Source organism: Brassica napus, chromosome C9, assembly GCF_020379485.1.
Source record: "Brassica napus cultivar Da-Ae chromosome C9, Da-Ae, whole genome shotgun sequence".
Taxonomy (NCBI): domain Eukaryota; kingdom Viridiplantae; phylum Streptophyta; class Magnoliopsida; order Brassicales; family Brassicaceae; genus Brassica; species Brassica napus.
The window spans coordinates 39,452,847-39,597,025 of NC_063452.1; the positions used below are offsets into that span (position 1 = coordinate 39,452,847).

General features: G+C 37.1%; 6 protein-coding genes, 1 long non-coding RNA gene and 2 pseudogenes across 7 annotated transcripts; 4 read left to right on the plus strand and 5 right to left on the minus strand.

The window, feature by feature from the left end:
- Positions 1-19,015: 19,015 nt before the first annotated feature.
- LOC111201728 lies at positions 19,016-19,876 on the minus strand. Its single transcript, XM_048767983.1, has one exon. It carries the CDS (start codon positions 19,874-19,876, stop codon positions 19,016-19,018), a length of 861 nt encoding a protein of 286 aa, XP_048623940.1.
- Positions 19,877-24,197: 4,321 nt separating this feature from the next.
- Positions 24,198-26,545, minus strand: LOC106423870. The gene is made up of 4 exons (XR_007329391.1): positions 26,297-26,545; positions 25,589-25,882; positions 25,343-25,490; positions 24,198-25,081 (listed from the first exon to the last, which is right to left on the minus strand). It is a non-coding gene; the product is annotated as an uncharacterized LOC106423870 (long non-coding RNA).
- Positions 26,546-28,282: 1,737 nt separating this feature from the next.
- Positions 28,283-30,245, plus strand: LOC106423918 (transcription factor bHLH36-like). The gene is made up of 3 exons (XM_013864663.3): positions 28,283-28,686; positions 28,909-29,244; positions 29,915-30,245. Exons 1-3 carry the CDS (start codon positions 28,519-28,521, stop codon positions 29,975-29,977), a joined length of 567 nt encoding a protein of 188 aa, XP_013720117.2. The 5' UTR covers positions 28,283-28,518; the 3' UTR covers positions 29,978-30,245.
- Positions 30,246-46,107: 15,862 nt separating this feature from the next.
- LOC106423675 lies at positions 46,108-48,324 on the minus strand. Its single transcript, XM_013864445.3, has 6 exons — positions 48,241-48,324; positions 47,841-48,070; positions 47,404-47,530; positions 47,023-47,316; positions 46,742-46,951; positions 46,108-46,610 (listed from the first exon to the last, which is right to left on the minus strand). Exons 2-6 carry the CDS (start codon positions 48,068-48,070, stop codon positions 46,281-46,283), a joined length of 1,191 nt encoding a protein of 396 aa, XP_013719899.1. The 5' UTR covers positions 48,241-48,324; the 3' UTR covers positions 46,108-46,280.
- Positions 48,322-52,769, minus strand: LOC106423864. The gene is made up of 4 exons (XM_013864621.3): positions 50,428-52,769; positions 49,803-50,325; positions 49,617-49,716; positions 48,322-49,535 (listed from the first exon to the last, which is right to left on the minus strand). Exons 1-4 carry the CDS (start codon positions 52,541-52,543, stop codon positions 48,852-48,854), a joined length of 3,423 nt encoding a protein of 1,140 aa, XP_013720075.3. The 5' UTR covers positions 52,544-52,769; the 3' UTR covers positions 48,322-48,851.
- A 7,597-nt stretch (positions 52,770-60,366) lies between these two features.
- On the plus strand, positions 60,367-68,509 carry LOC106423678. The gene is made up of 4 exons (XM_013864447.3): positions 60,367-65,522; positions 65,897-66,334; positions 66,702-66,761; positions 66,835-68,509. The coding sequence occupies exons 1-4, from the start codon at positions 64,568-64,570 to the stop codon at positions 68,250-68,252; spliced, it is 2,871 nt and encodes a 956-aa protein (XP_013719901.1). The 5' UTR covers positions 60,367-64,567; the 3' UTR covers positions 68,253-68,509.
- Positions 68,510-83,061: 14,552 nt separating this feature from the next.
- LOC111206812 lies at positions 83,062-83,589 on the minus strand (annotated as a pseudogene).
- A 32,721-nt stretch (positions 83,590-116,310) lies between these two features.
- Positions 116,311-127,447, plus strand: LOC106423923 (annotated as a pseudogene).
- Positions 127,448-130,537: 3,090 nt separating this feature from the next.
- On the plus strand, positions 130,538-134,060 carry LOC125592655. Its single transcript, XM_048767984.1, has 5 exons — positions 130,538-130,606; positions 130,736-131,716; positions 131,791-131,937; positions 132,511-132,937; positions 133,027-134,060. Exons 1-5 carry the CDS (start codon positions 130,538-130,540, stop codon positions 134,058-134,060), a joined length of 2,658 nt encoding a protein of 885 aa, XP_048623941.1.
- The last annotated feature ends 10,119 nt before the right edge of the window (positions 134,061-144,179 follow it).

Consider the following 144,179-nt stretch of genomic DNA (forward strand, 5'->3'; position numbering starts at 1 on the left):
TGCAGCATATCAACTATTTGGGTAGTTGATATCCTGCAATATGTAGAAAGGACAAATCAACTTTTCTCGGTGATATATAAATGTCATAATAATTATGATAAAAATGAGGTTTGGTAAAATATAAAAGAAATAAAAAAGATATTCTTGTCAGAAAGCAATCTAATGATGATGGCTATGTAGAGATAGCTGACTATTATTTATTGTGAAGATACCATATAAATTTAAGGGGGTGTATTCAATTTGGAGTTTGAGCTGATTTGTATTAAAATGACAAATCCACTGTTATTCAAACATGGATTAAAAAAAATACTTTGAAATCTAGTGTTATTGAACTTGTAATTTTATAAAACACTCTGAAATCCACTGTTATTGAACAAAATTCAAGTTAGAGATTTTAAAGTGCTTTAAGTGTTTCTAGAGTGTTTGAGAGAAGTTCTTTAGTTATAAAAATAAAAATCCAAATCCCATGGTTTTATATGGGATTCTAGAGTTATTTAACAAAAATCACACCAAATTCTCAGATTCTCCTACAATCATTTGAAAACTCATTAAAAATCAGATCACTTCAAATTTTAAGATAAAAATGAGGCTTGGTAAAATATAAAAGAAATAAAAAAGATATTCTTGTCAGAAAGCAATCTAATGATGATGGCTATGTAGAGATAGCTGACTATTATTTATTGTGAAGATACCATATAAATTTAAGGGGGTGTATTCAATTTGGAGTTTGAGCTGATTTGTATTAAAATGACAAATCCACTGTTATTCAAACATGGATTAAAAAAAATACTTTGAAATCCAGTGTTATTGAACTTGTAATTTTATAAAACACTCTGAAATCCACTGTTATTGAACAAAATTCAAAATTCAAGTTAGAGATTTTAAAGTGCTTTAAGTGTTTCTAGAGTGTTCGAGAGAAGTTCTTTAGTTATAAAAATAAAAATCCAAATCCCATGGTTTTATATGGGATTCTAGAGTTATTTAACAAAAATCACACCAAATTCTCAGATTCTCCTACAATCATTTGAAAACTCATTAAAAATCAGATCACTTCAAATTTTATATTCAATACCCCCCCCCCCCCCCCCCCCCCCCCTTAGTGTTTGGTAGATATATTTATTGTTGTGTGAATTGATAAAATTTTGAATAACAGTTAAATTCAAAAATATTCATAAATATAATCTTGGTTTGTTATGAATGGATAAGCATTAATATGAGTTTCATAACCATTTTAGCAAAGTAAAATAAACATTTTTCTAGATATATTTCTAATACTTTATTACCATATATTACATTTTAATCCAAAATATGTGTTATAACCGTCTCATTTGTTTGTTATTTTGTTTGCATATTGCAATATTTATCTTGCTAATGCTTATGTTATCCGAAAATGATGATGTTATCTTTAGGATTTACAGACCATGTTAATTTTTTTGTACTTCAATATAAACATATACATCTTAGGCTGGTTTTGTGGTATTACAAAGGTTGCCGTAATATTTATGATGGTAATAGCCAAAAAAAATGTTTTTGTTTTTGCATTTGTAATTTTAATGTGTATTATAACTGGATAAATACATTATGGGTTTGACTTGAGATAATATTAAAAAGAGCAATATGTAATAGTGAATTTTAACTGGATATTACAATGTTAGTCCAAATACAATTGGTAAGAGCCTGAAAAACATAAAATTTAAACCAGCATGTCACTCTTAATAGCTCTAGGTGCATGGACTCTCCGATCCGGATCTATGGAGATTAACATCTCTATAACCGAAAGAACATTACTCCATTACTATCAAATCAATATATTTGATGCCTTTATATCACGATGTAGAACACCCCGACTGTGACAATGATGAAGTCCACATGGAAGGTGTTTCATGTAACATTTAACCTAAAAGCAACAGAAGAAGAAGAAGAAGAGGAAGAAGGTTGCTTGGGCTGATGCGTGTTGTCCCTATTATTAAGGTGGTCTTGGCTTATGTCGGGTTCAGGGGGTGAGTAGTGTTTTTTTTTTCTGAAACTGATCTGGCGACTCTCTGCTCATCCTTCTTCGTTGTGGGGGGTCTAGGCGAAACAATAATTGTTACGAGGAGAGATTCTATGGGATGTAAAAGACATGGGTCTAGGTTCATGGGTTTGGAGAAAATTGCTGAGGTTTAGATCTTTGGCTAAGCAGTTCATCTGTATGGACATAAGAAATGCTTAGACGGTGAGGTTTTGGATGGACATGTGGTACCCTAAAGGTCGCCTGATAGAGCTTACTGGGGAGCTTGGCACTCAGAAGCTAGGCATTGCAAGAAATGCTAGGATCTATGACGTCTTGGTTGGTGGAGAATGGAGAATTCGGGTTTGTCGTGATCAACAGCTGCAGCAATTGGTGCAGGAGATTCATCGCTTCCATGTATCTGTAAATGTCATAGATGAGTTTTTGTGGAAACATGGCCAGATGAATATGGGGATAGGTTTAAATCGACAGATACATGGCAATTAATCAGGAATCATAAGGATAAGGTACAATGGAGTAAATAGTCTGGTTCCCTCATGGTATGATCGTCTCACTTTTATCCTGCTGGGACTGGTTCTACAAGTCACCATCTATTTCATATGGAGGGAGAGAAATGATAGGATTATAGGAAGCATAACAACATTGCTAAGCCTGTGCACCATTTTGGCCGATCCATTGACAAAACAGTGAGGAAACCGTATTATGTCCACAAAATATTATTTGAAGCCGAAATTGCAAGGACTGGTGTGTTGTATTTTTGGGCGCATGTAAAACCTAGAATAGTAGTCTTTTCTACATTTGAATCCGAGGAAAAATCCATAACTTTGTACATGTATTCTTTGAAGAAAAAGCATCATGTCTCTCAAACTATGACCTCGTTCTATTTATCCCCGAATGTAAAATTTCAATCTTATTTCCCCCACAATATTGAAGTTTCAGACTCATATCTCCACATATATAAATTTCAAAATCGAAAAACCCATAGAGCATGGTTTAGATTGATTTACTGTTTAAAAGCAAACAACAATTCATTTTAAACCGACAATGAACCAAATTAAAACCTGATTGAGACTAAACATGTTAAATAAAACAAAAAACCACCAAATTTAGAACTAGACCCAAATAAATCATTTAACCATTTCGACCAAGAAATTTAATTGTTCTATAACAAACAAAATCATTATACAAAATCATTAATATAACCAAATCTGTGTATAATAAAACAAATCAATTAAACGATGCTGAACAATAAATATTATTTGGTTGAAGAACCCATAAACTCAGATTACTGTTCATCTTCTCTTTCTAGTCTTGCTCATCAATTCATCATCCTTCCTACTACTGTTCATCATCACTTTCGTTTAAAAATTAACCAAATATCAATTGTTATTTCGTATTGTGTATGAACAATTTATAGCCAATTAAGCTTGAAATTTCCTTCAGAAACAGAGAACCCATTTTCACCAACCTTGCCAAAAGATCTAAAATTGCATGTCGATTGATCTGAAACATAACCACATAGATATAGATTGTTCATTCATAAGCATAAACAATCTCCAAATAATGTTCTATGGGTAGTACTGTTCATCATAACTTTTGTTTGTTTCTGTTCATCGTCACTTTGGAGTACTGTTTATCATCTTTTTTTATCACTTGGATCAAGTTGGTTATATAAATTAATTTGTTTGTTGTGGAGGAATCAAGTTGATTCTTTTAAGGTTTAAATACAGAGAAAGGCTTTTAGGGTTCTTAGTATTTCAACTATATCGATTTGGGGATTTTATATTTATGGGTTTATTAAAAAATTAATATTGGGTTGAGTTTTATGTCTGGTCTGATTTTGTTTATGGTAAGATTTTGGTTTGTTCGGTTTACTATCAAGAATTGAATGGGTTTGAAAAAACCAATATTTGTGGGAAAATAAGATTAAAATTTTATATTCGGTGATAAATAGAACGAAATCTGGGAGACATCTGATTCTATACGATAGTTTTCGTAGAAAAATAGATCGTTCACCCAGAAAAAAAAGAAAAAAAAAAGAAGAAGAAGAATAAACTTGAGGTTGATATGCATTACAGAGAAAGACCGTAATAATTTAGCTAGTACCTAAGGCTCAGATAACTTCATATCAGGTATTGAAACAATTCCAACAAGATCATGTTCCATGTACTCAAAACAAAGTTAAAAAAAGATGAAACAGAGGCATTGATCAAATCTTATAACTTAAGTACATTAGGATGATCAAGTCATGAGCACCTCATTGGAGTATCAACTCTTCGTATTATAACCATATAGTACATAGATAATTTGGATTATGACGTTAACATCCAGAAGATAGACTTTGTATATGTAATTTGAATGCGTATTATAAACGGATAATACATCACATGTTTGAGTTCAGTTAATATGAAAAAGTGTAATATGTACTCGTGAGTCTTAACTGAATATTATAAAGTTAATTCAGATACCATTTGTAATAGCTCGTAAAACATAAAAGTTAAACCAACACCTCACTCTAAAGAGCTGTAGTTGAAGAACCTCTCTGATCCGGATCTATGGAGAGTAAATCATTTATAAGCAGAAGAACATTCAAAACTCCATTACTATCAAAATCAGTAGATTTGATCCCCTTTATATCACGATGAAGAACACCCCGACTGTGACAAATGATGAAACATAGTTAAAGGTTGCTTCATGTAACATTTAACCTAAAAGCAGCTGAAGAACAAGTTGAGGTTGATATTCTACATAATCACACATTCATTGTAAAAACAATTGAAGAAATTGTTTTTAAAATATTATGATGATAAGTAAAGTATTTATATTAGTGTATAGCAGTATATATGCATTGAGAAATCTATATTATATTAAACGATAAATATTTATATTTTATAAAAAATATAAATATGTTAATAATAGAAATTTATATTTTTATAATACAATCAAATAGCTAAGAATTAGTTACCCTAAAAACCACACGGCTGTACTTCTTCCAAATAACTGTCAAAGAAACGAAGTTGATTTCTATAGAATCACTCGAAACCTAAAACGGCTGACGAAGACTAAATAAAGCAAAACGGGGAGATCGTATCCCCACCGCTAAAACGTTTTCTGAAGCCTAAGATTTCGTAAGAATTCAAGTATCACTTGCATAGTAACAAATTCCGCGAGTTGTCGATGTTTGTCACCTAAATCTTACTTCGGAAAAAACTACTTGAAACTTCCACGGATCAATCCCACAGATATGAGAAAAACTTCTGATTAAGCTTGGTTGCAATAATTAACCTCGTCACGGCTCTCGTACAGCCAAAACTTGAAAACTTCTTTACGGAACAAATCTTGTAAAAATTATGCTCGACAACATCTTGCGAAATAACCTTTGCAAAAATTAAGCTCGACAACATTTTACGAAACAACTTTCGTAAAATTAAAATCGATAACATTCTGCGGAATAACTTTCGTAAAATTAAACTCGATATTATTTTTCGGAAAAAACTTTCGTAAAACTAAAGTTGGCAACATTTGACAACCTTCGAATATCTAATAACGATCGTAGAAAAAGAATCTCGGATAAGGAAAGAGATAGAGCAAAATCCGAGAATCAAAATTCACCCATCCACCTCTCTCCACGGTCTCACCATCCTTCCTCTCACGCCTTGATTTGTCGCCAAAACCTCATCACCTGGCGAGTCTTCCTGATCATCCTTGGCATCTCTTGATCATCCCTGGCTATTCCTAAACGCTAAAAAGTTTTCGACGAGATGCTTATTCATTTTCGTAAAACCAATGATACTAAGATTGAAACATGGATCATGAAAACCACTAGATTGGCAGCAGCCTAAACGCGGCCAGGAAAGCAGAGAAGTCCAGGAAGAATCAATATTCTTGCTATTCGAAAAGGGCAGACAGACACGAAAAGAGTAAGGGCAAATGAGCAAGCAAAACAGAGAAGAGGCTAACCCGAATCTTCGAGAGAACTAAGGTATTTCCGACTTGAAATTTTTGAAATCAGACTTGGAATTTTCGTAGGAAATTACTTAGAAATTAAAACGCCTTTGGGACTGCCATAGAACTTTAGGGAACTTAAAACCTAGGGGGATAGTCTAGCGAACTAAGTCTTAGACGATTTTTCCTGTCTTGGTATATCGTTCCATAACTGTTCAGCCAGATCTTACAAACCGATCTAAACTCTCTAAAATTCGAGAAACGATCGCCACGTATATCCAGCTCGCTTCCTAAAGAGAGAGAAAACTAGAGACATGAACGTCGTCTTAAACCCGATTTGTTTCTAGCGATTTTCTCAAAACATATTCCAAGTCGTCAACCTGGAAACAACCAAATCATAGTCCCAGCGTCGTCTTTAAATCGAACCGGATTGTCGATCATTCCAAACCTCGGAAGAAGAAACGTACACAACCCTTCAAAGTTTCGGTTCAACCGTTTTCTTTCGTAAATAAAAAAGAGGGAGTAGGTACGTATACTATACTCGTATACTCCCAAACTTAAATTTTTTTTGCAAATCGTCAAGAAAACGCTTTCGTCAAAGCAAATCGTCCCAAATAGGCAAACAACAATCGAAATTTTTTCTAAACGCCAGCAACGTATCCAGACGATCAGGAACATAATCTCAAAGACTATACAGCATTTCTTGTTGCAATCATGCGTATAGAAAACCTGTACCAATATCAAAATGAAACTCGACGATTAGCCAAAGTCTTGAAACCCTCTCCGGCTTTATAAAGACAGTTTCATATAAAAAATTTTACGAGAAATCTTCAAGCATCAAAGCATTTCTTCAGTCTCCGTTGAACAAAGTGAGTCACGGTAATGCATCGAAAACATTTGCGACGAAGAAAACTTGAGAATAAAAGTAGCAGCGAGCACATTAAAGGGAATACTTTCTTCCCAATCATTGGCTAGATCTACCGCTGCTTGACCAATTCGTTCCAGAAACGAATATGTCATGAGAATCCTCTCAAAAGCCTATGAAAACGTTATGCGACTAAATCGTTGCGAAATAAACTTCGGTAACACTCCATGAGTAACTCCAAGCAACTTTCACCAAAGATCGAAATCAAAGTAGAAATGTTTCTCGTAAAACCCGCAGAAACACCACTACTTTGACATGTGTATACGTATCACCGATTTACAACCCTCGTAAAACCGGTCGCCCATTACTTACGCGAATAATCCTTCGTACAATCAGATCAACTCATACGAAGAAACTTTCAAAAGTAAACATAACAGCTTTTACGAAGAAATATTTTTCGTATAGTAAATACAAAGCTGTAAAATCTAACTTTGGATGATCAATCTAAAGAGAGATCTCTTCGCATTACGATTTAATAGATCTCATAATTGCCATGCGGATCACTGGCTTCTGCGTTTCGTTCCCCTCGGTCACATCCGAGCAGGCAATCGTCCCGCAACTGACTCCGTATTGGTTCTGTATCAAACCTCTTAGGCTACGTCTTCCTCAGACAAAAACAAATCAATTTTCATAAGACTATATGTAAAATTATACGAAACATTCATCGTATAACTGAGACCTAAAGCGGAGAATCGTTTTCTATGACTATCGGCCATCTTAACACAGATAACTCCGGCAAACTTGGCCTATCAATCTCGACAAGCCATCTTTGGCCCTCGGTCAATTACGCCTTCCAGTAAAGGTCCAAACCAGAATTTGGCATCCCCTTTAAGGACGATCGTAAACTAACATGACCTTAATGTTAACACGAAAGTACCATGGTCTAATCCTTGACCTACAATGTCCTTGGCTATCTGAGTGAACACATCCTTCACGCCATGCCAAACTATTTGAGAAACCATCGCTCCATCACTTAACGGCTAAACGACAATCTACAATTTGTCTAAAAACGTCTTGTGAGTATTAAGAGAATAATTATCGTATAGCCCACAGTCGGAAATCATATGATAAATTCTTTATAACGAAACTCAGTCCTAACAACCAAACGGTTATCGGAAAACCTAAACTTGTCGACAATCGAACAAGTTCGATACATTCCACAATTCACTTTAAACTATGTTTTACCCATAATACGCGGCATGTAAGGAAAAAATGGTAACAAAGCTCCTAGAGCTCTACGAAACATCCTAAAAAATGCACGAAATAGATCTCAGAAGGCCAAAACTTCACAAAGCACTATGAAGGAAAACGCTTCTTCCCATGGAAAAATTTACCCGACCCCTCGGTCTTAATTCCTCGATCACAAATCAAACTATTAGCATCCGAACAACAATAATAGTTTTGGCTGCGAACATCCACAGACAAACCAAAAATGTTTCTCCGACGTAGGGTTAAGACTAAACTCTTGCAACACCGCGAAACATCTTCAAGCCCGCAAACATTTCAACCACGAAAACGCGGCATGCAAAAGAAAAACCAACCTTCAGTATCGCGAGACGTCGCAGACGCTTGAAGAATAACTTTTTTCGACAAAAATACCTTCCTCGATAAAAACACCTTATTTGTAGACCAAACAGTCATACACACTAACATCTTCTCAAACACGTATCCTTCGCGAAGAGTCAAAAACGGTAATATCTACCGATAAGTTTGTTGCTGAACACAACAAACTCTCAACATCCTAAACAGACTAAGCCATCTCGTAGAGATAGCTCTCGAACACCCGACACAAGGGTAATAGCGCTATATAAAAATTCCAAAATTTTGGTCAGCACTTTCGGGAGATTTAAAAATTGTCCTCGAAGAGATGCTCAATTCCTACCATACAAGTCACGTAAGCCGAGAAAATATCGCGGACTTTAAAGTGGGACGGAATCAGGTCGAAAACAATACAGAAAACGTAAGTTGAAGTAGTCATCGCACCCCTAAAGCCGTGACTAGACCTAGGTCTTGCCCTAAACCCAGCACACTGGTCTCTAACATCTCTAGGCATAATATCAAACACCCTGATACGAGATCCCAAAATTTATCTCTTGGCTAATATTCGAGGGTCTTCAGAAATCCCGCAAGTTTACGCACTGCAGAAAACTCTAGAAACATATCACTGATATAGCAGTTCACACAGAGTTAGATTACGAGATGACAACTCGTAGTCTTCCCTCTACACCCATATAAAATGCCATCGGCAGCAACATGCCTGATAACCTCTACATATATACTAGACCGTAAAGGTCTCGCTGGAAAACAGGTCATAAGAACCTTAACTCCAAAACGAACTACGAAAGGCTTGATCCCTTCAACAAGGGTACGTAGGCAGCCGTCATAAGGCGCAGCCTCAATCTTATCGCGTTCCATTCTTAGAAGAGCGAGAAGACCACTTACGACAGACCATTTCAACCATTAATTCCGCCTAACTTACCTAACTTGCCTAACTTGCCAAGCCACTCGCTAGAACCTCAAGCTAGAAGCTCATGGTACTAACGAGCTGGGGGCTAACTGTTGGGGTCAAAATCGGCCACGACGGAATCAATGTCTGAAAGTCCCTGGAAAATATTTCTCGCAATAAAAATAACTGTCAGAGAAACGAAGTCGATTTCTATAGAATCACTCGAAACCTAAAACTGCTGACGAAGACTAAATAAAGCAAAACGGGAGATCGTATCCCCACCGCTAAAACGTTTTCTAAAGCCTAAGATTTCAGAATTCAAGTATCACTTGCATAGTGACAAATTCCGCGAGTTGTCGATGTTTGTCCCCTAAATCTTACTTCGAAAAAAACTACTCGAAACTTCCACGGATCAATCCCACGGATATGAGAAATACTTCTGATTAAGCTTGGTTGCAATAATTAACCTCGTCACGGCTCTCGTACAGCCAAAACTTGAAAACTTCTTTATGGAACAAATCTCGTAAAAAATTATGCTCGACAACATCTTGCGAAATAACCTTTGCAAAAATTAAGCTCGACAACATTTTACGAAACAACTTTCGTAAAATTAAAATCGATAACATTCTGCGGAATAACTTTCGTAAAATTAAACTCAATATTATTTTTCGGAAAAAACTTTCGTAAAACTAAAGTTGGCAACATTTGACAACCTTCGAAAATCTAATAACGATCGTAGAAAAAGAATCTCGGATAAGGAAAGAGATGGAGCAAAATCCGAGAATCAAAATTCGCCCATCCACCTCTCTCCACGGTCTCACCATCCTTCCTCTCACGCCTTGATTTGTCGCCAAAACCTCATCACCGCCAAAACCTCATCACCTGGCGAGTCTTCTTGATCATCCTTGGCATCTCTTGATCGTCCCTGGCTATTCCTAAACGCTAAAAAGTTTTCGACGAGATGCTTATTCATTTTCGTAAAAACAATGATACTAAGATTGAAACATGGATCACGGAAACCAGTAGATTGGCAGCAGCCTAAACGCGGCCAGGAAAGCATAGAAGTCCAGGAAGAATCAATATTCTTGCTATTCGAAAAGGCCAGACAGACACGAAAAGAGTAAGGCCAAATGAGCAAGCAGAACGGAGAAGAGGCTAACCCGAATCTTCGAGAGAACTAAGGTATTTCCGACTTGAAATTTTTGAAATCAGACTTGGAATTTTCGTAGAAAATTACTTAGAAATAAAAACGCCTTTGAGACTGCCATAGAACTTTAGGGAACTTAAAACCTAGGTGGATAGTCTAGCGAACTAAGTCTTAGGCGATTATTCCTGTCTCGGTATATCGTTCCATAACTGTTCAGCCAGATCTTGCAAACCAATCTAAACTCTGTAAAATTCGAGAAACGATCGCCACGCATATCCTGATCACTTCCTAAAGAGAGAAAAAACTAGAGACATGAACGTCATCTTAAAACTGATTCTTTTCTAGCGATTTTCTCAAAACCGACATATTCCAAGTCGTCAACCTGGAAACAACCAAATCACAGTCCCAGCGTCGTCTTTAAATCGACCCGGATTGTCGATCATTCCAAACCTCGGAAGAAGAAACGTACACAACCCTTCAAAGTTTCGGTTCAACCGTTTTCTTTCGTAAAGAAAAAAGAGGGAGTAGGTACGTATACTATACTCGTATACTCCCAAACTTCAAAAACTTTTGCAAATCGTCAAGAAAACGCTTTCGTCAAACCAAATCATCCCAAATAGGTAAACAACAATCGAAAATTTGTCTGAACGCCAGCAACGTATCCAGATGATCATGAACATAATCTCAAAGACTATACAGCATTTCTTGTCGCAATCATGCGTATAGAAAACCTGTACCAATATCAAAATGAAACTCGACGATTAGCCAAAGTCTTGAAACCCTCTCCGGCTTTATAAAGACAGTTTCATATAAAAAAATTTACGACAAATCTTCAGGCATCAAAGCATTTCTTCAGTCTCCGTTGAACAAAGTGAGTCACGGTAATGCATCGAAAACATTTGCGACGAAGAAAACTTGAGAATAAAAGTAGCAGCGAGCACATTAAAGGGAATAAATCCTTCCCGATCATTGGCTAGATCTACCGCTAGTTGACCAATTCGTTCCAGAAACGAATATGTCATGAGAATCCTCTCAAAATCCTGTGAAAACGTTATGCGACTAAATCGTAGTGAAATAAACTTCGGTAACACTCCATGAGTAACTCCAAGCAACTTTCACCAAAAATCGAAATCAAAGTAGAAATGTTTCTCGTAAAACCCGCAGAAACAACGCTACTTTGACATGTGTATACGTATCACCGATTTACAACCCTCGTAAAACCGGTCGCCCATTACTTTTGCGAAAAATCCTTCGTACAATCAGATCAAGTCATACGAAGAAATTTCAAAAGTAAACATAACAGTTTTTCGAAGAAATATTTTTCGTATAGCAAATACAAAGCTGTAAAATCTGACTTTGGATGATCAATCTAAAGAGAGAGATCTTTGCATTACGATTTAATAGATCTCATAATTTAGCCATGCGGATCACTGGTTTCTGCGTTTCGTTCCTCTCGGTCACATCCGAGCAGGCAATTGTCCCGCAACTGACTCCGCATTGGTTATGTATCAAACCTCTTAGGCTACGTCTTCCTCAGACAAAAACAAATCAATTTTCATAAGACTATAGGTAACATTATACGAAACATTCATCGTATAACTAAGACCTAAAGCAGAGAATCGTTTTCTATGACTATCGGCCATCTTAACACAGATAACTCCGGCAAACTTAGCCTATCAATCTCGACAAACCCTCTTTGGCCCTCGGTCAATTACGCCTTTGTGGGAACCAAAATTCACACCGTCGATTATAATCAATAATAATGGAGGAAAACCGAGTGAACCCGTTTTTCCTTGAAGGTCCGAATTCTCTGCGTAATCACTTTAGAACGATAAAAAGATAGATAATCGCTCAAAGGCGTTTTATTGAATAGTATGAATACAAGATTTCTACGAGAGGAGTAGAGATATGCTAACTATCGGAACAACAGGACAAGAGGCGGCCAAGACGTCCTAAGCCTTGCCGTTCTAGTCTAACCACCTAAGCCCTAAGTTCTCTAAGCTAGCAGGAGTTCTCTAAGTCTAAATTCTCGGCCCCTTTTTCTTCTGCTCCTGCTCTCCTTATATAGTCGCTCTAGGTCGGTGGCCCATCCTTCGCCTTCGGGCCCAAGTCTATCTCTTTCGGGCATATTCCATTTTTCATCGATCATGATAGTTATCCTCGAATCTTTACATTTATCGTTGGAAACTTAGCATTTGTCGTATTTCTGCGAGTTAGGACAAACCATCATAACTTTTATGGGCTCGAATCCCTTCTGAGAGCGTAGATGGACCTCTAGACCAGTCTGGATCCTTGCGGACCGTTCTTAGGCCTTTTGGCGTTTATACGATTTCTCGGTTTTGGTCATAAAACTTCGAGAATAACTTTAATCGAAACGAAACGAGAAGTATATGGTCCAGAAGGTCAGATATCACAGCTATACAGAAGATATGGGAGTCGAAGTAAGTCGGACAGGCCAGGATCAGGTCGAGCTCGCCGGGCGAGCCGACTCGCGTGACGGCCGAACTCGCCGGCGAACACAACCATGCGACGGTTCAGCTCGCCGGCGAGCTGACCGGCGAGCTGACCGCCGTGTGGTTGCACTCGCCCAGCGAGCTGACCGGCGTTATGGTTGAGCTCGCCGGCGAGCTGACCCGCATGACGGTTCAGCTCTCCGGCGAGTGGCTTTTGTGCGGGATTCGCTCGTTCGTTCACTTCCAATCTTTCTTTCAGTGAATGTTTTGCGAGAAATCCGTGAATAAGAAATAATCATAGCCGTTGATTTCGAAATAACCGTTTTTGACCCCAACAGTTAGCCCCTCAGCCCGTAAGACTCGGAGACGATTTTGCGGGCGAATGATATGAATTAGAAATCGAAATCTTTGGCTAAGAATATTTATTGCAGAAAGCCACGTCACCCTCAAATCCTTATAAGTAGCAACTCACCACTCCTCATTCTTCACACATCTATTTCTCTCACATTCTCTTTTTCTTCAAACTAATCTATCAAGAATGTCTTCCTCCCCAAGTGAAAAGAAAAGATCCGACGTCGAGATGGGTGAGGCCAACTCGGTACTTCCGACTCCGGCCATGCACGAAGCTACTCCAACCTTCATCGCCGGGTTTCTTTCTTTCAAAGAGAGACTGTCCAGACGCAGTGTCGAGAAGGAAGGGGGTCGGATTCAGCCTGAAGTGCCAGCTATCCTTTCTTCGCCTGCGATGTCGACCTCGGCAGGAGGAAACAAGTCCCCTGGTGATGCCACGCCTCTCGCAGAATCGGCCGTGATTCCTGTTCAAGTTCCGGAGGTCTCGGCTCAACCCTCGGGTTCTTCGACCACACCAGTCCCAGCTCCTAAGGAGGAGAAGGCGACGGAGTTGATGCCTCCACCTTTGGATAGGAAGGAGATCGTCCTAGGGCTTCCCGCGTCCAGTGCTGCTCCTTTGACCAAAAGCCACAAGAGGACTGGCGTTGCGACCGAGACTGTCAAGAAGAGGAGATGTACCGCTGGCGCGGAAGGGGAGCGCTCGGGACCTTTGTCGCAACATCGTGCCATGGTTTGTTTCGACTATTTTCAGCATGAGCCACCTTGTTCTACGATTATCCTGACTCTTATTTCCTGTATAGTTTGTATCCCTAATTGACGGGATGCTCAGCGACTGCGGATCAGAGATAGAGCGTTCGACAAGGGGCCTGGCTGAATTGCGAGAGGCGTTGAAGCAAGCCGAGGCCGCGTTGAAATCTACTGAAGCCGCTCGTGCTGCTGAGCTTTCTCAGTTGGAGGTTCGGGTCAGCGATCTCGAGCGGGACCTCGGAAAGTTGGCGAGTGCATTGTTCAACCTGAAGAAAGAGAAGAAGAGCAAGGCTTCCGAACTCCGTCGTCTCCAACGTGAAATTCAGAACCGAGAAGAGTCGAGGACTGTCGTTTCGAGGGATGATTTTCACACTCGCCTGACGAGGATGGCTGTTCTGTTCGATTCCCTCATGGCGGTCCATGTGAAGGACCTGCCTCTGGCGAGCGTCGAGGGAAGCCTGAACGAGATCCACCTGCTTAAAGGCGACATGGTTCTGACTCTGGACTCCGAAGAAACCATGCTGTTGTCTCGCAAGGAGGAATTGAATGCTTCCGACGGGGACTTCGACTCGATCCTCTCTCAGCTGCAGTTTGAGTGCACCCTCACGCCGTGTTCGGAAGAGACCGAGGGGCATGGCCCCGTGGCTGAACAAGGTGGAGATGTTGCGAGCGGGAGAGGGAGGCAATGGCGGTGAGGTTGAGGATGAAGGTAGTGCTCCGAGGAATGCTTAGGGTAATGATCCTTTCGGGGATTTTTTTTTATTTTCTGTTTCGGCCTGTTTGTGAGGCCACAGTTTGCATGTTTCGGGACTGGCCATTGGTGGCTTTGAATCCCTGGCCTTGTTTGGGCCTTTTGTATTATGCTTGGCTCAATCTATAAAATCTTTTCGGTTTATTATAAATCGAGAGAACTCCGGGTTTTTTGAAGTTAGAGGGCGAAGGAGTGAGTTGTCGTTTCGTTCCTTGCCCCCGGACGATCACCGTATCCATAGTCTGTTGAGCGTGCAGCTTTTGCTTTGTGCGAGGACTCGTGAAAACGTATAGACTTAAGTGAAGAGAAAAGTTTTGGGATCTCATATCGGGATGTCGATATTATGCCTTTGAGATGTCAGGATCCAGCAAGACTGGGTTTAGGGCAAGGCCTAGGTTTACTTTCGGACTAAGGCTATGCGATGACACGTCGGCTTTCGTTTTGCATGTTTGCGATTTCTACCTGATTCATACCGATATAAAGTCCGCGAAGTGTTATCGGCTTATATGACTTGTCTTGGCATGAATCGAGCTACTTCCAAAGGCTGTTTGGAGGTGCTGGCCAAAATTTTGGATTTTCTTGTATAGCGCGCTATGGTATCCTTGTCGGATGTAAGAGAGCCTATCCTTTCGAGGGCGGCTAGTGTCTGTTTAGGACGTTAGGGTTCGTTTGTTGTGATCAGCAACAAAGAAGCAATGCCATTTTAAAGGCATTTCACCGTTAGAGGTATGTTGATTTTTGGAAACAAGAGTGTTGTTTCCATAAGTGTTGGAAAGACCGTAACTTCAAGCGTGTTGCGACGTCTCACAGTGGCAGAAGTTAATCTTTTTTTTTTTGTTTTGAGCCGCATTTTTCTTGCGGGCTTTTTACCAAGGATGCCTTTTTTTTATGAGCATTCGTGGGTTTGTTGGTTTTAGCGTGATAGCTGATTTAGGCGTTCTGGGCGAGTTCTGGACTGCCGTTCTGGCCGTTTGTCGGGTAGTGGGCTTAGCGATTGAGCGTCGCATTTTTTTTTTTTTGTAAAAAGTTCCGAAAAGATCGACTTTTTTGAAAGTTGTGGGAGTATACGAGTATACGTACCCATTCCCCCCCCCCTTTTTTTAAGATGGGGGATAGCTGAACTCGCTGGGCGAGCTGCCTACGTACCCTTTTTTCGGGGATCAAGCCATCTCGTAGTTCTTCGGATCCACTTTACGATTAGTGGTAGTATTTCTTAAGATGCATCGCGTTCCAGGTTCTTTGGATCTTGACGTCCTGCATGTTTGCGATTTGGTATGATCCTGGTCGGAATACCTTTATGACCTTGTATGGGCCTTCCAAGTTTGCTCCCAGTTTTCCTACGTTACGTTCGGCAGTGTTTTGGAAGACGTTGCGCATGACCAGGTCGCCTTCTTTGAACCTGCGATGGCGAACGTTGAGTTGTAGTATTTTACGGTGGCGTGCTAGTAATTTTGGATCCGTATGAGAGCATGATCTCGCCGCTCGTTAATAAGATCGAGTTCGTCTAGCAGCATTGCGCTGTTAAGATCTTCTCGTTCGGGGAGGAATCTTCTCCGTACTCCGGGAAATTCTACTTCCGCAGGGATCATACATTCCGTTCCGTAAACGAGGGTGAATGGGGTTTCACCCGTAGCCCGTCTCGGGGTCGTACGATGCGACCAAAGAACTCCTTCGAGCTCTTCTGCCCATCGCCCCTTTTTGGCTTCTAAGCGCTTTTTTAACCCGTCGAGGACGGTTTTGTTGATGGTCTCTGTCTGGCCTTTGCACTGCGGATATCTGGGAGTCGACTTGGTCAGTCGTATCTTCCACTTCTCGCAGAATGCTTCGAATCGGGTAGAGATGAACTGAGATCCGTTGTCCGTCATGATTTCGTAAGGGACCCCGTGTCTGGTGATGATGTTCTTCCATACGAAGTTCTCGACTTGTACGTCTTTGATACTTGCGTAGGAATCTGCCTCTACCCACTTTGAGAAGAAATCCGTGAGGACCAGGAGGAAGCGTTTCTGCTTCGAGTTGTGTAATGGCCCGACGATATCCATGGACCATCGCATGAAGGGATACGGAGACGAGATGGACGAGAGGACTTCCGCGGGTTGATGGATTGTCGGCGCGTGCCTTTGGCATTTTTCGCACTTCCGTGCGATTTTCTCGCAGTCTTTGATCATAGTTGGCCAGTAATAACCATGGCGTTTTATTTTTACGGCAAGAGATCTTCCGCCGGAGTGGTTCCCACATGATCCGGAATGAACCTCCTCCATTACTCCTCTTGCTTTTTCGCCTTCGGCGCAGGTCATGAGTGGGCGGAGAATCTCCATTTGTAGATTTCTCCTTCTACCGTTACATATCGCGCGGCCTGGGTCTTGATTTTGCGGGCCGCCCATTTCTCAGTGGGAAGCGTTCCGTTGATTATGTATGCTCAGATTGGCTCTAGCCATGGGCTGTCGCAGCCGTATTCCTACTGATCCACATTTTCTCCTGTGGGTCTTCGACTTCGTCCGCATTTTCGATTTGTGCTCGAATCAGATTGGTGACCACTGGTCCGATGCTTGGGTGTTCGATGAACTCGACGAGGATTACTCGTCTTAGTTCATAATCCGAACTTGATGCGAGTGCGGCCAAGGCATCCGCCTGAGTGTTTTCCGAGCGAGGAATCCTAGTGAGGGCGAAGTGGTTGAAGTTTCGGGAGAGGTCTTGGATGAGTTTTAGATATGCATCCATTCTTTCGTCCCTCACTTCGTATTCTCCGCTGTACTAATTTGTGACTAACTGAGAGTCACAGTAAGCGTGTATGTTGCGGATCTTAAGCCCATGGGCTAATCGTAATCCTGCGACGAGTGCTTCATATTCGGCCTCGTTGTTCGACGGATGGAATTCCAATCGGAACGATTGTTCCAAGACTTCGCCGATCGAAGACGTGAGCCGGATTCCGATCCCGGATCCTTGTTTGGACGATGATCTGTCGACGTGAAGGATCCAGGTTGAGTCTGGTTCCGTGTTTGTCATATCCCCCGTGGGCAATTCTACCAAGAAGTCTGCTAGTATTTGAGATTTTGGGCAGGTTCTTGGGCGGTACTCCACGTCGTACTCGCTTAGTTCGATTGCCCATTTTGCGAGTCATCCTGACTGACTCGGACTGTGCAAGATCGTTCGCAGGGGGAAGGTGGTGAGGATTATTATGGTATGCGACTGAAAGTACGGCCGGAGTTTCCTTGCCGATGTCATAACTGCGAATGCTAGTTTCTCCATCAGGAGATACCGGGTCTCAGCGTCCAGTAACGTTTTGCTTATGTAGAAGATTGGTTTTTGCTCACCGCATTCCTCTCTAATCAAAACGCCGCTTACCGCTGTTGTGGAGACTGCGATGTACAGGAACAAGGGTTCTCCCCTCCACTGGTTTTGCGAGGACGGGAGGAGTGGCTAGGTAACGTTTTAGCTGTTGGAAAGCTTTCTCACATTCCTCCGACCATTCGAACTTCTTATTCCCTTTCGGCGTGTCGTAGAAAGGAAGACACTTATCCGTCGAGTGCGAGATGAAACGGGTCAAGGCCGCGACTCTTCCGGTTAGCCTTTGGACTTCCCGTTTCGTCCTTGGCGAGACCATCTCTATTAACGCGTTTATCTGCTTAGGATTGGCTTCGATCCCACGACACGTGACTAGGTACCCGGGAAATTCTCCTGATGCCACCGCGAATCTACACTTTGCAGGGTTCAGTTTCATGTTGTGGGCATTAAGTTTTGCAAAGCACTCCTCCAAATGGGAGACGTGGTTGTGCTAGTCAAGAGACTTTATGAGCATGTCATCGATATATACCTCCATAGTCTTGACGAGCTGTTCGGAGAAAATTTGATTGACAAGTCGCTGGCAAGTGGCGCCCGCATTCTTGAGACCGAAAGGCATTACTTTGTAGCAATATGTTTCCCGATTGGTGATGAACGCAGTTTTCTCACGATCGTCGGGATTCATCATGATCTGATTGTACTCGGAGAAGGCATCCATAAATGATAAGAGTTTGTTCCCTGCTGTTGCTTCGACCAGTCGGTCGATGTGCGGTAGTGGGAAGCAATCCTTTGGACAGGCCTTGTTAAGATCGGTGAAATCGACGCATACTCGCCATTTGCCGTTTTTCTTTTTGACCACGACCGGGTTAGCGAGCCAGTCTGGATACCGAACTTCTGTTATTGATCCGACCTTCAGGAGTCTTTCGACTTCCTCATTTACCGCGGTGGCATGCTCCGGTCCTAGCTTCCGCCTTTTTGTTTGACGGGTCTGTAGGTCGGATCGATGTTAAGCTCATGACACATTATGCTGATATCAATCCCTGGCATTTCTTCTGCGGCCCAAGCGAACGGATTGAGGTTCTTTTTGAGACAGGCGATGAGCTCTGTCTTTAGTGGCTCGCGGAGGTTGGCTCCAATCTCGATGCATCGTTCCGGAGAGGATTCGTCGAGGCAGATCGAAATTACCGGTTCGCAAGTTGGTTCGCGCTTCCCTTCTAGGGCTTCGGCCCTTTGAGATTGCCAAAAGACTTCCGAGTCTCGTTCTGGGGCGTTCTCATCGAGAGTCAGCTTTCTTTTCTTTTTATGGGAAGTTTCGATCGCCAAGTTCTTTCTTTTTAACTCGGCGGCGAAACATACTTGCGACATCCTGCGGTCTCCTTGTATAGTTTCGACTCCACGAGGGGTTGGAAACTTAAGGCACAGATGGAATGTCGAAGGGATCGCTCGCATGGAATTCAGTCGTGGAGTACCGACGATCGCGTTGTACGATGTTGGGCGGTCGATGACTAAGAATTCCGTGACTTTGGTGACGCTCCCGGCTTTAACAACCAGGTCGATCGAGCCAAGAGTCATAGTAGCATTTCCCGAGAGTCCGAATATCGGGCTGGGTCTTTCTGTAACGGCGCACAGATCGATCTCCATTCTTTCGAGGGTGCTTTTGTAGATAATATTGGCCGAGCATCCGGTGTCGACCAACACTCTCGCTACGTCGATGTCCTGGATCGTCAGCTCGATGACAAGGAGATCGTTGTGGGGTTTGGCCTGATCGGCCGTTGCCCGGTCCTTGAAAGAAACGACATCGTTAGCTGCTGGAGCGGACATCCTGTGTCTTTTATCGTTTAGCGATTTTTGAGTTAGAGAATTCGTCAAACCCCCCCCCCCCCTCCTTCTAGCGCCAAACTGTGGGAACCAAAATTCACACCGTCGATTATAATCAATAATAATGGAGGAAAACCGAGTGAACCCGTTTTTCCTTGAAGGTCTGAATTCTCTGCGTAATCACTTTAGAACGATAAAAAGATAGATAATCGATCAGAGGCGTTTTATTGAATAGTATGAATACAAAATTTCTCCGAGAGGAGTAGAGATATGCTAACTATCGGAACAACAAGACAAGAGGCGGCCAAGACGTCCTAAGCCTTGCCGTTCTAGTCTAACCACCTAAGCCCTAAATTCTCTAAGCTAGCAGGAGTTCTCTAAGTCTAAATTCTCTGCCCCTTTTTCTTCTGCTCCTGCTCTCCTTATATAGTTGCTCTAGGTCGGTGGCCCATCCTTCGCCTTCGGGCCCAAGTCTATCTCTTTCGGGCATATTCCATTTTTCGTCGATCTTGATAGTTATCCTCGAATCTTTACATTTATTTTTGGAAACTTAGCATTTATCGTATTTCTGCGAGTTAGGACAAGCCATCATAACTTTTATGGGCTCGAATCCCTTCTGAGAGCGTATATAGGCCTCTAGACCAGTCTGGATCCTTGCGAACCGTTCTTAGGCCTTTTGGCGTTTATACGATTTCTCAGTTTTGGTCATAAAACTTCGAGAATAACTTTAATCGAAACGAAACGAGAAGTATATGGTCCCGAAGGTCGGATATCACAGCTATACGGAAGATACAGGAGTCGAAGCAAGTCGGACAGGCCAGGATCAGGTCGAGCTTGCCAGGCGAGCCGACTCGCGTGACGGCCGAACTCGCCGGCGAACACAACCACGCGACGGTTCAGCTCGCCGGCGAGCTGACCGGCGCGGTGGCTGAGCTCGCCGGGCGAGTGCAACCACACAGCGGTTCAGCTCGCCGGCGAGCTGACCGGCGTGATGGTTGAGCTCGCCGGCGAGCTGACCCGCATGACGGTTCAGCTCTCCGGCGAGTTGCTTTTGTGCGGGATTCGCTCGTTCGTTCACTTCCGATCTTTCTTTCAGTGAATGTTTTGCGAGAAATCCGTGAATAAGAAATAATCATAGCCGTTGATTTCGAAATAACCGTTTTTGACCCCAACATCTTCCAGTAAAGGTCCAAACCAGAATTTGGCATCCCCTTTAAGGACGATCGTAAACTAACATGACCTTAATGTTAACACGAAAGTACCATGGTCTAATCCTTGACATACAACGTCCTTGGCTATCTGAGTGAACACATCCTTCACGCCAAGCCAAACTATTTGAGAAACCATCGCTCCATCACTTAACGGCTAAACGACAATCTACAATTTGTCTAAAAACATCGTGTGAGTATTAAGAGAATAATTATCGTATAGCCCACAGTTGGAAATCATATGATAAATTCTTCATAACGAAACTCAGTCCTAACAACCAAACGGTTAACGGAAAACCTAAACTTGTCGACAATCGAACAAGTTCGATACATTCCAAAATTCACTTTAAACCCGCTATGTTTTACCCATAATACGCGGCATGTAAGGAAAAAATTGTAACAAAGCTCCTAGAGCTCTACGAAACATCATAAAAAATGCACGAAATAGTTCTCAGAAGGCCAAAACTTCACAAAGCACTATGAAGGAAAACGCTTCTTCCCATGTACAAATTTACGCGACCCCTCGGTCCTAATTCCTCGATCGCAAATCAAACTATTAGCATCCGAACAGAAATAACAGTTTTGGCTGCGAACATCCGCAGACAAACCAAAAATGTTTCTCCGACGTAGGGTTAGGACTAAACTCTTGCAACACCGCGAAACATCTTCAAGCCCGCAAACATTTCAACCCCGAAAACGCGGCATGCAAAAGAAAAACCAACTTTCAGTATCGCGAGACGTCGCAGACGCTTGAAGAATAACGTTTTTCGACAAAAATACCTTCCTCGATAAAAACACCTTATTGGAAGACCAAACAGTTATACGCACTAACATCTTCTCAAACACGTATCCTTCGCGAAGAGTCAAAAACGGTAATATCTGCCGATAAGTTTGTTTCTGAACACAACAAACTCTCAACGTCCTAAACATACTAAGCCATCTCGTAGAGATAGCTCTCGAACACCCGACACAAGGGTAATAGCGCTATATAAAAATTCTGACATTTTGGTCAGCACTTTCGAGAGACTAAAAAATTATCCTCAAAGAGTTGCTCGATTCCTACCATACAAGTCACGTAAACCGAGAAAATATCGCGGACTTTAAAGCGTGACAGAATCAAGTCGAAAACGATACGGAAAACGTAAGTCGAAGTAGTCATACTTATCGTTTATATTATCATCGGATGAAAAATGTTACTTAATATAGTTTAATTTCATTTTATTCATTTTAACTTTTCTATTATCTAAGAAAATTATGTATATATATATATATATATATATAACTATCGCACGTCATTGTAAGAAATTTACGAGTACAAATCAAAGTTAAACATTATACATATAACTTAATCGTTTATATCATTAAAATAAAACATAGGTAAAATGTATGATTTAATATTTACAATAGTTTATTAATAGTTTACATGCATCAGAAATAAATATATATATATATATATATATAATGTTTTAAAATTAAAAATTATGTTTTATAAAGTATATAAATATATATTTTTAAGAATATTTATACATATATAAATATACACAAATTTATTGGTTGTTTAAGATCACTCATATTCCATGAGTGCAAAATCAGATTTCTGACTCTTTATCTAGAACTGCGAGGTCTTTGTATAGAAAGCTTTGTTTTATTGGTTGTTCTATTCCGGTCTGATTACCCAGATCACCTCAAGTTTGAGTACTAGAATAGCCTTTCGTTCTCAATATATATATATATATATATATATATATATATATGCAAATAAATTGCTAAGAAGTAATTATTTTAAAGTCTACAATTTTAACATAAATATTAAAAAATATTATAAATACTTTTATATAAGTCAACTATATTTTAGTTTAAAAAGTATAATAAAAACTAAAATAAATTATTAATACAGATTCATACCGCGTCGTACCCTAATAAACATATTTTAAATTTACTAGGTCCGTGTCCGCCCTACGGGTGGATAATGTGGTGATGTATTTTTCTTTTTAGTTTATATAGATAAGCAATATCATTTGATAAATTTGCCCTAAAGAACTTACAAAGTTTGAACTTGGGAAGTAGGTAGTGATCTTGTTATCTTTTTATTAATGTTTTTTTTTGATGATTTCCTTTGGCCATAAGCTATATTTACAACGCATCTTTCATGTAAGTTCAATATCTTGACAAAATTTTAGAGGCAAAGAATTTTGAATATATGAAAAGAGAGTGAAAAAGAAATCATACATATTGATCTGAAGGGTTTGTGGTTTTATTTAGAGAAGCAAAAAAATCATAAGAACGCATGCCGGCAATATAACTTTAAAAATAACATTGGGTATGAAACTAACATTAAGAAATCTAAAAAACCTTCAAATTAATACTAAACCTAGCGACCAAGCATTTTTCAAAAAGTTAAAAGTAATACACACGAAGGTATGTTCGCTTGTCGAGTGTAGAAGATCGTACCCATATGGAATACTTCGTAGACATAAAAGGAAAATTTATGATGGTTCGAGTTAGGCGAGTACTTGATTTCAGACCTCTGGAAACATACTTACTTTTCATATGCTTATTTGAAAAAAATACGTGTAAGCTTATTCCTTGTCTTTATTCTCTGCATCAGCAATGTAAAAAAATATACGAGGTTTGATGTTAATGAGAGGGCAAGGGAGAAATCTGAGACAAATTACTTGAGAAATGCCTACTACGTGAAGAGGTTTTAATGTTTATTCTGATATTCTTTCGTAAGGCATCATTACATGTAACTGTGTGTCTAATATATTGTAATGATATATTAAAATAAAATAAATTTGAAAATAGCAAAATGAATATATGGAAGCTACATTGTATGTGAACATAAATATTTTGAGCTACTTATGCGTTTTTCTTTCTCGTGTTGATTGATAAGCAAACGAAATTACAGTATAATCAAGGATATGTTCCACTAAATTAGTTATGATTTTACATATGTTTGAATAAACGTTTCATGTAGACTATGATGCTTAGAAGCAGTCATCGTGGTAGCCCAAATAAATAAAAACTTAACTACCTAGGCCAATCCTATAAACTATTAACGTGAGCTTTTGAAGTAGTAAACTTTTGAAGTAGTAAACTTTTGAAGTAGTAAACTGTAAACTGTAAATAAGTGATGATTAAAACTTCAGAACGAATATCATCGTTCCTAGAACAAAACACTCAACCAAACGGAAAGGTGGAAAGGTAGAGTCATCTAATACCAGTAAAAAAATACATTGGTCTGGATCTATCTTAATTTTTATAATTATTTAAAAGAAATGAAATATAAAAGAAAGAATAATGAGTACGCGAATACGACTGTAAACATTGATGTCCTGACTGTGTAAATTAAGTTGTTAGCTTGGTATTACACACTCTTGTTAATTTATTTTTTATTAGCTTCGCAGATTTTTTGACTCCCAACCAGGTGAGGTACTGAATGATCAATCAATTTTCGTAGCAGCACCAGCTTGGCTTCTGCATCATGCACGCAACAGAGAGCTAGCACCCTGTATCCAATTAGCCGGTGGAAACTCATTAGTTACATTATGCATATATATATAACCCAATGAGAGGATAACATTTAAGTGTATGTCACTCCCAAATTTCCACCTCCAGTGGCAGCCTATATCTACAACAGGGGATACTGACATATTCATGATTGCTAAGAAGTTAATGGAAGTAGGTCAAACTAACTTCTAGCGAATTAAAACTCATCGTTCACAGTGATGTTCAAAAACATGACATAAGGAATTGATCCCTGCAAATGAGAAAAACGACAACTCAAGAATGTTCTGGAAGCTATTGGACACACTGCAAATTATTTAAGATCCAAACCTATTAAACACTTATGGAGCAGACAGAGATTTTAATTCACACATGATCGGCACAACTTACATGAATAGGATTTCTATGGAACCGAGATAGAGTCTCTAAACCAAAGTAAGCCAATCATGCACAGAGAGAGTGGGATATATCCCTCTAAGAACTTGTCACTTACCTAAAATCCAATAAACATGTACAATTCTATATCAGAAATGAGTTTTTGCAACCAAAAAGCTACTCTATGATAAAATTTCAAGAGGAAAACAAATCTGAAGCATACACGTGACTCTAAAGCACAGTTCTACTCTGGCTAAGAGCCTAAGAAAGATAAATTAAGTCAAACAAAATTGTACTCATTCACCTGAAAATTAGCAAGTCTTAGTTCATCAGTCACATAGATTTGGTGAAGAGTAGGTTTGAGAAGAGAAATGTTTACCAGCTAGGAAAGAAGGAGACTTTCCCATCACGACTTGCAGACTTAAGAATCATATCGTCTTTTCATTTCACTGATTTGTTCTTCTTTACTACCTTCGACGCGTCGGCTAAGATGTTCCTCTCCGTACCCTCGCGCATGGAATCTAACTCTGATAAGATAGAGATTACAATTTGGTTAATATACTACACAAGGGAAAGAGCAAGAGGTTAGAGTAAAAGGTATGATTGGATGCGTCACAGTGAGTACCAATGTCGAAAATCATATTTGAGATGAACCACCGAACATATCTAATTCATTGTCGGAGGAGCTATCGTGCAGCGGTAGCAGCCACATTTGGTTTCCCTATCGGGGAGTTCTCCTATACGAAGTTCTGAACCATCTTCACAAAACAAACAAAAACTGGCTCGAACTCCGTCACATCGAGGAATGGTTTCTCGGAGATTGAACAACTAAACCCATTAGTAAACAGCCGATGATGAAATAGACGCTTGAGGGCAGATTGAGCATTGGTTGCATGTTGACTCCGGCTGGATCTTCATCCTGACAGTGACGATGAAAAAGATCTAACTTCTCTTGCTCTTCACCAATCATGATCCAATAAAATTTATAGTTCAAAGTAGCTTAGACGCACGACTTAAAAATGAAAACAGACTGACAATCGTTTCATATAGTTACGTTGGATAGAAAGGAGAAGCTAAATTATTACGTTTGTTAGGAAGGCAGTCTCTGCAAAACAAACAAAATAGACCTAGAGAAAAAGACGTAATACCTTTTTCAATTCGATTGCTTGGAAAATTATTCTGATAAAGAAGTTCTGATTAATATAGGATCATGCTTGGCCAAAAAAAAGGAGAGATTTATTGAAAATACGTTTCGCAGAGCAAGAAAGAGGAATCGTTTGAGTTATCACACAGAAAAATACAGCAATCAAATTGAAATTGTTTTAATGTTTACCTAAATGACATGGCTGATTTGAGAAATGTAATTGGTTGATTTTTCAATGAGGGGCTCTAACCCAATAAGGTTTCACCCTTAGCAATGTTTCTTGCCTCCCAGAAATGGACTAACTGAAATCGAAGCTCTAACTTAGCTGGTTCTGGTCGAGACTGTAGAGACGTCGTTGAAATAGAAGGCGAATGGGCATGGATGTAGCTTCTTCAGAGTAGGTTTTGATTTGGATGGATTAAGGTTTAGTCATAGAAATTTATATAGGAGAAGGATCAAGTGGAAGGGGAAAGGAACATTCAAGAATGGTTTTAAGATAATCATTGATTATGAAGGTTACACAAAAAAAGTCCGTGAAGGATAAGAAAGAGATTTTTTCTCTCTCTTTATTTCTCTCTCGCCTCTCACCAGAAAAGCTCAAATTGGCCGCAGCTCTCCTCCGGCGACTGCCGTGTCCTTTCGAGGCGGTCGCCGGTGGTCCCCACTGTGTTTCTTTTTCCTTTTCCGCTTCTCTGTTCATCTCTGTGGTCTTTTCTTTCTCTTTGCGGCTAGGGTTGGGTTTGGTCTGAGGTGTCTCCGTTTCAGATCTGGCGGTTCCTGGTGCAGATCCGGTCTGTGCGTGGTGGATTTTGGAGGGCTTGAGGACGGTCTCCGCTCCCCTCGTGTTTTATCTGGTTTGTCGTGGGATCTTTGTTCGGAGACTTTTTCCTTTCTCTGACTAGATCTCATCGAGACGGTGGCGCGTGAGACGTGGGATAAGTTCACTTGGTCTCGCTGGCGGTGGAGCGTGGTTGTTGGCTTCGCTGTGGTGGGTTTCCTGTGGGCTTGGCGTTTGTGGATCTGTGGATCTCAAGCTTCTCTACTCCTCTTTGTGTTCTCTGGTGGTCTCTAGAGAAAGCGCGTGGTGAGATCGGGGGTTGGTCGTCGTCCTTCCTTTCCGGTTCTCTCTTGTGGCGACGCGTGGTGGTGACGTCTCCCTCGTTTGTCGAGATCCTCTCGGCGTGTGTGGTTCTTGGGTCTCCCCGAAGTTGGAGTTGGTTCCATGGTGTGGCGCTCCTTGTCATCGGTTCTCTATTCTTTCGTCACCTTTTAGCGGTTGTGTTTCTATGAAAGCGGCTTGGGTCCGTGGAGAGTGGAAAGGTGTTAGCTTTGCTCATGATTTTCTTCTTGCTAGTTCGATGGTTACAACTCCGGAGGAGGTGTGCCTGACCTGTCTCATTGCTCTATATGGGTGGTGGGTTAAAAGGGTGTATACGGTCCCGGGTCTGAGAGGATGGAGGCAGCAATCTCCGGACTCTTATCCCGAACGACGGCATCGCCGGTTGTGGACTCCTTCTCGTGCTTCCGGTGGTGTGATATTGGATGGGCTTGCGGATGCGAGACGTTTGATTCTTTGTGTAGGTGTTGATCTGAGGGCTTCTTGGAAGCTGTAGGACCCGGTGCTTCAAGGTATGAGGGCGCCTTTCTCTCCGGCTCGCGGCAACTGGGAGCTCGATCCGCTCATGTCTCTGCAAAGGTCCGTCACTGCAGCGTTAATGTCGGTCTCTTTCTGGATCCCGTCTTCTTTTCTTAAAGTTCATCTGCTTTAGGTGCTCTATTTAGTTTCAATTTATGCATCTCTGCTATTCTGTTTCTGTGTTATTCTGTAAAAAAACAAAAACCTTGGTATAATAATTTTAACATTTTACCAAAAAGAAAAAAAAGAGGTTACACAGAAAAATTTTAGACATTGGAGAAGATGAAGCGGAAGAGTAAGAGGAGAAGATACTCTCGAAAGCGTGAAAACTAAACAGGTTCTCTACATGAGCTGTTGTGAGCCGATTGATATAATTTTAATAAAGCCCGTACGAAAATCCGCTCGATTTTAATTATGGTGACGTGTCAAAAACAGACTTTCCTGATTGGATGATTTTTCCATCTCACGTGGACGGCTTATACGAGGCTCTTATTCTCCTTTTAATACTTTTTTGATTTCCTGATACGTCTAACTAACGCATCTTCTTCTCCAATTAAATAGTATTATCAAACAACATTTTCTTTAATTATTTTGCTCAATCCTCAAGACCACAATAATTTTCAACTTTACAACAAAGCTCTGACCTTGTTCTTCCAAAGTGTAATCGAATGCCATATCACAAAATCCCAGGAGATCAGATCTTGCCGTTTCAGAATCATCAAAAGACAATCTCTTAAAGCAATATTCTATCAATTAGGACCACCAAAGCTATTAGATGGACGATTGTCGGGAGAGGAGAAGACGGTGTACGAAACTGAGAGTAAGTACTGATAATAACGACATGGAGAAGATGATGCATAGAGAAATCGAGAGACAAAGAAGACAAGAAATGGCTTCTCTTTATGCTTCCCTTCGTTCCCTTCTCCCTCATCACTTCATTCAGGTCACTACCCAGTTCTTATAACCCTAATCCTGATTTTTATTCTTTATTATTACCTTAGATCTGTACGTAGTCTTTGTCATTTGACTTGGTCTTCCATGTAAGAAAATGAAAAGAGATCATCGCAAGTGTTTTGACTTTGTGCTTTTGACTTCACTATAGTGGTTTTCTTAAGAGATTCCTAATACTAGATCTATTAATTTCTTGGTTTCTTTTTTTGCTTAGAGTAAGCGTTCCACATCTGATCAAGTGAATGAGGCTGCGAACTACATAACGTATCTGCATAAGAAGATCAAGGAGCTGAGTTCGAAGAGAGATGAGCTCATGTTACTCTCTAGAGGAAGCTTCTCTGATGATTCTAAGGATGAGATGAAGATGATGAATCATGTGGTGGTTCGTCACTGTTTGGCGGGTCTGGAAATAGTATTTAGCAGCCGCTGCTGTGGTGGCCAACCACGGCTTTCTAGTGTTCTTCAAGTACTTAGTGAAAATGGTCTCTGCCTTCTTAACGCCATCTACTCTATTGTTGATGACAGGGTTATTTACACCATACAAGCTGAGGTAAACTTATCTTACTCTAGTCTTACTTAATCCAGCTACGTTCATTTGTGTTTGCATTTGTATGTTACGATAGAAAAAAATTTAGTGAACATTTTTAGGTTATACCGAATATTTTTACTATACAAAGTGAATTGTATCCATTCCGTTCATGTTTGGTTTTCTTGTTTACAGTTTATAAAAAAAAGATGATCAAATTAAACACTAAATTTTGTGATTTATTTAAACATTTTAGCTCAATTTTATAACAAGTTGTGTTGAGTTCATCATAGTAATTACTAACATGCGAAAACACGAGCTAGGCCCTAGTACGTATGTATCCAGATTGGAAGCCATCAATCAGACTGTAAACGTTATAAGAAAAAAAAAATTATATATATATATATATATCTCGCCTTCTTCTTGAGCATCAAATATATGAAAAGAAGAAATGATAACTACTATATATGTTCATATTTGTTTTGTGTGTGTGTATAGTAAAATACCCAGTTATAAATGACAAATCAAACTTCAATTTTGTTTTATTTTGTATTTGGGCCATCCTCAAAGGAAATGTCTTCATGCCATGTTTTTAAATGGAATATAATTCTCATATCTTCGTATGTATTACTGTTGTATACTGCATAAAATTATTAATATGTTTGAGAGTGCATATGGCTTGTTTTCTTTGCAGGTCAACGATATGACTTTGATAGACTTCAGAAAACTTGAAGAGAGCTTAATCAGAATGAAGTAATAAAATGGTTGTTGAGTATATTTATAATTTGGTAATGTTTGTTTGTCCATGTGTCATCTTCATTGAGATGCCATTTATAAGATCCGTCCAAATGATTCATCTAAATGTTATCCGGCACTGTTCGTTTCTCCATCAAGATGGTTCATCTAGATGGATCATCGAAATGAACTTCTGTTTTTCTGTTCGTTTCTATTTTTATCTAGATGAATTTGGTAAACAAATGACTTATATATCTTTTTTTTATTTAATCATATTTTAGCTTTGTTTACCTGTGTTAATTTTTATTAATTATCTAAAATGTAATTATTTTAAATATGGTTTTGGCAGGAGATATAATTTTGTTTTTTTAAAGGAAAATTAATTTTTGTGATTTTAGTGAGAAACTATGATTTTTGAGGTTTTAGCGAGGAAGTGTTATCTTGTGGTTTTGGTGGAAAATGTACTTTTTGCGCTTTGGCGAGAAAGTGTGTTTTTCCGGTTTTTGCGTAAAAATCATTTTTTCCGTTTCAGCTAGAATTTTTTTTTTTGAGTGGGTATAGCGGGAAAATGGGTTCTTTGGTTTTGGCGGGAAGTGCTTTTTCGTGGTTTTGACGGGAAAAAGTTTATGTGGTTTTGGCGAGAAATGCGTTTTTGCGGTTTTGGTGCAAAATACATTTTTGCGGTTTTGGCGAGAAAATTTAATTTTTTGGTTTTAGCGAGAAAAAACCGTTTTTGCTTTCTTGGCGACAAAAAATACATTTTTCGGTTTTGGTGGGAAACTTTATTTTGCGGTTTTGACGGGAATGTGCATTTTCGTGCGGGAAGTTCACTTTTTGGATTTTGCGAAAAATGCGTTTTTGCGATTTTAGTGGAAAATGCATTTTTGTGGTTTTGGCGGAGAAATGTTTTTTTACGTTTTGGTGAAAAATATGTATTTGTGGTTTTGACATAAAAATGTATTTTTTTTGTTTTGGCGAAAAATATTTTTTTGCAATTTTGGAGAAAACATATAATTTTTAAAGTTTCTTGAGAATCTATATCATAATCATTTGTTTGTCTAAACTTGAATATAAATATTTATTAGAATAAGGCTAAATTTGTCATTTGTTATTTTGGAAAGGTTCATCTCTCATTATATTCACCAATTAAACTCATCTGGATAAACCATTTGGATGAGTCTCATTTTTAGGCTACAATTTTAACTCATCTGAATTGATCATTTGGATGATGCTCATTTTAACACTAAACGAACATCAATTCTCATCTTTATCCATGGACAAACGAACAAGCCTCTCTTAAATTTTCAAGGAAGACTTAAATAAGTACGTAATTTATGTGTAATTGTATTACTGGATTGTGTTCGCTTCACATTTATCTGTATGTATTATTATTCCACATAGGTTGGATCTGATTAGCTAGTTTAGTTGTTTTTTGGATTGGCAAATCCTTTTTTCAGTAAGCGAGGCTAGTATTTTATCTGATATATTTCAATTCTATCACTAGAAATTATTTGATATGTTCAAATTTAAATAACGTGATAGTTTAACTTTCTAATATGCAACGCTCTAAGGGTAGCAGATGGACTAGTTGATCTTATACATGGCTGTAAGCGTACTAATGAGTTTCAGAGCTTGAAGCGGTTGTGATTCCTTTTGTTCTTTGTTTTCCATAGCTCACATATCACTGATTGGCATATGCCACATCATAACCCATTAGTTTCATAACAATGAAGAAGACATTGAAGAATTGCAGTACAGAATTATGTGTCTATGTGGACTTTCGATCACTTCGTGCAAGATTGTATGTCCTTGTATTTTGAGTCTGGGGCACATGTGTGATGCCGAATGTGCTGAAACGATCATTGCATCTTCAAAATTTCTTCATATATATGCACATAACATTACTTGAAATCATCTTCACCAATTCAAACAATTTGCCAAAAAATTTACGTGTAGTTGTCGGAAAGTTATCCTCCATTCTATTTCCCAAATGTGAGCTTCAAATTCTGAATGCAAATGTGTGAGGGTAGATCATGTATTCCTTACCCCCTTCAAAACCTCCAAACCTTCGAGCATGATGTACCATCCTTGTCATGAAAACTGTCCATTTTCTTTCCATGACCCATCCGTAAACACTTGATTCTAAATTTTTGTACTCGTGTTTTCTCCTCCACATGTCATGTGATTGTATTTTTCTCTGGAATGCCCCTATATGTTCTTCATTCCATAATGTTGATTTTGTCTGTACTAATTACTTTGTGTCTCAGGGATTTATGTCGACGTTGTTATCTAGTTTAAATTTATACCCTCCCAAATATACCATAAATTCATGCAAAATGTTGATCATCCAAGTGTGATGAAATGCTCCAAAATAGTCATATTACTGAAAGAACGAAAGCGAATGAATCTGTCCGAATTTGTTGGAATTTTTTGACAAAGCTCATACTTGTGTTCGCTGATGGACATTTGAAAAGGACATGATTAGTTTTTTCCTCATCTACTCCACATCGTGCACACTGTGTGTTGCCATTTATCTTCTCGATTTTAAGGTTTTTATTCATTGCTAAAAATCTGAGGTGATTTGCCTTAAGAAATATTTTAATTTTAGTATACATCTAATATTCCAAAAGAAGGCATGTAAAGATTTGACAACTGGACGATAAAACGGATCATTTTTAAATTGATCTGGTACATATGCTCAATGTGATAATGAGACTTGACCGTATACTTTCTTGATTTTATGAAATACTATCCATCTTCATATGATGTAAGGAATTTGTATAGTGATATGGTCTTGATGATTTTCACATCCGAAGGTTCAAAACGCTATCTAACGATACGATAGCGGTTTATGAAGCGTTGTATCATCGCCCGTCATAGTAGGTCAAGCATTTTAGATATCATTTTTTTGCACTGCTATCTTTATGTTATATACGATAACGTTTTTTTGTATGCAATTAAATATTTTTTAATAGCGTTTCTTTTTTGTTATTATATATATTATTAAAAATTAAAAAATATATATATAAATAAAAATTTGGAAAATTATATATCAAAATTGCAATTGATATATTAAATTGATTTATAAATTAAAATTAATTTATTTATTAAAATTGAATTACAAAAAAACTAACCCAAATTAAAAAAATAAACTAAACCCAAATTAAAAAAAGAAACTAAACCAAAAAAAACTAGATCCAAACTTCCCAGCCGCATCGTATTGTCTTCTCCGTCAAAGCCGCAGGGTGAGCAGCGGCAGCAGCAGCGTCGGAGAGAATGAGCGGAGACGCAGGAGGGAGAAGCTCGGGATCTGCCAACACTGTCTTCCTCTTCCTCTCTCTTCTCCGTCTCAGCGGAGAGAAGCTCGGGTAACCGCCGTCAGCCTTTTCCTCTGTCTCCTCTGGTGGTCTGCCTTGCCACTAGCGCTGCTACACGTTCTCCTTCATCTTCCACCTTGCCACAGGCGCTGCACCGGCGCTGCTCCGCCATCTCTGTTTGTCACTTGCCATCTCTGAATCTCTTGAAGAGAAAGGATCTAGAGAGATTGGATCTGTTTCTCTGGAAGAGAAAGGATCTGGAGAGATTGGATCTGCAGGGGAAGCGTCAGCAGCACACAGATGCTGATACCGTCAGAAACGTTGGTTTGTGTGGCTGTCTAGGGTTCTTTGCGACTCTTGGTATGTTCGCTGTTGTGAATGACAAAGCTACGGGGAGGATGAACCAGAGAATAAGACTGGAGTGGAGACTTGACTCTCTAGGGAAGGAGAAGAGAAGACTCTGTTAATCGTAAGAAAAGAGTTGATAAAAAAAAAGTATCGTAAGAGAGAAGTTTGATCTTAGGCCACAAGATCAAAAACAATCGATGGCCACAAATTGTAATCCTTATTTTGATAGTTTGACCAATAAGGAGGAATGACGAGGATTGACTAAAATTGATTTGTAACCATTAGATTAAAAGCAATCAATGGTTGAAAATTAATCATCAAAAACTGTTTTTATTTAATAGTTATTTTAGGAATTATAATTTTATCTTTATCTGATTTTACTTATATAAAACTAAATTATCATTTACATTTATAAAGTTAATGATATATAACATTAACAAAGCGACTATATTTCATTTTATATTAAAAATTCATAAAAATGCATTTTATAAAGTACATATGTAAATAAATTTAATATTTATATATATTTAGTGTAAAGTACATATGTAAATAAATTTAATATTTTTATGACTTATAATTTAAAATTCGATTCATAAAATTTGATTTTTTTTAATTTAAAGTCTAAATTTAAAGTTTGGAATTTAGAATAAGGGTTTAAAGTATAGGGTTTGAGGGTTAGAGTTTTGTGGGTATTGATTTAAGATTTGAGATCAGTTCTTGAAAAAGATTAATTTTTGAGTTGATATTTAAAATTCGAAGTTAAATTTAAGTTTTGGTGTTAAAATATTTGAGTTCAGATTTGTTGTTAGAGTTCAGGGTTTAAAAACTTGTTTAGGGTTTAGAGATTTAAAAAGGCAAACATAACGTTTTGTTATGTTTTGCTATTAAACAATAAGCTATCGTAACGTTTCGTTATGTTTTGCTATTAAACCATAAGCTATTATTAGCCTTTTTAAATATACCACTCTATCGTAGCGTTTCCGAATATACAAACGCTATGTTAAAACTAGAGATATGTCAACCATAGCACAATCGAAAAAAACGCTATGTTGTCCTGCTATTAAAACCCAATTTTTTTGTAGTGAAAGCATGGATCACTAGAGTTTTGCCTTACATTCTTGCTGGGTCAATGAGCTGATTACGTAAGAGTAGGATAAAAGATGTGTGATTTTTTTTTTTACTGGTCTCCGACGATTGGATGGGATCCAGAGTTATTCCATACTGAAATAGATGATCTTCTTTTCACCCTTTGATTAGTCATTTGTTAACCAGAAACTAGCTGATACAATATTACGCAATTGTATGACGACGAGTATAATCTTATTGGTTCTAGAGAATTCGTATTTTGTAATACATTTGTTTGAAAACTCGAGCAAATAATGAATTGATTTCTCAAATAATCTCCAAAATTGTTTTCCTAGTATAGGTGTATTAAGTTCTGTCAAAGCTATGAAACCTAGTCTTCACTCTTCTTTAGTTTTACATAGCTTTTCCATTTCTCTTTGAGCTCCACCAGAATTGAGATACTATGCTTGTTAATTTTGTCATCACACGGAAAGCCGAAAACAAGACATATGATTCGGTAACGCCGTTGCAACTGATTTGATAAATACCTATTTACCTCCTTTTTGTTAGGAAATTAATCGTTCATCCATTTACTTGACCAAGAAATCTTTCCTGTAAAAAACCAAAAATTTGCATTTTTGATCCCCCAAATTTTATGGGATCCCTAGTTATCTGCCAATTTCTCCTACTGTTCGACTCTCTATTATGTCATGCATTTCTTTATGAGTAGCCCCATGAATCATGTGCCAGAATGGTAGAGCAGATTTGATAAAATTAGTTTATTGATCAGACACCGATTCATACTTCTTTAATTTTTCTTAGAATAGTCTCACATTCCTATTTCTTTGCTTTGCAGAAAAAGATGTCCTATGCAAATAGTATATGACATATCGAGGGGCACCCTCTTGCCACCTTAAAACCTGTTAATCTTTTTTGCTCTTTCTGCTTTCCGTATATTTGAGATCATTATTTATATACATAATAAAATTTTAGAATGATGAGGGATCTGCTTGTCTTATTCCCCTATGTGGGTTGGTGTTTCCTTAAATTTGCCAATGCGTTCGTTCTATCATCCACAAAATCTATTGCAGTGCAAACTCCATCGTTTCAAAGAATGTCTGAATGAACGCTCTTTCAATCATATCATAAGCATTACCCATGTCTGTTTTTACTGTCATATATTGATTCTGACGTGAATTATTTTTCCTTAGCCCTGGCACATTTAATGTGCTATCAATATATTATCTGAAATCAACCGTCCTGCCAAAAATGATGATTGGGTTCCCGATATTAACATCAGTAGACAGTGCTTAAGTATTTGGCACATAACCTTTCAAATATTCTTGTATCACACATTAAAAAGACTAATCGGTCTTAATTTTGTCATCTTAGTTGGTCATTTCGTTTTAGGGATCAATCAAATATTTTTTTGTGTTCAACCTAGCTTCTATCTTTTATATATGCATGAATGTATTTACTAATTCAATAGAGTATGCCTTTATGTGCCAAAAATGTTGAAAAATAAAGCTGCCATCCCAGTGCTTTTTCTTTGTGCATCATGAATAATGTCCTTTGAATTTCTTCATGTTTCACTGCCGCTGTAAGTTGACAATTCATTTGATCGATTTAGTTGATAGTATTTCTTGTAAGCAAGCCTCAAAAATTTTAGGACTAGAAAGGTGAATAAGTCTTTAATGTAGCTGAATCATAAATAAACATGAATATTACTAACCTCACAATTATAAACAATTAAATTATAAATTTTATCTAATAACCCGAATATTGACAAATACAGGTGAATTAACAAGAAAATTGTAAACATTCATTTTAAACTTGGAGAAATGAAATTTTATTGAAATTAAACGAACAAAGGTTCTTGAGAAGTCTTGTCATAGCTGACTTCTTGAGAAGTCTCACGTTTAGGTTATTTTGCAATTTTAAATTTACACAAAAACAAAAATATACTTTATATTGTTTGGAATTAAAACTTATACAACTAAAATATAACAAAATTATATAATCATGATCATAATGATTTTGAATTTATATTTTATTTGGTTTTGACACACACAACAAAGAAATATATCAAAAATTTAATGATATCTTACTTTTTAGAGAGACAAATAAACGATGAAAAATACAATTTTAAGCTAAATAATAAGTAGACAGTTACATTCAGTTGAATCTATAGTTTTATTCAAAAAATAGGAAAACTTCAAAATATGTCCTCATATCTAAAAACAATAAATATTCAAAACATTAAAAATTGGTTCAAAACAGAAAACAAATTCAAAATAGAACCTTTTTATGTTTAAATAATAAACAAAACAATCACATGAAGTTGAATCTATAGTTTTATTCGAATTTAACACACAAAACACACAAAAATGTATACCCAAAGTTGATATATTTACATTTTTAAGAGTGGAAGATGAAAATCATGGAATGAAAAACCTGTAAAAAACAAGATAATGTGGTGAGAAAAACATGAGATAAAGATTAGAAACTGATATAAGTTTGATGTCTTCAAATTCAAATAAATTAGAGAGGGGTTAGACAGTTTTAGAGTGGGAAAGAGAGAGAATGTGCAAATTTTATTTATATAAGGAAACAAAATTTCAATTAAGTTAAAAAGTTTGAAGTAGAAGACTTCTCATGAAGTCTACTAGTGTATTACAATTTATTAGGCTTCTCAAGAAGTTTGCTATTGCATTACCGTTTAGTAGACTTTCAGAAGTCTCCTAGCCTTAAACTTATCCTACGTTCTAAAAGATTTTTAAAGAAGGTTGCTAGTACATAACTTCTTGGTAAGAAGTCTTCTACCCCTAAACCCTAAATCAAATATTTTAAGTAGATAACAATACACACCTCTTAAACACAAAATCTACTTATAAAATGTTTAATATATACAACACTAAACATTTATATGTCAAATTTTAGTTTAAAAAAATTATTTAAGATTTTAAAATTTAATCCTAAGAATACAGACATTGCTTGAACATATGCTACCAAACTCTTACTAATGTACAATCGTGACTTACAATATATATTCACTCATCTATGTGGGAAAAATAATAATTTTGTTAAGTTTAAATTTATATGATTTAGAATAATTATATTTACATGGTTTCCATTTGTTTCCATCGAAATATTTTTCTTAATTTTATAAATCTAATTTATTAATTTAGGGTCCTACTTTATTATATCTACCATACAAAAGTCTATGCTAGACCATTAATTAGAAATTTAACTAAATATCTTAAATTTACTCACATATGATATTTTCCTAACATAAAAATAAACAATATACATCAAAAGAATAACTTTCCTAAGAAAAGCCAAATATATATCCATTATGCTATTATTTTTTATTGTTTATCATATTTAATCTAGACCAATTTATATATATATTTCAGTAGTTAATTTTAAAATTAATAGTATATCCCAATTATTTTTGAAATTATCATATTAACTTTTTTATAAAAAAAATAATAATATTTATTGGTTGTAAAAAATTATGTTTGATTTCTGTAGTAAAAATAAAAACACCAAAATGAAATATAGTATATTAAATAAAATAATATTTTAAAAGTATAATATTAAACCATTTAATTTGGTCACATACAAACATTTCGAGAATAAAAAACTTTTATGAAAAACATGATAAATTTTGTAAAAATTTATATAAAACTAATGTTTAAAATTAAACTATTAATACAATGTTGCATTTTTAAATAAATAAATAAGTAATTAATATATGGTTAGTACAATTTCATCAAAAACAAATTTCAACAAATATAAAAATTTCAAAATAATATTATATACTTAAAAATTGATATTAGATATTTATATATATTTTAACTTATTTTATAGTTTAAATATTATTTTAAAAATAGAAATATATTTGCACGTACGCGCGGGTTCAAATCTAGTTAATTTTAAGATTAAATACATGTGTATACTTCTCGATAAGTCTTCGGGATAAGTTGATTCTCGAGAAGTCTTCTCAGGATAAGTTGACTTCTCGATAAGTCTTCTCAGGATAAGTTGACTTCTTGATATGAGTAGATGATACAATAAAATTGTGTATTTACTACTGCAAGCTAACAGTGTAGATGTAGTATTTGAGATTCAATTACAGATGGCCAGTTTACACTTTATCTTTATGGGATCAATATTAAGCTAAAACAATATGAGGGGTTTTAAAGGTTGAGAAATCGTAAGAACAAGTAACAGATTGGTCTGGTGTTTTCAATTGATTAAAGAGCTAGTCTAGGGTGTTAGGGTGTCAAACGATCATTAGCCAAACATCTATTCAAGGTTTTATTAAGCGCGAGTCTAGAACTCAAATTACACAAGTAGATCGATCCACTTTCGTGGTATCTCTCCTTTCATCAATCAGTCTTAATACCCAAACTCTCGTTTGGATTAAAACATGAAGACAAACAATAAGCACAAATTTGATTAGTTCACAAATTGCCCTAACATCTACTTTCGCTGGTTAGGGACAAGCTGCTCATTCATGTTGTTTCTAGCAACCTAAGCACTTTGATGATTAGATTAAACCTAGGTTCAACCAATAAATAGCTAGTTTAATGGAGGCAGTAAGCATAACCATGAATGGAGACAATCAACAATGAACCTTATTTGTGTTTAGCTCATTGATCTAAACACCCTAACACCCTAGACAAAGCAAGCAGATTACTCAGCCATGGACAGAGAAAACATAGAGATAACATATGAAGAAAATATGTCTGAATCAATAATAAAAAGCAAAGAGGGTTTAGAAATCTTCTCTAAAGGATGTAGAGATTCTTCTCCCTTAACAAGAGTACAAGTTTTTCTCTCTCCCAAAATCTCTCTAAAAGTAACGTAGAATGTCTAGAATAATAAGAAAAGATAGATATGCAGGTTTATGGCAGCCTGGGAGTAAAAAGAGGGAACCCTAGGTAAAATCCCGAAATATTAGAAGTTTCCTTAAAAATCTCTGCCGCTGGAGCAGACACTCGGGTTGCTCCGCTCGATCTGGAATAGTCATTTCAGACTGTTCTGCGTGAAAATCACAAAATTGCAGTGTTTTCTGCCTCTTTTGCTCCAACGGGTTCATCTCCTACCCAATGCAACTCCAGACCAGTAATGACTCGAAAGGACGAGAAAGACTCAATAAAGACTCAAAAACACTTTAGAAAACTTTGTTAGAATGTATCGAAAACACAACATATCAGTAGACTTCTCGGAAAATCTTATAGGAGAAGACTTTATTGTTTAGAGAAGATTTTCCAAGGCTATAACCGTAAAAGTGTTTACAGGTTTTTTTTGTTTATAAGGGGATAATTGTAATTTGACTACCGTTTTAAGTTCTTTTTGCATTTGCTTGAATTTGAGCTAGTTACATTCGAATTTAGGTTTCTGGTTATTTTTGGCAAATCTCTCTACATAATATTTCTAGTTTACATTATATTATTTAAATTAACAATTTTGATTTAATTTTTAGCATATTTTGTATTCTATGTATCAGTAATAATATATATGTACATATATATATATATATATATATATATGTGAATATTTAATCGCAATATATTTATAGAGATTAAAGTGATACAAAAATTAATATTAGTAGAAATATTTGTAAATTACACAATCGCAAATATCAAAATGGAAAGTCAATAGTGTTTTGAGATTTTGAATAGTAAAATTTCAAGTTTGAGATTTTAATAGTAAGACCTCAAATTTGAAATTTACTTTAGACTCTCAAAATATGAAGGTTTAAAAGTTTGTTGAAAAATTAAAAATTTGAAAATTTGAAGATTTAATTGTATGTTAGAATCATACAAATCAGGAGTTTATTCATTTAAAACCGGCTATGACCTACTTCGATCGATCAAGTTGAGTCTCTCATAGAAAGGGGCTGTAAAACCAAGTTTCACGAGCCTACAGAGCCATGTGTGGGAGACAAAGGCCCAGAGTAAGATGAAACATTTTTTATGGCATGCTATCTCAGACTGTGCGGCGACGACAAAGAGGCTCGTTTATAGACACTTGGGCACCGATAAGAGTTCTCCTAGATGTGTTGGCCAGGTGGAGTCGATTAATCATCTTCTTTTTGAATGCCTACCAGCTCTTCAGTTTTGGGCTTTATCGGACTATCCGTCCCTTCCGGCTTACTTCCCGAGTACATCCATATATCAAAACATGAACTTTCTGTTTTGGAAGAGAAAAGAGGTGGCTCCTTTGAGACCACAATTCGATATCTTCACATGGATCTATTGGTACATTTGGAAGGCGAGGAACGACAAACTCTTCAATGGAAAAGATGTATCCCCCATTGACACCCTCCAGCATGCGTCCCTCGAGGCAGAATGTTGGAGGAAGGCTAACGAAAAAGAGGAAGCAAATGAGGATCATGACAATCCCCCTACTACAGAGGTTGAGACAGTGCCCCTTTGGATACTCCAAATCTCTACTTGTCAAATTGATGCATCATGGATCAATAATGGCAGTGTCAGTGGCTTAGGGTGGAGTCTTAAGGATCAAATGGGATTAAAATACTTCGGATTACGAGCGTGTAACAGGAGCCTCTCAGCTTTGTATGCTGAGATGGAAGGGTTACTTTGGGCAGCCTCATGTATGAGAGACAGAAGGATCACTTCGGTACGGTATGAGACGGATTGCTCAGACTTAGTGGATATGACTACAAACCCGATGGACTGGCCATCATTCGCGACAGAGATCGAGGTGTTCCAGAGGTTACATGATGACTTCGAGAATGTAAGACTGTTTCATATTTCTCGGAGTCAGAATGATCGGGCAGACATGTTAGCAAAAGATGCAAGGACCAGACACTACAAGAAAACAGCGGCATACTGAGGAAAAAAATCGTCGGTATGTCGTCGGAATAACGTTATTCCGACGACATACCGACGAAAAAAGTCCTCGGAAATAACTCCTCGGAAATTCATCTTTCCTCGGAAATCCCTCAGAAATTACCGACGGAATTCCGAGGACTTTTTTCGTCGGAAATTCCTCGGAATATTCCGAGAAAGATGTCGTCGGAATATTCCGAGGGATACACTTCCTCGGAATATTTCCAAAATTAAAAAAAAAAATTATAAATTTATTTTTTTTAAATTGAAATTCGAAAATATAAAATTAAAATTGAAATAGAAAACATATTTAAAATACAAAAAATAATAAAATAGTTTTTATAAATAAAAAAAATGTTTTATAAATACAAAATTAGTTTTAATAAATATAAATATTTTTATAAATATGAAATCATCTTTTTATAAATACAAAATAGTTTTTATAAATACAAAAAATAATAAAATAGTGTTTATAAATCAAAAAAATGTTTTATAAATACAAAATTAGTTTTAATAAATATAAATATTTTTATAAATATGAAATCATCTTTTTATAAATACAAAAAATAATAAAATAGTGTTTATAAATCAAAAAAATGTTTTATAAAAACAAAATTAGTTTTAATAAATATAAATATTTTTATAGATATGAAATCATCTTTTTATAAATACAAAATAGTTTTTATAAATACAAAAAATAATAAAATAGTGTTTATAAATCAAAAAATGTTTTATAAATACAAAATTAATTTTAAAATATGAAATCATCTTTTATAAATCCAAAAATCGAATTTATATACAAAGAACGTTTTGTATATTAAAAAATAGTTTTTATAAATAAAAAAATAAAAAAAATAGTGTTTATAAATAAAAAAAAATGTTTTATAAATACAAAATTAGTTTTAATAAATATAAATATTTTTATAAATATGAAATCATCTTTTATAAATCCAAAAATCGAATTTATATACAAAAACGTTTTGTAAAATCGAATTTATATAGAAAAAACTTTTTGTAAATACAAAAATAATAAACAATTTATAAAACAAGTTCTAAATCAATTCAACACAACCAAATCACAATTCTAAACCTATTACACAACAAATCACAATCCTACCCAATCACCCTAACAAAAATCTATCAAAAAACTTCTAAAATCATCAAATCTACTTAAAAACCTAACAAATAGGACCTAAGAGAGTGAGATAGGGTCCTTACATGATTTGTAAGGGAATGGAAAGGATTCGCCGGAGAGATCGTCGCGAGAGAAGGTGGAGAACGCCGGAAGGAGAGGGAGATCGCCGGAGAGGAAGAAGAGAGAAATGGGGAAGAAGATGCGGTTCGAGTTTATAAAACCTTCGGTTTGACGGATATTTTCCGTCGGAATTCCCTCAGTATTTTCAATTTCAATTTTCGCGAAATATTTGGCGGCTTGTTTGCCCGGTTAAATGAAAATATTCCGAGGAAATTCTGACGGCCACTTAAATATCCGTCGGAATTTTCTCGGAATATTTTCATTAATTCGAGGAAAAAAAATATCCTGTGCATATATTTCTATTAATTTTATATTGTTCCTCGGAATTTCCTCGGAATATTCCGAGGAAATACCGAGGAACTAGTGTTTGGGGTTTCAAAACATCAATTTTTTTTGCCGTATTTCATTTCTTATACAATTGTAATGCATACCATTGAGGATTCTTTGTATAGATGAGCATAAACCATGAAATAACAAATTTCAAAACGAATTGTAAGTATTCCATTTACCGTTCATTAAAGTGTATAAGTGTTTCTCTTATGTTGTGGGGATTTCGTTCATACAATCAGAAAAGTGTTTATTATAGGGTAAGGAACAAATTTTTGACTTCATAATGAACGTAAGACACTTAATAAGGGTTATATAGGTGTTATTCAAACCGCAAAACGTTGTTTTCGGTTTAAAAACCCTATTTCCTCGGAATTTCCTCGGAATATTCCGAGGGAATTCCGAGGAAACCCTTTTCTTCCTCGGAATTCCGTCGAAATATTCCGAGGAAATTCCGAGGAACTAGTGTTTGGGGTTTCAAAATCTCGAATGTTTTTTATAAACGCATCGATCGATGGATTTATGTCCAAAAACGCATCGATCAATCACTAAGATGGAACAAAGCATAACAATGTGATCGATCGATGAGATTATCCCATCGATCTATCTAGGATATCAAGTGTTCCTCGGAATTTCCTCGGAATATTCTGAGGAAATTCCGAGGAACTACTGTTTTGGGTTTCAAAATCTCGAATGTTTTTTTATAAACGCATCGATCGATGGATTTATGTCCAAAAACGCATCGATCAATCACTAAGATGGAACAAAGCGTAACAATGTGATCGATCGATGAGATTATCCCATCGATAGATCTAGGATATCAAGTGTTCCTCGGAATTTCCTCGGAATATTCCGAGGAAATTCCGAGGAACTACTGTTTTGGGTTTCAAAATCTCGAATGTTTTTTTATAAACGCATCGATCGATGGATTTATGTCCAAAAACGCATCGATCGATCACTAAGATGGACCAAAGCGTAACAATGTGATCGATCGATGGGTATATGTCCAAAAACGCATCGATCGATCACTTGTTCGTCGGAATTTCCTCGGAATTTTGTGAGGAACACATTTCTCCTCGGAATTTCCTCGGAATATACCGACGGATTAATGTTTCCTCAGAATTCCGTCGGTATATTCCGAGGAAATTCCGAGGAAACCCAAAATTTGAGCTTCCTCGGAATTTCCTCGGAAATTCCTCGGGAAATTCTGAGGATTTCATTTTCCGTCGGAATGTCCGTCAGAATACCGATGTTTTCTTGTAGTGAGATGTTATATTTTCTTCCATATAGATCAGACCCGGACAGATGTAGATGCATCTCGGAGGATCGGCTCGTCTGTTCTCTACTTGATCTAGCCTAGATTGATAGACGACAAAAAAATAATAGTAATTGCATGTTAGAAATGCTCTTAGTGCACCAATATTTATTTCATTCAGCATTTTTATAGCGATTATGACAACTATTAGTGGCTGCTCCATCCACAAACCGTGGAGTAAGAAACAAAATTGTCTTGATTTGTCTTTGTCTTACACAAAATCTATCTTCTAAAAATCTCAAATGAAGGAGTCGAGGGGCTTCTAGAATCAACACACTAATAAAAGATCAGTTTATGAGTAAAATACAGAATCCCATATTGCCTCTGGTATACAGTTAAAAATTAAATTTGTTATGAATATTATGTGATGTCCATATAGAAAATCTTAGATTTACTTGATTGTCAAGTCTACTTGTTCTCCAAATTATACTTTGTTCTCAAGCTATTGTAATCCTATATAAAAGACTCATTGTTCATGGAATAAAACACACCAATTTCTTTCTCTTTTTCTCTATTTACAACACGTTATCAGCACGAAACCCTAACCGCCGAGTAAAGTTCAAAACCCTAGTAGACATCATCTCCACGCCGACCATTGCTTTATTTTATATTGAGCTAAGTATCACTTGTGCTTTAACTAAATCATAATTTGTCTATGGTCTTCTTGATTTAATACATATACGTGACATATGTATGTTTTCTTTAGATGTGATTTAATATGTTTGAATATTAAATCGAGTCACGCTTTGCTGAACGTATCAATATTTTTCAACAATATTTAGATGTCATAACTGTTTCGTAACCGGCCGCGTAATTAATCCATGGCATGCGTAGTTCATGTTGGCTTTGGAACAGTTTTGTAACCTTGCAAGTCGATGTTTAATTTACTTAATGCTTTATTGATTCATAATTGTAGATCTGCGGTAGATTGATTTCGTTTAATTTTGTTATGCATATTATCATCTTTACTACTCTTATGCTTTGGTACTGATCTAGAAATTTGTTTGATTAAATGAGATTCATATTTTGTTGACATATTGTTTCACTAGCTCTTTTCACTACAAGAAATTCTGTAATTAGCCATGAAAAATGTTGTGGCTATCGCTTAATATTTGTGGCTATTTAACGCTTAGCCACAAATCGCTACAAAAAAATTTCGTTGACTACGGGCTTGTGGCAATCGAATAAGCGTTGTTATTTGTTGCTGTGCTTCTACGACTTAGCCACAAACGGTTTTTGTGGACAATGGCCACAAATAGCGCTAACTCGGATTCGTTGCAATTTTTGCTACAAAAAGCCACATTTTAAACCGTAGAGAATATTCTACAAACAGCCACAAAACTAATCGTGGATGTAATACGCAATTAGCCACAATTTTTTTGTGGTTTTATTAGCCACAACTCGTGCCACTTAAAATCGTGGCTTTATTTCTACTGATAACAACAAAACGTTTTGTGGAAATTTAGACACAAAATAACCACAATTATTTGTATTTGTGGCTTTTATAACTACAACTTATTATGTGGAAATCTGTGGTTTTATTTTAAAAATTGCCACAAATTTATATGTGCTTTTCTGTGGCTTTATTATTAATTTTGATTTATTTTTTAAACTGTACTGATTAATAATTTGAAATCAAATTTAAAGCATTAAACAACATAATAATTAATTTAAACATTCAAATACCATTAAAATTATAAATTTTTTTTACAAAAGACATCTAATGATGTTCTTCAGAAGTTACAAAAGACATCTAGTGATGTTTTTACAAAAGACATCTAGTGATGTTAGAGCTTAACTTAGTATAAACACAAAAAACACCAAGATCAGAGTTAATGTACGGGAGAATTTTGGTCAAGTTCTTGGCTTGATTGGGGAGTTCGATCAGATGCATCGCTCTCACGCTGAATAGGTTCAAAGGTAACAGGGTCCACTCCATTCATCTTCATCAGAACCTCAATGCCTCGCTTAATACCAATTACATCCTCCTTCAAGCCAGAAACATCATCCTTCAAGCAAGTTACAACACCCTCCATGGTGGTCAAGCGTCCATCAACTGCCACATGTGTAAATAAAGATGCTGGTGCAGTCTCACTTGGTTCATCATCAATATCCTGAATTGAACCAAGCCCATAAACTCGCCCTTTGCCATTGGTTGCCACCTACAAGAAATTTTTTTTGAAAAGACTCATGGATATAGACAAACAAAACAGTGTCGATCAATTCATTATGCAAAACTAAATTCATTCTGCTATTAAAATAGATTATGTAAGTTAGATTAGGAGATTCTTACTTCAATGTAAGCAGCGTTGAGCTGCTGGGTAGAGGGTGCTGATGGGGTTTCATCAGTCAGACAGGAACCTTGTGATCGCTCCAATGCAAGAGCCTCGGCAGCCTTCAAAAAACCTTCTGCTCTTTTGTCAATGAAAGTGCCATCCTTGCGAGTATGGGTCATACGCACTACTTCAGTGACTGGAGGTGCTACTCCACCAGCCTTAACAGTCTGCAAATGGTGTTAAAAAATTTATGTAAGTTACAGAAGATAAAGCTGATGGAATATAAAAATTGACTAACCAAGTCATAAGCATAACGCTTGTGGTTTTTTGATCCTGAAGTATGACGGTGAGTGCCTAAACCATCTGGGTTTGAGGAAGCATTCTCAGAATTCGTTTTGCTCCTCTTTTGGTGTGGCTCCTCCTGCCAAGTCTCTAGCATCAAGTTCCAATCTGCTAGGCCAATAAAATCTGGCTTCTTTTTTTCTTCTGATCTCCTCCTCTTGCTTACAAGGTCTCTAATTGAGCTTTTCAGAATTTGTTCCCACTGAAAACGAACTTGACTGTGATGCTTAGGATCCCAATAGTATTGTTGCTACAACAAAAACAGAGTTAATTAGAATAAGGTGAGAGCTTATACAACTATATCAACCAATAAACAAAGTAAATCTAGAGAAGCTACCAGAAAACTAGTCCACCAAGCGACCTTCTTCTCATCTGGCACCATTCTGTAGGTCCACCATGGTCCCCAAAAGTTTGACTGATATGTTGACACTACATCTTTCCGGATGCAATCGTCTATCCCAAACCTATGAAAACAAAAGCACCAAAACATTTTGTTAGATGAGACAAAGACCAATGTAAACTCAAAGCATTACAATAGCCCTTAGACCTAGTACAAGACCACTGTCTGAACCATAGCTCAAATACAAAACTTAACAAATAAATTAAACACTCAAACACATAATTAAAAATACAGTCGTTTTAAACAGACGTTATCAAGTCAACAAATCATCTTTATCCTTTAGTTCATGTCTGAACTAATAACTCAAAAGACAGAACTTTAAAAATAACTCAAACACTAAAACGACAAACAAATAACTGAAACACTGAACTCACCATAAAGTTCCATTGGGCCTTTGTGGATGGAGAAGAGGCATGTTACGTCTCTCTGGCGCACTCATCACAGCAGCTAAGCTTGGAAGTGGATGTCGAGACGCAGACGAAGCCGGCCTGGTCGCTCCAGGAGGAAGAGAAGCGGACGTAGCAGGCCTGTTCAATCCAGGAGGAAGACAAGTTTGACGGCTCCTCTTAGCTGGCCTTGAAGAAGAACCACGTAGGATATTCATCTGCAAAAGAACAAAAAAAACATTACAAATACTTGAACATTACAAATATGGGATGTACATTGACCCCAACCCTAAAACGAAACAGAACATGAAAATTAAAAACCCAGAAGATTGACCCCTCAGATTTCAATATACGAATCTAAAAGGGAAACAAATAAGAGATTTCTGACCTTAAACAGAGGAACGTAAGGAAGAGAGAAAGGATACTGAGGGTTAGCTTTTTTTTTTTTTTAAATTGACTGTGAGAAAAGGATAGAGATTGACTGTGAGAAGAGGACAAGATAGATACGTAATATTTGTAGGCGGAGCAAACAAGTAGATTAGCTTCCTTTTTTTCAATTAATAAATCAAGTGGCTGATATTGGTTTAGCCGGGAAAACAACCCGGGAAGTGAAAAATTTCGTGATTACTTTCTAATTTTTAGATTGTTACCAATCTACTTGTCGCTATTTGTTTCTACGGGAGTTATATACCCGGGAAATTACTCCCGCCACTTAAGAATTTTGTGGTTAGTATTTTACAATAATACTATTAATAATTAAATAGGAATTTTGATAAAGTTTAGCATTCAAAAATAAATTAAAAACAATATTAAAACAAAGGAATTAAGTTAAATACATGACAAATTATTATTTGTTTTTTTATTTGTTTTAGAACACATACATTATTTTCTTAACCATTTATTCATACAATATTAAATACATTACAAATTATTATTTATCTTCTTATTTGTTTTATAACACATACATTATTTTTTTAACCATTTATTCATACAATATTATTAGTCCGAATGCGAATCTGAATCAGAATATTCGTCATACTGATCGATAAAATCATTTTCAGATAAATATTCATCTTCTGGATTAATCATTGGCATCGGTTCGTAATTTGAATCATCTTGGACTGCATGTGCTTCGACTCGCACAATATTAGTGGATGGTATCACATGATCAACAATATTGTTTTGTATTGCATTTTGAGAAACTTCTTTAGTTTCAAAAAATCCTCTCGGCATAACTTTTATTGTTGTCCACCATTCTTCTCTTCTTGATCGTAGACGAGGATAAGGAACATAACATACTTGATCACATTGTTCTGGTAATATAAAAGGATCGTACTTGTCATAATGCATTTGTGGGCAAACATCAACAATGCCAGATGGATGTCTTCGTATTCCTTGATCGATGTTGAACCAATGACATTTAAAAATCATGGCTTTTAACCCAACGGCACCGTGATACTCTATCATGAATATTTCTTCGATAAGTCCAAAATACTCGGTCTCAGTAGTTCCAGGAACACAAACACCAAAATTCATTGTCTTTTTATTTTGTCCATGGCTTTGTGTGTGGTAATGATATCCTCTCGAATAATACATAGGCCATGACTTGATTTGGTGCTTTGGACCTTGTACAAATTCCAACATCCACAATGGAAATTCAAATGATTTGCTAGCATTGTTAATCTGCATATATTTCTTATTTAATAGCTGAGATAAAAACATGTATATAATATGTTATAACATGTATATAACTTTCGCACTTACGTAATCTTTACACCACATTGCAAATTTTTCATCTTTTGCTCTTGTCATATCGTTAGAAGTTATGTTTGGGTGGTTATCCATCATATAATCTTCAAACATCCTGCATATATATTATTGGTTTTCTAGATATCCATTATATATTAATAACCATCTACGTCATTATTAATTATAAATAACATAACATACCTCTCATATGGTTCAAATACTTCACAGTTAAGCAATAAAAATGTCTGAAGAATATTATAATCTTCATCATTTAACCATGCACTACTTGATTTTCCACTGATTCTTCCTTCTTGCTGGAACATTATTGGAACATCAAGATATTTGTAAGTGAATCTGATTTCGTTGACATCTTTTTCAGGGACTTGAACTGTTGAAGGTGCAATATAATTATTTGTCACGTAAGAAATTTCTTCATTCACACACTGAGCCACTATTGATCCTCCGATCCTGGCTTTGTTTTTAACCTTTTTTTTCAGATGATACATGTATCGTTCAAACGGATACATCCACCTATATTGGACCGGACCACCTAGTAAAGCTTCATCTGGGAGATGGACAGGTAGATGTTCCATCACATCAAAGAATGTCGGTGGAAATATTTTTTCAAGATTGCGAAGCATAATTGCAATATTTTCTTTCAGTCTAGCAACATCTTCAATCTTCAAGATTTTGGCAGATATATCTCGAAAGAAGAGTGCGATATCTACACAAATAAAACAAATAAGAATATTAATTAAAAATATTCAGCAAGAGTATTATATCTTTTTGGCAAAAAAAAAAAATAATTATTTCAAATATTGAATACCTGAAATTGCCGTATGAACAGGTTTTGGAAGAAGTTCCGCAAATGCAATTGGGAGAAGTCGTTGCATGATGACATGACAGTCATGGCTTTTTAATCCTGATATCTTTCCACTGTTCAAATTAACACAATGTGAAAATTTCGAAACATACCCATCTGGAAATTTAATATCGGTCTTCAACCATGTTAGAAATTTTTCTTTGCCTTCCTTCGACAGTCTAAAGATTGGAATAGGCACTCTTCCATCTTGGGAAATCTCTAACTCGGGTCTTCTGCAAAACAAAGGGAGATCCATCCTTGAGTTTATGCTATCCTTTGTCTTCCCAGGTACATTTAGCACTGTGTTAACCAGATTATCAAAGAAATTTTTTTCTATATGCATAAAATCAAGATTGTGTCGAAGAAGTAGGTTCTCCCAATAAGGTAACTCCCAAAAGATACTCTTCTTCACCCAATTATGATCAACACCATACCCTTCAATAGATCGAGTAGGATTGTCATGTCCTTTGCCTCCACAATCAACTGTTTTACGCAGTCCACGTATATTATTTATTCTTTCATGTAATATTTCCTCTCCGTTTAACCATGGTGGAGGATCATCATGGACAGTTTTACCTTTTAAGAAATCTTTAACATTCCGCCTATAAGGATGTCCTTCAGGCAAAAACTTTCTATGACAATCAAACCAACTGTGTTTTTTACCGTTTGGTAACCAAAACGACTTGGTCTCATCCATACAATACGGACAAGCCAACCTTCCATGGGTCATCCATCCAGATAACATCCCGTATGCTGGAAAATCGTTAATTGTCCACATCAAGGCCGCTCGCATCGTGAATTTTTCTTTTCGTGAGACATCGTAAGCCTCCACCCCTTCACTCCATAAATTTTGTAATTCTTCAATCAACGGTTGCAGATATATATCCAAGCTTTTCTTTGGATGCTTTGGCCCTGGCACTAATATAGAGAGGAAGAAATATTCCCTTTTCATGCACACTCCGGGGGGTAAATTGTATGGTGTCACGATGACGGGCCATACAGAATATGATTGTCCATTCATACCAATTGGATTAAATCCATCGGTTGATAAACCCAGATAAACATTGCGACTCTCAGAAGCAAAATTAGGATATACCTCTTTAAAATGCTTCCATGCTCTTCCATCTGAGGGATGATGCATTTGTCCTTCGGGGGACACATGTTCAGCATGCCACCTCATTTGTGAAGCTGTCGTTTCTGATTGGTACAATCGCTTCAACCGATCCGTAATAGGCAGATAAAACATCCTTTGCTTTGGTATTTTCTTCCCTGATCGGCCGACATTTGGTTCATAACGGTCTTTTTTACAAAAGCGACAATGTAGTAACTTACTATCTTCCCCTTTCCAAAATAGCATACAATTATCCTCGCACACATCAATCTTATGACATGGCAACCCTAGAGACCGCGTTAACTTCTTTGTCTCGTAGTACGATTTAGGCGCAATATTAGGCGACGGAAGAACAGCTTTAAAGGTTTCAGTAATTTCATCCAGACATTCCTCTGAAAGATTAAAATTGGTTTTCCAATTCATCACTTTTGAGGCCAAATACAGTTGAGAAATTCCATCAGTACACCCCTCGTATAAAGGTTGATTTGCCGCTTCTAACGCTTGAAAAACAGCATCATGTTTTTTTTCGTAAGCTGGCTCTTGGACGTTTTCTGGAAAACTAGCATCACCGGGTAACATATTAAAATCTGTATTGGAATCATGGTACTGATCCTCCATTGGAACATTGTTAGAATAATCACCCCATGGTTCATGCTCCATCACATGATGACTTCCTGATGCTTCACCATCATTGTATTGCCAATTTTCTCCGTGATGCGTCCACAAGTAATAATTTTCTGTAAATCCTTTCAACATAAGATGTTTCGTCACTGTATCAACATCGCGATATTTTTGATTCTTGCATTTTTTACAAGGACAAAACAACTTCCCACACTCAAGAAAAAATGCTTGATTACAAGCAAAAGAAATAAAAGTGTTTACACCCTCAATAAATTTCTCGCACAAACTATGATCAGAACGTTTTAATCTTTTATACATCCATTCTCTTGATTGAAAGAAATCTCCCATTTTTTAGAAAGTTTGTTTCTTGTGTTATGAAACGATGTCGAGCTTGTTTACAATTTATAATCATCTTAGGCTTCAAATACAAATAGTCCTTGCCCCATCAATTATTTATGGCTAAAGAGAATATATTCTTTGCTCCATCTAATGTATATATATACAAGGTGATTCTCCCGTGATCATGCACAGATATAAATATTTATAAAGATAATATATTATAATTAATTGATATTTATAAAAAGAATATATTCTTTGCTCCATCTAATGTATATATATACAAGGTGATTCTCCCGTGATCATGCACGGATATAAATATTTATAAAGATAATATATTATAATTAATTGATATTTACTTTTGGCTTTAACTAAATTTATAATTTATTTGTATAATTTGTTTTGATAATATTATATTATTTTAACTAGACATATGATTTTGGATATGTTTTATTTAGTCGGTTTGGTTGTTTCTGGGTAAACAATCGATTTTTTTATCACCTAGGTATGTTGGATTGCATCTATTTCTCCGAATTGGACTATAATATTTTATTCTAAATATAGTAAATTTTGATTAAATTCTTATTTGCATTTAGATTGGTTGTTTTTCCAGATATGTAAATATATTTTAGTAAGATGATGTACAACGTAATATATATTTTTCTTAAAATTAAGTAAAGAATAAATGAAGTTTTTATTGAAAATTACATAAATGAATATAATGATAATATTCTGAAGACTCATACATATATATATTTAATTATATTGTAACAATTAGTTAATATTTTATTTTTATTTATTAATATATTTTGAGTCATCCTACAATAAATATGTATAAAAATAAATATATTATTATTATAAATTATATATTTTAATTGTGGTTAGATCTTTGATTTAGGATATAAATTGGATTAGTCGAGTTAAATAAATTCTGTCAAATTCAAACTCAAGTAAAATTATTTTTTATTCTAATTAATTCAAATCAAATTAGTTTTATTTCTCGGTTATAAGTATATTTTTGTTCGGTAAAAATATGTTTTAAACGGAATATTACTATTTTGGGAACTTTCCTTTTTAATTAAATCATATTTTATATACATATATTTTCGTTTTTAAATTCGTTTTTAAACTTTATAATTTTTTCTTTTTATATATGTTTTGGAAAAAAATAAAAAGAAAACTAAACAAAAAAATTAATAATAATATATTAATTCAATATTTTAATTCATTAAGGGTATCTCTGTAAATAACCGTTGTAAAGATTAACGTGAGCATGACACGTAGAAAACTGACTTCTCAAATAATATTATAAAGATATATTCTTTTCCCCATCAAATATACATATTCTTTACGTACTTATATTTGAGGCTAAAGAAAATATATTCTTTGCTCCATCAAATATAGATATTATTTAGATAGCTATATTTGTGGTTAAAGAGTATATTCTTTGCCCCATCAACTATTTGTCTGAACCAATAAATATGCATCTTACAACCTTATGAGAGATTGATTATATGACTTATATTTAATGTACAACATGTGACTTGTTAATATATGATTCTTCTTTTTGTCAATAATATATGATTCTTCATTACTCATTTTTTGTGTTTACTCTTTAATAGTGTTGCGATGAATCATTTATTTTTCGGTCCCAAAATCTAGTTAATATCTTTTGTAGTTATGATGCTAGTCTATGGCTACTTCTTAAATATTTAAAAGAATTATTTTCCGAGCTTTTTTATAATTGATGCAACTAGTCTTTCACACATTTATCTGGAACCAAAGAACCAAATTAAACTAAATCGGAAAATAAGTTTGGTTCGAGTTTGAATCCCAACAGTTATATTAGTGGACCATATATATCTATTGAACCAAAAAAAAAACTGAATTCGAACCAAACCGAGAGCTAAATAAGTACCCAAATTTCTATAATATAATATATCTATATATATATACTAATTATATTTATTTTAAAAATAAAAATAACTTAAAATTATTTATAAGTTAAATAACCAAAAAGTTAAATGACTAATATAATTTTGATCCAATATTTATTAAAATTTTCTGAATTATTCGAGTTTTTATCTGCAACCCCAAAATATCTGATATTAATCTCAAAAAATTGTTTTTTTTTATTTTTAACCCAAATTAACAAAAAAATCAAAACCGGATAGTATCTTAGATTACTTTGGAAATAAGAAGGATTTCAACTTGGTTACCCAAACCAAACAAAAAAAAACGAAATAAACAAAACAAAACCAAACTCAATATTTTAATGGATCCTAAACCTTTAGAACCGAAGAACCAAACCATGAAGCAAACCGAGAATTGAAATGCCTAGTGATATGTGAAATTGTTTTACTTTGTATCTTCATTTTTTTTAAAAAAAAATTCTTATCTTTTTTTTTTGGTAATATAAAGATATGTTCTCCCTGCAACCTAAAAAAAAGTAAAAAATGTATATATTTAATGTATCGTACAAATCCTAGTACAAGCGTAGATAGTTAATGTAATTAATTATGGAACCAGATTTGAACATGCTGATATGTTTTCTTAACATTATAATCTTTTAAATATTATAACCACAACCACATTTGTGACCACATGCAATTTTAAAAATTATATTTCTACGGATAGCTACAATTTAAGTATGTGTTTAAAATGTTAACGAAAAATTCTGTGGATATTTACGGATAATATATGTCCACAATTTATTCTGAAGCGTATTGTGGCTTTTTATCCTCGAGATAGCCACAAAGTACATTTTGTAGCTATATAACAACAATTATCCGCGAGTAAAGTTGTGGATACGGAAACCATGAATCTTGTGGGGGATTTTTGTGGAAATGTATATCCACAATTTATTTTTGTAGTTAATTGTGGCTGTGTTTCTTCGAATAGCCACAAAAGTTATTTTGCTGCTATGGAGCGACAAAAAAACAACAAATGGCCACAAATTTTAGATTTTGTAAGTAGTGGCTAATTTTGCGGATATTTTGTAGCTGTTTTATACTGTCCACAAAAGTTTTGTGGCTAAGTTGTGGCTAAAAGCAAGTTTTCTTGTAGTGTTTTAATACTCGACCATATCGAAATATAGCTTTGAACATAAAAGAGATGAATTGTTGAATAAACTCGTTTTTCATTAATCTGATTATGTATAGTAATTGGTCATCCGTTTGATTGCTTGATGAGATGACACTTGTTTTCTTCTATGAGTTGAGGATTATTAAAACACTTGGTCGTTTTCACTTTGAAATTACTAGAGTTTATATGAATGAATATTTGTGAGACTAGATTTACGTTTATTAATAAAAGCATGTTTACATTTTAGAGTTAGACTAAACTCATGAAATTCATAAAGCTAATGCATTAAAAAGAAAGTATGATATTTTCCTTCAATAAATTTTTGGTAGTTACTATTCTTTATGCTTGATTTAGTTACCAGAGGTTAAAATGTAGCTTGCATATATATTTCGTTACCTAATTATCAAACCGGCTTGTGGTATTATATATTGTAACCGTGTAATATAATTTCGTTTATACTATGGTTTACTTTTGGTGCTATGCTATGTCATAATTATCACTTTAAGCATACACATATTTTACCTATTTTTTGTTCATTATGTTTTACTAACATAATAGCCATATTTTGTATGAGCAAATTTGAAGTATTTCGGGATTATATATTTTCTACTAAGGAGAAGATATTATATTAAAACATAATCAGCTGAAAACATATTGTTAGTTCTCCAGTTCTCCACTCCATTCCCTTCTTATCGAGATAAATATTATTTTGTCATGCTTTATATATAAGGTTGATAAAAGTTTGATAGGTAAAGTAATTTACTTGAAAGTTGATACATGTGATAACAATTTTGTTTACTGATTGGATAAAAACCTTGTTAAATAGAATGAGAATAGGAAACTAACACATATAATAATTATTCTACAAGTTTTTTTTATTTTCTAATATAGTAAAATGTTTATGATGACAGTTGATACATATTTCTAAATAGCGTTATTATTATATTTCATTACGATTGGTGTACATGTGAGAGTTTTAAATTTAAGGCTTGACCTAAGTTCCATAAAACTTGGAGCATAATCTAAAGCAAGGTATTATCACCTGAAATGATGACCTAAAGCTCATTACAATTTAAAGATTATAAGATCTGAAATATTTAAATAAAGCCAAATATGTTGGATGTTAAGTTTAAAAGTAAAATTTCTCAAACAAATTTTTAATAATGCATATATATTGAAAAATATTATTTTTTACGCAAGTAATATTGTCCAGCAGACACATGATTGAGAAAAGAGATTAAAGAAATTTATACTTATACCTTGTATCCTTGAGACTTAGAAAAATAGTGAGCTATTAATGTAAAATGATAAATCACGTCTAATTGATTATGATCCATTAATCTCTTAAAGAGAATATGACATTTATACTGTGAAAAGAAAATCAACACAAATAGTATTGTTCAAGAAAATGAACATAAAAGTGATTGTAGATGTGAATGTGGATATAAATAAGGTCAAGATTCAAAAAGTTTATTTTTAGAATCCATACTCTCACCTGAAGTTGAGAAAATAAAGTAAAGAAGAGATATGCTTCATTCATCTAAAGATGAAAGAAAACTATTGTGAGTACAATACAAGCTAATATAAAGCTTATAGAGTGTTCAAAAAGAGGATATATGAATGCTCCATAAGGGTAAATAGTATTACTGCACATAAGACTGCATTTTAAAGTTCTTAAGAATGCAAATTAAAGATCCTAATAATGCAATTTAAAGTTCTTAAGTTATTGTATTCTTATAAGTCTCGAAAGTTAGAAGGATCTAAGAAAAATACATGACCCATGTAGGGTATGTTGTTGATTCAAAAATGAGATTCATTCGAGATTGATAAACCTATAGTGTTATTATCTCGAGGGAAAGAGTTAAACAATCTCACATTTTATGATAAGTGAAACATCCAAAAGATTATGTTTGCACTAAAACTAAGATTGATGAATCATTCTCAAATTAAATATGTAGGATTTTGAGACACTTATGTTGAGACAATAAGCAAAATAAATGCTATATACATTTCAAATCAGAAATATTAGTGTAATGGAGATAAAATTATAGTAAACCAGAAGTTTACAAAACATTTGGCATGAACCAGTTAGACCATTTTGGTTCAGTAATGATGCGAAAAGATACATAATGATTTAAGTGAATATTCATTGAAGAACCAGAAGATTCTTGCGAATGATTTCACATATGTTGCTTACTCATAAGATAAAATGGTAATACGGTTTTCACCGGCCAAATGAAGTTATTGGCATGAATAAAGGAGATGTTAGTGGACTGATCACCCACTATGCGTCTTTATAATACTGGTGAATCCACTTCTTAAATTCTTTGACGACTATAGAAAAATCACTGGGATAAATGTTAAATATTTTAAGCAACACTAATTCGCATCAAGCCAACAAGTAGTCACTGGTTCTCCCCGTCATTGGTATTCGGTCAGAAACCAACCATTTTCCATCAAAGAATGTTGGATGTGCAATATACATTCCAATTGCTCCACCATAGAGCTTTAATTAAGATGAATTTTCAAATGAGGTTGGCATTATATGTTGGATATGAATCTTCATTGATACTTAAGAATCCAGAGCCATCCCTGAAGGATATAAGTAAGGCTCGATATGAATGCTAAAAGTGAATTAGTATTTCTAACATAAAAGGGAGAAAATAAATAGTTGGAAAAGAAAATAATTTGAAATGAATTATCAATGATCCCCGGACTACAATAAAATGTGAAATATAAGTCCAAAAGATAATTCAGTTGTAGAGCTTAGTAAAGCAATTGCTATACACATTTACTGACCCATATAGATAGAGTGATCAAGTCACATATACTAGCTTAAATGCTCCAATAAGAATAAATGTTCTAGAAGAACAATATCAAACTACTAGTCACGCCTGCAGCGTGGTAGACATGTTGGTTCCTAAGATAAGAATCCTCGTATATGAAAAGGATCATATACTGATAATGGTCAAAATGAGGCAATAAAGTTTTTGAATGATCTCCAGAAGAGACATTAAACATGACTTAAAGAAATTCAGGTACCTGAGACAATGAAGAGATCTCAATAAGCTATGTCATGCACGAAATAAAATGGAACCAATAAGCAAATCGACGTCGAAGATATTTTTGCATGCAAAGTAGCAGTTGATATGATGAATGAGAAAGAGGATCATGAAAGAAAGTCTATTGAAAAGTGTACACAAAGAGATGATTGGCCAAATCAGAAAGAAGCAATAGACAAAGATTCAAACTCTTATGAAAGAGAGATATTTGGACCAATAGTCCATACACTAGAAGGTGTAAAACAAGTGGGATAGAAATGAGTCGTTGCACCAAAGAATGATCAATATGGAATTGATTGTGAAGATGAATAGTCTCATGTGGTAGATGCAACTACTTTCATGTTCCGTATTAGTCTGGCAATAAAGGAAGAACTTGAATTATACAATCCACTGGAAACTGATAATCCCTAAGAGATAAAATCCCTAAAAGATAAAATCTCTGAAGGATTGATGATATCAAAACCACGTTCCCGGGAACTCTAGCTATTCGATCGAATTAAGGCAAATTCGCTTTCATGGGATATATATTAAAAGCTTTTACATGTTTGGTCTTGAAGTACCATACTTAAAATGTAATATGAGTAAATTACTAATCTTTTTATGATTGAAATATGTGATTTCATATGACAAGGGATAAAGTCATAAAAGTAACTTTTATAATAAGAGCATGAATAACTCGTATGTACAAGATAAATGATTAGACGAGTGTATGTAAAGATATCTGGCATGAAGTCCAGATAGACTAAGAATTTGTTGTCTAAGTCAAAAGAAAATTATGGACCAGAAGTCTAAAGATCCTAGATATTATAGAAATCAAACGAGCTATTCTGCTAAGCTCAATTTCCTAAAAGAGATATATTTGACTAGAATGCATATCCTGAAGATATTGTTTCCAGGGGAAGAAATATCATGATGTTTGTAGTTGTACTCTTTTTTTCTTATCATGGTTTTTGTCCCATTGGGTTTTTCCATGTCAAGGTATTAACGAGGCAACAAAGAACACACAAAAGATAGACGCTCAAGGAGAATGTTACAATATCAGAGATGAAAGTCTATCATTGTTCTAAAGAGAATCCAAGAAAATGATCAAATCATATGAAGACTCATGCACTACAGAAGAATGACGATGTAGGTATTCTACAAGTTCGTTCAAGCAAAACTTTCGCTGACTTATTCACCAAGGTGCTAACCACTACTACTTTCAAGAAGTTAGTTCACCTTATCGGAGTGTGTTATCTCAAAGATCTTGACGTATGTACACATGAAGGGAAGTCATTACGCGCTGCACTCTTTTTCTCTTAATCATGGTTTTTCCCATTGGGTTTTTTCTGGTAAGATTTTTAACGAGGCAACACCTATGGCGTTTTGAAAGTACTTCGGTATAATGGACATCAAGGAGAAGTGTTATGAATATTATGTGATGTCCATATGGGAAGTCTTAGATTTACTTGATTGTCAAGTGTACTTGTTCTCCAAGTTATACTTTGTCCCCAAATTATTGTAATCTTATATAAAAGACTCCTTTTTCATTGAATAAAATACACCAATTCCTCTTTTTTTTTCTCTACTTATAACAAAATTCATATAAGCGCGAGGCAAAGCAATTTCTATCTAACTATAATGTTTATTTTTTCTAAGACGAACTCTAACTTTTTTTTTTTTTTTTTTTTTTTTTTGGCAGCAAACGGCTATTCTATTAGTCAAACTTGAGGTGATCTGGGAAGCCAAACCGGAATAGAACAACCAGTAAAACATAAAGGTCTATGAAAAGAACGTGCATTCCTAGCTAACAAATCTGCAATCTCATTATGTGTCCTTGGAAAGTAGCTGATCTTGAAGTCCGAAAAACACAACCGAAGAGTTTGAATGATTTTCAGCTCAGTTGAGAAGTTGTGCCAAGCTTGTGGCTGTTCCATCATTGCAATCAGATCCTTGCAGTCCGTCCCAAACCTCTGACAGGTCGTGTGTTATATCATGCTCTCCATTGCCCATTGTAACGCTTCCAGTTCTGAGTGTAAAGCTGTCTCCCGCCTCCTCAAGTTCCTTGACCCCATGAGTTGAATCTTCCCCGTTGTATCCTTCCAAACCCATCCCATTCCACTATACTGAGCGGTGGAGGTCCATGAACCATCCACCATACAAATATTACCCAAGCTTAAGGCTTGTGTTTCTTCAGCAGTCTGTGCATGTGGCGGGACCGGTACAGTGTCTCTTGCATTGTACCAAGCTTGGCACTCACTCTTTGCATATCTGACTAGTTCCAATAGGTCTCTGTCTATTCCTCTAAACAATTTATCGTTTCTAACTTTCCAGATGTACCAAATTATCCAAGGATAAGGATCTCTATCATCCTCTGGCTGCAGAATACCATTCTTTCTCCAAAAAAGATAGTCCATATTAGCATAAATACTAGATACCGGAAAAATTTGAGAACTCGACGTCGTTGATGATAGTTTCTATGCTTGTAAGGCCGGTGGGCACTCAAAGATAACATGAGTAACAGTCTCTTCTGGTGCTCCACATCTTGGACAAACTCTAGCTATTAATGTTAGCATTTCATAAGCATGCATATTATATAGTCATGATTATATATTCTCCGTAAAGGAGACCGTATTGATTTTCTCCACCACTTTTTCTTCTTTTCACTTTCCTAAGGTGATATTTATAATGTGTGTGTGTATGTGATTTAAAGCCGAAATTAATCTACACTCCGGATAACATAGAAAAAATGATGAAAAAATGTCGATATAGTATCAACCGTCGAAGATAGAACTAAGAAAGTGATGCCTCCCTATAAATAGATGTGGAAACAAAGACAAATCCTTTCTAGAAATGTTAAAACAAGAAAAGCTAATTTTACCTTCATTGATGAGGCATCAGCATGTGTATGTGCCCTTTTGGGGAAACAATAAATTAATTTTGTGTATAACACATCGAAAATTTCGTGACAAGAAAGTGATGACAGAAGGTGCTTGTGTATGGTCTGTTAATTAGGTGAGCAGCAGCCGACCTAGAGAGAGAAAAAGTATATATAGGAAGAGAGACTAGGGTTTTAAATTTTAAATTTGGAGATATAGCACAGAGAGATGAGTTTTTATGGTTTGGTGATCGTGCCCATCATTTTTCACTTGTTTTCTGTGTTTTAACGGTTTGTTATTTAAGACATCGTACTATATGTTTTACCCCTATTACATTTCCCTCAAGGACTTATCATATTCAAGTTATAAGATTATCTTCTTCTTCTTTTTTTGCAAACAAGTTATAAGATCATCGATTAATTTACTTGTAGCACATTAGTAAAAGTCCAACAGAACAAATTCAAGTTTGGAAAGTCAACATTGAGACGGGCATAATTACATACTCACACATACTGTATATAGGTCGAATCAAGGCCGGGATAATGTTTTTTCTTTTTGCTAAAAGGGCCGGGGTAATGTTTCCAGCGTTCATTTCATCTTCACACTCCAACCTTCACTCGATTCTGAAAATATGCGCTTTTGGAATAACCAGAGTTGAGGCACAATCGACCAAATATTTTCGTATTAAATTTATATGTAACATCGTGACAATCTAATCACCAATTTATGTAGATTGAGAATTAGGTAAACAATTTTGGATCTTGGACACCGCTGACGCTGTAGACAAAATTAACAACGATTCGGTGTATAGTTAACTTTTTCCGTTTAATTGCTTTGGTTAGTGGGGTTGAGCTGGAGAACACAATAATATAAGGTAAAACGATACATGTTGTAACTATTTATAGTAAAAAATAAATTTAATACTAGAGTATTTTTAGTAATGTTATAATTTGATAAAAGTTAATAAACAATTTGAGTTAAAGAGCTCGGAAAAGGTAAAACTGGCATGAGAGTCAATGGAGCAGAAGCATGGAACCGATGTGTCCACATCCCTTCCCCTCTCCCTTTTATCGCACAAAACACACACTCTCAGTCCCTTTTTCCTCCGACATTTATTATTCTTTTCTCTTTTTAATTTTTTATTTCTTGTTCAATTAGCGAAAAACAAAAATCACCAAAGATTCTACATTGGTGCAAAAGAAATAGGAGTATTAAAAACCTTATTATAATAATATGTCAAAACAAAATAATAAGCAGAGAAATTAATTCTTAAGCCGCGTTTGCAGTCTTAAGGACAATGATGATGGACTTCTGACCCTTTTCTAGTTGTCAAAATCAAACATCAAATCAACGTTAAGCAAAAACTGAGTAGTATATATTTGCGCCAGGTTCCACAGGTATCTCTTTTTATATTTAACTTTAAACAAATCATGCTTTGTTTGATTAATGACTGTAAATATCCATCACTAATAAATGTTACATACATTTTTACAAATTAGATAAAACATAATTTACCTGAATGTGTGGTCACAAAAATAGTGTATATTTCTTAAAACTATGGTATCTTGTTATCTACTGTCGGTCATATAAATTTGTAAGCCCTTTTTTTTTGTAGATAAGTTCGAAAACGATTGTTTTTTTTTTGGTTTTTTAATGAGAAACGATTGTTTTCAACCGTAACTTTGTGTTTATCATGTGAGATAAAATACAATACTCCATTTGAAAGTGTAAATGTAAGAAATGATATATTTGTTTCATCTTTCATTTGACAACATTTTAAATATTTGAATACTGTTGTAAATCATTTGCGAACTAAACTAAAAAAAACTCGATTGAGATAAATATCTGTATTTAGTGTTTTTATATTTATGTGAATTAATAAACTATAACATTTTATATCTGTATTTATATTACTTTAAAATATTTTGTAATTAAGGAATGTATCTTTTTGCCTTTTATCATTTTCAAAATCAATATTTAAGAAACTAAAATTATAACTCATTTGCAAATATATACTTAAGCAAATGCAAACAAAAATATAAAGAGTCAAAGAATTAAGGTTAATTTGGCTTTTCCAGTCTGGTCTTTTTGGGTGAAACAAAAGCTTATTGTGGTTTTTAGTAAAACATAGAAAGGAAGAGGAATAGGAATTACGATATTTTTATATAACTTGGCAAAAATTTATACAATGTCACATATTATTATTTATAGAGAAAGGTCGTATGATAGTATTAAAATACATTTTGTTCAAAATACCATACAAAATAAGTTTCTTCTGAAATAGCATTACATCAAATTTTAAAATACTTTTTAATTTTATATTTAGGTTTGTGGTTTAGTGATTATGGTTTAGTATTTAAGAGGTAAACTATGATAATGGTTCAAGGTTTCAAGTAATTTAGTCATTTTATTTTTAATTAATGCTATTTAAATATTTTCTTGTAAATTTGTTTTTAACATAATTTTTGTGATATTTAAATCATTTACCTTTGAAAATATTAACAACAGAGCGAAAGCCTTAAAGGGAGCCTACTCTAATAAACATTTTACTATTGTAGACTGATTAAAATTGAATAGTATTTGTATTTAAATTTCTGTTTACATATAAGAAAATAGTACAAGTTTTTAAATATATTTTGGTTTTAAAAGCAATTTTATTTGAAATACTTTTGGGCAGAGTTATCATATTTGAGAACCCACTCATTTTTATATTGTTAGCTATTTTTATTTTTTGGTACAAGATACTCACATTGCCAGAAATTCCAAATGAGGTTGTTCTAACATCACCACTCGTTTCATTTCTCTGCAAAAAGCAAAGCCCACCAAAAAGCTAAAAAGAAACCCTAATAGTCGTCTGACTCATCACTCTTCATAAACCCCCAAAGGCAGATAAACTAAATCAGCTTGAGTCTCAAAAGATCAAACAAAATAGATTATCTGGTTCTTCTTGCTCCCTTCTCTCTCTCTTTTTAATAATAAAAACTCATATTGGGCTATTTTTAATCCACTCTTTAATTTGAGTGCTTCTTGAAATGGGTGAGACAACAAAAGGAGATGCTACAAAACCATCACCAAATCAAATCTCCTCGCCTAAAGATTCTTCACTTGATCACCAAACTCCAACCCCATCACCCATCCACCACCATCACCAATCTTTCCACCCTTCTCCGATCTTCATCGCCACCGTCTCTTCTCCGGGAGCTCCGATCATCCCCAAACGACCACGTTTCATCTCTTCCAGTGGTCTTTCTCCACCTCAATGGAAAGCCTTGCCGTCACCTTCCACCTTACCAACTGCTGCCACATTCCCTTCATTACCGTCCCCTTCCACTACCGTTGTAGCCGCCTCTTCCACTGAAACCGCCGCATCTTCACCGCTGGAACAAGAAGGTATTAACACCGAGAAACAACAACTCGAAACGGATTCGTTTCAACATAAATTCAGAAAAGGGAAATACGTGAGCCCTGTATGGAAACCACACGAGATGCTATGGCTAGCAAAAGCTTGGAGAGTCCAGTACCAAAAACAAGAAACCGGGCCTGGTTCCGGGTCTGGCGAGGGAAGAGGGAAAACACGGGCTGAGAAAGACAGGGAAGTAGCTGAGTTCCTAAACCGAAACGGTGTAAACCGGGATTCAAAAATCGCCGGTACGAAATGGGACAACATGCTTGGTGAGTTTAGGAAAGTGAACGAGTGGGAGAAAGGAGGAGATAGAGAGAAATATGGTAAGAGTTACTTCAGGCTCTCTCCTTACGAGAGGAAACAACATCGACTTCCCGCTTCTTTCGACGAAGAAGTGTACCAAGAACTGGCTCTTTTCATGGGTCCACGTGCCAGAGCTCTGTCTATTAAACGTTGTATTGGCGGAGCTCCGGCTGACGTTACCTTAACACCTCCTTCTGTTGAGACGCTTCCTCCTATTCTTCATCCACCGTTCATGACTTCAAGAGACGATGATGTTGATAATAACCGTATCACTTCGATCGGTAAAATCTTTTTTATTACTTCTTTACTATTTTTGTTTATTTATTATTTCATTGACTTGTTAAAAGGTGCATTGTTATTTGATAGTCAATTATAGCATACGGCTTGTGCATTTTATTTTTTTTTAAATTGTCTTGCTATCATTTTCAAAAGTTTCTCATAAATTATATCAATAACTAACTAGAAATTTCCATTTCAAATTAATTACTAATATAATTTGTGTTTTAAGTCTTAATAGATTATTTTTGATAAATAGGGAAGCTTAAGAGCTGAAACTGGTATTATTTATTGATAAAAATGAAGTTGAATCTGTTTATAATTATGACTTTTCGTTATTTTTATAATGTTTGAGAAAAATTAATTATGTATTTTTTAGGAAGAGGGAAGAGACTAGCATTATCGATAGCTGGGGATGATCATCCTCAATATCCGTATACACACAACATTGGTAGAGGGTCAGGTTTATTCTCTAATAGGTCATACTTCAATCCTTCTTTTGAGACGATTCCTTCTTCCTCTTCATCTTTAAAAGATCTTCGTCGTATTGGGAAAATACGGTTAACCTGGGAGGAATCGGTTAACTTGTGGGCTGAAGAAGGAGAGGTTGATTATGGGAGAATTAGGGTTAGTGGGTCGAGTTTCTTGAATGCAGACGAGCTCACCTACTTGGATGATTCCATAGTGGCTTGTACAATGGAATCTTTTGACGATGGACCTCTTAGAGGATTCTCTTTGGATAAATTCATTTCTGGTCAACATCTTAAAGTCTTTGGAAGACAAAAGTCAACATCATCATCTGCTCCTTCACCTTCAGGTAACACACACATGCATTCATCTTGTGGTTAAACTATAAACTAATTGAAGAGGAAAACCAATCCTATGAATCTTCTCTACACTCTTATAGAGCGAGGAAATATTATGGATCTACGATATCAGTCCACTGAACCTCTCTGTAAAGTTATACAGTAGAGCGCGAAAATGTAAAGAATAATCCTATAGAGACAAATGCACATAATTCCAGAGAATTTTGCTATTAATATGGCAGGTTTGTTTGATTAATAAAGCTTTAGTAAAAAAAAATATATACAACGTTAAAGAGGAAAATCAATGCACACTCCAATGTAAATTGTTTTTTTGTGTGCAACTAAAACTCTAATCTTCATATGTTATTATTTTTTCAGTTAATATGGCAAATTCGATTGGTCGAGCTCAGCTTCCACTCGCAGTGCCAATTAACAAATGTAAGTCTTTTTCTAATCCTAGTTTAAAGGTCGTTAATTTGTATTATTAACGAGTGAACAAATGCGTACACAGCAATATCAACATTGGAGTTCCAAGACCCATCAGAGCATTACTTGAGTAGCTTGCGGGTCCCGGCTGCAAATCCTCCAAGCTTATTTGAGCTAGGACGGTACATTCAAGAACCGCCGCCAGAAAATCTCCGGTTTCCTATCCGGCGAGACGTCTACAAAGACTTGCCGCCGGGGAAAGAGCTCTTCTTCTCCACTTCCACAACGGAGCTTCTAGATTGTAGAGCAATCACATATGATATCATCAGCCCCGTAATGTTCCGCTTAAGCCCTAATTCCGTCATCTCCAGCAAAGACTCGCTGATCCCTCTTTGGGACGACTGCGTTAACCGGATGGTTTCAAAGTTTTGCGATATGGTGGTTTTGCGCAAACCGGATTCGTCTTCTTTTGTTGAAAACGTTCAAGATCAGTGGCCAAACGTTGTGGGATTCGTAAAAGGATTCGGATTATGGAGAGGAGAAGAGGTCGAGAAGGTACGCGAAGGTGCAGCTGTTCCTTCTTCTCTATTGGTCAAAAAGATTCTTTGGTCGTACGACGATCTTCCTTACATTCTTGGTTACCACGCAATAGGGTTCACCGTAACCTTCTGCGCTTTGAGCCGTTCTTCGCAAGACCGAGTGGTCTGCACTGATCTTTATTCATTCGACGTCTCTTCACCGTCGGACAGAATCAAGGCCTTGGTTCCTTGTTACCGTCTCGCTTCTCTTTTACATTTGCTTGCAGATCGGTGCACTATGAGGCATTTATGTTACAACGACTTCGAGAGAATTAGTCATAGAGATTTCGTGACCGAGATAACCCCTAACACGGTGACTAAGTATTACTCAAGCAAGAGAAAATGGAGTGTAGTGAAAGGAATCTACGATTTTCTCGACCAAAGAGTTCCACACGCGGAGCATTTGAATAGTGCAAGAGAGAAGGAACTATCACTGAGTTTTAAGCCACGTGGAGTAAGAGTCAAACCATGTAATGTTGATCATCTTATCGAGTCTCTGATGTGTGTGACGAGAGCTCTTGTTGCGCTTCATGACCTTTCGTTCATGCATCGCGACATGAGATGGGAAAATGTCATGAGAAGCGCGGAAATGACGACAACCACATCGGACGCGGAATGGTTTGTTTGCGGGTTTGACGAAGCGGCTGAGTCCCCGCAGCTTAACCCGCACCGCTCTATGGACGAGGAAGAGGAGGAGGAGAATGGGAGGCAAGCTCCGGAGATGGAGAGAGGGTTGCATGCGGTGAAAGTGGATGTATGGGGAGTGGGTTATATGATAAAGACTTGTGGATTGACTAATGTGCCAAAGATGTTGAGAGAACTTCAAGGGAAGTGTTTGGAGCCGAACCAGGAGAACCGTCCAACCGCAGCCGATTGCTTCCACCACCTGCTTCAGGTTCAGTCTGCCAGTTCATCCTCGTATTAGTCCTTTTAATTATATTTCTTAGTTCACATATGAATCTTGGAAACTTAGATCAACATTTAGGTTTTGACCATCAGCCGAGAAAACTTTGTCCCTTTTTAATAATTTTGGCAGCTTTGAAACTGGAGCAACGTTTCGTTTCGAATATTTTGAGAGATGGTAGTGAGTTGTAGTTAGCAGTGGATAATATCTAATATTTTCGCTGGACTCATGATATGCAAAAATAGAAGCAACTGTAGCTTAAAATATTGTTTTCTTTATTTTTCAATCGAGAGTTGATTATATTTATCATAAATCATTACAAGAGAATGGCACCATCTCCAATCCAACTCCAAAACACTATTTTAGTGTAATTTTCACACTATATTAGTGTAATCTCTCCAATCCAACACTAAAAATTACACCATTTTAACGCAACAGTATAATTCTACACTGTGAAATTATAGTGTTACACTAAAATAGTGTAACTTTTAGTGTTGGATTGGAGAGGTTTAGTATAAAAATCACACTAAAATGGCGTTTTGGAGTTGGGTTGGAGATGAAAAAAGTTTTAGTGTTGAAATCACACTAAAATAATGTAATCTTGACACTATAATAGTGTTTTGGATTGGAGATGCTCTTACACCTCTTAGAAAACCAGCAGACCCAACCACTCCCTAACAGCAACAAACCCCGGAACCTAATACCCCGCCATCACCAAAACACATCACAGGCTAATTCTTACATTTACAAAAAGATCCTCATTCAACCAAACCGGGGCTCCTGTCGCCTGGCCCGGCTCAATCATATATTGGGCCCTGTGCAAATTTTATTTATATGAGAATAAGATACATAATTTTTTTTAAAATACGGTCCTAAAATTTTCTTTTTAAAATAGAGTCCTAAAATTTTTTAGAAAAAACCTTATATTTGTTTTGAAACTAGAGAATAGAATCTATGTTTTCTGTATTATTCATAAACATAAGGAGTCCTTTATATATAGGGAATTACACCGTCATAGAATTATGGAAAGACTAAAGAAAGGAAATACAAATATGGAAAGAATACGAATCATAATCTAATAAAGAAAAGGAAAACTATGGTTTGATGTCTCTCTCTCTAGGCGCCGGCTCTCTCTCTCTCTCTCATGGCTGCCAGCTCTCTCTCTAGTATGAGCTGGTTATGGACATCCACAATATGATTTATAACACTCCCCCTTGGATGCCATAACCATACAGGGGTTGTAATACGCTTTAAATGTTGCCTCATTAAAACCTTACCAGGAAAACCTAGTGGGACAAAACCATGGTGAAGGAAAAAGAGTACAACACGTATTACTCCCCCTGTTCTAAACAACTCGCGGCTGGCCTCATGACCAGCCAAGATCTCCGAATGGTTTGAAGATGTGACCGCGATCGTCTGCTTCATGGAACGCCATGATATGGCCGTTCCACCATGTGTGAAAACATAGCCTGTCTGTGATCGAACATTGTGTGGATCCGAAAGATAACCTGCATCAGCAAAATCAACTAAACCTTCTTTGTTTTGGTTAGTATAAAATAAACCCAAGTCTTTCGTTCCTTGCAGGTAACGAAGAACATGTTTAATCCCGTTCTAGTGCCTTTGGGTCGGACAAGAGCTAAATCTAGACAATAGATTCACGGCAAAACATATATCTGGTCGTGTGACTTGCCAGATACATCAAAGCTCCTATGGCACTGAGATATGACACTTCAGGACCAAGGACATCTTCATCGTCCATCTTAGGACGGAACAGGTCAGTGTCCAGGCCGAGGGACCTCACGACCATGAGGCTGGATAAAGGGTGTGAGTCGGCCATGTTAAATCTCTTGAGTACCTTTTCTGTATATGTCATTTGATGCACAAGGATTCCATCTTTAATATACTCAAGTTGTAATCCCAAACATAATTTCGTTTTTCCTAGATCTTTCATTTCGAATTCTTTCTTAAGATATTCAACTGTTTGGAAAATCTCTCTAGAGGTTCCTAGGATATTTAAATCATCAACATACACTGCTATAATCACAAAGCCCTGGGCGAATTTTTTAATAAAGATACAAGGGCTGATCGGATCATTCTTGTATCCTTCTCTCTCTAGGGACTCACTTAACCTATTGTACCACATTCGGCCTGATTGTTTCAATCCATAAAGTGACTTATTCAACTTTATACAGTGTTGTTCTCGAGTACTCGATTTGTTTTTCAACTCTATACCCTCTGGTACTTTCATATAAATCTCATTATCCAGTGGCCCATATAAGTATGCAGTTACAACATCCATTAACCGTAAGTCTAATTTCTCTCTTATAGCCAGACTTATCAGGAATCTAAAAGTAGTAGCATCCACCACAGGGGAGTATGTCTCCTCATAATCGATTCCTGGTCTCTGTGAGAATCCTTGTGCAACAAGCCGTGCTTTATATCTCACGACATTGCCGTATTCATTTCTTTTCCTCACAAAGACCCACTTATAGCCAATGGTTTAACATCATATGGTGTCTGGACTATTGGTCCAAAGACATCTCTCTTCTTTAAAGAGTTTAACTCCACGTTTATAGCTTCTTTTCATTTGATCCAATCTGATCGTTGAGTGCACTCATAAATAGACGTGGGTTCATGATCCTCATTCAAATCCATAAGTTCAAGTGCTACCTTGTATGCAAATATATCATCAATTTCGACATTCTTTCTGTTCCATTGTATCCCAGACAAGACATAGTTTATTGAGATCTCATTATTATCAGGACCTTCAGTACCTTGAATCTTGGCGTCCCAAGAATCAGTATTAGATACATCAGGGCCGGCCGCATCTAAGCATTCATGATCGGCCGCGATCGCTATTAGGTTTTTGGGATCGGCCGCGGTTAAGTCCCGGGATTTAGGAACGGCTGCGGTCGTGTCTAGGGTTTCAACAACCTCGGTTTCATTCTCTGCACCTTTCTTAGTTTTCCGAGGGTTCTTATCTTTGGAACCTATTGGTCTACCACGTTTCAAACGTTGTCTAGACTCTGTAGCAACTTGATTGTGTCCCTCTTGAACATCAATTCTGATTGGTGCATTAGCAGCTGGTATATATGACTTAGTCACTCTTTTCGGGTCAGCAAAGGAATCTAGCTATTGATTAGCTAGCTTTTGTAAATGTATAATCTTTTGGACTTCTAAATCACATTCCTGAGTCCGAGGATCTTGCCAAGATAAGGATGTTTGATTCCATGTAATCTTTTTTTTACCAGCTTATTGCTATCTCCCTCTAAGGTTGGATGTTCGGATTCATCAAAGTGACAATCCGCATACCTGGCCTTAAATAAATCACCCGTAGTTGGCTCAAGGTATTTTATAATCGTGGGGGAATCATATCCAATATATATCCCCATCCTCCTTTGAGGTCCCATCTTTGTTCTCTGTAGTGGAGCAATTATAGACGGCACAGCCAAATGTCTTAAGATGGGATATGTCTTGCTCATGACCCGTAAGCAATTATGATGGAGAATATTTATGTTCACTAGACGGTCTGATACGAATCAGTTCGGCCGCGTGCAAGACCGCGTGTCCCCAAGCTGTGGCCGGAAGCTTAGACCTCATAAGCAATGGTCTAGCTATTAGCTGAATTCATTTTATGAATGATTTGGCCAAGCCGTTCTGTGTATGTACATGTGCCACGGAGTGTTCCACACTTACCCCCATGGAAATACAGTAATCATTAAACGCTTGGGACGTGAACTCACCAGCATTGGTCTCTATCATTCCGACCTTAGCATAGTAAAAGGCCAGTAGAGAGCGCATGTATAGACTCTAGGACTTTCTTATAGCCTTGGCCGATCTCTATGATCTGAAGGAACTCTTTGTTTCTTTCGCCCTTAGTCTCAATATGAAAGCCATTCATTCGAATGTCTTTAAAGCTCAATAGGCTTCTCTTAGAGCTGGGTGAATACAATGCATCAGATATCTCTAGATGCATACCCTTAGGCAACATGATGTTAGCCTGGTCGTAGCCCTTTATGAGACTGGCTATACCCGGAATGATACTTTAGAGACTTCATATAAAAACTTTCATTCATTAATAAAATAAGTTCAAAGCAATCAAAACATAGAAAACATAAAGCAAAGAACACGAAAACATAGATGTCGAATTCAACTTCATTCTTTTAAACAATCTGAAGTTTCATAATCCATAAGATCGTCTCGTTCATGATTGAAATCATCTTCACCATCTTGATAAGTCATATGAGCTTCATGATTCTTCCTTTTCAAACTCTCTTGGTAGAGGTCAACGGGATGTTTGAGAGTCCTACATGTCTTAGCCCAATGATTATCCATACCACATCTATGGCACACGGATTTGGTCGAGTTTTGTGGCTTGAAAGATGTACCACAGCCTCGGCCATGTCCACGGCCTCCATAGGAGCCACGGCCATATGAGTTGCCTTGGCCTCGACCAAACGAGTTTCGGTCTCGACCACCACGTCCATGCCATTTTCCACGGCCACAGTTGTGTTGGCTATCACTCTGGACATGGTTCGACTCTTTCTTAGCCTCTACGGTCGCATGTGCCTCAGGTAATGGGTTTGTTCCAGGAGGTCTAAATTCACTGTTTCTCATCAACAGTTCATTGTTCTGCTCAGCGAGCAAGAGACAAGAGATCAGATTAGCATAAGTTGTGAAGCCCTTCTCACGGTAATGCTGTTGTAATAACACATTGATTGTGTGGAAGGTGGAAAAGGTTTTCTCAAGCATATCCTTATCCGTTATATCCTCACCACACAGTTTCAATTTAGAAACTATCTTAAACAGGGCCGAGTTATACTCGTCCACGGACTTGAAGTACTGGATTATGAGATTCCTCCAATCATACGTAGCCTTTGGTAATAACACTGTTCTCTGGTGATCATATCTCGTTTTCAACTCTGTCCAAAGGTCTAGAGGATTCTCAATAGTCAAATACTGATCTTTGAGACTCTCAATAAGATGATGGCGTATAATTAATATAGCTCCATATCTATCTTTCTCACTTGCATTATTGCCCTCGGTGATACATTCACCGAGTCCCTTGGATTTTAAGATAATCTTAGCATCAAGTGCCCATTGCAAGTAATTATCTCCAGAGAGACTTAAGGCAGTAAAATCTAAGTTATTGATTTTTGACATCTGAAATCATATGTTTCATAATTTAGATTTAAAAGTGTTCAAGCGAATGCAATCTATATGCTCAAGCAATCCGGATTCTAGGTATGATGCAAATATGTCATTCGTATATGATGCATACATGTTCAATCTTAGCATTCAGATTCTATATGCAATCAGTTTGTACTATTATGCATGCATGATGCAAACAAGCCGCACGGCTACAATCTTAGCAAACGGTTTCAATGCAATCAATACAATGGTTATTCGTTTTCAATCTTAGCAAACGGTTTTCTAAGAGTTCAATGTGTAATTGCAATCAAACAGTCGAGCAATGCAACAATTAGGGTTCATTCGAGAATGTATGAAAACTATCAATACTAGCCGGATCATTATCAAGACGAGAATGCATAAATCATTTAACCTAGCAAGCGATTTCTATTTCAATTCAAGCATTCGGTTTTAATCAATCAAACAAGATAGTATTCGATTTTAATTTCAAGACATTAGGGTTTCGATCAAACAATTAATACGACTTCAATTTGAAAATCATTCAATCGGTTTTATCAATTCAAACAACCAAATTCAAGAATGAGATTATCAATCCTAGCAATCGATTTCTATGTGATCAAATTCAATACGGTTTTAATTAATCAAGGCTAGCATACTATATCCAAACATACAATCATTCAAACAATCAATTTCGATCTCAAAGATTAATTAGAGTTTGAATAAAATCGATTATGCATTAGCTTTAGGGTTTTAATGGATTTCATGCACAGCATGCATTATGCATGTATGCGGCTAAAGGTATTAGGAAAACGATTTTGATCATTAGATCAATTGGGGTTTAGGGAATCGAACTTATGATTATGAGCTTCGATTTACTCATTGGGGGTTTTGATCTATTACCCTATGGTTTTGATTTCAACATTAGATCATACTATTAGGGTTTGTAGTTTTTATGGTTTCGATTCTTATCAAACAATCAAATTCGGTTATGGGTTCTCTTTAAGGTTTCGAATTACCTTTACCTCGAGTAGGGTTGAATGGACCACCAAAGAGATGAACCGCAACCTGGAACTGATCGGAACGCGAGCTGATGTTGTCGCGAGCTGTACAACGTGCTGATCGGGTCGCGAGCTGTCCGCGAGCTGTCTGAGATCGTCTTGTTTGCGAGCTGAGGTTGAACAAGCCGAGATTGTCTGAGCTAGGATCAGGAACGCCTTGAGCTGAAGCTGATCGGAAATAGATTGCAAACAAGGATCGGGATGTAAGGTTTCGTGATCGGGATTAGGATGGTTCGCCGGTAAGGATGTTCGCCGATTAGGGTTAGGGTTTTAGGCGGTTTGTTTTAGCTTAGGGATTTAGATTCTATCGTGCTGATAACGTGTTGTGAAACTAGAGAATAGAATCTATGTTTTCTGTATTATTCATAAACATAAAGAGCCCTTTATATATAGGGAATTACACCGTCATAGAATAATGGAAAGACTAAAGAAAGGAAATACAAATATGGAAAGAGTACATATCTTAATCTAATAAGGAAAAAGAAAACTAGGGTTTGCTGTCTCTCTCTCTAGGCGTCGGCTCTCTCTCTCTCTCTCTCATGGCCGCTGGCTCTCTCTCTCTAGTATGGGCTGGTTATGGACATCCACAATATGATTTATAACAATATTCTTACCTAAAAATTGTAAAAACAAACTGGATCTAGTGCAAATGCACCATGCGCACTACCCAAGAGCCGGGCCTGCTTGTCATAACATAAAGATTGGACCAAATTCTTTTGAATCACACTTCTAGCCGGGCTATACTTTTGACTTTCCATTCTCCAATACCACAAAGGCTCCTAACAATCTCAAAGCTGGCCAAGCGTTAGGCCGATTGATAGCCCCAAAAAAATCCTTCAATTCACTTGCAAACAACACCTTTTTAATCCTCTGGCTTGACATACTCTCCACCGTCCACATAATTGTCTTTAGGTTTGCTTCGTCTCTGTTCCTGCAACCATAAAAGGCTTAATATATAATTTTTTTTTTGAGTATATATTTTAAAAAGAAACAAAAGGAGGAATAAGATATTTGATTGTTGACTGATGAGAAGTTAGGGTGTGTGTGGGAGAAGCAACCGACATGGGGCTAAACCGAAATGGCCGCTGTTTTCTATCACCTATCTCAGTTCACCTGCGCCAATGGATTAGATTTTGATCTGCGCTTAGAAAACGCAGATTTATTTTTCATTTATTGATCCAAAATTGATTAAAACTACCATTATTTTTTGTTTTGAATACAATTGAACTTTTATGTTTTTATCATTTTTTTTCTTCAAAGGATGGTAATTGTTCAAAATATATTTAAGCATGATAAGTATGATTTAATAGTATATATATTATATATCGAAGAACAACGTGTTCTCATTATTAAAATATAGTAACAATATGAATTATCGATTTTAAATTGAAAATGAGTTTATCTTGTCATATTTTATATTATATTTCTAACCATTAATCTCCACTAATTTTTATCCCAATTCGAATTTGAAGCTACTACTATTTTTTTACCCGTTCTTTCAAAGCACAAATATTTATTTTTATGACTGTTTTGATAAAATTTGCATGATTTATAACTTTTATAATGTTTGAGTTTCAAGTAATATTTTCATATCCGACACAGATCCGTGGTCAAACCAGTAGACCCATCACCACATATATAATCCGGTTCAGATTTAATGAAAAAATCGTTAACAAAAAATCTGAAAGAAATCGGATAAAAACTCAAAACCCGCTATTAACCAGTTGGAAGTAGTCTTTATAAAAATGATTTGATATGATATATAATGTGGTCGAGTTTAATGCGATCTTGATTGACTGTAGTCATATTGTTGTAGTACATTATGTTGTAAAGAATAAAGACATTTGGCTAAAGTTGTTTTTAAAATGTTGTATGTGTATAATGGGTTTTCAAAAAGATATAGTTCTTTATGATTTTTATGTGTATGATTAAGTATGACCACTAAAAGTTTGATTTTATGGACTAATTTAAGATTAGATTTCATTTGTGTATAATAAAATGATTTGTCAAATGATACTTATGGTTTTTAAATTTGAGCATTTAATTAATGAATATTCTTGATTATTATGATTCAAATCCATGATTTGTTTGGACTGCATATGTAGTTATAGGCTAATATGCTATTATTGAGAATTAAAATTTCTTTGGAAAAGTAAAAGCATTTTAGGTAAAATTTAGTTTTTCAATAAAGAAAAAAACAGAAATAATGTTTTAATAGTATATATATTTTAGAATCATATATATACATATAAATACCATTGATGGGTCTCCTTGCTACTGTATTTTTTTAAGTTAATGTGTGCTTATATATTGAATTAAAGAATATACTTCATGTAGATTTATGGTCGTATTTTCGGAATAGAGAGGTTTATATTTATTCTGGTTATATAGGAATATCAAGGGTGAAAGACTATATGGGTTAAGAGAAAATCGCAGAATATTAGCCTGATTGGATTTTTAGTTCATAGGGATATTCTTTAACTAAATAAAGCAATGGGAAATTGATTTTCTTAAATTATTGTTACAGATTTTCGTAATTGATAATCATTTTAGGAAATGTATTAATAAAACATAAAAACAAAGAATTTAAAAAGGAATGTTTATTAATCTCCAACTTTCAAATCTAAGCCAATAAAATCTCTAACTCATTAGTGAACTATTTAAATCTCAAATGTTATGAACGAGTGGATGGCTCATAACCAAGAGATTATGATTTGCAATCTTTCCATTTATCTATGACGGTGTAATATACTATATAAGGAACCTCTATGTTATGAATAAAGATAGACTTTTCCATTAATTTTATAACACGTTATCAGCACGAAACTCGAAATCCCTAAGCTAATACCCAAATAAAAAAACCCTAAAACCCTAACCCTAACCGGCGATCCGACGAACCCTAAACCCCGATCGCGTCTCTTGTTCCCGCATCTGTTCCAGCTCGCGTCCCCGATCAGGTTCAGCCCAAGACGTTCCTGATCCTAGCTCAGACGTTCGCGACCCGAGAGCAGCTCCAGCACGCGACCTCTTCCTCGTTCGCGACAGCATCAGACAACTCGCGTCTGACGATCAAGGCGTTCCCGATCAAGCAACAAAGGACGTCCGCGACCCGATAGAAGCGACTTGATCCATTCCAGCTCGCGTCCCGTTCATGTCCAGCTCGCGGCTAAACTCCTTTGGTGGTCCGATTCAACAATCATCTAAGGTTAAAAGGTAATTCAAAACCTAAGAACCCATAATCAAACATGGATTGATTGATAAAGAATGAAACCCTAAAACCCTAATCTTTATGAATCAAAACCATAGGATAATAGATCAAAAATCCTAATTGAGTAAATCGAAGCTCTAAAATTTCGATACCCCAAACCCTAAATCATGTTTCTACATGATTAAAACCCCAAATCAGTTTTTACAAGTTAAAATCCGATAAACCCTAACCTTATATCTACAAACCCTAAATAATATAAGTATCAGAATTAATTATACTATAATTATCAAATCACATATTAAAACCCTAATCGAATATTTTGAAATCAAAACTGTTTTCGGTTTTGATCATTGAGGTTTTAAATCTGATTGAATCTGATGCTATGTTGCTAGAATTGTTTGACCGTTAAATTGATAGATTTATTTTCTCATCCTGCTTGGTTAATTGTTCATCTGATTTAAAATTGTTTAAACCGACCAGCCTGTTAAAACATTGATTGAATCCGATAGGTTGCTAGCTTGCTTTTCTTATATAATACGATAGGTTGATAGATTGATTGAGGTTTACTTGTTTAAAATCCGAATGATCTGATTGCATGATTCTTGAGGTTTAATATCATCTGCTAGGATTAATAGTTTTGTAATCTGATCTGTTTTAAATAGAAATCCTAAATAATCCGTATGATAGGTTATATTGATCTGATTTGGATGTCTTTGAGAATTGAGAATCTGTATGCTAGGTTGATAGATTCATGATAAAATCTAATGTTTTGAGGTTTAAGATTGTATGCTAAGTTCGATTAAATTGATTGATCTGATTATATGTTTTTGAGGTTCGATAAATTCGGATACTAGATAAATTTTTTACACATGGTTTATACTAAATACCAATCAACCTTGAAACTGATTCATTGAAATTCATGCTTGAAATCTATATTCTAGAATTGCTAAAATCAACTTTGAAACTGATTGAGTGATTAATAAATCTTTTTACTAGTCTTGCTAAAATCCATTGATTGTTAAACTCTAATTGCATGATTAATTGAATCCGTTTTTACTAGTCTTGATAAACCATAATATTATGAGCACATAGAAATAGTATTGCTGGGGCTTGCTAGAAATTGACTGATTGATTAAATGCCTTTAAGATTGATAGTCTCATTGTCCTCACAAGATTGAAATCCGAATTGATTGTTTTTAAGAGTAAGGCCGCATGAAAATTATACCTAAATATTGAGTGATATATGAGTTGAGATGTCGAAAATCAACCTGGATTTTGCTGCTCTAAATCTCTCTGGAGATAATTATTTACGATGGGCATTGGATACAAAGATTATCCTAAAGTCAAAAAGACTTGGTGAATGTATCATAGAAGGCAATAATGCCAATGAGAAAGATTGATACATGGCAATATTAATTATTAGCCATCATCTTATTAAGAGTCTCAAAGATCAGTATCTGACTATAGAGAATCCTCTAGACCTTTGGACATAGTTAAAAATCGAGATATGATCACCAAAGAACGGTGTTATTACCAAATGCCCTATTTGATTGGAGGAATCCCAGAATCCAGGACTATAAGTCCGTGGATGAGTCTATTGCTAGCTGGGCAAAATAATGGATTACTGATGAGAAACAGTGAATTGAGACGTCCTGGATTAACCCCATTACCTGATACCAATAAGGCCACATCCAGAATGATAGACCACACGGTCATCGCCGTGGAGGGTGGAAAGGACGTGGCCATGGCCACTATAACACATTTGGCCGTGGGAATCACTATGGCAGAGGCCGTGGGTATCAACCCAATTTGAGCCATGGTCAAGGCAGTGGCCGTAGTATATCCTTTAAACCATAAAGCTCGACCAAATCAGTGTGCCATAGATGTGGAATGGGGAACCATTGGGCTAAGATATGAAGGACTCCCAAACATTTTTGTGACTTCTATCAAAGAGAGTCTGAAAGGGAAGAATCCTGAAATCCACTTGGTCTATAAAGATGGTGAAAATAATTTTGACATGATCAAGATGATCTTATGGAATATGAGACTTATGATTGCCTAAAAGAATCAAGTTGATAATCTGATTTCGACATCAAACTTGTGTGATTGCTTTGCTTGTATGCTTTCTCTAATATTTATCTCCTTGAATTTATTTCTATTACATTGTCTGCTTAGATTAAATGAATGAATGATTTTTCTATATGAGTACACTGAAAAACGCCAATATAAGTACTAAAGCAGGTATCGCCAGTCTGAAAGAAGACTATGGCTAGGCTAATATATTACTGCCTAAGGGTATGCATTTAGAAATCAGTGATGCCTTATATTTACCCAGCTCAAAGAGCAAGAGCAGCCTATTGAGTTTTAAAGATATAAGAATGAATAGTTTCCATATTGAAACAATGGGCGAAGGAAACAAAGAGTTCCTTCAGATATATGTATAAAATCTCCCAAGGCCATAATAAGTCCTAAAGACTATACCTGCATTCTCTACTGACCTAGACTATGCATAGATCAGTATGATAGAGGCTAAAAGCCTGCGAAAATATACACTTTATGGCACGACCGGATTGGCCATCCTGGTCCAAACATGATGCGAAAATTGATATTCAAAAGGCACACATTAAAAGATAAGAAGAGTTATCCCAAAGAATCTCACGTGTGTAGCATGTACACAAGAGAAACTCATTAGACCATCACCAGTAAAACGGCTACGAGCCCCTTTTTCATAAATAAAGACTATATGTCTAGATAATACTGGTGAATAGATGTCCCAAGCGTTTAAATGATTATGGTATGTCCATGGGGGTAAGTGTGGATAATTCTGTGATACATGTCCATACCAAGAACGGCTTGGCCGAAATCTTTTAAAACGCAAATAGCTGATTGATAGACCATAACTTATGAGGTCAAAACTCCCATTCACAGCTTGGGCCACACGAAATTTACATGCACCTAAGTTAATACGCATCAGGCCATTTAGTGAGCATAGATATCCCCTATCACAATTATTAACGGGTCAAGAGCCAGACATACCCCATCATAAGACTTTTGGATGTACTGTCTATGTACTAATTGCTCCACCACAGAGAACTAAGATGGGACCCCAAAAGGAGGATGGAGATATATGTTGGATATGATTCTCCCACAATAATAAAGTACTTTGAGCCAACTATGGGTGATTATATTTGAGGCCAGGTACACATATTATTTTAAGACGAGGAGGAGAAAAAAATAATAAAGCTGGTAAAAGAATGGTAAAAGAAATAGAATGAAATCAACCATCAATGTCTTGGCAAGATCCCCGGACTAAAGAATGTGAAATAGACGTCCAAAGATTATACATTTACAAAGCTAGCTAATCAAATGCCAGACACATTTGCTGATCCGAAAAGGAATGACTAAGTCATATATAAACCAGCTTGTAAAGCACCAACGAATTTGATGTCCAAGAAGAGACACAGTCAAACAGTCAAGTTGCTACAGAGTCTAGACAACGTATGAAACGTGATAGACTAAATAGGTTCCAAACGATAAGAATCCTCGGAAACAAAAGAAAAGTGCAGAGAATGATAATCAAAATCCAAATCCGAGGTTACTAAGGAAACCATCCTAGACATGGAGATAAGGCCGGCCGGCTCTAAGGTACAGGTACCAAACAATGTAGCTTGGGACGCCAAGCTGCAAAGTATTAAAGGTCCTGATAATAATGAATCTCAATCGATTATATCATGTCTGGAACATAATGGAACCAATAAGGAATGTCGACATAAGATGATTTATTTGCATATAAGGTAGCACTTGAATTTATGAATATAAGCGAAGATCATGAACCCACATCAATATAAGAGTGCGCACTCGTAGAACAGATTGGATTGAATGGAAACGTGGGGTTAAATAGTTTAAAGAAGAAAGACGTATTTGACCATATGATTAAGACCCCATATGATGTTAAAACCAGTGGATATAAATGGGTCTTGTGAGAAAATAGAAATCGTGAGATATAAAGCTGATGTTGCACAAGGATTCTCACAAAGACCAGTAATAGATTATGAGGAGACATACTCCCATGTGGTGGATGCAACTACTTTTAGATTTCTCATAAGTCTGGCTATATAAGAGAGAAAATTAGACTTGCAGCAAATTGAGGTAGTGACTGCATATTTATATGGTCCACTGGATAATGAAAGTACTAGAGGGTATTGAGCTGAAAGTACAACAAGTTCTCGAGAACAATATTGATAATCATCAAAGTATATGATCTGGATATCCCAGGAACCTCTGGATACAATTTCCCAAACAGTTGAATATCTCAAGAAAGAGTTTGAGATGCAAGATCTTGGAAAACAAAGTTTTGTTTGGGATTACAGCTTGAGTACATTAACAATGAAATCTTTGTGCATCAAATATTATATACAAAAAAGGGTACTCAAGAGATTTAATATGGACCAGTCTCACCCATTATCTAGTACATGGGCGTGAGATCACTTGTTTTGGACACTGATCCATTCAGTCCAAAGGTGGACGATAAAGAAGTCCATTTAGTCCTGAGATGGACGATGCAGAAGTCTTGTTTTAGACACTGATCTGATTGGTCCATAAGAAAGATGATGAAGAAGCCTTTGATTTTGGTTTATTTTATACTAACCAGCCCAAAAAGAGGTTATTTGGTTTTGTTGATTTGTTTTCAGACAGGTTATGTTTTACACATGGTGGTACACGCATATCACAGCAAAATCATCCAAGATTTCGTGTGTGTGTATTTGAGGTCGATGACTCAATATGTTCGATCAGATTGTGGCATGGCCGATGGTAAAGAAGAACCAACTATCATGTTCGAGGACGAAGCATATTCTGCCCAAGATCTTCATCACCCACGGATTGCAGAAAATTGGAGAGGTCCAAGGGACCTTCAGTAATGTCCAAATCAGGGGGAGTAATGTGTGTTGTACTCTTTTTCCTTCACCATGGTTTTGTCCCAATTTTTCCTGGTAAGGTTTTAATGAGGCAACATTAAAGCACATTATAAGCTCTAAATGGTTATGGTATCCAATGGATAGTGTTATGAACCAAATTGTGGATGACTCATAACCAAGATATTATGATTTGTAATCGTTACATTTATCTATGACGGTGTAATCTCCTATATAAAGAACCTCTATGCTATGAATAAAGATAGACTTTTTCATTACTTTTATAACGTCAAATTGTTTAACTTTTTCCATTTAAATCACAAACTTCGTTTGACCAAGCCAATTTAAACACCTCAAAAGTCAACAGTTAAAAACATGTTAACACCGTTACCCACTAAAACTATATCGTTTTTGCCTAACATAAACTTCCCTCAAATCCCCAATTGCCACACCTTATTCTCCGAAATTCCCAAATCAAAAACTACAATCTTTCTACTCAGTTATGTTGGCGACATGGAATTTTCTTGGAAACTAAAATCGAAGATGCTACTTGAATTGGTTTATGCGTTGATGCTATTATTTAGTGAAGATGACTTTGGCATCCACACGAGTGATTCTAAGTCCAAACTCTCCGACAAAGGTAATAAACAACCATCGAGTCTTGCGTCCAAAAGCTTGAAAGATGCAGTTTCGTTGTTTGTTTAGGTTGTGCTGTCGGCTTCTCTCGGCTTGTGGTTGAGACGAAAATAATGTAACAGGAGTTCGAAGCTTCTGATCGAAGTCACACGCATAAACTGGATTTAGGGTTTAGAATTTCTTGTTGAAGGGGGCAAGAGTAGAGAGGTCAACATCAACACATCAGGACTAAACAAAGACGACGTATTAGATGCAAGTTATGCAACTGATGCTAAGTTCTATTGATTGGAAAGTGTGGCTAAAAGTGTGGAGAAATCAAGAAGATCAAGACGCGGAGAGTAACGGGGTCGATGCCACTCTTTACAAGTCTTGCAGATATGAGTAATCCAATGGTTTTTATTTAGTTATCATCATTTCTAGTAGACGAGCTGCTAGTGTTGACCACCTATACTTTTTTTTTTTGTCATCTGTTGACCACCTATACATATAGTCCAATTCAACGTGCTATTTGGATATAATTACTTGGTAGGAGTACTTTGTAATTGTATCCCTTATATATTTCAGTTTTTAGGCAGAGGAGAAGAATCTTTCTACTTAATATATTTTTGTCGCAAGAGTTGAAATATATATAGCTCAAGCTTATCTGTGATTTGAATATCGAAGGAAAGGGAATCGTTTATCTTCAAGCTTATCATTTCATTACATACTAAAAGAAATTGGTAAAAAATGACAAGAACTACAGAGAAGAGAGAAAGATATTGAAGAGTTTCCAATAATCATGCCATTAACTGTTAACAGAGCTCCACCCATTGATCATGCCATTGAGGGGAGTTTATGTTAGGCAAAAACAACATAGTTTTAGTAGGTGATGGTGTTAACATATTTTTAACTGTTGACTTTTGAGGTGTTTATGTTGGCTCGGTCAAATAAAATTTGTGATTTAAATGGGAAAAATTAAACAATTTGAGATTTAAATAGCTCACTAATGAGTTCGAGCTTTTATTGGCTTAGATTTGAAAGTTGGGGTTTTTTTTTTGGGTGGTTTTCCTATTATTTCAGTGGAATTCTATTGTAATTAAGTGGTAAATTTTAGGGTTATTTTTTATTTGTACTTCGGTTTTAATAGTATAGATAGATAGTGTATCCAGACATTTTATTCACTTTAAGAAAAAAGGAAATGTTTTTCTACATATTTTTTTATTGTCAAAAATTTCCAACGATTTACTAACAGATTATCTAACAAAAGAAAACTGTTCGAATATGATAAGAAATTTTGACGGACATTGTATATTTGGAAATTGTTAGAAATTTCTGACTATTTTTGACAGATTATCTAAGCCAAAAATTCATTGAAATTCATGCATCAATTTCTAACAGATTGACAAAAAAAAATTATTAATAAGTTGTAAAAAGATTTCAACAAAATTCCAACGAAATTTATGTAAAATCAATGACGCGATCAGAAAACAGTTAGAAGTTTTCAACGGTCTCTGAAAGAAAATGTTAATTTAAAAAAAAATGATCATAAAATACTAAATTATGTACATTTATATTACTATATATGGATACTTAATACTTCCTTCAACAAATAAATAAAAAATAGTAGAAGGTCAAATTTTTGTAGTGATAAGTTGTAGAAGTGTAAATATTATTGTATTTAAAGGGATAAAATAATTTTTTTTTCAAAATGTTAGTAAAGTTGTAAAATGTTCCCTAACTCGAACAAAACTATTTTACTTTAAATAATTTCTGAAAATTTAGTTCATTAAACGAATATCTATTATTTCTTGCGAAGTGATCTTTCGCAACAGATCTCCCACATTAAAAGTTAGACTGATTAAAGTCTATGTTACCCTTAATGAATTTATATATATAACTTATTATTAAATTAAAAACGGAAAAACATATTAAAAATTAAGACAATTCCTATATATATTGTGTTATTATATGGAAATCAATATTTATATTATAAAATCTTAAATATTAAGACATATGATATGGAGCTGACGGAACTATCATATCATATGTCTTATGTCTTAATATGGTTTGCATGAACTGAGACAGTAAGTGAATAGAATATGACAACTCAGGACAGGATATCGCAAGATAGACTAGTCGTCCTACCAATCGATGGTATTGGCACGGGTCAGGGAACAGAGGACCCGTATCAGAGGCGAGTTGATGATTATGCTCCATAGGAGTACCAGCCGGCTTAGAACCAAGCAAGCCTGTTTCAGCAAGAATATCAAGAACATACTTTCACTGAGAAAGGAAGATACCTTCATCAGATCGAGCTACTTCAATGCCCAAAAAATATTTCAATCTCCCCAAATCTTTCATGTGGAAACAAGTACCCAAATAAGCTTTAAATTTCTCCAGTCGAACCAAGTTGTTGCTAGCAATAACCAAGTCATCAACATATATAAGGACACGAATCTCATCATCGCCTTTGATAAACGTAAACAATGAATAATCTTCGTATGACTGCTGGAAACCGAACTTCACAAGAGCATTCGAGCTCTTTGCAAACCAACACCGGTGTAGAACCTAAAATCTACACTAAGTATTTGATAGTGATCGGGAGTTTGATCTAGGGAAGAAAAATGATGTAGGCAACAATATCTTTAGAACACAACGATGAAAACCGTTTCCAGTAGGTAAAAATGGACTTTATTGATGAATAAGATCGAATACAATTAGTTGAACTAGATCGAATGATACAATGAGATCGGTAAAGAAAAGATCTAAGATTGGGATGAAAACAAGGTCGATGTATGTGTGTAGCTCTCTCGAGGGTTTTCAACGTGTCCCTCTTCATGTCGGTTCCTCTTCCTTTATAGTGAGTCAACCTCGTGATCTTCGTAACTGCTCCGCGATCTTCGTGACTGCTCCGCGATCTCCGGGACCTCGAAGTCTTCGTTTTCGAGCTCAATTGCTTGCTATGGCCTTCAGTTCCTTACGGCCCATATCTTTGATCGCGGCCCATTAATGTACTGACCGAAATTGGGTCCAACATTTGTCCCCCAGCCTTTTGGTTTATTTGGGAAACCGAAAGGGTGAAAACTGACGTTACCTGGCGGCGTCGTGATTCTCGGGAAGTGGGATGTCACGCGCATCGGCTTGATTTGACTTGTCGGCCATTTTCAAATCATGTGGTTGAGATTGAGAGTTCGTGGCCGGTTAATCTTTAGTGTTTCGGGGACCATTTTTTTTAAGATATATATATATATATATTATATTTCACTGGATAGATCGTCTTCTTCGACACTAGAATCCTTCTTTCTCTTTCATCGTCGTTGGTATTTTCTTTTTCCTGTTTCAAATCTATGGCGCTCGAAAAATTTGGTCCTCATCTCCCGACGATCATCGAGCCGAAACATATCGAGACCCTTTACGAGCTCTGGGAATCGATTATGCCGTTGAGATCGAAGCACCCGAAGATGGTGAAACTCCGGAGACTGTGAGGCCGGGGTATTGTGGGGCCTACACGTCGCATTTCCAAGACGGAGGTTTGTCATTTCCTCTTCCTCGCTTCCTTCTCGAGGCGCTCGCGGAGCTTGGGATGGCTTTTGCCCAGATGGCGCCTAATTTCTGGCGCTATTTCTTGACTTCATGAATCCAAGCTAGGGAGGAGGGTCTCAGGTTCGGCCTTGAAGAATTGAAGCAGCTGTTTTCTATTAAGAAGAACAGTGGCTTCCTGGGCGAGTTCGTCTAGTAATCGGGTGCCAGTCATAGAAACAGAGCATGTCGAGAATAATGCCTAAAAGTTTCTAAGTGAAGAGATTTCTAAGTCTAAAATAATTGTCCCTTGCCTCTTCAACCTCGAAGTCCTTATATACTCCTCCTTGAGGCGGTTTGCTCTTTCCCTTTCTGCCCTCGGTCGGGTTTATCGCTTTGCGAAAATATTCCATTTTCCTTAGATCTTCGTGTTTATCTTTGGAAACTTCACATTTATCCTCTGAACTTGACATTTATCTTCTCTTGCAGAATAAAAGATAAACTGTCATAACGTTTGGGCTCGATTTCATATAAAATCGCGAGTGGGCTTCTAGCCGCGTTCTAGACCTTTTCGGGCTGTTTTTCGACTTAAGCGTTTTTACGATTTATCGAAAGAGCGCTTCCGAAGAAAGTTCAAATTTCCGTATAGTGGAGGCAGTTCGAGGTGTTTAGTTAACCGTTGCCGTTTTATACGATCAGTTCGAACTTCATACGAGACGACAAGTTATTGCGGTTTTAAATCGTAAAGTTCTGACGGTGACTCTGATCGAGATGAAACAAGAGCAAGTTCGATCCAATCCCGAAGAAGGGAGCTACGAGGACGGGACTGTGACAGCACGATCGTTCCAGCTCGGTGGATGGCCGAGCATGTCGCGGGTTCGGTCCAGCTCGGCGGATGGCCGAGCTGGTCACGTGCTCGATCCAGCTCGGCCATCCGCCGAACTGGTCGCGTGGTCGATCTAGCTCGGCCAACCGCCCAGCTGGACTGGTTCAGCACGGCGGATGGTCGAGTTGGTCGTTTGGTCAATCCAGCTCGGCCATCCGCCGAGCTGGATGGTGTGCTCTGTCCACCCTTCAATAAAATGGGCATAACTTATGCTACAGGATGCTGATTGACCACAAACCGGTAGCATTGGAAAACAAACTCAAAGCTCTATCTTGTATCAAAATATGGGCTCACTCAAACTATGGGAAGGTCTTCTTCCATAGCTAAACATCTGACTCGCCTGTGCATGAACGAGTTGGACAGATTGTTTGGTTCCGTGATCCATTTCTCTCGAGTCTTTTGCTTAGTAACTTTTGTTGAGAGTGTGTCGAGAAAACTTTCGTACAGAAACACAATTTTTGGACGTTTATTTTGAGATAACCGTTTTTGCCCCAACAATGTTTGCTTCTTATGATCGATAAAATAATTCTAGGACGTCGTACAACCTTTTCAATAAACATTATACGAAATTCACAAATCGAGAAATATTTTCTGGGGACTTTTAGACATTGATTCTGTCGTGACCGATTTTGACCGCAACAGTTAGCCCCCCCAGCTCGTTAGAATTGTGAGATTTTAGTGTGAGGTTCTAGCGAGTGGCTTGGCAAGTTAGGCAAGTTAGGCAAGTTAGGTGGAATTAATGGTTGAAAAGATCCATCGTAAGTGGTCTTCTAGTTCTTCTGAGAGTGGAATGCGATAAGATTGGGGCTGCGCCTTATGTCGGCTGCCTACGTACCCTTTTTGAAGGGATTAAGCCTTTTGTAGTTCTTCTTGGAGTTAAGATTCTTATGACCTGTTTTCCAGCGAGACCTTTACGGTCGAGTTTATATGTCGTGTAGAGGTTATCAGGCATGTTGCTACCGATGGCATGGGTGTAGAGGGAAGACTACGAGTTGTCATCTCGTAATCTAACTCTGTGTGAACTGCTATATCCGTGATCTGTTTCGAGAGTTTTCCGCAGTGCGTAAACTTGCGTGATTTCTTAAGACGCTCGAATATTAGCCAAGAGACAAATTTTGGGATCTCGTATCAGGGTGTTTGATACTATGCATAGAGATGTTAGAGACCAGTGAGCTGGGTTTACGGCAAGACCTAGGTCTAATCACGGCTTTAGGGGGTGCGATGACTACTTCGACTTACGTTTCCTGTATTGTTTTTGACCTGATTCCGTTCCGCTTTAAATTCCACAATATGTTCTCGGCTTACGTGACTTGTATGGTAGGAATCGAGCATCTCATCGAGGACAATTTTTAAGTCTCCCGAAAGTGCTGACCAAAATTTCGGATTTTTTATATAGCGCTATTACCCATGTGTTGGGTGTTCGAGAGCTATCTCTACGAGATGGCTTAGTCTGTTTAGGACGTTGAGAGTTTGTTGTGATCAGCAACAAACTTATCGGTAGATATTACTGTTTTGACTCTTCGCGAAGGATACGTGTTTGAGAAGATGATAGTGCGTATGAATGTTTGGTCTTCGAAGAAGGTGTTTTTATTGAGGAAGTTATTTTTGTCGAAAAAACTTATTCTTCAAGCGTCTGCGACGTCTCGCGATACTGAAGGTTTGTTTTTCCTTTGCAGGCCTCGTTTCGTGGTTGAAATTTTTGTGGGCTTGAAGATGTTTCGCGGTGCTGCAAGAGTTTAGTCTTAACCCTACGTCGGAGAAACATTTTTGGTTTGTCTGCGGATGTTCGCAGCGAAAACTGTTATTGCTGTTTGAATGCTAATAGTTTGATTTGCGATCGAGGAATTAGGACCGCGGGGTTGCGTAAATTTGTCCATGGGAAGAAGTGTTTTCCCTTCATAGTGCTTTGTGAAGTGTTGGCCTTCCGAGATCTATTTCATGCATTTTTAGGATGTTTCGTATAGCTCTAGGAGCTTTGTTACGAATTTTTCCTTACATGCCGTGTATTATGGGTAAAACATAGCGGCCTTAAAGTGAATTGTGGAATGTATCGAACTTGGTCGATTGTCGACAAGTTTAGGTTTTCCGTTAACCGTTTGGTTGTTAGGACTGAGTTTCGTTACGAAGAATTTATCATATAATTTTCGACTGTGGGTTATACGATGATTATTCTTTTAATAGTCACATGACGTTTTTAGACAAATCGTAGATTGTCGTTTAGCCGTTAAGTGATGGAGCGATGGTTTCTAAAATACTTTGGCTTGGCGTGAAGGATGTGTTCACTTAGATAGCCAAGGACGTTGTAGGTCAAGGATTAGACCATGGTACTTTCGTATTAACATGAAGATCATGTTAGTTTACGATTTTCCTTAAGGGGATTCTGAATTCTGGTTCAGACTTTTGCTGGAAGGCTTAATTAACCGAGGGCCAAAGAGCGCTTGTTGAGATTGATAGGCCAAGTTTGCAACCGTGTTAAGATGGCCGATAGTCGTAGAAAACGATTCTCCGCTTTAGGTTTCAGTTATACGATGAATGTTTGTATAATGTTACCTATAGTCTTATGAAAATTGATTCATTTTTGTCTGAGGAAGACGAAGCCTAAGAGGTTTGATACAGAACCCGTGCGGAGTTAGTTGCGGGATGACTGCCTGCTCGGATGTGACCGAGTGGAATGAAAGGCAGAAGCCAGCAAGTCGCAGGGGTAAAGAATGATACTTGTTACGTTTACTTTCGAAAGTTGCTTCGTATGAGTTGATATGATTGTACGAAGGATTTTTCGGGTAAGTAACGGGCGAACAATTTCATGAAGGTAGTAAATCAGTGCTATGTATGGACATGTCAAAGTAGCGATGTTTCCGCATATTTTACAAAAAACGTTTCTGCTCTGATTTCGTCTTTGGTGAAATTTGCTTGGAGTTACTCATGGAGTGTTACCGAAGTTTATTTAATTACGATCTAGTTGCAGAACGTTTTTCATAAGCTTTTGAGAGGATTCTCATGACATATTCGTTTCTAGAACGAATTGGTCAACCAGCGGTAGATCTAGCCAACGATCGAGAAGAAGCATTCCCTTTGTTGTGCTATCTGCTACTTTTATTCCGATTTTACTTTCTCGCAAATGTTTTTATGCTTTTCCGCGACAAACCTGGTTGAACGGAAACCCAATGAAATGTTTTGATGCATGAAGATTTCTCGTATAATTTTTGATTTTTATACGAGACTGACTTTATAAAGCCGGAAAGGGTTTCAAGACTTGGGCTAATCGTCGAGTTTCAGTTTGATATTGGTACAGGTTTTCTATACGCATGATTACGGCAAGAAATGCTGTATAGTCTTTGAGATTATGTTCATGAACGTCTGGGTATGTTGCTGGCGTTTAAACAAATTTTAGATTGTCGTTTGCCTATTTGGGACGATTTGATTTGACGAAAGCGTTTTCTTGACGATTTGCAACAGTTTTTGAAGTTTGGGAGTATACGAGTATAGTATACGTACCTACTCCCGTTTTTTTTTCTTTACGAAAGAAAACGGTTGAACAGATACTTTGAAGGGTTGTGAACGTTTCTTCTTCCGAGGATTGGAATGATCGACAATCCAGGTCGATTTAAAGACGATGTTGGGACTGTGATTTGGTTGTTTCTAGGTTGACGACTTGGAATATGTCGGTTTTAAGAAAATCTCTAGAAACAAATCGGTTTTAAAACGACGTTCGTGTCTCTAGTTTTTCCTCTCTTTAGGAAGCGAGCTGGATATGCGTGGCGATCGTTTCTCGATTTTCAGAGAGTTTAGATTGGTTTGCAAGATCTGGCTGAACAGTTATGGAACGATATATCGAGACAAGAAAAATCGCCTAAGACTTAGTTCGTTAAACTATCCACCTAGGTTTTAAGTTCCCTAAAGTTCTATGGCAGTCTCAAAGGCGTTTTTATTTCTTAGTAATTTCCTACGAAAATTCCAAGCCTGATTTCAAAAATTTCAAGTCGGAAATATCTTAGTTCTCTCGAAGATTCGGGTTAGCCTCTTCTCCGTTTTGCTTGCTCATTTGCCCTTACTCTTTTCGTGTCTGTTTGCCCATTTAGAATAGCAAGAATATTGATTCTTCCTGGACTTCTCTGCTTTCCTGGCCTTGTTTAGGCTGCTGCCAATCTTGCGGTTTTCGTGATCCATGTTTCAATCTAAGTATCATTGGATTTACGAAAATGAATAAGCATCTCGTCGAAAATTTTTTACCGTTTAGGAATAGCCAGGGACAATCAAGAGATGCCAAGGATGATCAGGAAGACTCGCCAGGTGATGAGGTTTTGGCGACAGATCAAGGTGCGAGAGGAAGGATGGGGAGACCGTGGAGAGAGTCGGATGGGCGAATTTTGATTCTCGGATCTCTTTCCTTACCCGAGATCCTTTTTCTTCGATTGTTGTTAGATTTTCGAAGGTTGTCAAATGTTGCCAACTTTAGTTTTACGAAAGTTTTTTCTGAAAAATAATATCAAGTTTAATTTTACGAAAGTTATTCCGCAAAATGTTATCGATTTTAATTTTACGAAAGTTGTTTCGTAAAATGTTGTGGAGCTTACTTTTTGCAAAGGTTATTTCGCTAGATGTTTGTTGAGCATAATTTTTACGAGATTTGTTCCGTAAAGAAGTTTTCAAGTTTTAGCTGTATGAGAGCCCTGACGAGGTTAATTATTGCAACCAAACTTAATTAGAAGTTTTTCTCATATTTGTGGGATTGATCCGTGGAAGTTTTGAGTAGTTTTTTCTGAAGTAAGATTTAGGTTACAAACATAGACAACTCGCGGAATTTATTACTATAGAAGTGATACTTGAATTCTTATGAAATCTTAGGCTTCAGAAAACGTTTTAGCGGTGGGGATACGATCTCCCGTTTTGCTTTATTTAGTCTTCGTCAGCCATTTTAGGTTTCAAGTGATTCTATAGAAATCAACTTCATTTCTCTGAAAGTTATTTGGAAGAAGTACAGCCGTGGGGGTTTCGTAACCGATTTGCTGCTCTTCCTTTTTCTACGATTAATCTAGGGTTTTTCTGAAAGATATTTGGTAGAAGTACAGCCGTGAGTTATGTACCCGATTTTCTGTGCTTCTTTTTTTCCGCAACTAACCTAGGGTTTTTCCACAAGATATTCGGAAGAAATACATAGCGGTGAGTTATGTACCGGATATGCAGTGCTTCCTTTTTCCGGGATTTACCTAGGGTTTTTCTTCGGTTTTGGGGAGAGCAAGTTTACATTTCCGAAAAGTTTTCAAAAAACATGTTTTGGTAAAACCCTTACGCGTTGAAACTTTTTTTAGTTCGGTAACGAGCCAAACTTATGGGGTTTTATAAAATTTATCGTTTCCCTTTATGTTTAGACAGAGAAATCGTGGCTAGGTTTTCGATTTTCTCAAGAACTGTGGCGTTTGCGTAAGCGTTGGCCATAGGCGCAGTAGCGGCTGGAGTTGTCTTACCAGCGTTGTTGCGAACTGCGATTTTGTCTTTCGTATTTCCAAACATTGTTTTAATCAAGCGTTTTTTCGGCTATGAGTTAGAGTAATCCGTACCCCCCCCCCCCCTCCTTCTAGCGCCAAACTGTAGGAACAAAAATTCACACCGTCGATTTTAAATTAGGAAAGTCTAGAAACCCTAACTTTCCCAAAGGTCCCGGATTCTCTGCGAGAGCCAACGACAAGTAACCAAATAAATGTGAAAAATATGTAAAGACAATAAAGCGAGTTTAGAAAGAGTTGATCTTATTTCGAATCCGCGTAAGAGCGTTGCGATCATTGCAAAAGATTACAAAAGCTTCGGCCGCAAGAGCTGTCAGCGAGTTCCCTAGTTCTAACGACCAAAAACCTTAAACCTAGTTGAGTCTCATCTCGATAACAACAAACGAAAAAGAGATGAAAAAATGTTTTGATTTAATTTTGGACTGAACCTTATGAAAGACTGCCTACGTACCCCTTTTGTGGATCAAGCCGAACGTAGTTCGATTGAAAGAGTAGAACAAGAGATCGAACAGCCTGGGCGAGTTCGTCTAGTAATCGGATGCCAGTCATAAAACAGAGCATGTCGAGAATAATGCCTAAAAGTTTCTAAGTGCAGAGAGTTCTAAGTCTAAAAGAATTGTCCCTTGCCTCTTCAACCTCGAAGTCCTTATATACTCCTCCTAGAGGCGGTTTTCTCTTTCCCTTTCTGCCATCGGTCGAGTTTATCGCTTTGCGGAAATATTCCATTATCCTTAGATCTTCGTGTTTATCTCCGGAAACTTCACATTTATCCTCTGAACTTGACATTTATCCTCTCTTGCAGAATAAAGGATAAACCGTTATAACGATTGGGCTCGATTTCGTATAAAATCGCGAGTGGGCTTCTAGCCGCGTTCTGGACCTTTTCAGGCCGTTTTCCGACTTAAAAGTTTTTACGATTTATCGAAAGAGCTCTTCCGTAATGACGTCGATTCCGAAGAAGGTTCAAAATTTCTCATATAGTGGAGGCAGTTCGAGGTGTTTAGTTAACCGTTGCCGTTTTATACGATCAATTCGAACTTCATACGAGACAACGAGTTATTGCGGTTTTAAATCGTAAAGTTCCGACGGTGACTCTGATTGAGATGAAACAAGAGCAAGTTCGATCCAATCCCAATGGAGGGAGCTACGAGGACGGGACTGTGACAGCACGATCGTTCCAGCTCGGCGGATGGCCGAGCTGGTTGCGTGCTAGATCCAACTCTGCCATCCTCCAAGCTGGACTGGTTCAGCTCGGCGGATGGCCGAGCTGGTCGCGTGCTCGATCCAGCTCGGCCATCCGCCGAGATGGTCACGTGCTCGATCGAGCTCGGCCATCCGCCGAGCTGGACTGGTTCAGCTCGGCCATCCGCCGAGCTGGTCGCGTGGTCGATCCAGCTCGGCCATCCACCGAGTTGGTCGCGTGGTCGATCCAGCTCGGCCATCCGCCGAGCTGGACGGTGTGCTCTGTCCACCCTTCAATAAAACATGCATAACTTATGCTACAGGATGCTGATTGACCTCAGACCGGTGGCATTGGAAATCAAACTCAAAGCTCTATCTTGTGTCAAAATATGAGCTCAACCAAACCATAGGAAGGTCTTCATCCATAGCTAAAAATCTGACGCGTTTGTGCAGTTCTGCACCTCAAAAGGTCCGAATGAACGAGTTGGACTGCTTGTTTGGTTCCGTGATCCATTTCTCTCTAGTCTTTTCCTCAGGAAATTTTGTCGAGAGTTTGTCGAGAGTTTGTCGAGAAAACTTTCGTACAGAAACACAATTTTTGGACGTTTATTTCGAGAGAATCGTTTTAGACCCCAACAATGTTTGGTTCTTATTGTTGATAAAATAATTCTAGAATGTCGTACAACCTTTTCAATAAAAATTATACGAAATTCACAAATCGAGAAATATTTTCTGGGGACTTTTAGACATTGATTCCGTCGTGACCGATTTTGACCCCAACAATGACAATCGTGACTCTTCAAGCCAGTAAACTTTTCTTCACTTTTATCCATGCAGTTACGCAAATTGAATCATCACCATCTGGAAATGCCACTTTATTTGTAATCCAATCAAATAAATCCTCTTTTGTAGCTGCATCCAGTCGGTATATGGGAAAAGGAGCCATACCGTTCTCATCAACGTGAAGTTCAGAACGAGCACAAACATCGACTAAATACAGTCTTGACTTCAAATTATCCTTCGTTTTACCTTGGATGTTTAGGATTGTGTTCATCAGATTGTCGAAAAAGTTCTTCTCAATATGCATGACATCTAAATTATGTCGTAACAGATGATTCTCCCGGTATGGAAGATCCCAAAAAATACTCTTTGTGTGCCAATTATGTAGTTCTCCAACAGCGTTGACTCGAATATTTTCATGTCCACCTACATCTGGCGTCATTTCTGCACCAAAATCCCTTAGATGTTTCCGCAAATTTTCTCCACTAACTTCTTCAGGTGAACTGTCAAATACCTTCTTGTTCTTCGTAAACAAAGTCCTACTTCTACGATATGGATGATCGGGTGGTAGAAATCTCCTATGACAGTCAAACCAACAAACATGTTTTCCTTCCCTGCTTTAGTTAGAAAGCATCTGTGCTATCTTGACAATATGGACATGAAAGCCTCTCATCTGTTGTCCATCCAGATAACATACCATATGTGGGAAAATCACTTATTGTCCACATAAGTACTGCCTGCATCTGAAAGTTTTCTTTGCACGAAACATCATATGTCTCAGCACCATGCGCCCATAATTGTTGCAACTTATATATCAGTGGCTGAAGAAACAGATCTAATGATTTCTTAGGATGCTCTGGCCCGGGGACAGGAATGGAGAGAATCAAAAACTCTCGTCGCATGCACAAATTCGGCGGTAAGTTGTACGGTGTCACAATCACTGGCCGTAGAGAATATTGTCTTCCATGCTTTCCAAATGGGCTGAAACCATCAGTACATAATCCAAGATAAACATTCTTCTCTCTTGGGCAAATTCTGGATATGGTGATTAGAAATGTTTCCAAGCTTTTGCATCTGAAGGATGTCTAATATGACCATTTGTGGAGTGCTCTGCATGCCATCTCATTGGTTGGTTTGTGCATTCGGACTAATACAACCTCTTCAATCTTTCCGTCAAAGGCAAATACCACACTTTTTTAATGGCACCGGAACTCTTCCCCTCGTATCCTGATAACGAGGTTTTCCACAAAATTTGCATCTATCTCTGTTCTCATCCGCTCTCCAGTAGATAATGCAGTTGTCGATCCAAACATCTATCACCTGATATGGTAAACGAAGACCTGCTACAAGTTTCTAAACCTCGTAATATGTACCCGGTGCAAGATTATCCTCTGGTAGAACACCTTTAACAAAATCAGCAATCACATCCACGCATTCTTCAGCCAAATTACAATATGACTTAATGGCCATCAATCTAGTTGTAGATGATAAGGGTGAATGACCATCCCTACAACCTTTATACAAAGGATGTTTTCCTGCATCCAACATGTCAAAAAATCTCCTCGATTCTGCATTGGGTTCTTCCCCTCTATAATGATCATTTACCATCTGCTCAGTATCTACACTATAATCTACATCCGTTCTTGGTTCTTCTAACCTATCAACAGGCTGAGGTTCGCTAGTACTACCGTATTCATAACCATTTTCCCCATGAAGATATCAAACTTTATAATTCCGTGTAAACCCTCTCATATATAAATGAGTCCAAACATCTCATTCCTTTAAAATCCGATTATTATTGCAGGAAGAGCAGGAACATCTTAACATACCGGTATTTGCTTCCGGTTGTTGTTGAACAAGCCTCATGAATTCTCCAACACCTTCTGCGTATTCTTGCGTAAGAAATTTGGTGTTTGGATCCAAATGAGGTTTATCCATCCAAGAACGATAAGAATTTCCAGAAGACATGATTTTTTTTGTTTTGGATTTGTAGTAAAGAGAGTGAAGAGAGAATGAAGTGTGAATGAGGGGAATGAGGAAGAGCACATATTTATAAAGGAAAGTTACCGACAGAACCGACAGAATTCCGAAGGAAAAGTATCAAACCGACGGAAATTCGTCAGAAATATTTAACGGTCAAAAGATTCGTCGGAATTCCGTTGGAAACCGAACGGCTAAATTATTTCCGTCAGAATTTTGCGGTGTACCAACGGATATGAAAAATTTAGAAAATTTAAAAATGTCGCGTAACGGATATATATTTTCCTCGGACTGTGATCGGACTTGCGTCGAAATTTCCCGACTAAGTTTGTTTTGCTGGAGTTTCATCAGACATTTCCGACGAAATACCGACGAATGGAAAAATAGGCATTTCGTCGGTATTCGGTTAGAAATTTGTCAAAAAATTCCGATGAATTTCTCTGCCGTCGGAATGTCCGTCAGAATGTTCCGTGTTTTCTTGTAGTGACCATAGGAAGTTCTCTAAAGTTCAATGTTCCGAGATTCGATGAAAAGGGAACTTTGGTCTCTGCCAACGACGAGTTAAGGATTTGCTAACACATCAAAAGATGAAGAAGGCTCAGTTGGAGTTCAAACCTGAAGCCATCGTACATGATGATTGGGACGAGATGCAGGATCAGGTTGTCTCAACGATTCAACTTTGTTTTTTGGATGACATAACACATCAACTGATGCATCTCACAACTTCCAAAGAGCTGTATGATAAATGGGAGAAGATGTATATGTCGAGATCATTATCTAGCAAACTATACCACAAATACATGTTATTTGGTTTAAAGATGCCACGGAGCAGAGAACTTGCAGCACACGTCAACAGCTTCAATCAAATCATCGGGGATCTGGCGCTTGTGGATGTGAAGATTAAGGACGAATATCAAGCCATGATATTGATGTGTTCTCTTTCTTCTCAATATGAGACGTTGTTGATAAACTATGTCATTTTGACGGGAAAATGCACGAAAAAGGTCTTATAAACTATGTCATTTTGATATGTGGGGGAAACTCGGGAAAAGTCCGTGGGAGGATCAAGGTACTTCGTTTTATTCATCGATTTTTTTCTCTAAGAAGGTTTGGGTGTACTTCCTAATGCAGAAATTTGAAGTGTTCACAAACTTCAAGTTTTGGAAAGCTGAAGTAAAGAATCAAACATAGAGAAAGGTGAAGTATTTGATATCGGATAACGACACATCTGATGGTGTGATCCAAAGGTTTTGTGAGGAGCATGGTATTCAGAGGCACGATATACCTTTTAGGACTAGGACAAATATTTTTCTAGAATAAGGATGTTTTCCTAAAGGGAAAAAAAATCAGGTTTTTGAGGTTACTATAAATACGGATCAAGGGATTGTAAATTTATTTATTCACGTAATCAATATACTACAAATCCTTAACATGTATTTGCCTCAATTTATTTTTTGCTCTTAAATTTTTTTGCTTTTCTCAAAGTTGATTCGCGTTCGTTCATAACAGAACCAAAAGCGGTCAAAATGACATGGAGGCCAACCGCAATACCTGTAAGTAGACACCATACACTTGACAGCCGAAGAGCATGACAAAAGTCATAACTCCGCATCACAATGCATTGGTCATTTCTCTGACTGTGATGAATTTGTTGGTGAAGAGAATGCTAGTGGATAACAGAGACTCCACAAATATGATTTTCCTAGACATCTACAACGACTTGGGGCTAGACAAAGACATTATGACCCGGAAAGCCACACCACAAGTAAGTTTCAACAGGAAAGTCAAGAACGCCCTCGATGAAGTTACCCTTCATGTATACACTGAAGGAAGGAATATGTCAACCAAATTCATGGTAGCAGACTCGACCTCATCATACAGTATGATAATGTTGGGGAAAAATATGGACACATAACACAAGCGCAGCAGAATGTGATCGATCGTGTTCTCCTGACCTTGTGTGAACCTGTGAGAAAAATACTTCGACGATAGCAGGATATAGTATAAGCAATAACTAAATGAGACAAACACTTTTTACGTGGAAAACCTCCTCGATGTGAGAAGGAAAAACCACGGGACCGTAGTCCACTTAACAATCCACTATATAAATGTATGTGAGTACAAACACGTCCTACCTGTTCAACAACCTGAACAGAACAGAGACTCAAGCTACAAAGAGCTACCTCCAACACAAGAACAACAACAACAAGAGAGTAACACAAAGCTTCAAAACCAGCAGCAACCAAACGACCTCAGATCACAAGGATTACGGAAACCAGAGACTAATCCCGCCGTACAAATCCAAGATACACTAGTCAACAACACCTCTTCCAAATTTCAGCTCAATCAGAGAAGATCTCACCGTCGGATTTACCAAACACTCAAGACAGCACTGCTGAAGAACTGTGACGACCAGCTTCACTAAACCCCAGACAACAGAAGATCCAACCATTAAAATCTAAATCCCTTCGTGAACCTTTAACCCACTGACTGAAGAAGCTTTCCACAAAATATCAGTCCGATCAGGTTCCGTTTGACCCTCCAAATCTGCCTTGACAAACCCAGACGAAATTCTGCCTCCTTCCCTCTTTTCTCTCTTTTGTCTTTTTGATTCTTGTAAGTCTCTGCATAAAAATTAGGTCAAAAGACTATATATATGTGTCTCACTAACCCTAAGAACCTCCATGGCCCAATATTAATCTCATGGACTAATACCAATGACCCAACTTCCAAGTTTGGTTATCACCAACCAAACCCAATGGGTTTCCTCCATCTAGAAGGAACCCAACAAACTCCCCCTCCGACTAGGTGGGGGAAACAGCCATTCCGGCTATCACTCGGCATACTTCAAGCTTCCCCCTCGGCAAAGATTTTGTCATCATATCAGCTCTATTATCATCCGTATGAACTTTCTCAAGTTCCACTTCCTTAGAAGCAACCACATCTCGTATCCAATGATACCTCCTCTGAATGTGTTTTGATTTCGAATGAAATGTAGAATTCTTCCCGAGACAGATGGCGCTTTGACTATCACAAAGCAACACATACTTTTCTTGCTTGAAACCGATCTCTTCATAGAAGTTCTTCATCCACAACAACTCTTTACAAGCTTCAGTTGTAGCAATGAACTCTGCCTCAGTGGTAGATAGTGCAACGCACTTTTGAAGCCTTGACTGCCATGCCACAGCTCCACCCGCAAACGTTATCAAGTAACCCGAAGTAGACTTGCTAGAATGAACATCTCCAGACATGTCAGAATCAGTGAAACTGACCAGCAGAGGCTTCTTACCCCCAAATGTAATCTTCAGATCAGAAGTCCCTCTGAGATATCTCAAAATCCACTTCACAGCATTCCAATGTTCTCTTCCCGGATTGGAGATAAACATGCTGACAACTCCAACGGCGTAGGTAAATCCGGTCTTGTACAGACCATGGCATCACTACAGGAAATGTGGATATTAATAGCATCGTAGCATAGCGTTTTTGGCATTTCTGCTATTGTATACCAACACTTACTTTTTTTTATAGCGTTTGCCAATTTAAAACGCTATATTTGTTATCAGCGAGAAAATAAAAAATTTTGGCCGCCTAAAATCTTTTTTTCTTCATTTTTCTCACAAAATCCCAATAGTTCTCTGAAATTAAGTTTCAATAAGGTTAGCTTCATTGTCTACTTTCAGTAATTTTTTGTAATGTGAACCAGTGTTGCTAACGTGATTTGGGTTCTTCTCAAACTGTCGCTCGTCACCACCACTACCATCGCAATCTCTCCAATCCACCATCGCTCGTCACCACCTCCACCACCATCGCTTTTCAGATCCATCTTCGCCGGTCTCCGTCTTCACCGGAGTCGCGACCACCACTATCTGAAGCCCTATTCCGATCCAACAACATCGGAAAATGAAACTCGCTCGCACTGACACTAACTTATTTCCATCCTTTGTCACTTCCAGATTCATCTCCCCTCAAATTCGTCGTCATCCGTAGCAGGTGTTACATCAGTCTCTATCTCTAACAACATATTCTCGATTTGAAAGTTGAAATCTTTATCATCTCAATTTGCAGAGCTTTTACTCAGAAGAAACTCAAAGATCTGTACATGAATTAAACACATATATCTCTAGATTGATGAAGTTTTGCTTTGTAGTATATCTAGTTTACCATCCTTGTGTGAAACCTTTTCTTATGAATTTTGTCTCTGTGTTTGCAAAAAAAAGGTGTTTTTTATTTGTCTATGAAGACTATAGATAGAGCCCACATGCATAAGAACTTGTGGGAGAGGGTGAAGCTGCCTAGGAACTACGAGAAAGCCCTTGAAACCATTGACAATAACTTGGTAAGTGAGTTCACCGTGTACATATATTGATGCAACAAGAGTGGAGGTATTATTATGTTTCTTTTGGTTGTGGGTGTGTGGTAGTTGTATTAGCCTAAGTTATTACAACACAAGATCAAACAAAGACTGACTAAAATGACTCAGATGCGGTGAAAATTTGCTCTTAAGACAAGGTTGGTCTTCTTTCGGAACTGTTTGGTACTAGTTACTATTATTCTGTTGGGTCTGAATGTTTGATGGTCTTGGTTTTGTTCACAGGGAGATGATAACTACACCTAGGAGGGACATCAAGAGAGAATCAAGAAGAGAGGAGAAGGTTGTGAAAGCCGCGGTCTTGGATAAGGTCACACCATGAGTCCATGAGTCCATGAGTCGGAGATGAGTCGGAGATGCAGCGGCATTGAGACAGGTGAGACAGGTACAGGACGGAGTTAGAAGCAGAACACGAGGCAGAGGAGCTCGTGAAAATTTAAATGGTGAAGCTCATTATTGAGGATGATGGTCCGTATGAGTGATATGAGTTTTAATGTTGAAGAAGATGATAAGCTTGGTTGGAGAAGATGACATGGGAGAAGAGATTAGAGTTTGAGATTGAATGTTAACGTATACAGCTCTTAAGAAGTTGAATGTAGAGTTAGCCATCAAAAAATGTACTTAGAAATATTGTCATACTAGTTATCTCAAATCCTTGTTTGTTTTGGATCTTTAATGAAAAACATATGGTATTTTATTATTTATTTGTGTTTTATTAGAGTGTAAACTCCAAACCCCAAATACTAAAAGTCTAATCTTTTAAAATTTTATCCTCAAATTTCATTATAAATCTCAAACCCTAAAAGAATGATATATATATACACACAATTATAGGGTTTAAACCCCTAAACATAAATTTTAAAAACTTTAATCTTAAACTTGAACACAAAATTTAATAATTTATAAATTTAATCTCAAATTTCTATTTTAAACCTCAAACACTAAATTTTAAATCTATACCCTAAATCTAATACTTTAAACCCTAAACTTAAACCCTACATACTAAGTCATAAATCTAATCTTTTCAAACTTATAACATAATTTTTAAAGTTAAACTCCAAGTCTATTCTAAAACTCAAACCATATACACAACTCTAAATCTAAACACAAAACACTATGTTCCAAACCCTAAACTCACTTAATTTTATTATTCTTACATCATTACTTTAACTTAATTTAAAATTTATCTACAAAGTGAAAACTAATAATGTTATTAATCTTATATCATTATATTTATAAATGTAAATGTGTAACTTAATTTCTTAATGAAATAAAAGTTTTAGTTAATCTTCTAGATATTGAACCATTCAACATTTTAAACCATTTATCTTTAAACTTAAATCTAAATTTTAACACTATTCATCTTAACTCCGAATACTATTTTCAAACATTTAATATTATATATACATAAAATTTCCACATACATAATATAAATTTCAAATTTTATAATAATTATACATACAAAAAAGACAATTTTATTCTGTTTTTCGTTTGAGCCATTAATTGATTAAGAATCAAAGGCCCAAAATCAATATTTTATCTATCCTCACCCTTTTTTCTATTGGTTTGGCATGGATCACCATTTTGCACCCTTGGATGATAATGAATAAACGACTGAGATTAATTGTCCATTAATTTTTTTAAAATTATTTTCCGAGATTTGAGCAGATCTCGTGTTTGAGAGAGAGAGAGAAAGTAAGCGATGCATATCGACTCCTTCTCGAAAGTAAAGATCTCGTCTTCTCTATGATGATTATGGTCGACTCCTTCTCGAAAATTTTCTTCTTTCTCTCATCACTGAAACTGAACCAGAGCGCGAGGCTCATGCAGAGGCTTGAGCATCGTCCGTTCGTCGTCCGGTGTGAAGCTTCTTCCAACGGAAGGGTAAACAGTCTGAAACTTTCTGAGTTTAGAGTTATTATCATATTCTTGCAGAAAAATCAGTTATCATATTCTTGCAGAAAAATCAGATCTGTGTTTGCTTGTGTAGAATCTCTGTTATCTGTTTATGTTTGGGTTTGAGAAGATTTATTAATCTGTTTCTGTTTATGATTGATCTTATTTCAATTGATACTGTTAAGTTTAAGACAATTTGAAATTAATCTGAGCTGTTTAGGATCTGAATTTCAATGTGATCAGTTTCTGATTTGTTTAAAAGTTTGGAGTTTAAGTTTTAGATTTCGAAATTAATTTTATTTTTGATTTATTTGTTCTTGTTACAGGAAGAAGCCGGATATGAAGAAGATGTGCTGGTGTAGATGAGCCGAGCAAGAAGAAGAAAAAGAGAAAGAGGGAGAAGACAGAGACGTAAGGAGGGAAGACGAAGAAGATGGAAGAGGAAGGCGACAACAAAGTGGCGTAGATTAGGTTTAGTATTGGTTGGTTTATTAGGTTTGGTTTAGACAGGGTTAGTTTAATAAACCGGGTTTGTGTGTAAACCAATGTTATGAAATGAACTGATTATTAATTGTAAACCAATTATTATATACTGATCTTGATTAATAAATAAAATTTAATTTTTAATTATGAATTATGAATTAATTTTCGATTTAATTTTGAATTATTTAATTACGAATTATGTTTAGGTGTAGTTTTTTATTTTTTATTTTTTATTTTAATTTGGTTTGGGTTCATAATTATTTTTAATAAATTTTCAGATAATTAAAAACAAATTAATAACACGAAACATTTGCTATTGTTGTTTATTAAACTATAGCATTCGAAAAATCCGCTATCAAAAGTGTCGGACCTATTATAACGGGCGCTGTTAGAGCAGACAAAGAAGCGTTATTATTCATGACTCATAGCGTTTTTCGTCCGCTATTACTACCCTTATTTCATGTAGTGCATACATCAAACTACCCACTGCAGAAGCATATGGAACCTTCGCCATATCTTCCTTCTCCGCATATGTCTTCGGACTTTGTTGACTGCTCAGTCTTAAGTGTGGAGCAAGAGGAGTACTCAACACTTTAGACTTGTCCATGTGAAACTGCTTAAGTACTTTTTCAATGTACATCTCCTGAGATAAGTGAATCAGCTTCTCACCTCTATCTCGAACAATTCTCATACCAAGAATCTGTTTCGCTGGACCCATATCTTTCATGGCAAAGGACTCACTGAGCTGCTCTTTCAACTACTTAATTCTGTCCATGTTCCTGCCCACAATCGACATATCATCGACATACAGCAACAAGATGATAAAATCATCCTCACCGAACACCTTCACAAATACACAATGGTCTGAATCAGTCTCTGCATAACCTTGCTCCCCCATAACAGACTTGAACTTCATGTTCCACTGCCTTGGTGCTTGCTTCAATCCATAAAGGCTTTTCTTCAAGCGGCAAACCAAATTTTCTTTGCCCTTTTTCACATAGCCTTCCGGTTGTTCCATGTAGATCTCTTCCTCCAAATCACCATGAAGGAAAGCAGTCTTCACATCCATTTGCTCAACCTCTAGATCAAGGCTCGCTGCCAATACAAGTACAACCCGAATGGATGACATCTTCACAACAGGAGAAAAGATTTTATCATAAACAATTCCCTTCTTTTGGCTGTAGCCTTTCACAACCAATCTAGCCTTGTGTCGAGGTGGCAAATTGTCATCCTCATGCTTAATTCTGTACACCCACTTATTAAGCAGAGCCTTCTTGCCCTTAGGCAATTCCACCAACTCAAAAGTATGGTTCTCCTCAAAAGAATCCATCTCCTCATCCATGGCTCCAAACCACATATCCTTGTGTTCATCCTCCAAAGCTTCATCATAGCTTTCAGGCTCTCCCCCATCAGTAAGTAATACATACTCACTAGGATCATACCTTGTCGACGGTTTAAGACCTCTCTCGGATCTTCTAACAATAGTAGGTTGGTTCTCAGCAGCTGGTGTCTCACCATGATCGTCTCCATGATCACCACTACCATCTTCATGTGCGGGAGCATCTGCACTGGGTATATTATCCTGAACCTCAACCTCAACCTCACCGTGGACCGATGTAGAAGGAGTAGCCTCTGTATCGATCAAACCCTCAAAAATCTGAGTTGGCTTTTTGAACTTGCCAATGTCCTTAATCGTTTGATCTTCCATGAACACAACATCTCTGCTCCTTATGAGCTTCTTCTCAACGGGATCATAAAATCTGTATCCCAACTCATCTTGACCATAACCGATGAACACACACTGCCGTGACTTTATCTCAAGCTTCGATCTATCAACTTTGGGAATATGAACAAATGCCTTACACCCAAAGACCCTCAAGTGACTATAAGAAACATCCTTACCAGTCCAAATCCTCTCTGGAATATCACCCTCCAATGGAGCACTTGGTGACAAATTCAGCACATGAACCACCGCGTTCAAAGCTTCTGCCCAGAAAGTCATCGATAAACTTGAGCGTGAAATCAAACATCTCATCCTCTCAATAATAGTCCTGTTCATCCTTTTAGCCAACCCATTCAGTTGTGGAGTATAAGGCGGCGTGTACTGATGCCTTATTCCATGCTCTTTGCAATAAGCATCAAATGGTCCAAGATACTCTCCACCATTATCGCTGCGGATACACTTCAGCTTCTTCCCCATTTGTCTCTCAACCAATGCCACAAAATGCTTGAAATATTCCAGCACCTGATCCTTCGTCCTCATAGGAAATACCCACAACTTCCTTGAATGATCACCAATGAAAGTCACAAAATATGATGCGCCGCCAAGAGATCTTGTCCTCATTGGACCACACACATCTGAATGTACCAAATCCAGTACTTCGGGTTTCCTAGAAGGCGCATAAGACTTGAAAGATACCTTGTGTTGTTTTCCCGCAAGGTAATGCGAACACTTCTACAGGTGCAAACCAGAGATTCCTGGAATCACCTCATTCTTAGACAACACAGCCATTCCCTTCTCACTCATGTGACCGAGTCTCTTATGCCATAACTCCATGGCATTATCATTCTCCACCGCATTAACAACATCTTTGGAGACCTTAGCCTGCATCCAATAGAAAGATGAAGACTTCTCACCTCGAGCCACAATCAAAGAACCCCGAGAGAGCTTCCATTTACCACCACATTGCAAACTGAAATAACCCTCATCATCAAGTCTTCCCGTCGATATCAGATTCATCCTAATATCAGGAACATGCTTAACATCCTTAAGCACCAACCTAGTCCTAAGACTAGTCTTCAAGCATATATCGCCAATGCCAGCAACCTGAGCCATCTCATCATTTCCCATCTTCACAGAACCATAATTACCCGTAGTATAGGTAGAAAACAAATCCCGCTGTGATGTTGCATGAGTAGTAGCTCCACTATCAATCACCCAACTGGTGTCTTGGGCATGCGACATTAATGGCATCACCCTCAAGAAGAATGAGAAACTGATCTTCAGTGACAGTCACCCGATCCACCTTTTCTTCTTGATTTCCTTGCTGCTTGTTTTTCAACTTCCAGCAATCCTTCTTCATGTGCCCTTTCTTGTGACAGAAATAGCACTCCATGTTAGCAAATTTATTAGATTTGCTTTTGCTCCTGTTCTTGTCTCTCTTGGGATCTCTACTCGAACTCCTCCCCTTTGACTCAGTAACAAAGACATCTGAACGCGAACTGCTAGCATTCGACAGTCTTCTTGCTTCCTCATTAAGAACAATGTTCTTTACTGAATCCATCGAAATAACACCTTCCGACGCGGAGTTACAAAGAGACATCCTGAAAACCTCCCAAAAATCCGGTAAAGTACCGAGAAACCACAGACCGTGAATCTCATCATCAAACTTAATGCCCATATCAGACAGCTTGTTGAGTAATCCCTGAAACGCATTTAAGTGATCCGTCATCGGAGTTCCCTCCTGATACCTTAGCTCAATCAACTTCTTGATCATGTACATCTTGTTGTTTCCGGTCTTCCTAGCATACAACTGCTCCAGCTTCTTCCACAAAGAACGAGCATCCGTCTCAGTCTCAATATGATGCAAAACATTATCATCTACCCACTGCCTTATCAGCCCACACACTTGGCGATGGAGCAGCTTCCACTCTTCATCCGTCTTCTTCTCAGGTTTCTTCTCCTCGAAGACTGGAACATGGAATTCTTTAACAAAGAGCAGATCCTCCATCTTGCCCTTCCATAGATGATAGTTGGCACCATTCAAGCTTATCATCCTGCCCATATTCTCCATCATTCTCACAAGCAACAATAACCCGAAGTTATCAAACCCAAAGCTCTAAAACCAGAAGCTCTGATACCACTTTGTTGGGGAAAAATATGGACACACGACACGAGCGCAGCGGAATGTGATCGATCGTATTCCCCTGACCTTGTGTGAACCTGTGAGGAAAATACTTCGACGATAGCAGGATATAGTATAAGCAATAACTAAATGAGACACACTTTTTACGTGGAAAACCTCCTCGATGTGAGAAGGAAAAACCACGGGACCGTAGTCCACTCAACAATCCACTATATAAATGTATGTGAGTACAAACACGTCCTACCTGTTCAACAACCTGAACAGAACAGAGACTCAAGCTACAAAGAGCTACCTCCAACACAAGAACAACAACAACAAGAGAGTAACACAAAGCTTCAAAACCAGCAGCAACCAAACGACCTCAGATCACAAGGATTACGGAAACCAGAGACTAATCCCGCTGTACAAATCCAAGATACACTAGTCAACAACACCTCTTCCAAATTTCAGCTCAATCAGAGAAGATCTCACCGTCGGATTTACCAAACACTCAAGACAGCACTGCTGAAGAACTGTGACGACCAGCTTCACTAAACCCCAGACAACAGAAGATCCAACCATTAAAATCTAAATCCCTTCGTGAACCTTTAACCCACTGACTGAAGAAGCTTTCCACAAAATATCAGTCCGATCAGGTTCCGTTTGACCCTCCAAATCTGCCTTGACAAACCCAGACGAAATTCTGCCTCCTTCCCTCTTTTCTCTCTTTTGTTTTTTTGATTCTTGTAAGTCTCTGCATAAAAATTAGGACAAGAGACAATATATATGTGTCTCACTAACCCTAAGAACCTCCATGGCCCAATACTAATCTCATGGACTAATACCAATGACCCAACTTTCAAGTTTGGTTATCACTAACCAAATCCAATGGGTTTTCTCCATCTAGAAGGAATCCAACAGATAATGGAATGCCCATGGATCCACGACATGAGAGAAATATCCACCACCTTTCATCAGTAGTCAAGTTTTCTACTCTATGGGACATAAAGTACATTACCATGAAAACTCTCGTTCTCGCTACCAAACGACTCTAAAAGGAAAGACTACAGTTTTATAGCAATTACAGAAGGCACTACTGGTGCTTCGTACCATATGTTGATCAGATCCATGATATACCACTGTGTGAAGGTGACACTAGTAAAAACCTGAAAGTAGGCTCCAAACTTCCCACTGCTCTAAGACAGAGGCTAATAGGTTTATTTCGGTCAAAATCAAACTGTTTTGTGTGATCCCATATAGACTTTCCCGGTATTGACCCAAAGTTATTAATGCACAAACTACAAGACGAAGCACATCATCAACCAACAAGGCAAAAATGCTCATCTTCGCTCCGAAGTTAGATCAAAGTCTAGTTAACATTATAACAAAATAATACTAATCCCAACAGAATCTCTTTTTACAATTGTGAATTACTTATTTTGGAGGATATCACTAAATTACTTTGCTAACCAGTTCCCATGAAGTTAATGGTACAATTGAAAAAGTTGAAATGATAAAATCTATTGAAATATTGACAGGGACCCAAGGGAGATACTACAACTTGCGAAAACAAAGAATACTATGTAAAATGATGCTCAAATGATGATCTCCGTTCTTGAACGAGTAGATAATTGTTGGGTATGGGCTTGGCCCTCCCAAAAGGCCCACAAGACAATTATCCAGACACATGATCACAACAAAGAAAGTCGGTTCGTCGACTCGCGAGCCGGTGATCGACTCATCTTTAGACTGCTTTTGATCGGCGAGACGACCAACTGAAAGTCGTCGGCTCGATGACTCGAGTCAGCAGCGCGACACCTCGGCCCAACCGTTCGAGGAGGCCCGTCAGGACAGAGCACATTAGGTTAACGAGCATGTGTCTATAAAAGGAGGAGAAAAGGCAAAAATGAGGGGATCCGCAAATTACTACACTCGCTTTCGGCTAGATCTAGGGTTTAATATCTTACTTCTCGCCGACTTGTACGGTCCGACGAACCAGCTTTCGCCGGACTAATTCCTTTGTTCTCTCCCCCTTTTGTAACACTGTTTCGACTCATTGATCTAATAAAACACGTCTTTGTCTTGACCCACCGACGAGAACTCGTCCTTTCTCTTTACTAGTTTATCGACAGTCTCGGTTCAAACAGTTGGCGCCCACCGTGGTTCGTGACCCTCAGAGTCCCCGACAGGTTCCGACTGCCTCTCGATAGACTTCTTCCTCTTTTTCTTCTCCTTCTTCTTCTTCTTCTTCGGAGGTTTATCAGATCCGGTACTCGCTTGGGTATCGATTGAAGCAGAAGAATCGGGAGCAGACCTTTTCTTCTTGTTACCGTCCGTCACCGACGGCTCGGTAGTCTCTCATTCAGAAGACTGCACGAGATCCTCCCTCGAGGACTCGATATTAATCGGGCCTACAGATGGTCTTGGGGAAATAGCAAGAGGGGGAGGCCCTGAATGAGTCGTCTCACCAGGAGTCGTCCTACTAGGAGTCGTCTCACCAGGAGTCGTCTAGCTAGGAGTCGCCTTATTAGGAGTTGTCTCACCAGGAGTCGTCCTACTAGGATTCGCCTAACCAGGAGTCGCAGAAGATGTCTTTTTCACTCCGCTCAGCTTCTTCTTGATTAGTGCACTCAAGTCCGCAAGTTCCTTCATTCCCCTAGCTGCGTTGATCACCTTTTTCTCGGCACGGTTGAATATCGAAAAGCGCCGCTTGTTGCCAATAATCAAAGGTGACAAATCGGATCTCCAGTCCCCTGCAAAAGGACGACGAGTCAAATCCGGATAAAGGCCTCGAGTGAACAGACGTGAGCCAGGAAAACCATGTAATCGTGAAAAGGAAACTTACTCTTCGAGATCCTGTCGATGGCTCTTCAAATCCTCTCAACGGTGATGTCTTTCCAGCTTACTTGAACACGCGACACGACGGCACGAGCGTTAGCAATGAACTCTTCTGGATAGGAGGCCGAATCTGGGTGATCAACTGCAATCAAACGAAGACTCATCAGTCAGAAAACGAAAGGAAGAAACAGTCGGCAAGCTAACGATAGTGCTCTACCGAGCTTATGGTTCCATAAAAATCGAAAGGAATAGCCGGGCGGCTCCTCAAAGGCAAAACCGTAAGATTTGACGTAAAAATAGAAGCGCTGCCAATTGGCCGTCCTGCTGGGGTGGTCAATAATAACATTGTAGTTTGGCCTCATCTGAATCGAGAACAATCCGTCCCCCATAGACTTGACGTAAGTCAGCTCTTCAAGAGTCCGCACGCTCATCGAGATATCGATCTCCGCCGCCATCACCATCAACGCTACCGAGATACGGAACACGCCATTCAAGAACTGACTCATCGCTGCGTCACGACGTCTCGCATAAGATGTGATGAGTCGAGGAATCGGAAACCAGAGCTTGGTCTCGCTCTGGAAGTATGACTCGTAGACACACTAAAACCCCAACGAAGGGGACCACGGCCTCTGAGACCTTGTCGGGATTAGGAAAGTCACTCCGACTCCTCCACACTCTTTCAGCAAAGCTTTCACGCTGGTAGGAGTTGAACGAGTCTCCTCGACGTTCTCCCACGTTAGTCCTTCCACGACAGGAGAACCCATCTGTCCCGGTGCCAAAGCTGGGAGAGCCTCGAAGATCCCTTCGGGGTGATAACAGCATGGAACGAAGTCAGGGAGAGAAGCCTCTCCTTCACTTGCCCCACCCTGACCGTCTCTCGCAATCAACGAAGCAGCCTCTCTCTCCTCGCGGAGTTGACGTGCCGATTCAGCAACGAGGACTCGCTGAGGCGTATCCATGTTCTCCGTATCCATCATGGCTTAACGATGAATCGTCTCGAAGTCGGAGGGAGAATTCGACTCGACGACATGAGCATGACTCGATTCGGTCGCTCTCGCCATAGCCTTCCCTTTCTGTGCCCTGGAAAGCCTACCGCTACCGCCCGACGACATTCTCAAAGGACTAAGACTACAAAGTTAGAGAGAGAAGCGGAAAGCAAGAGAGAGAAAGTACCTGAACCGGATGAAGAGTGGAGAAAATGAGACGCGAGGGGGGTATTTATAAGGGAAGGAGCGCATCGCACCCCGAGGCGTCATCATTAGGCCTAGATGGGCCTAGACCGGCCCATTTGGGCGCGTGAAGCTCACCACGACTCGCGACGTTTCGACTTCTCGAGGAAAACCAAGACCGGTTCGAATCGAGACCAACAGTCGAAATCAAAACCGGAAGAAACCGCCGGTCCAAATCGAATCGGTCAAATCACGGAGGGAGAATAAACGAGGTGCTCACACAGTCGAAGAATCAAGTGAGATCATAAACCTGGAACGATTGTCTTGCAAACCCTACTTCCAAATTCGCTGAGTCGGCTACGCTACTCACCAGCGAACTTGGGGGACTTACTGTTGGGTATGGGCCGTGCCCTCCCAAAAGGCCCACAAGACAATTATCCAGACACATGATCACAACAAAGAAAGTCGGCTCGTCGACTCGCGAGCCGGTGATCGACTCGGCTTTAGACTGCTTTTGATCGGCGAGACGACCAACTGAAAGTCGTCGGCTCGATGACTCGAGTCAGCGGCCCGACACCTCGGCCCAACCGCTCGAGGAGGCCCGTCAGGACAGAGCACATTAGGTTAATGAGCATGTGTCTATAAAAGGAGGAGAAAAGGCAACAAGGAGGGGATCCGCAAATTACTACACTCACTTTCGGCTAGATCTAGGGTTTAATATCTTACTTCTCGCTGACTTGTACGGTCCGACGAACCAGCTTTCGCCAGACTAATTCCTTTGTTCTCTCCCCCTTTTGTAATACTGTTTCGACTCATTGATCTAATAAAACACGTCTTTGTCTTGACCCACCGACGAGAACTCGTCCTTTCTCTTTACTAGTTTATCGACAGTCTCGGTTCAAACAATAATCAGATAAGATTTCCAATAACCCCACATGCAATAAGTTGGTGTAAATGACGGTTCTTGGAAATGGTTTTATAGGTCAATTATGATGAGGCTGCTAGGGTTATGTATGGTCCATTGGCGAGGGTTAATTTCCCTCAGAAGTCTGTGTCTGATGTCACCAGTGGTTCGAGTCAGTCTGAGGTTTAAGGGATGTCAGGAATATCCATCTGAGCTTAACACCATTGCATGCAGAAGCCGAAGTCTTAATATGTGCAGAGGAATGCAAAATTAATTTTTGACAACTAAAATGGCATTGGAGACGGACATCTCAGATTCGGTGAGATACTGAGATGGTGTCTATATCAGAAGACTTGCCTGCTTTCCTAATCCATTTGGAAGAATTTCAAAGATGTAGAAGTTTCTTTAACATTTTTGGCTTTTTGCAATCTCCAAAATTCTACGATTGAAAAATTCAGTAGCAAACAAGGTTACAGGAAGTCTAATGATTCATATTACATATGTTGTCAGCATAGATACAGAGTTTTCCACCTTTGATTATTTGATTTATTAGTAAATTAATAATGTTAATATTAAAATATTTTATTAATTAATAGTATTATTAATTTACAGAAAATGTTTCTTTTTGATTCATTTATTTAATATATGTTGTATTCAAAATAAAAAGAATACTTATTTCATGATGTATATAAGTATTAAATTTTATAAATTTAGCTTTTATATTATTATTTTAAAATTGTTTGGTGTATAGAAAATATATACAATAAAATGTAAATGTTTTATTATACGTAATATTTTAAATAGTATCAAAATATTTTGACTTTGTAAAACATATAAAGATAGATTTCATTGTATATAACTTAACCATATAATGTTATAAACTTTATAAATATCATCGATTAATTTAAGACTTTAATGAGATCATATATACATATTACTTTTTAAAAGTCAACATTTTAAATATTTTAAACTGGTGCAACTAAGAATTGGTATAATTTATTAATTTATAGACTTTACACTTTAAGTATCACAAACATACATACATTTTTAGATTTATTCTGACAAAATAATATCAAATTATTTTAAAATGTTAAGAAAATAAAAATATACTTCATTTTGAAGATACATAATAACAAAATTCTGGTGTGTAGCCGTTGCAAACTTTATTTATCCTACCAATTAGTTACAATTGTGTATAGTTGTGTGTGAAAGCGTATATATAACAAGGTATATTTACATACCATTAGTTACATATATTACATACGATTTTTACAGTCATATATACTTTGTTGGTCATCAACTGATCATTAAGTGAGATATTTTGAAAATATTTAGTTATGTATGGAAGTAATATACGTATTGGTAAGTAAATATTATGTAGATACATAATAACAAAATTCTGGTGTGTAGCTGTTACGAACTTTATTTTTCCTACCAGACATAATATTAGCTTCAAAACTCTAAAAAAAAACACTTGAAAATGTTGTTAACTGGATAAAACTTTCACAAATCAGACAAGAATAATGTTAGCCATCGATAAAATGGATTAGTCATCTAACAATAAAACTTGATTAATTTAAAAATCAATATAATATATATATATATATATATATATATAATTATCATATGTTATCAAATAAGTTAACGGGCTAATAATGAAAGTAAGAAACCAATTAAAAAAATCAAGTAAATGTATGAACTTTTTGTATAGTTAAACTTCCGGTAATAAGATATTTCTGCTATTTGATAGACTGGTTACAAATAACATAGAACATCTAAATCTTGTATTATTCGGATACACTGACAAATATACCAACATTATACTTTGTGGACATTGACTAAGAATAATATTGGCTAGCAATAAGATCAGTTAGCCGTCTAAAAATAAAGCTCATTGATTAATTCAAAAGATAAATATAAAGTATGATTAATTGCTATGTTGTCAAATAAGTTAACTGGCTAACAATAAAACTAAAATAAATAATTCCCAAATACAAGTAAATATATGAACTTCATGTACATATGAATTCTTGTAACAAACTATTATAATATGTTTGCTATTTTATACATTGATTACAAATAACATAGTACATTTAAATTTTATGTTATCCGGCTACATCGACAAATATATCAGCATCACATTCTGTGGAGAGAGTTCATCATTGATCACTGTTAAGACCTGCAAATATTACTCTTTAAAAGATTTATTTTACACTTGGTTCTATAAGATTGGATTAACGTATGGTTGGTTACAAATTAAAGTTAATTCAGTTAAATCCTTGTACTATTGTATTTTATTTAAATGCCTCTTAACTTCGATTAGTCAGCACCAATTGTCATCAAGGGAGAAGAATGGTCGAAACGAAGTTCCACTGTTGTTCTCTCTCTTTTCTTTTTCAAGTTGATGATTAATTAAGTGAGATACACGTTAGTGAGAATAATGAACTTTGATCAAACTCTCAAGACTTTTCTCAGGTCTCTGATCCTCGTCTCCTTGAGTCTTTCTTTCTCCATAGATTAATACAAAATGGCCCCGAAGTTCGACACGGAGAAGATGCAGAAATCCAGAACTTCCTTAATAGCTGATGTGGTAAGGTAGAAGACGAGTTAAATAGAAAATCGGTTGAGGACGAGCTGAATATTTTCATTTCCTTGTTTAGTTCTTTATGAAGGATTACAGTTGAAAAAAAAAGGAAGCTCGAGGTTAGAGAATCTAATAACATGGTATGATTGTACAGTTAATGTAACTCTGTACTTATTATCAATGTCACTTTTTATATAAGACTAGATCGGTATAATCCCCTATATATTATTTGAGAAACATTACAACTTCTTTTTGTAGCCACGTGTCATCACTACGATGATTCTTAGAATCATTAGAGAAATATGTCGGTCTATCTAATTATATAATAAATTTTTATTTAAACTAACCATAAATTTATTATTAATGTTCTTTATAATTTCCTTAAATAAAAATTACGGAATTGCCTAATGCGGCTAAAGTATATATGACAATTAATGATTTTGAATAATAAAGATTTGATAAAAAATAGTGTATCTTCTATCATTTGTTTAATATTAAACTATTAAACTAAATTAAACAACCACAATAACCATATAATAAAAATTTAGATTTTTCTGTATATGTTGTATTTCGAATTTTTAAAAATGACTATAAATTACTAAAACTGTTAAAAATCTCACATTCCAATTTTGTGATTCATGGATTAAACTTTTTGTTATAACAAAACACAAATGATTACAAAATCATATAAGTAAAAAGTCAAATTTAATTAATTATTAAGAATGATATATATATATATATATTGTTTTAAACCATATCAAATACATAAATATTTTAGTTTCGGAATTTAATTTGAACAATTTTTTTTTATAAAAGCTTTGAATGAACATTGACAACTTAATTTTAAAAAAATTATAAATTACTAAAAGTATTAATCCCACAATGAAAATTTTATTATCAGTAATTTAAAGTTTTAATATAAAAGATACAAATGATAAAAAAAAATCATATGAGTAGAAATAATCATTTAATATACATTAATATTTAAAATATAATATGTATGTTAATATCATTTAAAATTTAATTACATATCCTATCAAATAGAAAAAATATTGTTTGGATTAATAAAATTGATTTAATTATATGTTTGCACCAATTTAATTATATATGTTAGTTAATGACTTTAAATTATTCAATATATATTTATCATGTAAAAATATAAAATATATATAATTATTTATATATATAATGTTTATTCCGCGCAAGGCGCTGATCTTAACCTAGTATGGAGATATTTAAAATACAAAATTGTTATATATAATTATAAGATTCGGACCCTCACCTCAATAGTTATCTTACTAGCACGGGTATTTTATATTTAAAACTGAATTTTATTTAATTATCTACAATAAATGTTATAAATTAAAATTTTAAAAAATTATTTAGCAACTTGGATAGTTAAGAAATTTAGAATATAATTCTAAATATACACATACTATAAAAAGTAAACATTATAGTGAATCTCATGAACTAAATCATATTTTTGATCAAAACGGAAAAATCAAGTTCATTAAAAACTTTTTCTATATGTATATTAATTTGAATATAGATGACAAAAAAAATTAATTTGAATATAATTATAAAAAAATAGAATACATTTTAGTATATTTTTTTAATCTAAACCCCTGTTCGAAAATTTGCTAAGCGCTATCCGTGCGGTGACTACGGGCCTAGCGAATTATCAGAAAATCGGAAATAAATCGGAGAGTACTCGGGGAATTTTTTTTTTCTGTATATGTAGCTATAAATAAATATAAATATTAAATATCGACAAAAATAATCATAGTAAGACATGGTCTAGTGGTTTGAGTAATGTTTTTCAACTTTATTAACCCGGATTCGACCAGGTTAAATGGGCTTTGGCCTCTTTTTTCGTTTCTTTTTAATGAGTAATGAAAAGACAATTATGCCCCCTTCTTTTTCAACGTTACCTGCAACTCTATTTCACATCCATGGCTTTTAGAACTCTTTTATATCGCTTTCACTACTGTTTTTGTGTGTTTATACCATAACTACACTAGATCTACAGAAAAACATCAGCTTCGTTCTTAAAACCTACCAAAAACAAAGTTTCCGCCTAACACAACCGCATCATCCCAAAACGCCACGGTCACTTACCGTCGCACGAGTTCTCGGCCGCCGAATCGTCGACGCGGGCTCATTTTAGAACAGCGATCTAAACATATTCATGCATGTGTAAGTATTAAAATTTTCAAAACAGCTTTAAATTAAAACAGAAAAATCCTAATACATTATTACATATAATAACAAATTATTGTGAAATAACTAACTTATGACTTGAACCATCACTAAAATAAACAAAAAAAAAATACTACGTCCTTTTATAACGAAAAATTGAAAATATATGCACATAAATATTATTAATTTTTATATTTTTATACAGAGGTGAAATTTGTGGCGCAAGTTAAAGAGATAAAAAAATATATTTTTCTCTCAAAACAAGTATTCCTCTTTTCTATTTTTTCTATATAAGAAAAAAAATTTCTTTATTTTTTTATTTATTCAGTTGAAGAAATTAACACTTGGCGAAATTTGACAACAATATTTTTAATAAAGAGTATCTTTTTATGATATACACAATCTTAATCATATAATTTTATTGATTTTAATTTTCATTTATTTTTTATTTTATACTTAATAATTTTATTATATAATATATTTTTGAAAAATATCAAAATCATAAATCATCTTATGTTCGATTATGTTAATAACAGTTTTGAGAAATGAAATTTTTTTTATTTGTTATCATATTATGTTATCTTTATAAATAACAGTAAATCATCTTCTATTCGCTGATGATTCATTGTTCTTCTCTTTGGCTAATCTGAAAGCTGCAAGGAAACTCAACAACATTTTCAAGTTATATGAGGCAGTCTCAGGACAAGCCATCAATCTTAGCAAATCAGCGATCACCTTTGGAGCTAAAGTTAATCCTAGAGTGAAAACTTTAATGAGGAATACTCTCGGATTCATAATGATGGTGGTATTGGGAAATATTTAGGATTGCCTGAGCAATTTGGGACTAAGAAGAGTGAGATGTTTGCATATATTGTGGAGAAAGTGAAGACTATAACTTAAAGCTGGAAACAGAAGCATTTATCCCATGGTGGAAAGGAAGTTCTATTGAAAGCGGTGGCTCTGGCAATGCCTATTTATTCTATGAACATCTTTAGATTACCAAAAGAAATCTGTGAAGAAATCAACTCCATATTGGCTTGATTTTGGTGGGGATCATGAGAACGTAAAGGGCTCCACTGGTATGCCTGGAAAAGAGTAAGTGTTCCTAAAAGTGAAGGAGGACTTGGTTTTCGAGATTTGGAAATATTTAACCAAGCGTTACTGAGTAAACAAGTATGGAGGATAATGCAGAACCCTAACTGTCTCATGACTCGTATCTTAAAAGCAAGATACTTCTCAGACGGGGATATATTAAAAACTAAGTTGAAGAGGAAGGCTTCTTATGCTTGGAAATCTATTTTGTATGGTCGGGATCTCTTAACAAAAGGAATGCGATATATTGTGGGAGACGGATCACAAGTGGATATGTGGACTGATCCTTGGATACCTGATCACCCACCGAGGCCACCAAGAGCAGTAGGAGAGGTACAACTTGGGGAGCACGTTAAAGATTACTTGGACCCAAATACTAAACAGTGGAATGAACAGATGTTAAGACAGTTTGTGATTGAGGAAGATGTACAGAAGATTATGGCCTTGAAAATCAGCCCACTGGCTCAACAAGATCTTTTAGGATGGCACTATAATGAAGATGGTCTGTATACAGTCAGATCAGGTTATTGGTTAGGATCTCATTTACCTGAGAATAACCAAATATTGCCAACACTTGGTAATGTGGAGCGTAAGAAACGGATTTGGAAAACCAAAGCTCCCCCTAAACTGTAGCATTTCATTTGGAGGCTCTTAACCTGTAGTCTAGCAACTGGAAACAATTTGAAACGAAGACATATCCTCAGAGACGCACAATGTAGACGTTGTTGTAGTGCTGAAGAAACAGAGGAGCACCTATTTTTTGAATGTCCATATGCTAAGCGAATTTGGCGCGCTTCGGGCATTTCGAATATGATAATTAATAGCCCTTCCATATCTTTGGAAGATAAAGTATCTGAATGTTTGCAAACCTGCCTCTCACCACGATTACATCATTTTCAAGATCTTCCATTATGGATCTTATGGAGGATTTGGAAGAGTAGAAATACTCTCATATTTCTAAACAAAGACACACAGTGGGTTTCTCTACTTCGATTCGCAAAGAATGATGCTATGGAATGGAGACAGAATGGGCAAGGTGATCTGCACTGGAGAGGAACACAGACTTCTCAAAATATTCCAACAGGTGTGCATAGATGGAAACGACCGCAATACGGATGGAGCAAATGTAACACTGATGGATCATTCATCAACACAGAAATAGCTAGCTCGGCAGGTTGGGTCATCAGAGATAGTGATGGAATTTACAAAGGCTCTGTACACGCAACAGGTAGAAGAACACAGAGTGCCCTGGAGAGTGAGTTACAAGCAATACTAATGGCGCTGCAACATTGTTGGAGTCTAGGCATCAATCAGCTTATACTTGAAAGTGATTGTCAGAAAGCAGTAAATATTATCAACAGCAAACAGCTTCATTTCGCGTTTTACAACTGGACAAGAGAGATCAGAGCATGGATGAGCAAATTTCAAAGGATTAAATGTCAATGGATTGGAAGAGATGCAAATAAAGTGGCTGATAAGTTAGCAAAAATAGAAGGGAGGATGTCTCTTTTAGGTTTAATACATATATCCCAAGAACAATATCCAATTTGCTTCATGTAGACTATTTACACTCTAATTAAGTAATAAAGTGATGTTATAAAAAAAAAAAAAATAATAACAGTATGGTTTTCTGTAAGCAATATTTATCGATATATAAATATGTATATAAATATATATATAATCTTTTCTAGGTCTTTTCATATCGTTGACCAAAAAGTAGATGTAGAATCAAATTTTCATTAATTAAACGTAATGAGCAATTCAAAAGATACATCTACTCACTCTCACTCTTAACAAGTTAAATAACGAGGGAAACCCCACGTGGTAAATGTTACAGAAGCATTAAAAAAATAGTTAATTAGCGGGAAAATAAAACTAATATAAATGTTGCTATAAGTACTAAAATTCTTTTGAAAAAAATACTTTCAACAATGGCTTACTCTTCTTCTTCAAACAAACTTATGTTCTTCTTCTTAGCTTTTCTTCTCCTGTTCTTATTCTCAACCAATCTTGTGGCTGGAGAATCCGACAAAGTGAAACTCAATCTTTACTATGAATCACTTTGTCCATATTGTCAGAAATTCATAACAGATTTTTTTTTTCCACTTGGCCATCCGGAGCTCCTTAGATGGTAAGAAAACGCGGATTCTGCGGACTTCGTAGTGATTAGTCCTTAAACCTAGAAAGTCTTTACGATCACACTACGGTTAAAAAAAAAAAAAAAAATCATAACAGATGATCTAGTAAAACTCTTCGAGTCCGATCTCCACGGAATCACCGATCTCAAGCTAGTTCCATTCGGTAACGCAAAAGTCCCAGACAATCTGACGGTCATTTGCCAGGTTCTTTTCAACTTTTATTTCTTATCTAAAAGAGATTCTTTCATTTTAGTTAACCATTTTTTCCAGTACAAATGTTTAACACTATTGTTGATGATCTTTATGATATTCTTCAGTACTATTCTTTAAAAATTATACGTTCTCATCTTTCTTTTTATACACTAACTAGGTGGATACCCCCGATTTCTTGCCGATCTAAATGTTTTTGTAAAAATATATTTATTATATCTTTATCATCGAAAGTTAAATAAGAGTTTTTTTGTTAAATTTGTTTTAAGAATATATTTTATATATTTATTCAAGTTAATTTTGAAAAAGATAAACATGACTATTTTTAATATTTTGTATTGATTTTTTTTCATCAAACGACTAATCTTTTATTCATACTTGAGGTGGTCTGGAGAACCAGACCGGAACAGAACAATCAATGTAGTACATGTCCATATGAAAAGATCTCGCTATCTTAACTAATGAATAAGAAATTACATTTTCGGTACGAGGAATAAAAACAATCGAGAACTCTGTGAATCTACTCTTCAGCTTCATCATCTCCTTCAACTCAGTTGAAAAGTTAGGCCATGCTTCGGGATATTGAATCATTGAGACTAGATCCTTATAGTCGGTGCCAAAAGCCTGACACTTCGACAGTTGTAACATGCATTCCATTGCCCATGAGAGGGCCTCGAGCTCTAAATGAAGTGGTGAGATTCTTCTCTGTTGGTATCTTGCTCCAAATAACCGAGTTACTCCTCTAGATTTTATCCATGTCTATCCATAACCACTGAAGAGTACGTCATGTGTCCATGATCCATCTATCTTACATCTCTCAGAGATTATTGCTTGTTTAGGATGTTGTATTTCCGCGGTTCCTCCTGTTTACGATTAGTTTCAAACCAGTAATGGCATTCGGACTCAGCGTATTTGACAGTTTCTAATGGGTCCCTGTCTATCCTCTGAATACTTTATCGTTTCTTGCTTTCCAAATGTTACCATATAATCCAAGGATAGGGATCTTTATCCAGCTCAGGATCTTCAATATCATTATTTCGCTAGAATAAATAGTCCATGTTTACTTAATGGTTTGCACTTGGGAACACCAATGGTGGGTTCGGGGTTGCTTCTAGGGCCCACGTTTATAAATCTGGCGGACATTCAAAGATAGCATAGTTAATATTTCCATCTTCCGCTCTACATCTAGGACAATGGTTGTGACATCGCATATGACAATGTATTAGGTTGCTTATCAATTCTAGTTGTCCAGAGATCGTTGGCCATATATGGTGTCTGATTTTCGGTGAAACTTTTATCTTCAAAGCAAAGACTTGGAGTTTTGTGATACTCGATTCTATCCGTGTCTCTGTCGTTTCTCTATTGAGCAAGTTTGTTGCTATCCAATAGCCAGATTTAACAGTGTACGTATCACTCTTATAACTCCAGTAATATTCGTCCCGATGAAATCCTTGAGTTATGGCCAAAAAGATGGAACTCTTGTCATAAATGTACTAAAATTAGTTATATATAACATTCATGATTCAGTTTTTAATAAAATTAATTAATTTTTGAAGATATATAATATTGAAACTTTCTATTTTTAAATAATTTTTACCTAATTTTTCCTTTAATAAGTTTAAAAGTTACAGTAATATAATTATTACACAAAATCTTTTCAGTTTACATCAACTTGATTCTCTGTATATTCATATATCCAAAAAAAAAATATATATATGAATAACATACCAGTTATATAGGAATATAAAACTACTATATCAATTCTGTAAATCATTTTAAAGATATTTTATATAGTTTATAAATACTTGATTGCTAAAATGAATTTATGAAGCATTATATATATTTCCTATAAATCTATAACTAATTACTATAAATTATTATATGCAATATATTTGAATCATTTGGATACTGATGCAAGATGGTTCTAGAACTGATTTTTTACTCATTAAAATAAATAAAAATTGAAATTTTTTCAACCAATCAAATTATAATAATTTTTCTTAAATTCTCTCTATATTTGGCAGATAAACAAAAATCATTTAAATGACTTCTCATTTAATATATAGTATAATAGGATACCAATAAATTTAGATTTTAATGTTAGTTTTTGTATTTAAATTTAAGTTATTAAATTAGATACAAATATTAAGTTAATCTCTTTATTCATTGGGTATTTTATTAATTTTTATTTAACTAAATCACAATTGTTTGCTCTGTAGATTTTTCTTTAGAGTTAGTTTATGAATAATTTTTATCTTTAAATAATATTGTTTTGGTTAATTGAGTTTATGGATTGACTTTAGTGAAGTATTTTTTAAGATTGAAGAATGATGATATGTTTGTCTAATTTTGATTACTTTATAATATTTCAGTAGTTTTGGAGTAATATACTTCATTAACGCTTTCCTTTTCATTGAATTCTATCAACGTTAGTTCAATTGACATTTAACAAGTCTGAATTTGTAGGAAAAAAAATAGATGAGATCATTTATATCATTAGTCTTTTTCAAATTATCTAAATTTACAGAAATTATGATTAAATCCTAATTGTACTGAATAAAATATTATATTTAATATAGAAATAAATAAATCTACCAATGTTGTGAAAATATTTACAGCATCTGTAATGTTTCAAAATATTCGTATTTTTTTTATTTTTGTGAGTTTATTTTTATATCTTTCTTATACCACATATAATCGAATAATACTTTGGTATTGGTAAAGCATAAACATGAGCCATTGTAGTGATACATATTAACAAATTTTACAATTGTTTGAAAGGCAATTATTTTTGACTAAACACTAATAAATTAAAAGTAATAAACTATATATACATCGATGTGCTACGATTAACAAAACCCAAAAATATATAACTTACCAAATATATATATACTATCAAATATATAAATATTATTAAAACTATTTATTAAAATCATTGAAAATTTCTTTTTATTTAATAATAAATTAGATAGTACCAAATATTTGTACAGAAGATATATTGTAATTTTAATTTTCCAAAACTGTTTATTATTAATATATATAAATATATATATAATTATTTACGAAAACCTAAGCCTAAAATCATGGAAAACTTGATAAATAAGAAAAATAACCTAAAATCATGGATAACATGATAATATATCACGCTTTGACTTGTAGCTTTTTATTTAATAAGCTGATGTTAATGAAACCTATAACACTATATAATTCTTCCATGACATAAAAGAGAAGAAAACTTCTTTTAAAAATAATAAAGAAAGAAAGAAAGAAATTATACGATTTAATGTTATTAAAATAAACATAAGATGAACGTAGATATAAAATTATTGCTAAAATTTCATAATAACCATTAATAATTATATTGAATATAATGAAAAATATTTATTAAGTAATCACTAAAATTGTTTAAAACTAACAATTCAAAAATTATTTAATAAAACTAATGATCCAATCTACAATCATGGAAAATATGACAAATAAGCTTTTTAAAATTAATAAAAACATTGCAAATAAATACAAATACTTAAAATAACCTAAAATCATAAAGAAAATGACAAAGTAAGCAAAATCACTTCTCAAATAATAGTGTAGATAGATAAATCTTTGTTAATAAAAACTACTTACTCTAAAAAAAAAACTACTTACTCTCTCCTATTTATAAATCGATTAAATAACTTGTATGTTTATTATATGATCTGTTTTAATTACTTTATCAAAAATTATCTGTTTTAATTAATTATTAAATTTTGTTAAGCATGGTGAAGAGGAATGCAAACTAAACGCCATTGAAGCTTGCGCCGTAAGAACTTGGCCCAATCCGGTATGTAACTACTAATATCTACTGTATTAAATAATTCTTCAAGCAAATGACTGTCTAAATTTGAAAATGTGATGATTACGGAGCACAGAAAATGCATTACTGGTTCATAAGGTGCGTTGAAAAGAACACAAAAAACTGGGAATCATAATGTTTTAAGACATATGGGGGTGAGAAAGCCATCAGGGATTGTTACTCCGGTGATATATCTAAAAATGTTAGTATGGATAAAACAATCATAATATACAAATATGTTGTATAATTGTCATATAACCCTATACTTCTTTTATGTTATTCAGCTTATACTTGCTTATGCAAAGCAGACTTTGAATTTGAAGCCGAAGAAAAAATATGTACCATGGGTAACAGTGAATAGCATGCCACTCTATGACGTATAACTCTTTTTTTTTTCAAAAATCTGACATCTGTATACAAATTTTTAATAATTAATGAAAAATATTTTGTTTTTTTTGTTTTGGGGATGCAGAATTATGATGATTTTGTGGTCCAAGTGTGCAAAGCGTACAAAGGAAGGTCTCCTCTCCCTAAATTCTGCAGTTCTGCTTCGGCAAAGAAGAAAGTGTTGACGCTTCAAGTCTCATATGCCGATGAAGCTTTCCATTACTAAGAAGAGTAATTATTGAACTAAGATGGATTTAAGTTTATGTTGTAAGTGGAATAATATAAATAAATTTCAAACATTGTATGTTTACGCGTTGATATATGAACTCCCGGATTTTTATATATTCAAACTGAAAACACATAAATTAAACTATATTAAGAACCATCCATACAAGTTTAATGTAACTTAGACCATCTTCGTTTTTGTATTAGATGTAGCATCTGAAAACAACCTATGAATGTTGCATCCAAATGTTCATTATTAAAGTTGGTATTTGCATCTAGATACAACATCTAGATGTTAAATTGTACGATTTTTGATTTTATAACACTATTTGAATGCTACAAGTTTTTTTTTTTTTTTTTTTTTTTGGCAGCAAACGGCTATTCTATTACTCAAACTTGAGGTGGTCTAGGCTATAAGTTAAAAAAATTAAAATCATATTCTTTATATTATTGATAACGAACTAACTATTATGTTAGAATAAATTTGCTTAAAATTATATTTGTAAGAAAATAATTATTATATATGAATAAAATTGAGATTGAATTCTCATATACGAAAAAAAGATTCGAGATTTTGATCTAAAATGTAATTTTGCGATTTTGAAGAAAAAAATCCAATTTCGAAATTTTGGGAGAAAAGTCAATTTTGCGCTTTAGGAGGAAACCACAACATTGTAGCTTTGGCGAAAAATAGTTTAGGAGAAGAAATCCTATTTTGTAATTTTGACGGGAAATCTGATTTTTGCAGGTTTGGTGAAAATCTCTCAATTTTGCATTTTTGACCGAAAGACTCGATTTTGCAGTTTTAACAGGAAAATTCATTTTTGTTGTGTTGGCGTAAAAACTCATTTTTTTAGTTTTATGGAAAACTTGATCTATAGTGTTGGTAGGAAACTCCAATATTCACGATTTTGGCACAAAATATATTTTGTGGGTTTGACAGAAAAGTTCGATTTTGAGGTTTTGGTGAGAAATTTGTTTTTGCAGGCTTGGCGGACAAAACCGATTTTGCGGTTTTACACGAAAATCCAATTTTTGTGATTATGACAGAAAATCTGATTTTGTGGTCTTGTATGAAATCTCAATTTTGTGGTTTTGGCATAAAACATGATTTATGGTCTTGATGAGATAATCTGATTTTGCGGTTTTATTTTGGTTATTTACCAATCACAATTCTATTTTGGTTATTTCTATTTTGAACTCAAATTCAGTCGCAAATCCGTTATCCTCTTAACAAAATTTCATTTTCCAAGAAAAATGTTTAGGTTGCATTCTTGTAAGGGAAATTAGGCCTACTAACCATACAAAAAACATAAATTCACTAACTAAACAAAATATCTCCCTCTCTCATACTTTCTCTTCCTATCTCGTTCTTCCTTCTCTCTACGAATCTAATTTCTAATTTTTTTTTGGTTATTTGGCAAATAAGCCCTTCTTGTAACAACTTTGTGTCTTTTAAGTTTACAATTTGCTACTTGGGTAGGTTTAGATTTTTATTTGCTAAATGTGTAAATCTATTTTTTAGGAAACATGAAATATCTAATAGGAGCTTGGTCAATTTTCATATTTTTCTGTTTTGCCTTTAACATTTTTTTTTATTTTAATGTTACGAAATTCAAAATTTACCCACTGAACTTGCCAAATATTTTTACCCAATAACTTTTTTTTTCTCTCTCTCTCTCATAAAACATACTGTTTTTGAAATCCCAACCGTTTATACACAATGTTTGATTATCTTGTTTGAACCGTAAACAATTTCCCTTTTGTTTCTTCACTTGAATCGACTTGCTGGATATTGAATAATTGTTTCATAATCGATCTACAATCCATACAATACCTGGCATACTACCAGGCATACATACACTGCAAATCAAAACTAACGAAAATTGTTACCCAATTGCGAAGGCAAACGGCGTTGAATCGGAGAAACCACAGCTTAGCTTATCAGGCAGACCTCCACCTCAATACACACTTTTTCAGTTCTTTTTGCTTGCTCTAGTCAATTAAATTTAATTGGATTTAAATATTAACTGTAGGGGAGTTATAACGTAATTGTCTACGAGGATCACGCTTTTTAATACGAACAATACTTAGGTTCTCACTGCTAAGGTAAATTCACTGCGCTCTTCGTAGCCAACCAAAGTGACATGTAAGATTCATTAAAAAAGATAATAAAATTTAAAATAAAAAGCTGAAAAAACATACCCACGTATGCAAAACTCAAAAAATCTAAATTCTAAACTTTAAATCTAAAACAATAAACTCTAAATCCTAAACTCTAACCATCAATCCTAAACCATAAATTCTAAATCATAAATCCTAAACCCAAAATTTTAAATCCTAAACTCTAAACCCTAAATCCTAAACCCTAAACCCAAAACTCTAAACTATAAACTCTAAATCCTAAACCCTTAAATCATAAGGTTTATGATTTAGAGTTTTGGGTTTAGGTTTGGGGTTTAGGCTTTAAAGTTTAGGATTTAGGATTTGGATTTAGGTTTAGATTTTTGGATTAGGGTTTATGGTTTAGAGTTTTGGATTTAGGGTTTAAGATATTGGGTTTATGATTTTAGAGTTAGGTTCTTAGAGTTTAGAGTTTTGCAGACGACGTTAATGTGAGTATTCTTTTTCAGCTATTTTTTTTAAATGAATCCTACATGGCAGTTTGGTTGGTTATTTAGAGTGTGGTGAATTTAACCATTCAACTTAGGGTGAACCTAAGTATTGTTCTTTTAATACCCCAAAAGTCTTTTGATTTCAAATGCATTGACTACAATTAGAAATTATCACTACAAGAAACACAATTATAACAACGGCGGTTTTCGTAGTTATTTCGTCGTAAAATAAGGTTTACGAGGAATTGACTACGAATGCCGTTTCGTCGTTAAACGTTTGTCGTAACCCATTTTCCTCGCTAGTTCGTCGTAACTTTACGAGGAAATATTTTCGTCGTAGAGTGGGGTCAAACGTTTAGTCGTACAAGCGACGTAACACATTTCCTCGTAAAAAACACGTTAAATGTTTCCTCGTAAAAGACACGTAAACATTTTAGTCGTAAAAAACACGTAAATCATTTCCTCGTAAAAACACGTAAATGTTTCCTCGTAAAGTACATGTAAATTTTATCCTCGTAAAGTAGACGTAAATATTATCCTCGTAAAGAACACGTAAACTATTCCCTCGTGAAGAAGACGCTCAGTTTCGTCGTTAATTAGACGTAAATTAGCTACGAATTGGCTTCGATTCTTTATTTTGTACAAAAACAAAAATATAATCAAATTTAGTTTTAAATTTATTTCAAAATTCTTAAAAATGTAAATAATATAAATAAATACGAAAAATATTTTATAAATATTTAAGTTTCAAATTTTTACTACAAAATTAAAAGATGACAAAAAAGTAAGGGTTGTTGAAGGGGCGGAGCTCGTCGAAGAACTCCTGGCTCCTCCTCTGCACATCTTCTTCATTGTGGGATGGCTCTGGAATGGAAGTTTGAGTCAGCATCTGTGCCACCATAGCCTCCACCTGATGATTTCCAGACGCCAGAACGTCTAGAATGCCCTCGAATGAAGTCATACGAGCTGCAAACGAAGACCGTGTCTGGTTCAACTCGGAACGCGTCTCGTTCAACTCGGAACGCAGCTCAGTGACTTCATCAGCCCGTCCCTGACCATAAGACGATGTCGCTCTTGGGACATCGTTGACAGAACCTATCCCCAACGTACGTCCCTTTTTCTTAGGAACAACCTTAAAAAAAATAAGGTTAGTAATTAAAAATTAGATTAAATGAATAATAATAATTAAAGATTTTTTAAAAAATTACCTCCTCGTAAATCTGATCCACTTCAAGTGTGGATAATGTGACCGGTATTCCATTGGGAGACTGCTGGGTCAGCTGGGTTTGGCGATCTTCAATTCGATCAACCACGTCGTTGTAGATTTGCTCGGACCTAGGATCAACAAATTGCCCAGCCTTGTTCCTGTGGGTCCTCTCGTAAAGATCCTTAAGAGACGGGAGAACTCCCGTCTCTTTGGCCTAAAAACATTTAAGAAGTTAGAATATATATATGTGGAAACCAAAATTCTCACCGTCGATTTCCGTAATCGGAGGAAAGACAAGAAACCCTAACTTTCCCTGAGGTCCCGGATTCTCGGCGAGAGCCAACGACAAGTAACCAAACAAATGCGGAAAATACGAAAAGATAACTAAACAAACTCATAGAAAAAGGTAGATCTTATTTCGAATCCGCGTAAGAGCGTTGCGATCATTACAAGAGATTATAAAAGCTTCGGCCGCAAGAGCTGTCAGCGAATTACTTAGTTCTAGCAACCTAAAACCTTAAACCTAGTTGAGTCGCAGCTCGATAACAGAAGACAAAAAAGATACGAAAAAGGTTTCGATTGATTTTGGACTGAACCTTATGAAAGGCTGCCTACGTACCCCTTTCGAGGATCAAGCCGAACGTAGTTCGATTGAAAGAGTAGAACAAGAGATCAAACTGCCTGGGCGAGTTCGTCTAGTAATCGAGTGCCAGTCATAGAAACAGAACATGTCGAGAATAATGCCTAAAAGTTTCTAAGTGCAGAGAGTTCTAAGAGTAAAAAGAATTGTCTCCTTGCCTCTTCAACCTCGACGTCCTTATATACTCCTCCTAGAGGCGGTCTGCTCTTTCCCTTTCTGCCCTTGGTCGAGTTTATCGCTTCGCGGAAATATTCCATTTTCCTTTGATCTTCGTGTTTATCTCTGGAAACTTCACATTTATCCTCCGAACTTGAAATTTATCCTCTCCTGCAAAACAATAGATCAAACGTCATAACGATTGGGCTTGATTTGGTATAAAATCATAAGTGGGCTCTTAGCCGCATTCTGGGTCATCTCGGGCCGTTTTTCGACTTAGGCGTTTTTACGATTTTATAAAAAGAGCGCTTTCAAAAAGACATCGATTCCAAAGAACATTCAAATTCCTCGTATAGCGTAGGCAATTCGAGGTGTTCAGCTAATCGTTGTCGTTTTATACGATCAATCCGAATGTTAGTCGAGAAAACGAGTTCTTCCGGTTTTTAAATCGTAAAGTTCCAACGGTAACTACGATCGAGATGAAACAAGAGCAGGTTCGTTTTAATCCCGAAGGGGGGAGCTGGAAGGACGGTACGAAGACAGCACGATCGTTCCAGCTCGGCCATCCACGTTTTCGGTCCAGCTCGGCCATCCGCCGAGCTGGACTGTGTGCTCTGTCCAACCTTCAATAAAACATGCATAACTTATGCTACAGGATGATGATTGACATCAGACCGGTGGTATGGGAAAGCCAACTCAAAGCTCTACCTTGTGTCCAAAGATGGGCTCAATCAAACCATGGGAAGGTCTTCATCAATCTGACGCGTCTTTTGCTCAGGAGTGCAACGCGGTTGAGTTAAGGAGTGGAAAGCTAAAAATCTGACGCGTCTGTGCAGTTCTGCACCTCAAAAGTTCCGAACGAACGAGTTGGACTGCGTGTTTGGTTCCATGATCCATTTCTCTCGAGTCTTTTGCTCAGGAGTGCAACGCGGTTGAGTTAAGGAGTGGAAAGCAATTGTCGGAGCAGGTTAAGAAAAAGTTTACTGCGGCTGAGAAAGGGAAGCAGAAAGAGTTGGAACAACCCACTGAGACCCCAGTAGCTGCTGAAAAGGAACCAACAGAGAGGATCAATCAACCAGAACCAGAACGACCAGCTGAGGTCGTTTGCCCTATTCCAGAGCCTGTTCCTGCTCGCAAATTTACCCCTAAAGTCCCTTACCCTATTCCAGCAAAGGTTACTCGCAAGGACCGAGAAGAGATGAAGTGTAGGAAGATGGTGGAAGACCTAACCGTCCGACTTCCCTTGATGGATACGATCCAGATGATGCCCTCTGTGCACAGCTTTATGAAAGGATTGATCTCAGGAAAAATATCAGAGGAGAACGAATTCATGACAGTCTCTAAGGAGTGCAGTGCAGTCCTTCAGAACAGGCAGATTAAGAAGCGCGGAGACCCTGGCAAGTTCGTTCTCTCTATCCAGATTGGGAAGACAGTTTTCTCATGTTCCTTGGTTGATCTGGGATCCAGCGTAAACCTCATGCCCTACTCTGTAGCACGACGTCTGGGATACTCGCATTTCAAACCAACAAGGATGTCCTTGGTATTCGCGGATAGATCAGTTAAGTCTCCTGTTGGCATTCTAGAGGATCTTCAAGTACGAGTCGGGAACACTTCTGTCCCAGCAGACTTCGTAGTTCTTGAACTGGAAGAAGAATCCAAAGATCCTCTTATCTTAGGAAGACCGTTTCTTTGCACTGTTGGAGCAATCATTGACGTGCGACAAGGGAAGATTGATCTCCATCTGGGAGACATAGTCATGCAGTTCGAGATAGATGAGCTGCTGAAGAAGCCGATGCTGGATGGACAGACATTCGAAGTGGATGAAGGGATTGATCCGTTACAACCTAGCGAAGGGATGATTGAGGAGATTCTTAAGGAAGATCCCCTCGAGCTCGCACTTGTAAGAGCTGAGGTTGAGCAGAGTGTCGAGAACATTGACGCAGATGGGTATGCTAAGATGTTGGACTCCGAAAGGAGTATGGGAAGAATGGTGGCGAGTCTAAGTCTGGGGAAGAGAGCAACAAAGACGAGAACACTCCAACTGGAGCAACCTCTTCATGGAACTCACCTGTTCCGCCGAACCTGCCTGATGACCCCTGGAGCGAGCTAAGGGCTCCTAAGGTTGAGCTAAAACCCCTTCCTTAGGGGCTCAGGTACGCTTTCTTAGGTCTGAATTCCACCTACACTGTCATTGTGAACAATGAACTCAATAATGTAGAAACTGCATTGCTCTTGTGTGAACTTCGGAAGTATCGTAAGGCAATAGGATATTCACTAGCTGGCATACCTGGCATCTCACCTGACTTATGCATGCATAGAATACACCTAGAAGACGAATCAATGACTTCTGTTGAACATCAGAGGAGGTTAAACCCGAATCTAAAAGATGTTGTTAAGAAAGAGATAATGAAACTTCTAGAAGCAAGTGTAATCTATGTCATCTCTGATAGTAAATGGGTTAGCCCTGTTCATTTAGTACCTAAGAAAGGTGGAATCACTGTTATCACAAATGAAAAAAATGAATTGATCCCTACTAGAACAGTGACAAGGCATCGTATGTGCATTGATTTCAGGAAATTAAATGCGGCCACTAGAAAGGATCACTTTCCGCTTCCTTTCATTGATCAAATGCTTGAAAGATTGGCTAACCACCCATATTACTGCTTTTTAGATGGTTATTCAGGTTTCTTTCAGATTTCCATCCACCCAGACGATCAGGAGAAGACAACGTTCACATGCCCATACGGAACGTACGCGTACAGGAGAATGCCATTCGGCCTGTGCAATGCGCCAGCAACATTTCAGCGTTGCATGATGTCGATCTTTACTGACCTGATTGAAGACATTATGGAGGTTTTCATGGACGATTTCAGCGTCTATGGAAGCTCTTTTAATGTATGTTTGTCAAACTTGTGCAGGGTACTAAAAAGGTGTGAGGATAAGCATTTGGTGCTCAATTGGGAGAAGTGCCACTTCATGGTCAGAAATGAGATTGTTCTAGGACATAAGATCTCCGAGAAAGGCATTGAGGTTGATAAGGCAAAGATCGAGGTGATGATGAGCTTGCAGCCCCCAACAACTGTGAAAGCAATCCGGAGCTTCGCGAAGGATTCTACAGGAGGTTCATCCAGGATTTCTCAAAGATCGCGAGACCACTCACCAGACTGCTCTGCAAGAAGATCAAGTTTAATTTTGACAGCGAATGCTTAGCTGCGTTCCACACGATCAAGGGAGCTCTAGTTAGCGCGCCTGTTGTGCAACCGCCAGATTGGGATCTTCCCTTTGAAATCATGACCGATGCAAGCGATTTTACAGTTGGAGCAGTCCTTGGGCAGCGCAAAGATAAGAAGCTTCATGTGATCTATTACGCAAGCAAAACCATGGACGAAGCTCAATGCAGATACGCTACTACTGAGAAGGAACTTCTGGCTATTGTTTTCGCATTCGAGAAGTTCAGATCCTACCTGGTGGGCTCGAAGGTGATTGTGCACACAGACCATGCTGCTCTTAAGTATTTGCTTACAAAGAAGGATGCAAAACCAAGGTTGTTGAGGTGGATCCTTCTTCTCCAAGAGTTTGATCTGGAGATTAAAGACAAAAAAAGTGTCGAGAATGGGGTTGCAGACCACTTGTCCAGAATGAAGATTGAGGATGATACAGCTCTTGATTCAGAACACACAGTGGAACACGTCAATTCAATTGGTCTGCGCTTCGCGGAACAACCCAGAAGTATCATATCTGATTGTTCTCGCGTACCGCAACAACCCTTGAGCATAATATCCGATTGTTCTCGCGTATCGGAACAACCACTAGCAGCGATCCAGAAGCAGTATTCTCACCTCCCCTGGTTTGCTGAGATTGCGAATTTCCTAGCTGCTGAAAAGGAACCACCGAAATTCACTGGAAACGAGAAGAGGAAATTTTTAAGAGAGGCTAGACAGTATGTTTGGGATGAACCGTACTTGTACAAACATTGCAGGGATGACATATTCAGAAGGTGTGTTCCAGAGGCAGACATTCCAGGAATTCTACATCACTGCCATGGTTCCTCTTATGCAGGGCACTTTGCTACATTCAAAACAGTTTCCAAAATTCTCCAAGCAGACTTCTGGTGGCCGACTATGTTCAGGGATGCTCACGCCTTTATAGCCCGATGCGATGCATGTCAGCGACTTGGGAACATCAGCAAGAGGAATGAAATGCCTCAAAATTATATTTTAGAGGTTGAGGTGTTTGACTGTTGAGGAGTTGACTTCATGGGACCATTCCCTCCCTCTTTCAAGAACGAATACATCTTGGTGGCCGTTGACTATGTCTCCAAGTGGGTAGAAGCAATAGCAAGTCCCACCAATGATGCAAAAGTGGTGACTAAGATGTTCAGCTCCATCATCTTTCAGAGATTTGGAGTACCTAGAGTGGTCATTAGCTATGGCGGAACACACTTCATCAACAAGGCATTTCAGGGTCTGCTAAAGAAAAATGGGGTGAAACACAAGGTAGCTACTGCTTATCATCCCCAGACGAGTGGTCAGGATGAAGTTTCCAACAGGGAGGTCAAGAACATTCTCCAGAAAACTGTCAATACCTCGCGCAAAGACTGGTCCCTTAAACTGGACGATGCTCTCTGGGCCTGCAGAACAGCCTACAAAATGCCGCTGGGAACAACCCCTTATCACCTGGTCTACGGTAAGGCCTGCCATCTCCCAGTGGAGCTCGAATACAAGGCTGCATGGGCGGTTAAGTTGCTCAATTTCGACATCAAGCCAGCAACTGAGAGGCGCATGATCCAAGTCCACGAGCTTGAAGAGATACGACACCTTGTCTATGAGAGTTTTAAAATTTATAAGGAGAAGACCAAGGCCTACCATGACAAACGGATCATTGCTAGAAGTTTTGAACCAAACGACAAGGTCCTGCTTTTCAACTCCAGACTTAGGCTGTTCCTAGGTAAACTGAAATCTAGATGGTCCGAACCATTCACCGTTAAGGAAGTCCGACCTTACGGAGCTGTTGTCTTGTTGGACAGAAAGGGAGACGAGTTCGTCGTCAATAGTCAGCGCATCAAGCATTACCTTGCTGACTCCACAATCGCAGAGGGTGAAGAGATTCCCCTAAGCGATCCCACATCAGCCTGATCAGCTGAACCAAGTCAAGCTAATGACTTTAACTAAGCGCTTGGTGGGAGGCAACCCACTGGTGAGTGTATATATTGTTTTCTATGATCTATTGTGTTTCTTTTAAATTAGATTGCAGGTTAAAACCGAACGCTTCTACGAAACAACCGAAGGCCTGTTCTCCTGGTGGAGCAACCTCTAGCCTGTTCCAGGTAAGTGTTCTGGACCCAAAAAAAAAAAATTAAATAAATAAATTGGCTGAGGGTAGTTAGGGTTTTGCCTATTTAAGGCTCCACCCTTCCACTTTCCCCTTTCACTCCGCCGTACACTGTTCCCCAACCCTTGCGATTTTGAAGCAACCACCAAAACTTAGATCTTCATCCATTTTAAGTGATTTTTGCTTCTCATTCGCTTGGATTTTCGAGTTCTCTCTGTTTTTGCAGTCCATTTCACCATTTTCATCAGGTAAGAGGCTCGACAATCCCCATCCAAATCGCAAAACTCGGTTTGCAAAGTTCATCATTCTAACCGCTTGAAAGATCGATTCTTGTTGAGAACTACTTGATTTCGATTTTTCCTTCTGCTGTTAGGGTCGATTTAGATGATGAACTCATGATTCATTTCACATTTGCGATTTGCGATTGATAGGACTGTTCGAATTCGATTTGTGAATAGTTGAATGGAGTTATTGGGTTGAGTTTTCGATATGTTGTTTGTCGTTTCAAGGCATTTGCGGTTTGCATAAGGAGAGATGGAAATTATTCAATTCCATTTCTTCTATGCGACATAATAGAACTAAAGCTTTATTTTGTTTGCCTTGCAGATGGCACGAACTAAGCAATCAGCCAAGAGAACGAGAGAGACCTTCACGAGCAGTACGCCACCCCAGCAGGCACAACAACAAACCTCTGCGACCTACCTATGGCCCCGTGAACAAGAGGGTGAACCGATTGATCTCAGCAGCCCATTGCTCTTGGACTTCAACTGCGAGGGATGGGATAAGGAAACAGCAGCGCGTTACAACGCCCTCCTCTGGGTTGACATGTTACCCACTCGTTTCTGCCACACGGAGACTCTGGCTGATCTTGGGATCGACGAGGATGTGTCCGAGACGCTACACACCATAGGGATAGTTCCTCTATGCTATTCAGCACATGAGCTCTACCCAGACCTTGCTCGCCAAGTGCTCGCCACCGCCACGATCACGTACGAGGATTCCAATGCACCCTCCTACGCCAACTGCTCACTCTCTTTCATGGCCGATGGAGAGTACTGCTCCTTATCTCTCAACAAGCTCAGCGAGATCTATGAGATAGTCAATGAACCGAAAGGAGTAGCGGTGGCGAAAAAGTTCTCTCCTTTTAACGCCTTTTGGGATTGCATTGTGAATGGGAACTTCACACCCGGAATGGCTTACCAGTCGAAGATCAGGAACCCGGTGCTTCGGGTCATTGCAAAGATCATCTCAAACCTCTTGTTCGCTAAGGATCTGACCTCGAAGGTCACCAACGGGGAGCTGCAAACCCTGTACGCTGGTATTGAGGATGAAATCCGAGCTTCTGGGTCCGGCATTCCAATTCAAAAGGTCAAGACAAACCCCGGTTTCAACTTCATGACCATGATCTGCGAGAGGCGGCAGTGTCTTATGCACGGTTCGAACAAGAAGGACAGAAGTGGTTGCTTGCTCACACCGCTCTTCAAGCATTTCGGCATTGATCTCAGCAAGTACAGCGTCAACAAAGAGGTTCAGTACCTTGACATCAAGTACCTTATGGCATGCCACATCATGCGTGATGAAGAGACCTACAGTTTCTTTGACAAGGAGGGTACCCAGCTGTTCACCAAGTTGCCAAACCACGACATCACCAAGCTCAGTGAGTTCGACAACATACGGTTCCTTCCATCACCCGTGCTCCTATGCACTGATCCTCGCGCCGCTGCGCCTGACGCGGACATGGACGATGTCGAGGACATCACCCCGGACGCTGACCCATCTTATGACCTCGGGGAGCTGGCAGATGTGACGGATGATCAGGCTTACCGCCGCTGGATGGTTAACTCGCAGTGCAAGAACAACAGTCTCATGCGACGGATCCTACCCCTCATCACCGGTGGCTGCATCGCCAAATGCAACCAGAGAAGATCACCGGAAGCGCAAACCCCACGAACACACCGTCCCGGCAAGGAGCCAATAGGAACAGCAACCTCAACTGAAGCGGTCCATCGCTCGCGCAACAGGCGTTCATTTGATCCGGCCGAGAGCGGAGAATCCGACTAAGTCCGCAAGGATCTTTCTATTCCATTGTTCTATCCACCTGAACTCTTTATTTTCTTATGTTTATGATTTGTGTTGTTCTTTGGCCGACCTCGATTTGGTTTCACACCAGGGATGGTGTGAACTAAGAGTTTGGGGGAAGCACTTGTGTGCTGATACTTTTCTCTATGTTTTTATTTCCATGTTTGTTTTATTGAGCCAGTTTAGGATCGAGTCAGCTAAAACTCTTGTGGGAATTAGGACCTTGTGATATATTCTTTTAACCACCTCGTGCTCTAACATTCTTATGCAGTGACCTTAGCAGTGATGAAAGACCCACACTTGGACCTGGAACACCCTCTGACTTATCTCATTTAATTATCCAGAAGCTCTCATCCGATCAGGTTACACTGGGTAGACTCAACTCCACCTAACTTGAACCTAATCTTGACTGAAATTCTTCTTGTTATGGGCACTAGATCAGGGAAACGAGATCAACGCTCAGGGCTTCTTACTCTTTTTACCAATCTTGCTGATCCTGAGTGGCTAGCTCATCTTTAGCTAGTTCCAACCTTGCACCTAAGCCTTTATTTTCACCCTCATGCACTCTGTTTTTCAATGTCATATGTGCAGATATGTGCAAAAAGGTCGGAGAGGATAGGATTGACGCAGCCCCTTACTCGTTAATGCCTTACATTCAGAGAAGAGAGAGCGAGCATAATGAGAACAGTTGGCAAGATCAAGCCCCAATAAGAAGAACAGTCAAGGGTGCATGATCTAACCAGAGGAACAATGGCGACCCGTGAGAAACAAAAGGATAGACCACCAGTGGCCGCAAAACATTCACCCCGATACCTTTCCCTCGAAACCCCATTCATTTTGTCAGCCAAATATATATATATATACAGTATGCTTTTATTTATTTTATGATGGAGATGGGGAAGGTAACTTCGGAAGATACACGCCACTGGGAAGGGTTGGGCAAGGAGTTGGTACTGATTTTTGAGGAATAAGAAAAAAAGTCAAGAGCTGGAGAACAGTCATATGATTGACCCGAAGTGGAGAACAACCACATCCGTGAAGCAGAAATGAGTAAGGGTTGTGGACATCAATAGATCCGTCCTCTCTTGCTATTTTGCGCGATACCCTGCATACACTCAAATAAGGTAGCCCCTAAACACTCTCTGCTCCACCATAAAACAGCCTGTTCCTTATTAACCCGTCTACCCTGAATAGTGTCTGTAATGAGAAGCTCACGCTGTTCTTAATTGATATTTAAAGAGTTTTGTCTCGATAGTGTGACCTTTTCAGGTATGAGATAGAGAGTATGGAGCTGATTCTCGAACAGCGATCGTGGGTGTTCTGGTAAGGGTGTGCGGTCTAAGTCTACAACTTGTATGGTTCAGAGATGTGTGGTAAGAGTATGGTTATTGAGGACAAGCGAGTTCCCACTCCTTCAAACCTTTCTCCCTAATCTTGAGGCTTGACCTTGTTCGAGGACTAACAAGGATCTAAGTCTAGGGGAATTGATATACGATGTTTCTAACACCATTATATGTGTGCTTTGAGCTAAATCTCAGTCCTAATTCTGTGCTTATTTGATATCATTCCAGGTTTGGAACAGCTGAAAGATCAAAGAAGAGAGATCCATGAAGAAAGATGCTATTTTGGGATACCCGATGCGGAACAGCCGATCAGACTCCCGAAGAGAACAAGCGGCTGACTGTTCCCGATCATTAAAGAAACTTCCAATTTCGGGAGTTTGCCCTAAATTCTATCTCTCCTCACTTCTCCATCAGCGCCTCCATATAAAAAGCCTATCCTATCACTTCTAAAAGGGACACTAATTTTTGGCAAGAAACCTAGAACTACCTTGCCGATTTAGCAACTTGTAAGGGAGAAGGCTCCATCTCTCACTTTCACGAGAAGATCATCCTAAACCCTTGTTCTTCCTACTCTATTTTATATGCAATATTATTCAGCCATCATGTCTGTGTCATCCTGCATTATGATTGAGTAGTCAGCTAGCTTGCTTAGGGTTTTAGGGTGTCTATCGCATTGAACTAAACGCAAATAAGTGATCTTAACTGTTCTTCATTCATATTGATCTTATTGCTTGCATTGAATTGATCACTTAATGTTCGATCTTAAGTTTAATCACCTAGCTATCCGCTTAGGAGATGAATTAACATATATTGAATGAGCTTCATATCCCTAATCAGCGAGAGTAGATATTAGGGTATTAAGTGAACTAATCGAACCTATCCTCTAAGGCTCGCGATCGGATCTTGTTCCAAGCGATAGCTTAGGAATCGAGACCAATCAGCGAAGGGGCCAGTTCCACGATAGTGGACTGTCCTAGCCGAGCGATCCGAGTTCTAGACTGCATATCATCGCATTTGAATAGTCGTTTGGTTTAAGCTCTGACACCCGATGAATAACCCTAAGCTGGCTTTCATTAAATCGAATTCTATATCTAAGTGTTCTTGTTACTCGTGTCACCATTAATATTTAAAACTCACTTGTTCTCAGCTTAACATTGAACTCAAAAGAGTAAAGAGTAAATTGGTCATCTGGATTGAATCTAAAATTACTACAATTACCACTGTTAACTTGACAGTAGCAAATATTCATTTTTAGTATATTATATGACCTCTACTCCATCTGAGTTTAAGACTTTTATTTTCCCAATTCCTTTCACATCACTCTAGGTATTGTTTGCCATGAGAACCTTTCCATCGTCAATGTCTTTGTAATCAAACAAGACATCTCTCTGAGGTGTGATGTGAAACGAGCACCTGGAATCGAGAACCCACTCTTGTTTAGAATCTAGTGGGCTTACTATTAGGACTAGTGGTTGTTTACGTTCTGAAACCGTATTCGCTGAATCACTAGAGTCTTGCATCATGTTTTGCCTTTGAGGACACTCACGTTTCCAGTGACCTTCTTTCTTGCAGATAAAACAAGCAGTTTTGCCATCTCTGTTTGCTCTTGGCCTGGACTTAGACCGTTGATCCCTAGACTTTGATCTGCCTCTTCCCGAACGGTTGTTGTTGTTTCCTCATTCATTCCTCTTATTAGATCTTCCCCTTGACTCAACATAGAGTCCTTCATTTGACTTTCCACCTTTCCCTAGCAGACCTCTCTGCTTCAACTCAATTTCCTTGGAGTAAGCCGATTAGACAACCTCTCTCACAGTGAAAGTATCTTTCCCAGTGCCATACTTCAAAGTATGAACTAGTTCCTCATAAGGTGGTGGTAGACTGGTAAGCAACTGAATTGCTTGATCTTCATCGCTTACATTAATGTTGGGACTTGCTAGATCACCAATTAGCTTTAGGAAACCATCCATGTTTTCTTCGATACTCTTAGACTCATCCATCTTGAAACTTGCAAACTATTGCTTCAAATAGATCATGTTAGGCAAAGTCTTAATCTGATAATCACGCTCAAGAGCTTTCCACATCTGATAAGCTGTAGGTTCATGCATCACTTTCCGTAGAATAATGTCACTAAGACATGTTCCCAATAGATTCTTGACTCTTGTATCTTTTGCTACCTTCGCAGTATCAAGAACCGGATCTGTTCCTTCTTCTGCCTTCTCTGAGGACTTGTCCAAAGTAGCACCTTCCTCAAGAACTGAAGCTAATCCTTGGATCTCCAGCTGACCAAGGAGTTTGTATTTCCACATACCAAAGTCTCCTTTTCCATCAAACTTTTCCATTTCGAAACGGCCTCGTGTTGGCTCCATCTCGATCCCTTCTCGATACAACTCTCCACAAGATCCCAATCAGTAGATCTACGTGAAACCAACAGATACCAAGCAAGCAAACCACAACTCTGATACCACTTGTTAGCTATTTCTGCTTAACCTTGGTTCAATTTCAGGTTCAAATCTCAATCTAATTCGTTCGTATGTGTATGCAGATGATCAACTACGCAAGATATCAAAATGCAAACGAGATTGTTCACCCGAACTTCGTTTCCTACTGTCCAGGGAGGGATCGGTACCCTCAAGCTTCACCAGAATCAATACAGAGCTTCGGTAACGTTTATACAACAAGATCTCGAGAGATCTCGATACTCCGAAAGAGTCTCGTGCTGTTACCTCCGAAATATACCACAGATAATCAGATCCTCGGCTAGATCAACGTCGGAGACACTTCGCCGTCGTCTCCTGTTGAAGTAGCTACCGGTAAAGCTCTCTCTCTCTCTCTCTCTCTCTCTCTCTCTCTCTCTCTCTCTCTCTCTCTCTCTCTCTCTCGATTATCTTCGTTGAAGCTATCGTCTCTCACTACTCTGTTTTGCAGATAATGATCGGGATCATGACGACGATGGCCGTTATAAGCTCATGCTGACTTAGCACACCCGTGTGGGCTTAAGTGACGAGACGGCCCAGTTTTAACACGAGCTTCTGCTGAAGAATGTGACGTGGTCCGCTTCTGAAAGCCCAACTTTTAGAAGTCCAGAAGACCAAAGCCCACAACTACTCTAACTGCTTCATTAACTCTTGGTGTGTGGCAAATATAGTTGTCATAATAAAATATTTACCCCAGCTACCCAACACCCCTTTAACTTGGTATTCACTATTTAAGGTTATAACATTCTCTGATTTCCTCCTATCTCATAGAAAAAAATTCAAGTAAAAACAAAAGACTTATGTTGTCTTACCAACTCTTCCCGACGAATTCATTTGCAAAATTATTAAAATTGTAGGGAGGAATCTTTTCGAAACGTTGGTTCATTCTTGAAGGCTTGGAAGTGATCATAAGGTCTGGTGCATGAAACCACGGTCTTGAAGAGTTGTAACGTTGGACTGGTAATCAATGTGAAGCTACATTACATAATTTTCCTTTACAGAAACCGTGTTTCATGAGGGTCTCAATCTAACAACGCACTGCGGAGATCTTGAGGGTGCCTTCAAACTCTTGGAAGTAAATGTTCTATCCCACAAATTATCAGCTATTGCGTATGGGATATTCAACGTATGCCGAGGACAACAAATCTAGTCAAACTTTTCATCAGTTTTCTGTGAATCACACGGCTGTTAAGTCCAAAAACTTAAGGGAAATGGGAGACCAGTTGGAGTGAACATTATTATTGCACCGTACACCGTATATGGACACATACAAAGTCACCTTCAAATATCTGGATGATGAGGTGATCAATGCGCCATATTTTGTTTATAGGCATGAATATGGTCCAGACATCGACCAGTCCTGCACAAATTTCAGTACTTTTTGCATATGTCGCACGTTTGTTCCATGCTCTAAGCATTTAAAAAAGAAATTTCGGATCCTTCCATTTAATGTACTACTTTTCTAGTGTCCTTTAACTTGGACTGTTCAACTAAGTTAGTGAAAACTCGTTATTGCACAATTTTTTTAATCATTATAAGATTCAGTAATAGAGTTTGAGTCATTATAACTATAGAATTAATCAAAATAAGAAACTTACTTCTTGATCAGCAATGATGATCTATATATGTTAGACATTTTTGAGGAAGGATCCTTTTCCTAAACACTCAAAATTTCAGTCCAAATTTCAAACTTTGAAAAACTTTCACTCATATGTGATATTCGAAACCAACTCATTGTAAGCTCAAGAATTGTGAGCTTGTTCGTTCTGAGCCAAGAGTGTGTTACACATGGTGATGAGTGTGTTACACATGGTGATGAGTGTGTAACATAGTACGTTAAGTTTGTTACGGCGTGATGACGTGTCACAAACTTATGGAAGTAGAAGATATTGCTTTGGCGCGAAGCAAAGAAGATCTTCTGTTGGCGATATTTTAGGAAGTAGAATATTGTCTTTCACGTGTACTTAACGAGGGAACCTAGAAGTGTTTAAGGTTAAGAGTTAAGAGAGTAAAATCTAGAGCAAGAGGTTTGTTCTTGTCGGCTACAGAAATCGAGTGAAAGGTTTTCAGCTTGGGTTTCTGTAATTTAGAGATTAGAAATTGGTCCGTCGCTAGTCGTGTGTCACTGAGCATAAACCGGATTAAATAGATCTAGGAGGATTGTTTAAAAGATTTCTAATATACAAGAAAGTGTTCTTGAAAGACTTGTGTACGGTTCATATTTGTGTGTCTCTGAACTTTCATTTGGTATCAGAGCAGGAAACCTCTGTGGTATCAAGTACTACTAACAGGTTGAGATCCTGCAGATTTCATGGACACCATGAAGGAACTCTTACACATTCATAAGCCTATCATGCTGGACAGTACCAACTTTGGTCACTGGAAAGTGAGGATGCAACACATCATCAGAGGAGTTGATGAAGATGCTTGGATGTCTGTAGAAGATGGTTGGAGTGCTCGTACCGTTGTCTTGGAAGATAAGTCTGTTGGTCCAAAGCCTAAAGACCAGTGGACTGATGGTGAGAAGAAAGCGACTAAGTTCAACTCTAAAGCTCTAACTGTCATATTCTCGTCAGTAGATGTTGAGCAGTTCAAGATCATACAAGGATGTGAATCTGCCAAGCAAGCGTGGGATACGCTCATAAATCACTTTGAAGGAAATACCAGTGCGAGAAGGACACGCCTTGATCACCTAGCCTCCAAGTTTGAGAACCTGAGAATGAGTGATGATGAGCCGATTGATGGATTCATATGCAAGATCAGTGAATTGGCAAGTGAAGCGTCTGTTCTTGGCAAGAAGTATGAAGAAAAGGATTTGGTGAAGAAGCTGCTAAGGTGCTTACCACCACGGTTTGAAGCTTATAAAGTTGTTCTCACACTTGATGTTGACATAGATGAGATGAAGTTTGATCAACTCTCAGGCATTCTGAAGGTGCATGATCTTGAGAAAACCGACCGACAATCTACTAACCAGAAGAGCATTGCCTTCACAGCTGAGTCTAAGGATGATGGTCGAGTCACTAAGATTGAAGAGAATCTGATTTTAATGGCTCGAAACTTCAACAAGTTTGTCAAGCGTATGGAGAAAGGTGGTGGTAGATCCAATGGACGCTACCAAAAGAATGATGTTGAAAGG

What these genes read in the sequence shown, in the direction of transcription:
- LOC106423675 (XM_013864445.3), bottom strand. Translation starts at nt 48,070, where the DNA reads ATGAATATCCTACGTGGTTCTTCTTCAAGGCCAGCTAAGAGGAGCCGT. An exon ending in AGGCCCAATGGAACTTTATG is followed by an intron (nt 47,531 to 47,840) that starts GTGAGTTCAGTG and finishes TTGTTTTCATAG; the next exon opens with GTTTGGGATAGACGATTGCA. An exon ending in CTTGGTGGACTAGTTTTCTG is followed by an intron (nt 47,317 to 47,403) that starts GTAGCTTCTCTA and finishes TTTTTGTTGTAG; the next exon opens with CAACAATACTATTGGGATCC.
- LOC106423864 (XM_013864621.3), bottom strand. Translation starts at nt 52,543, where the DNA reads ATGGGAGATTTCTTTCAATCAAGAGAATGGATGTATAAAAGATTAAAA. An exon ending in TGTTCATACGGCAATTTCAG is followed by an intron (nt 50,326 to 50,427) that starts GTATTCAATATT and finishes TTATTTGTGTAG; the next exon opens with ATATCGCACTCTTCTTTCGA. An exon ending in CAATGTGGTGTAAAGATTAC is followed by an intron (nt 49,536 to 49,616) that starts GTAAGTGCGAAA and finishes AAATATATGCAG; the next exon opens with ATTAACAATGCTAGCAAATC.
- LOC106423918 (XM_013864663.3), top strand. Translation starts at nt 28,519, where the DNA reads ATGGACGATTGTCGGGAGAGGAGAAGACGGTGTACGAAACTGAGAGTA. An exon ending in TCCCTCATCACTTCATTCAG is followed by an intron (nt 28,687 to 28,908) that starts GTCACTACCCAG and finishes TTTTTTGCTTAG; the next exon opens with AGTAAGCGTTCCACATCTGA. An exon ending in TTTACACCATACAAGCTGAG is followed by an intron (nt 29,245 to 29,914) that starts GTAAACTTATCT and finishes TTTTCTTTGCAG; the next exon opens with GTCAACGATATGACTTTGAT.
- LOC125592655 (XM_048767984.1), top strand. Translation starts at nt 130,538, where the DNA reads ATGGGCTCAATCAAACCATGGGAAGGTCTTCATCAATCTGACGCGTCT. An exon ending in ATCCCCTCGAGCTCGCACTT is followed by an intron (nt 131,717 to 131,790) that starts GTAAGAGCTGAG and finishes GGACTCCGAAAG; the next exon opens with GAGTATGGGAAGAATGGTGG. An exon ending in CGCGAAGGATTCTACAGGAG is followed by an intron (nt 132,938 to 133,026) that starts GTTCATCCAGGA and finishes GCGAATGCTTAG; the next exon opens with CTGCGTTCCACACGATCAAG.
- LOC106423678 (XM_013864447.3), top strand. Translation starts at nt 64,568, where the DNA reads ATGGGTGAGACAACAAAAGGAGATGCTACAAAACCATCACCAAATCAA. An exon ending in TAACCGTATCACTTCGATCG is followed by an intron (nt 65,523 to 65,896) that starts GTAAAATCTTTT and finishes TGTATTTTTTAG; the next exon opens with GAAGAGGGAAGAGACTAGCA. An exon ending in CGCAGTGCCAATTAACAAAT is followed by an intron (nt 66,762 to 66,834) that starts GTAAGTCTTTTT and finishes ATGCGTACACAG; the next exon opens with CAATATCAACATTGGAGTTC.
- LOC111201728 (XM_048767983.1), bottom strand. Translation starts at nt 19,876, where the DNA reads ATGTCCGCTCCAGCAGCTAACGATGTCGTTTCTTTCAAGGACCGGGCA.